The sequence below is a fragment of the Callithrix jacchus genome, chromosome 6, assembly GCF_049354715.1.
Source record: "Callithrix jacchus isolate 240 chromosome 6, calJac240_pri, whole genome shotgun sequence".
In the NCBI taxonomy this organism is placed as follows: domain Eukaryota; kingdom Metazoa; phylum Chordata; class Mammalia; order Primates; family Cebidae; genus Callithrix; species Callithrix jacchus.
This window is the reverse complement of record NC_133507.1, coordinates 27,510,655-27,654,833: the sequence shown is the minus strand read 5'-3', so window position 1 is coordinate 27,654,833 and position 144,179 is coordinate 27,510,655. Positions and strand designations below refer to the sequence as shown.

The 144,179-nt window shown below is 42.8% G+C and overlaps 2 protein-coding genes, 2 non-coding genes and 1 pseudogene across 10 annotated transcripts; 1 reads left to right on the top strand and 4 right to left on the bottom strand.

Moving 5' to 3' along the window:
- Positions 1-42,332: 42,332 nt before the first annotated feature.
- On the bottom strand, positions 42,333-42,436 carry LOC118154961 (U6 spliceosomal RNA). Its single transcript, XR_004745206.1, has one exon. It is a non-coding gene; the product is annotated as a U6 spliceosomal RNA (small nuclear RNA).
- An 18,568-nt stretch (positions 42,437-61,004) lies between these two features.
- LOC118154853 (U6 spliceosomal RNA) lies at positions 61,005-61,111 on the bottom strand. The gene has a single exon (XR_004745106.1). It is a non-coding gene; the product is annotated as a U6 spliceosomal RNA (small nuclear RNA).
- Positions 61,112-66,399: 5,288 nt separating this feature from the next.
- MTHFS (methenyltetrahydrofolate synthetase) lies at positions 66,400-115,716 on the bottom strand. 5 transcript variants are annotated; one of them, XM_078326930.1, is made up of 4 exons: positions 113,045-115,716; positions 105,099-112,155; positions 98,585-98,846; positions 66,400-68,261 (listed from the first exon to the last, which is right to left on the bottom strand). In XM_078326930.1, the coding sequence occupies exons 2-4, from the start codon at positions 105,213-105,215 to the stop codon at positions 68,029-68,031; spliced, it is 612 nt and encodes a 203-aa protein (XP_078183056.1). In that variant the 5' UTR covers positions 105,216-112,155; positions 113,045-115,716; the 3' UTR covers positions 66,400-68,028. The 5 variants fall into 5 exon arrangements, with proteins under 5 accessions (XP_078183056.1, XP_078183057.1, XP_078183058.1 ...); XM_078326931.1 differs by having other exon boundaries at positions 105,099-111,830; XM_078326932.1 differs by having other exon boundaries at positions 105,099-111,226.
- Positions 105,023-117,460, top strand: LOC144576607 (uncharacterized; annotated as a pseudogene). Its single transcript, XR_013518803.1, has 2 exons — positions 105,023-105,105; positions 114,512-117,460. The product of XR_013518803.1 is annotated as an uncharacterized LOC144576607 (transcript).
- A 10,369-nt stretch (positions 117,461-127,829) lies between these two features.
- Positions 127,830-138,915, bottom strand: BCL2A1 (BCL2 related protein A1). 2 transcript variants are annotated; one of them, XM_002749208.7, is made up of 2 exons: positions 138,432-138,915; positions 127,830-128,109 (listed from the first exon to the last, which is right to left on the bottom strand). In XM_002749208.7, the coding sequence occupies exons 1-2, from the start codon at positions 138,849-138,851 to the stop codon at positions 128,002-128,004; spliced, it is 528 nt and encodes a 175-aa protein (XP_002749254.2). In that variant the 5' UTR covers positions 138,852-138,915; the 3' UTR covers positions 127,830-128,001. The 2 variants fall into 2 exon arrangements, 1 of the variants encoding a protein (XP_002749254.2); XR_004744475.3 differs by lacking the exon at positions 138,432-138,915 and adding an exon at positions 128,606-129,060 and having other exon boundaries at positions 127,970-128,109.
- Positions 138,916-144,179: the final 5,264 nt, after the last annotated feature.

Below are 144,179 nucleotides of genomic sequence, written 5' to 3'. Positions count from 1 at the left end.
TGGCCCATCCGTGTTGGTCATCTAGAGTTCATGACCAGCGAGCGTTCACTCAAATGGAAGGAACCTCTCATCAAGGACGCAGTTGTCCTCCCAAGTCCTCCTCCTCCCTAACCAGGCACAAGATAGAAGCTCTCTCAGCCCTGTGCTTCCTCTGGAAACCCAAAGAGAGGCAATGTCCTCCACCATGTACTCTTCCCCCGAATTTTGCCTTTTCAGCTTTTAATTTCTCGTGCCTTAATTAACCTTCTCAGCTCTGATGGGAGTATAAAAACCCTTTGCACCCACTATTTTCCTGTTTCAGGAAGATTTGATTTATCCTGGATGCCAATCCCTTAAACCAGAGCTGAAAAAAAGGATGAAGGCAGAAACAAGCAAAAAAGAATGTGTTTGCCTTTTACCCCCAATCCTCAGCAGTGCACGAACTGTAAATCCTAGAAATCAATGCATGGGCACTTGAACCTTGTGCCACAGGGACTTGGGCAAAACACCATGAAGGGTCTGCCTCCTCCCCTACAGTCTAAGGCATGGCAAAGGCCTTGCTGTCTTCTTGTGGGACTCTGATGTCCCCAAGGAGTAAAGCTGCTTCCTCAGTATCAGCTCCGTAAGAAAGATTGTCTTGAGACCCAGAGAGGAAACACCTACATCAGCCTGAGACTAGACTTCTGCATGCTAAGCTCTTAGACAAGTCCATCTTGACCTAAGATAAACAAGGCAAAGCCTTGCTTGGGTAACCAACTGACCAATGAGGTTCACTCATATAAAAGACGCCTGTTCATCCAGCACCTCTTTCAACCTGCTACTCACCTAAAAACATCAGTCACACTAAAAATGATTGCAGACTACAAACATGAAGGGGTCTAATTAAACCTTCCAAGCTGTGCCAATCAAATCTCGCCATGCAGGATTTTGCTTACTGTGCCATTACCATTTCTCTCTAGGGTTTTCCAGTCAGTACATCATATGTTCAAGATTCAGGGCCGTGGTTAATTGCACTTCTCTCCATATCATATTGTGGAACACATACATCTCATAAAAATCAAAATATCTATTGCTGGCAAAGTTGGATGAGATAAGAAAATGGAAATTATACCCAAGGGCAAAGTGCTTTTTCCCCATCCGATTGCAAGCAGAAGATCTAGACAACTTCAGGCAGCCCCTCGGGCCTCCTCACTGTGCCCCACATTGCTCATTGTGTGCAGGAGGCAGAGAAAAGGAGAGGAGGCAGGTGCTAGTAAGATTCCAAAATAGGCTGGGCACAGTGACTCACATCTGTAACCCCAATACTTCAGGAGGCCAAGGTGGGTGGATTGCTTGAGGCCAGGAGTTCAAGATCAGCCCGGGCAGTGTGGCAAAAACCCATTTCTGCAAAAAAATACAAAAAAATGGCTGGGCATGGTGGCTCAAGCCTGTAGTCCCAGCACTTTGGGAGGCCGAGGTGGGCGAATCACCTGAGGTCAGGAGTTTGAGACCAGCCTGACCAACATAGCAAAACCCCATCTCTACTAAAAATTATAAAAATTACCCACGCATTACAATTAGTAGTTGTAATCCCAACTACTCCAGAGTCTGAGGTCGGAGAATAGCTTGAACCCAGGAGGTGGAGGAACCCAGGAGGCGGAGTGAGCCGAGATCGCATCACTGCACTCCAGCCTGAGCAACAGAGTGAAACTCAATCTCAAAAAAAAAATACAAAAAAATTAGCTATATGCAGTGGCACATACCTATAATCTCAGCTACTGGTGAGGCTGAGATGGGAGGTTAAGGCCACAGTAAGCTGACATCATGCTACTGCACTCCAGCCTGAGTGATGGAGTGAGACTGTCTCAAAAAAAAAACAAAAGTCAGGTAAAGACAAACCTGTGTGGACACACCTATGCAATGGCACTTTTTCCAAATGTCACCCATCAAACAGTGTTCTGCCCCTGCCTCCAAGGGAGAAAGAAAGAAGGGGTGGAGGAAAAGACCAAAATCATCTCCCAGGGCTCTCAGAGTGCAAGTTTCCAATGCAAGGAGAGGAAAAGGATGGCTCCTTTGCAGAAATACATGAAGAATTAGCTTTGCCAAAACTCTTCAGAAGTTAGTGGAAAGTTGGTCTGAGGAATCTTAAGACCCCAGAGAAGCCAACTGACTTGCTCACAGTCATACAAGAAAGCTCTCCTGACATCTCAGACCGCCTGGCCCCCTAGTGTGCACTCTGCCCTGAGACCACAGAGGCTTATTCATGTATTTTTAAGCTACCAACTACTAAACACTCAGCATATGCCAGGTATGTGATATTAAATTTAATTTCTACAAGAATCCCATAAGAAGAGGACTGTTATCATATCCATATTACAGGCATAGAAAGGTTAATAACTCATCTCTCTCAGGACAGTGTGTACACACTGTACACCTGCCGTCCAGCGGGTGCCTGCACCTGGAAGAGAGGACCCTTGTGTCAATTACAGTTCTCCCTAATCTTGGCTTGTGGGAGGTCCCTACTCAGGGATGTTACAGGCCTGGTAGGTTTGGGAACTCTCTCTCACCTGTCCAGGAAGAGACTCACCTCCTCATCTCCTATATTCACAATGATACCACGAGATATTTCCTTGGATTTTAAGTAGAATGGTAAGCAAGACACTGTCCCTGCCCTCTGAAATCCACAATCTTCTCAGAAAGACTGACCTGTAAATGGATTACAAAACAATGTGGTATTGCTGAAGCAGGGATGTGTACAAGCTGCTGTGAGGTATATTAGTCCATTCTCACACTGCTCTAAAGAACTACCCGAGACTGGATAATTTATGAAGAAAAGAGGTTTAATGGACTCACAGTTCTGCAGGCTATACAGGAAGCATGGAGGCCTGATCATAAGTATCCTTCCTAGGGAGCCTCAGGAAACTTACAATCATGGCAGAAGGTGAAGAGGAAGCAACCATATCTTACCATGGCAGAGCAGGAGAGAGAGAGCACACAGGGAAAGTGCTACACTACACGTTTCCACACAAACAGATCCTGGAAGAATTCTATCATGAGAACAGCAAGGGGGAGGTCTTCCCCAGATTCAATCACCTCCCACCAGGCCCTTCATTCAACACTTGGGGATTACAATTCAACATGGGATTTGGGTGGGGACACAGAGCCAACCATATCAGGGGGCATGGATGAGAATGTGATTAACTCTGTATCAAGCAGGGTCCTGGTAGGACCTATATGATATACTCAAAAGTGTTCATTTGAAGAGAGACTAAGAAAGAGACTATCTACAAAGGTGAAGCAAAAATTAAACACAACACTTGGAAGAGCCAGAAGCCATCACCACTCCCAGGTGTGCTGGGTGGCCCTCTGCATCCCTCTCCCCTTTCCAGATCCCAGTAACTGCTCATTATCTCCAGGAAGGCTAACTTTTGGGAACTATTTCTGTGGGCTACTAACTGGATCTCTGTCAATATACAGTAGAGTGTGATAGCAACTCTAAAATTGCTCTTGACTGCTAGATATATTTTGCTACATGCAACATTGACTTATGCTGTGCTGCTTGGAGGGTGAGCTTTATCTAGATTACCTATTTACAGAGATTCATAAAATCATGCATTCTGTAGGAACCTTGGTAAAGGCAGAAGGATGAAGGCAGAAGATACAGGGGATGGGACTTGCTGAAAATGTAGTTTTGAGCCTTGCTGAAAATATAGGCTGAGTATATTCTTGCTGTCCGTGGAATGCCTGCTGGGGAAATCATGAGAATAGTGAGAACTGAGGTGAGGGAAGAAACAAATCGTAACTGGAGAAAACTACAGGAAGATTGACTGACCAAGCCAACAATCTATGAGGATTGAGGTGCCAGAAAGCTCGTAAGCAGAGTGAGTGTTGAATAGAGGGCTAGACATGCCTGAGACAGTGTGCAGTTGAAATGTCTGCTGACCTAGGATCAACCCTGAAAATGGCAGAGCCTCCAGCTGGCCTGAGATTCCACCAGACTCAGTTAAGTACCCATGGCAGCCTGAGCAAGCTGGAAGCTGAAGCCCAGTAACCAAATGTGCTGGCTGAAGTCAAGCCATCAGAGTTTGACTTGGAAGGCTGTGTTCACGTTTAGAGAGGAATCCTTTCCTGGCTTTCAGGATTTCTGACTTGGAGTGTGAGAGAAAAGAGGGATAAAGGCAGCTACAGTGGGAAGAACAGAGGCCAAGTCACATCAACTGCAGTGGTCCTTGTCCTGGTTTTTCTTTGAAGGCAGAGGAAATGGGATACAAAACAGTCAATCAACTGGGTCATCAAATGCCAAGAAGAGGTGGCAAAGCCAAGAGCAGTGGGAATATCAGGAGGGTCCTACAGGAAAACAAAGGCCTGGCACTGGCTGTTCTCCACCCCATACTCTGCACTCATGTATTAGGCAGTTCTTGCACTGCTAAAAAGAAATACCTGAGGCTGCATAATTTATAAGAAAAGAGTTTTAATTGACTCACAGTTCTGTAGGCTGTACAGGAAGCACAGCAGCATCTGCTTCTGGTGAGGGCCTCAGGAAGCTTCCAATTATGGCAAAAAGTGAAGGGGGAGCAGGCATATCGCATGGCAAAAGCAGGAGTGAGAGAAGGAATGCAGGTGGCCATGGGGGGAAGGGAGCATGCCATATGCCATATACTTTTAAATGACCAGATCTCACAATCACAAAGGCAGCACCTAACCATGAGGGATCTCCCTCCATGATCAACAAATACCCAAACTACATCAACACACATACCTAGACACTTGCGCAAAGTGCATCAGTGTATCTGGAGACCTGTCCCTTAGCTGGGTGGGCACTAAGGGTCAAATGCTAACATAAAAATAACTACCCTTGCCAGAGGTAATCTCTAAATCTAGGGACCTGGCCACACTTGTAAAGGGAAAGTCAAATGCAGACATTTAAGGCTGAAATGGGCTTGTTATTCATTAAGCACAGCATCTGAGGACACCAAAGCCTTGAGAAGGTGGCCCCACAGCACTGACAGCTCTGCTTCTCAGACAGAATTTAATGAGCTCTGTCTGCAATAACATCACTGAGAATGCTTGCAAATCATGTTTGCTAAGAGGAAACCGCCCAAGTTTCAATACACCTCACTTAGAGATTAGCATAGTGCCTTGAGAGTAATTAAACATCATTACTTTAGAACAAGAATGTCCCACACAGTGGAAAAATAACTGCATACGTAACTGTCTAGACACTCCCTTAAACAAAGGATAGCCTAGTTGAACAGGGGGATGGGTGACGGAATTGGGCCGACTTTTATATTGGTTTTGTTTTTCTGTGTGGACCTGCCTCGAAGCCCCACAGTGGTGGTTTCCACAGTTTTAATGTTTTGCTTTCATCTAGAAAGTTCTTTCATGTTGACCTGAGAGGTTCCTATTCCCTCTTTAATATCTTCGTGTGTCTTATCGCAAAGTCAGTGTTTCTGGGTACTACCTGCCTTCTCATGTGGAAGCCCCGAGAACACGGAGCCAAGACTCCTGGCCTTGACACCTCACAGCACACATGTACACAGGTCTAGAAGAGGATTTCCAACCGTGGCATACTTGATATCTCGGGCTAGACAGTGAGAGGCAGTCCTGTGCACTGTAGGAGTTTTAGCAGCAGGAGCCTGTAGTACCCCTCGCTCCAGTTGTGGCAACCAAAGGTGTCTCCAAATATTGCCAAAGGTCCCATAGAGGGCAGCATCACCCCCGAGCGAGCACGACTGGCCTAGACAATCTAGGTCTGCAATGGAAGCCCTTCACTTTTTGAAGGTAAATGGGGAGTCAAGGGTCTAACTCAAGAAATGGGCTTATAGACATTTGCCTTGAACTCTAAAACCGACCCCCAAGTCTGGGTGCCAGTAATGTCAGCTAATAACCTAAGGAACCAGCACAAGAAAACCACCAAAGCAGTTTCAAAGCTACCCTGTTTTTGTCCATTGTGATTAAACTGTTCAGAAAAGTGTCCTTCCCTGTTAAGAAATATCTGAGAGAAAGTCAGATGTAAAACAACTAAAGAAAGCAAATAAGTCTTCAATGTAAAGTGGTCATTAATTTCTGTTTTTAAGTGACAGGGTCTTGCTCTGTTGCCCAGGCTGGAGGGCAGTGGCATGAACATGTCTCACTATAGCCTTGACCCCCTGGGCTCAAGCAATCCTCCCACCTCAGCCTCGCAAGTAGCTGGGACCACACCCATGAGCCACGACACCCCGCTAGTTTTTTAAATCACATTTTGTAGGCACAGGGTCTTGTCATGTTGTCTGCGCTGGTCTAACTCCTCAACTCAAGTGATCCACCCACCTCAGCCTCCCAAAGTGCTGTGATTACAGACATAAGCCATTGCGCCTGACTGGTTATTGATTTTTTTTAAAGAAGAGGATTTAAAATAATTAATAGTTTAACGAAAGCTGCTTGATTGATTGATACTGATGTACATCCCTGTCTGCGTCCCACAAGTTTTTAAGACCACTAATGTGGTTCTTTTTGGTATTGAAATCAATCAAGGAAACAGCTCGACCCATGGAGAATGGACCCATGGAGAATGGAGAAAAGCAGGACAGGGCAATGACCCCCCTGGGAGTTACAGGGAGCCAGAGGAACCCCCACCCCCAGGCAAGGGAAGTGGTGAGTGAATGTGCAACCCCAGGAAACCACAATTCTCTGCAACCATGGGACCAGGAGGTCCCCTCTCATGAACCCACTCCACCAGGGCCTTGGGTCTGACACACACAGTGGTGTGGAGTCTTGGCAGAGCAACTGCTCAGGTGTGCAGAAACCCAGAAGCTTTATAAACCTCAGCCCCAGGATCCCCGGCAAAGGTGACTGCAACTCAGGCAAGGCAAAAGGTCTACAGATACCCCTAGGAAGGGGGCCAAATACGGGGGGCCAAGCAACATCAGTCTGCAGACCCCACCTCCATGCCACCTCACAAAAAAAGACCGACTGGCTTGGAATTCCAACCAGCCACTGGCAACAGGGTAGTGCCTACCTGAGATGGGAAGGAGTTCTAGGGGGAGGGGGATGCCATCCTCTTTGCTCTTTGAACAACTCAGCCTTTCTAGCCTGTGGGCTTTGGAGAGTCCAAATGGACCAGAGGAGAAAGGGATCCTCCATCAGAGCACAGCTGCTTTACCAAAACATAGCCAGACTCCTTTAAGCAGGACCAAGATCCATTTCCCATCACTGGGCAGGACCTCCCAGCCAGGGCTTCCAGCCACCCCGCCCATATCCAAGGACCAGGCAAGAGTTCCGATTTCTTTGTGTGACAGAGTGCCTGCAGAGAGGGCAGGCCACCACTTTTGCTGTTTGGGCAACTCAGCCATTCCAGATTGTGGGCTTTGGAGAGCCTAAACCAGCTGAAGGTGGAAATGATACCCTAGCACCCCACAGCTGCTTTGTGGAGGCATGGCCAGGCTGCTGCTTTAAACAGGACCTCAATCCATCCACGGCACTGGGTGGGACCTCCCAGCCAGACCCTCCAATATTCAATATTCTTAAAGAAAACAAATTCCAACCCAGAATTTCATATCTGGCCAACCTGAGCTTCATAAGCAAAGGAGAAATAAGATCCTTTTCAGACAAGCAAATGCTGAGGGAATCAGTTACCACTAGACCTGCCTTAAAAGAGCTCCTGAAGGAAGCACTAAATGTAGAAAGGAAAAATCATCACCAGCCACTACAAAAAAAAAACTGAGGCACACAGACCAGTGATACTATGAAGCAACCACAAAAATAAGTCTGCAAAATAACCAGCTAGCATCATGATGGCAGGATCAAATCCACACATAGCAATACTAACCTTAACTCTAAATGGGATAAATACTCCAATTAAAAGACACAGACTGGCAAGCTGGATAAAAAATCAAGACCCACTAGTATGCTATCTTCAAGAGACCCATCTCACATCAAAGACACACATAGGCTGAAAATAAAGGTATGGAAAAGAATATACCAAGCAAATGGAAAACAGAAAAAAAGAACAGGGTGTTTTGTTTTTTTCCAATCCTAATTAATACAAAACAGACTTTCAAGCAACAAAGATCAAAAAATATAAAGAAGGGCATTATATAATGATAAAGGGTTCAATTTAACAAGAAGAGCTAACTATCCTAAATATATATGCACTCAATACAGGAGCACCCAGATTCATAAAGCAAGTTCTTGGAGACCTTCAAAGAGACTTAGATTCCCACACAATAATAGTAGGAGACTTTATCACCCCACTGACAGTACTAGAAGGAGCATCAAGACAGAAAATTAACAAAGATATTCAGGACCTAAGCTCAGCACTGTATCAAATGGACCATATCTATAGAACTCTCCACCCAAAAACAGAATATGCATTCTTCTTGTCACCACGTGGCACTTACTCTATCATTGATCACATCCTCAGAACTAAAAGACTCTTCAGCAAACACAAAAGAACTGAAATCGTAAGTCTCTTGGACCATAACACAATCAAATTAGAACTCAAAACTAAGAAATCTGCTCAAAACCACACAACTACATAGAAATTGAAGAAGCTGCTCCTGAATGACTTTTGGGTAAATAATAAAAGTAAAGCAGAAATCCAGAAGTTCTTTGAAACTAATGAGAACAAAGATAAAACATACCAGAATCTCTGGGACACAACTAAGGCAGTGTTGAGAGGGGAAATTTACAGCACAAAATACTCACATCAAAAAGCTAAAAAGATCTCAAATTAATAACCTAACATCACAACTAAAAGAACTAGAGAACCAGGAGCAAACAAACCCTAAAGCTAGCAGAAGAAAATAACCCAAATCAGAGTTGAACTGAAGGAAATAGAGACATGAAAAACCCTTCAAAATATCAACAAATCCAGGAGTTGCTTTCTGGAAGAAAATTAATAGACTACTAGCTTGACTAATAAGAAAAAAAGAGAGGATTCAAATAAGCATAATCAGAAATGATAAGGGGGATATTACCACTGACCCCACAGAAATACAAATAGCCATCAGAGAATATTTTTTTTTAGGGGGTGGGGAGAAAGGCAGGAAGGGAGGGAAGAAGGACAGTAGGGAGGAAGGAAGGGATGAAGGAAGGAAGGAAGGGAGGAAGTGGGGAGGGAGGGAGGGAGGGAGGGAAGGGAAGGAAGGAAATCAAGCAATGAGAGAGACATTGCCGACCTGGATCTAGAGGTTTACAAGTTGATTTCTTTTTTTTTGAGAGAAGGAAAGAAAAAAAAAATAAGTAAAGGAGAGGAAGAAAGAGGGAGAGTAAATGGAAATATGCTTTATTTTGAAAAAAATTGGGTATTAATAATGGCCAATCAATGTTTCATTTAAACTTATGGGTAGGTGTGATGTGGTATTGACAAGAATGTATATTTTGTGTATTTGAAGTGGAGAGCTCTATAAATATTTATTAAGTTTACTTGTTCCGGATCTGAGTTCGAGTCCTTGATATCCTTATTAATTTTCTGTCTCATTGAATCTAAGTCTCCTATCTGGGTGTTAGGATCGTTAGCTCTTGTTGTTGCATTGATCCTTTTACCACTGTATCTTTGTTGCTTTAAAATCTATTTTATCCGATACGAGAATTGCAACTCCTGCTTTTTATTTATTTATTATTTATTTTTGCTCTCCATTTGGTTGGTAAATCTTTCTCCATCCCTTTGTTTTGACTCTTTGTGTATCCTTGCATGTGAAACAGGTCTGGATGTAACATGCCATTGGGTTTTGGCTGTGTCTTTTGATTGGGGGATTTAGTCAATTTAAATTTAGGGTTACTGCCAATTGATGTTGACCGGCTGTTTTATCCATTCGTTGGTGTAAATTCTTCTTTATGTTGGTGCTCTTTACTTTTTGGTATATTTTTAGTAAGGCTAATACTGGTTGTTTCTTTCTGTGTGTAATGCTTCTTTCAGAAGCTCTTGTAAAGCAGGCCTGGTGGTAATAAAATCTCTGAGTTCTTGCTTGTTCATACAAGATTTTATTTTTCCTTCAGTTGTGAAGCTTAGTTTGGCTGGATATGAAATTCTGGGCTGAAGGTTCTGTTCTTTGAGGATGTTGAATATTGGCCCCCACTCTCTTCTGGCTTGTAGAGTTTTTGCTGAGAGATCTGCTGTAAGTCTGATAGGCTTGCCTTTGTGGGTAACCTGACCTCTCTCTCTGGCTGCCCTTAGTATTTTCTCCTTCGTTTCAACCCTGGTGAATCTAACGATTATGTGCCTTGGGGTTGCTCTTCTTGAGGAATATCTTTGTGGTGTTCTCTGTATTACCTGGGGTTGAATGTTGACCTGCTTTGCTAGTTTAGGAAAATTTTCCTGAATAATATCCTGAAGGGTAATTTCCAGCTTGGATTCATTCTCTCCGTGGCATTCAGGTACACCTATCAAACGTAAATTTGGTCTTTTCACATAGTCCCACATTTCTTGGAGACTTGGCTCATTCCTTTTTATCCTTTTTTCTCTAATCTTTTCTTCACGTTTTATTTCATTAAGTTGGACTTTGACCTCTGATATCCCTTCTTCTGCTTCAACAATTTGAGTGTTTAAACCTGTGCATACTTCTCGGAGTTCCTGTATTGTATTCTTCAGTTCCATTATTTCACTCATACTCCTCTCTAAGTTGTCTATTCTCAATAGGATTTCATCAAACTTTTTTTCAAAGTTCCTAGTTTCTTTACTTGGGCTACAACATGTTCTTTTAACTCACCAAAGTTTGTTATTATCCATCCCTTGAAGAGTGATTCTGTCATCAGTATGCGCTGGTTCTCCATCAAGCCTTGTTCCATTGTTGATGTGGAACTGTGATCATCTTTAGAGGGAGAGGCGTTCTGACTTTGAGTATTCTCAGCTTTTTTACGCTGGTTTCTTCCCGTCATTGTAAATTTATCCTCCTGTCGTCTTTGAAATTACCAACTTTCAGATTAGGTCTCTTGAGTGGACATCCAGGTTGTTAGTTCCCAGGGCCAGAGCAGCGGCGTTAAAACTGATGGTGCTTTTCTGCCCAGGATTCTCCTGTCTGGCTTCCTTCTTGTGTCCGTAGTAGGCAACTCTGCCTTCCCGGGGCTCCAAACCTCGGTCAGAAGGGGAACCGGTCCCGTTTACTCTGCACTGAGCGCTGCCGCGCCGAGTTGCCATCGTAGCCGCTGCGCCAGGCTCTAGTGTCCTGCTGGGGACCCATGCGGGTCCTCCGAACCTGTCTACTCTGCTCAGAGAGCTGCCATGCCAAGGTGCCGGTGGAACCGCTGTGCCGGCCACGAGAGTCGCGCTGGCCACCCGTGTGTTTCCTCCACTGGGGGATCTTCTGCTCCGTGAGCAACCAGAATTTGTCTGAAAGTATGGCGTCCTCTAGTTCTCCGCGCCTTCCCTGAGAGCTGCAATCCCGGAATGTTAGCGATCGGCCATCTTGGATCGTTCCTTCGCCATCAGAGAATATTATGAACACCTCCAAATGCATAAACTAGAATATCTAGAAGAAATGGATAAATTCCTGGACACATACACCTTCCCATGACTGAACCAAGAAGAAATTGAATCCCTGAACAGATTAATAAGGAGTTCTGAAATTGAGGCAGTAATAAATAGCCTACCAAACAAAAAAAGCTGAGGATCAAAGGGCTTCACAGCTGAAATCTACCCCATGTACAAGAGGAGTTGGTACCATTTCTACTGAAACTATTCCAAAAAATTGAAAATAAAGGGACTCCTCCCTAACTCATTCTATGAGGCCACAATTATTCTGATACCAAAAACTAGCAGAGATACAAAAAAAAAAAGAAAACTTCAAGCCAATATCCTTGATGAGCACTGATACAAAAATCCTCAACAAAATACTGAATTCACCAGCACATCAAAAGCTTATCCACCAGAATCAAGTGGGCTTCATCCCCAGGATGCAAGGCTGGTTCAACATATGCAAATCAATAAGTGTGATTCCTCAAATAATCAGAAGTAAAGACAAAAAAACCATATGGCCAGGCGTGGTGACTCATGCCTGTAATCCCATCACTTTGGGAGGCCAAGTTGGGCAGATAACCTGAGGTCAGGAGTTTGAGACTGGCCTGGCCAACATAGTGAAACCCCGTCTCTACTAAAAACATAAAAATTAGCCAGGCATGGTGGCAGGCACCCATCGTCCCAGCTCCTTAGGAGGCTGAGGCAGGATAATCACTTGAACTCAGGAGGTAGAGGTTGCAGTGAGCCAAGATCATGCCACTGCATTCCAGTCTGGGCAATAAGAGCAAAATTCTGTCTTTAAAAAAAAATTATTATCTCAATAGATGTAGAAAAGGCTTTTGATAAAATTCACCATCTCTTCATGTTAAAAATTGTGAGTAAACTAGATATTGAAGGAACACAGCTCAGATAATAAGAGCTATTTATGACAAACCCACAGCCAATGTCATACTGAATGCACAAAAGCTGGAAGTATTCCTTTTGAAAACCGGCACAAAAGAAGAATGCCCTCTCTCACCACTCCTATTCAACATAGATTGGAAGTTGTAGCTAGTGTGATCAGGCAAGATAAAGAAATAAAGTGCATTCAAACAGGAAGAGAGGAAGTCAAACTATTTTTGTTTGCAGGCAACATGATCCTGTATCTAGAAGATCCCATTGTATTAATCCAAAAGCTTCTTAAGCTGATAAGCAACTTCAGCAAAATCTCAGGATACAAAATCCATGTGCAAAAATCACTAGCAATCCTATACAACAACAGGCAAGCTGAGAACCAAATCATGAATGAACTCCCATTCACAACTGTCACAAAAAGAATAAATACCTAGGAACACAGCTAACAAGACAAGTGAAGGAACTCTATAAAAAGAGCCACAAACCATTGAAAGAAATCAAAGATGACACAAACAAATGGAAAAATTTTCCATGCTCATGTATAGAAAGAATCAGTATCATGAAAATGGCCTTATTGACCAAAGTGATTTCTAGATTCAATGATATTCCCATTAATCTACCACTGACATTCTTCACAGAACTAGAGAAAAAAACTATTTAAAAATTCTTATGAAACCAAAAAAGAGCCCAAATAGCCAAATCAATTCTAAACAAAAAGAACAAAGCTGGAGAAATCACATACCTGACTTCAAACTATACTACAGGGGTACAGTAACCAAAACAGCATGGTACTGGTAGAACAGACACATAGATCAATGGAACAGAATAGAAAACTCAGAAATAAGACTGCACACCTACAACCATCTAATCTTTCACAAACCTGACAAAAACAAGCCATAGGGAAATATTTCTTATTTAATAAATGGTGCTTGGAGAACCAGCTAGTCATATGCAGAAAATTGAAAATGGACCCCTTCCTTACACCACATACAAAAATAAACTCAAGATGGATTAAAAACTTAAATTAAAAACCCAAAACTATAAAAACCCTAGAAGAAAACCTAGGTAATACCATTAAGGACATAGGCATGGGCAAAGATTTTATGATAAAATCACCAAAAGCAATTGCAACAAAAGCAACATTTGACAAATGGGGTCTAATTAAACTAAAGAGCTTCTGCATAGCAAATGAGACTATCAACAGAGTAAACAGACGACCTATGGAATGGTAAAAAACTTCTGCAAACTGTGCATCTGACAAAGGTGTAAAATCCAGCATCTATAAGAAACAAATTTATAAGGAAAAAAAACATAAAGTGAGAAAAGGACATGAACAAGCACTTCTCAAAAGACACACATGTAGCTAACAATCATATGAAAAAAAGTTCAACATCACTGATCATTAGAGAAATGCAAATCAAAACCATGATGAGATACCATCTCACATCAGTCAAAATGGCTACTATGAAAAAGTCAAAAAAAAAATAGATGCTGGCAAGGTTGTGGAGAAAAAGGAATGCTTTTATACTGTTGGTAGGAGTGTAAATCAGTTCAACCATTGTGGAAGACGGTGGTGCTTCCTCAAAGACCTAGAGGCAGAAATACTATTTGACCCAGCAATCCCATTACTGGGTATCTACCCAAAGGAATGTAAATCATTCTGTTATAAAGACGTATGCACAAATATGTTCACTGTAGCACTATTCACAATAGTAAAGACATGGAATTAACCTAAATGCCCATCAGTGATAGACTGGTTGGAGAAAAAGTGGTATATATGCATCATGAAAAACTATGCAGCCGTAAAAAGGAACAAGATCACGTCCTTTGCAGGGACATGGATGGAGCTGGAGGCCAACATCCTTAGCAAACTAATACAGTAACAGAAAACCAAATACAACATGTTCTCACTTATAAGTGGGAGCTAAATGATAAGAACACATGGACACATAGAGGGGAACCATATACACTGTAACTTACCAGATGGGAGAGGTTGGGATGGGGAGAGGATCAGGAAAAATAATTAATGAGTATTAGGCTTAATACCTGGTGGTGAAATAATCTGTACAGCAAACCCCCATGACATATGTTTATCTATGTGACAAAGCTGCATATCCTGTACATATACCCTGATCTTAAAAAAAAAAGAACAGCCAGGTAACATGTTCTTTTCCTCTCTGTTTTCGATGGGGAAGAAAAAGATGAACAAAGAGCGAGGGTACCACAATGTAACTTAGGGCCTTTGCCCAATGGAGAAAGAAGGGGGAAGGGGTATTAGCATTCATTTTGAGGTTGCTCCCTCCTAAGAACTTCGCTGGCATGTGTATCCTCATTGGAGCAGGTTCACTATGCACTAGTTCCCAACTTGTCCGAGTCAGCGAGACAGAACACATTCATACCCAAGCAACAAGAAGCAGGATCGTTACTCACAGAGACAGCCAGGGATGACCGAAGCCTAGCATTTACTGCGACCTGGTCCCTCCCAGGCTTAGAAAAGCTGCTTGGGGCAGGAGTCTTATCTTCACATAGCACACTTGCACCACAGCCGAGGAACCCCAAATGGCAGCCTGTCCCGGATTATATACCTTGGGGTAACATGACACACTGTGCTAAGGTGTTGAAGACCATCCTGTTCTCCACGAGGAGCTTGATTGGCTGTTCCAGCCAATTTCCCCTTATCTCGGGATGTTACATTGACAGCACATTCTACCAACTATGAATGAGATGGGTGTAGGGGAGAAAGTCAGCCAGCCTAAGGCCACCCAGAGAATTGTCCTGTAAAGGTCACCTTGTCCTTTGAATTCAGAAAGAATTGATTCAAACTTCCTCTTTTGGGATCGATGGTGAAGCCAATCCCCCTCCTAAGATTTCTGTGAATTCCTGCAGCCTTAGATTCTCATGGGAACAGCTTTACTCAAATGCCCTGTGCCCTCTGAGTTTCACACATCCCACTCCATTTGTTTTTCCTTCAAACATGAAGCATAGTCTTTGATTTCCTCAAATTTTATTTATCATTCTTTCTTTTGCCTTCCTTTCTTCTCTTCCTTCTTTCCACTTGTCTTTACGTCTTCCCCAAACAAACATTTGCTGGGCATTTACCATGTATTCGGCAACTATGCTAGGCACTGAGGATAGACTGACTGGTGAGTGAGCTCAGACGTGCTGTCATACAGCTTACAGTAGAAAAGATGGACATGAGTTATATAAGGATACAACTTGATACAGAATCATAGAGTCATAAAAACAAAAGGACTGTTCATAAGGCTGGAGCGCACCTCACAGCCTGGTGGGTCAGAGAAGATGTCCCTGGATCAATTACATATCCTTAAATTCTAAGGGATAGATAGGAATTGACTCGGCAAAGAAAAAGCAGAAGAGAATACCAGACACAGGGAATTGCATATCCTAAGGTCCCGTGGCAGGGGTAAGCCAAGGAAACCAATGAGTGCCATGTGAGCAGTATGCAGAAAGAGGGCAAGTGCCATGAGAGACAGGGAGGAGGTTCAGGTGGGCTACGTCATGCAGGTCAAGGCTAACATGGGGTCTTTCACCTGAGAGCAGCGCACAGTCACTGAGGAATTTCAGGTGTAGGTGGAAGGGAGAGTCTAGGGTGGGGTAAGGAGTGATGAAAGGCGTAGCTGTAATTTACAAGAAAAAAAGAGGCATGGGCAAATCAATGAGCATTGCAAATGTAATTACCAGTATAACCAAATACCCAAATAAGATACAGAATAGTTATCTCCTCAAAAAGTTCTCTGTCAATCCTTTTCAGTCAGTCTCCAACACCCCCAACCCACAACTACCACTGTTTTTATTTTTCCCACCATAGTTTTGCCTGTCCTTAGACTACAGTGGAATCATGTGGCATATATTGTTTCATACACCATACCTGCGGTGTGAACGGCAGATTGCAGAGAAACAATAGATGTGAGGCGGCACAGAGAGAGATAAGACATATCACCAGACAACCATGGTGACAATGGAGATGGAAAGGAAGTGCATGGATTGAGGAGGGAGGTTTTTTTGTTTTGTTTTTTTGAGATGGAGGTTTGCTCTTGTTACCCAGGCTGGAGTGCAGCAATCTCAGCTCACTGCAACCTCCGCCTCCCGGGTTCAAGCGATTCTCTTGCCTCAGCCTCCTGAGTAGGTGGGATTACAGGTGCCCACCACCATGCCCAGCTATTTTTTTTATATTTTTTTGGTAGAGATGGAGGTTCACCGTGTTGGTCAGGCTGGTCTCAAACTCCTGACCTCAGGTGATCCACCCACCTCGGCCTCCCCAAGTGCTGGGATTACAGGTGTGAGCCACTGTGCTGGGCCAGAGGGAGCTATTTCTAAAGTAAAATCAACAATGAAGGACTGGATGCAGAGCTTGAGAGAGAGAGAGAGAGAGAGAGAGAGGGAGAGAGAGAGAGGTGTTACAATTAACATAGGTGTTAGTGTGTTTAGCAGACTTTGAAAGTTTGGAAATGTGGAAAATCCAATAGACCCAACAACTTAAAATTGTGCATGAGAATGGTGGTTCCTTAAAATATCAAACAGAATCATCATGCGATCCAGCAATTTCACTTCTGGGTATAGACCCCAAAGTACTGAAAGCAGGAACACGAACAGATTTTATACGCCCACGTTCGTAGTAGCATTATTGAGAATAGCCAAAAGGAGAAGGCAGTCCCAGCGTCCACTGACAGCTGAAAGGATGAATGGATAAACTAGATGTTGTACATACATACAATGGAATATCAGCTTTGAAGAGGAATGAAATTCTGACACTGCTACAGCATGGGTGAACCTTGAGGACATTATGCTAAGGGAAATAACCCAGTCACTAAAGGATAAATATTGTAGGATTCCACTTGTATCTAGGTACCTAGAACAGTGAAATTCATAGAGACAGAATGTCAAATAGTTGCCAGGGGCCAGGAGGAGGCGAGGAATAGGGAGTTAGTGTTTAGTGTTTAGTGTTTAGATTTGGGTTGATAATAAGAGTTCTAGAGATATATGGTGGAGATGGTCACACAACAGTGTGAATGTACTAAATGCCACTGAACAGTACACTTAAAAATAGTTATGATGACGCCAGGTGTGGTGTCTCATGCCTGTAATCCCAGCACTTTGGGAGGCTAAGGAGGGAGGACCACTTGAGTCCAGGAGTTCAAGACCAGCCTGGGCAACAGAGCAAGACCCCCCATCTCTACAAAAATTAAAAATAAATTAGCCAGGCAGGTGGCACATGCCTATAGTCACAGCCACATGGGGAGCTGAGATAGAAGAATCACTTGAGCCCAGAGGTCAAGGCTGCAGTGAACAATGATGGTGTCACTGCACTCAGACTGGGCGACACAGAGTGAGACCCTGCCAAAAAAAAAAAAAAAAAGTTCAGATGGTAAATTTTATGTAATGTATATTTTGCTACAATACAAAAAGCTATTCAAAAAACTGATGTAACATCATTGAATATTCCTTTCAGTGTCAAATTTTTAAATATTTTTGAAAATTACACATAAGACAGTCTTCTTAAACCTCACTGAGCATTTCTTCAACAGCCTGAAAGCTTCCCTGGTAGTTTTTCACGGGTCCTCTCCCATCCATAGTCTTCCCCCAACCATCTCTTCTCTGCTTCACCCCAAGTTTCTGTCAATCTGGCTATGAACGTTTCTTCCGTCTGGTTCCCTGGTTTCTAGGTCCACCTTATCGTCCATGAGCCATCACAGGGACCTTTCAAAAAGTCCTACATTTTTGTTTAAGCTGGTTTGTGTTAGGTTTTCACACCAGGAAACCAAAGAGTAAAGGATTTAACGTGATTATAGTAAATGCAATGAAAAATATATGACTATTGAAATTACACCTACCACTAACATCAATAAATGTACATAGGCTAAATGCACCCACTCAAAGAAACTTAACAAAATAAATACAACCCTATGTTTTTTCAAGAAACACATACAAAACTAAGTAATCAGAAAGATCAAATCAAAAATTAAAAAATTTCAAATGGCAAAGATAAAATGAAAACAGGTGTCATGGTCAAATATGCTGTAATTTAGAACTAAAAGCAGTAGACAAGACAAAGGATAGTTTATAATGTTAAAATCTAATGCATCAGATTATTGTTATCTGTATGCAGGAAATAATATAGCAACAACTTTCACAAAGCAGAAATTATAGAAGACAAAAGGAAAAATAGGCAAACTCACACTAATAAGAGAATTTAAAATACCACCCTCAGACTTAGACAAATTAAAGGGGAAATATTTAGCAAGTATATAGAAAATCTAAATTAATCAAAAAATGTATCTAACAGCTATATATTCAAGCCTACCTCCTGATAATCTCCTAAGGTGCATATAAATCAGTTATGACAATAGACCGTATGTTAAGCTACAAAGAAAATCTAAATTAATTGCAAAAATGGAAATGTCAAAAACTTCTAACCACAATACAATAAAACTATAAATTACCAACGAACTGTTTGAAATAATGTCTTTTTACCTGGAAATGTTTTAAAACTATTAAACAGGTCAAGGGAAATGCAAACTGAAATTGCAAAATTTCTAGAAAACCCCAATAATGACAGCACATCTAGAAATACAACTAAAGTAGGCCTCAAGTCCTGTTAGTGCCCCAAAACATGACGCCCAAGTTGGAACTTTATAGGAATGTCCCACTGGTACCTTCCTCCAGAGCAGTCCCTAACCTCGCTCTCTGCTCCCTGTCTCACCTTCTTCCAGTTCGTATATCACATTCAGGCATTCAATGTAAATTCACTAATAATTAATAAAATTCACCTTTCAAGATGATATAGATGCCATCTCAATTCCACATCCAAGAATTTACCCTACAAATATATTGGCCCATATATTTAATGGTATATGTACATGTGGCCTCACTGCAGAATTATCTGCATAGAAAACAACTAAAATGACCATCAACAAGGGACTAGATAGAAAACATTGTTACCAGCATACAATGGAAAACTATGCTGCCTTAAAAAGGAAGATAGGTAGAACTATGTGTGTTGATTTGGAAAGCTTTCCAGGCTATATTATGAAGCACAGGGGAAATATATTTTAGAACCATAATAATAATACAATTCCATCTCTTTATATCTGTGCATTACAAATAGGAATTCATCATTATCCAGGAAGTTACATATCAATTGCAAGGTTATGAAGAAGTTAAAAATTTGTTCTGAGATGAAATCTAGCTATGTTGCTCAGCTCCAAAAAACTTTATAATAATATTATGAGCTAAGATGCACTGACTTACACCTGTTATCCTAGAGCTTTGAGAAGTTGAGGTGGGAGGATCCCATGAACCCACAAGTTTGCGGTTACAGTGAGCTGTGATCATATCATTGCACTCCAGCATGGGAGACAGAGTGAGACTCGGTGTCAGAAAAAGAAAAAGGAGGAGAGAAAATGCTATGAACATTTTCTGTTTCTAAAATTAAAATTAAGTTCCAAACATATCCCATGCCAATCACAGCTAAACACTTTAACCGATTTCTAGCAACCCAATTAGCATCTTCCTCAGGTGGCCACTGGTCGACAGGAAACATTAGGAGATGTACTCACCATCTCTGCATCATTTTGAGAAGCACTAGGTTTTGCTGATGCTCCTGCGCCACTATATATAGGAGCAATCACTAGAGCACCTTATAAATCATCAGGAAATTAGAGCCCTTATTTGCCAAATGACTTGTTTAAGGTCATATATCTAGTTAATGACAAATTTAAATCTTGATCTTGCTCTTATTTCCAAGGTTGTGCCACTATTTATATCATGCAGCTACCTCATTGCAGCCATCCTTCAGGGCGGCCAATCAGATGTCACCTGCTCCATGAAGCTTTCCAGGATGCCCTCAGCAGGAAATGATGTCTCATTTCTCTGAACCACGGCAGGACCTGAATCACTCTGTGGACTTTGTTGCTGCCTGCCTTACGTGAACTGCTGATCTATGGACATGTCCTCCAAGAGCTCTTTGAGGAGAGTGCATTCATTTACTATGTTCGTTTAATAGCCAGGGTCAAAATTGGGGTGATGCAAGTGAGGGGGCTGGAGTCCAAAATTTAATGAAGAATTCACTCTGAGTCACACACGTACAGGGTTATTTGCCTCACCTTGCTCCACCCCTAATAACATTTGATAGAAATAAAAGTCTGCCATATTCTATAACATAGTGTCCTGTACTGGAATAACCAGAACAGCTGTAGATGGGTGGGTGAAGCACCCAAGGACAGCCAGCTGGCCTCTGATGATGCAGGGATTCCTATGCTCTTAAGCTTCTAACTTCTCACATGGCACAGAGCATTGTACTGGGTTCCTGGGGAAGACTAGAAGAGAAGGGAGACTAGAAAGATGGTGAGACGTGGGTGCCACCTCAAAATGCTCACATACAAGGAGCCCTGGACAGCAGCTACTAAGTTCCAAAGTTGATTGCAGATTAGAGGCAAGCTCCCTTTGCCAAACTCCATTTTCTGTCATTTCCAAAACAGTGATTTATTAAATAAATCACAAAATAATTTAAAATTAGATAAGAGTAAAAAGAAATTGGATAGATAAAATGAGGCTATTTATCATTTTCTTTGTCTTAGGGTCTGAAGCATTTCCTCTCATTTGTATTCACAATTGAATGTGCTCACTGCTAGGCTAGGCTGGCCAGCAGATGAATAAGGCCAACTAGCCAGCTCCCAACATACTCCTCAGGGCCATCTAGAGGGGCCTGGTGCTCAGGTTCCATTCTAACATCTGCCAAATCACTCCTTAGAGATGGAGAGTGGGGAATTGAGTTAGACCTCTATTTGCAGTAATGGAAATAAGAACTGAAAATTTCACAGGGCACAAAGAGGGGACTGAAAGACACTGGGGTCTATGAGGCTCCAAAAAAATAACTATAACCAGGTAGTAGGCTTAGTACCTGGGTGATAAAATAATCTGTACTACAAACACCCATGACACGAATTTACCTATGTAACAAACCTACACATGTATCCTTGAGCCTAAAAGTTAAAAAAAAAATGTTTTAAAAGAAAAGAACTAAAGTTTCCATTGACCCATTGACTTGTGACTGAACTGTCCTTAGATTCCAAAGAAGCTTCTGAATCCGGGCTACTCTCCACACCCGCAGGTGGAAGCATGATCTCAAAGTCCCTCTACCTTGGCTTAATATTGCTGGGAACAGCCTCCGGGGATGACGCCTGTCTATTCTACCAAGACAGGCCAAATCAGGAGTCTGCTTTTAGCCAGCTTGATCTGTCCCAAACTGCTGGCCCTCCTTATCTGTGTCTGTCACATCTTCCAACCAATCAGGAGACACATCTATAATGTACCTGTCTTACAGCTTCTCTATAAAGATGGGTCAAATATGGTGTCTCACTCTTATTCCTCCCTTAACCTTACCGTCTCTGGGGTAATTGGAGCAAACACTCATTGTAAAAAAAAAAAAAAAAAGACTTTCAAGTTGATGAGTCAATTTAAAGAAAGCAAGAAATAATCAAATCATGTTATCACAGACCTCTGTTCCTTAGTCTTTTTTTTTTGGAGACAAAGTTTCGATTTGTCACCAGGCTGGAGTGCAGTGGTGCGATCTTGGCTCACTGCAATCTCCAACTACCTGGTTCAAGCCATTCTCCTGCCTCAGCCTCCCAAGAGGCTGGAATTACAGGCATGTGCCATCATACCCAACTAATTTTTGTGTTTTTAGTAGAGACGGGTTTTCACCATATTAGCCAGGATGGTCTCAATCTCCTGACCTTGTGATCCGCCCGCCTCAGCCTCCCCAAGTGTTGGGATTACAGGCCTGAGCCACTGGCACCCCGCCCCTTAGTGTTTCTTATTATTAAACTGTCTTTAGCCTTCTCAAGAAGTCTAAAGACCATTACACACTGTCATAATCACTAATAAACAAACTAAGGACCTACTAAGCACCTACCCTGTTTAAACATGGAGGTAGAAAAGGAAGAGAAGATACCAGCTTTCCTGAGAGCTCTGGATAAAGAACTCACTTGTGGTGTATAGAGAACCAGCTCAGCCTTAGAGACCCCCACCCAGGTGACGCTGACGGAACTCAGAGGCAGACACCCAGATAGAACAGCAAAGCGGGTCTATCAGGGGACTGCAGCCTCCTAAACGGAGAGCCTCAGGGACTCATTCCAGACAGCATTCCAGACTGAAGGCCCCAAGTAGATGCTGACCCATGCATTTATTCTCTCTGAACAGGTGCCCACTATTAACCAACAGTGGTATTTACTCAGAACACAAAACACGCCAAATAGGCAGCTGGTGCCTGCTTACCACTGATCACAAACAACCTAAAAAGTATTCTCCATGAGGGAGCCACGGGGCAGGGTCAAATAGCTTATAGAATTGTTTTAACCAGTGTGTGATATTTACACATTGTCCTGCCACTTTGGAATGCCCCAGGTAGTTTTCCACTTGGTGGGTGGGTGGGGGCGGCTAGGTTTTCCTTGCCGTCGTTCTTCCTAGCAAACGATATATTTTATAATACACTCAGCATTCACCAATATTCATAAACTTAACAATTCTCAACAGTGGTGGAATCAGTAGAAAACCAGGTCCTGGGAGGGACAAGGCTGACTAAATGACAGACCTGTAGCACTTACTGGGAGCTGGGAGCAAGGCTGGTGGAGGACGGGTTCACTGTGTCTGGTTCTGTCACTGTTTTTCAACAGGTGGTTCATTCTGCTTGAAATGGCTTTTCCCCCATTTTCTATTTGGTGAGCTACCTCTCATCCTTATAGCCAGTTTGGTCAATCAGAGGATAGCATTTGGGGCAGGTGCACCTTGAGACGAATGGAAGCCCCACCTGTAGGATAGTTTGGCCAGCATTTACCCATTTCCCTTTCCCAAGTTTCTCTGCACAAAAAAAAAAAAAAAAAAAAGCACTGGGTCTTTCAGTTTCACTGAATTCATCTGGGCTGCCCCTGACTCAAAGCTATGCCAGGGAAGTCAAGCTGCCTGAATGTAAGAATTAGGACCATCAGCCGGGTGCGGTGGCTCACGCCTGTAATCCAAGCACTTTGGAGGCCAAGGCAGGTGGATCACCTGAGGTCGGGAGTTCAAGATCAGCCTGACCAACATGGTGAAACCCCGTCTTCAAAAAAAAAAAAAAAAAAAAGAATTAGGAACATTTCAAGACCAAACTCCTGAAATCTCAACTTTGAGCCTGACTGGTTAGAAGACGCATCTTCAAATTTGCACCTCCTTATTATGGTCCTGATGTTTTCTCTCCCCAGAGCAGCTGTACCTTCCCCTAAGGGCAGCCCTGCCTGTGGCCCTGTGAATAAACATCTCTCCAGACCAAAGGGGTCATAGGCGCCTGTATAATCACAGCTTATGAGTTGTATAAACTCACTTAAAATTTGGGCTTGATGCTGTTGATAGCACTGTTTCTGAAAGGAGAGCTGACATGGGGAGGGAATTTAACACCTTTACTACTATGTAATTCACATACCATATAATTAATTAATTTAAATCATACGGTTCAATGGCTTTAGTCTATTCACAGAGGTGTGCAACTATCACCACAAGCAATTTTAGAACACTTTCACCATTCCAAAAAGAAACACCATGCCGATTAGCATTTTCCATTCCCATTTTCCCCCATCCACCCTGCCCCAAAAACACACTGCACTTTCTATCTCTATAGATGTGCCTGTTCCCAACATTTCCTATCACTGAATCATGCAGTATATGACCTTCTGTGTCTGTTTCTTTCACCTGGAATACTGCTTTCAAGGTTCATCCATGCTGTAACATACACCAGTACTTTAATTCTGTTTATGGCTATGTAATATTCCATTGTATGAATATACATCATTCTGTCTTCATTCATCAGTTAATGGACATTTTGACTGTTTCTAAATTTTGGCTATTTACATTCCACATATTTGGCTGTATGTTCAAGTTTTTCTGTGGATGTGTATTTTCATCTCTCTTATTTGCTGGATCACATGATAACTCTGAACATTTTGAGGAATCCCCAAACTGTTTTTGTAAAGTGACTACATGACATTCCATCACCACCAGCAATGTATGAGGCCTCATACAATTTCAGCCACATCCTCATCAACACTTGTTTTTTGTTTGTATTTTTTTTTTTTTTTTTGGTAAATAAAGTGTTATTGGAACACAGCCACAGTCATTTACATATTGCATATGGCTGCTTTCATGCTACAACAATTGAGGTGAATAGTTGTGACAAAGGCAGTTACCTGCAGAGTACAAAATACTTACTATTTGGGCCTTTACAGAAAAAGTTTGCTGACCTCAGACTTAAACTTATTTACCTGACACTATTTCCCTAGTGATAAAATAAAAACCTGCCTTCAAAATGTGTGTACAGTTTTATGTAATAATAGTGCTAATCAAAAGTAACTTACTGCATAAACGGTTTTGATAATAGTAATGGTTTTTTTTTTTTGCATTTTAGGTTTTGGGGTACATGTGAAGAACATGCAAGATAGTTGCATAGGTACACACATAGCAGTGTGATTTGCTGTCTTCCTCCCCTTCACCTATATCTGGCATTTCTCCCCAATTCCTCACCCCAACACTTGTTATCATCTGTTTTTTGTTTTAGCCATACTAGTTGTGAAGTGGTATCTCACTGTAGTTTTTATTTGCATTTCACTAATGATTAGTGGGTTGAGCATGTTTTCATGTGCTTTTTGGGCAATTCTGTATTTTTTTTTTTTTTTTTTTTTGAGGCAGGATTTCACTCCCATCACCCAGCCTGGAGTGTAGTGGCACAATCTCGGCTCACTGCAACCTCTGCCTCTCAGATTCAAGTGACTCTTCCGTCTCAACCTCCTGAGTAGCTAGGACTACAGGCACTTGCCACCCCACCTGGCTAATGTTTGTATTTTTAGTGGATACAGGGTTTCACCATGTTGGCCAGGCTGGTCTCCAACTCCTGACCTCAAGTGCTCTGCCTACCTCACCTCCCAAAGTGCTGGGATTACAGGTGTGAGCCACCACGCCCAGCCCATTGTTGTATCTTACTTGGAGAAATGTCTATTTAGATCCTTTGCCCATTTCAATTGGGTTATTGATCTTTTTACTTTTGGGTTATAAGTGTTCTGAATACCAGCCCCTTATCAGACACATGGCCTGCAAATATTTTCTTCCTTCCCATGGGTTCTTTATTCACTCTCTTGATGACATCCTCCAAAACACAAACATTTTTAATGTTGACAAAGTTCAATAAATCTATTTTTTTCTTTTGCCATATTTGGTTTTTTTAGACAGAGTTTCGCTTTTGTTGCCCAGGCTGCAGTGCAATGGCACAATCTCGTCTCACTGCAACCTCTGCCTCCCGGGTTCAAGTGATTCTCCTGCCTCAGTCTGCTGCCCATCTCTCTCTCACACACACACACACACGCATGCACGCACACATGCACACACACACGCACACACACGCGCGCACACACACGCACATGCACACACACATTCACGCACACACACGCGCGTGCACACACACACACGCACACACACACACACAGGAGTTTCCGGTTTGTCTTGCACAGATTTTTAACTTCTAGATAAGTTCAATCATATCAAGAAAAGTGCTTTTTCTTTCCTTTGTAATAATTTTCATGAGAGACCTGGCAAAGCTGAATGCTCAGCTGTGGGGCTTCTAATAGTACCTACATGATAATGAACAAGAAATATATATACAATACATACTTCATTTTTAAATTTTTTTAAAGACAGCATCTCATCTTGTTGCTCAGGCTGGAGTGCAGTGACACATTCATAGCTCACTGACACCTCAACTCCTGGGCTCAAGGGAGCCTTCTACCTCAGCCTCCTGGGGATCTGGGACTACAAGCACATGTCACCATGCCTAGTTACTTCAAAAAAAAATTTTTTTTTGTAGAGGTGAGGTCTACCCATCTTGCCCAGGCTGATCTCAAACTCCTGGGCTGAAGGGATCCTCCTGCCTTGGCCTCCCAAAGTGCTGAAACTACAGGCATGAGCCACCACACCTGGCCAGAATAATAGTATATAAACCAAATTTGCCTATTCAAATTAGACTAGCATAGCTTAACTTCTCTCCCCACCAAAAACATAGTAGAGGATGCCTTAGTCTGCTTACATTTAAATATTCACATAGACGTCAGCTGTCTCTTGGTGTGTGAATAGCTAGTACATTGGGCCAGATGTGGTGACTCATGCCTGTAATCCCAGCACTCTGGAGGCTGAGGCAGGAGGATTGCTTGAGCCAGGGAGTTCCAGACCACCCTGGCCAACACAGTAAGACAATCTTTACAAAAAATAAAATAAAAAATAGCAAGTATATCCAATTATATCAGATAGAAAACCATTCTCACCTCTGTGTTCTAAAAGTGGACTAACGTTGCTTTGAATAAATTTATTTCCCCTTCATGAACTTTAAGTGGAGGTTGGCTCTGTGAATCAGAAAGCATAGCTGAAATTCAGGTTCCACCACATACTAAATGCATTCTTTGTGAATTCGTCCTTTGGGGACCAGACCTATGCTTTGCATATTCCATACACAGTAATCAGGTAAAATTAATCATACATTGCTGAGCTTGCAGACTCTTATCTTTACAGGGCCCCTTGTGGTGCTGGAGAGCAGAGAACCTATAAGCAGGAAAGTAAATGAAAGAACAGCAATTTACACAAATGATGTTTCATAAGCTACTGTATGAGGAAAATGTTAGTTACTACTATGATCGCGATGATTAGTATTATCAGAGTCAAAATCAGCAGGCCTTGATTCTATTCTCTAGCTAAGTTATGTCTTTGTTAGTTTTCTGATGCTTGGAGGTCCTTGGCCAGATGCGATGGAAGCTGGGCTTTTGTTTCATGGTACACAATAGTGAGCATAGCAGGATTTCTTTTTTTTTTTTTTCAACTTTTATTTTATGTCCCAGGGTCCATGTGCAGGATGTGCAGGTTTGTAATACAGGTAAACGTGTGCCATGGTGGTTTGCTGCACAGATCAACCCATCTCCTGGGTATTAAGTCCAGCGCCCATTAGCTATTCTTCCTGATGCTCTTTCCCCACCCCACCCCCACCAGGCCCCAGTGGTTGTTGCTCACCCTGATGTGTCCATGTATTCTCAATGTCCAGCTCCCACTTATAAGTGAGAACATGCAGTGTTTGGTTTTCTATTCCTGTGTGAGTTTGCTAACAACAGCTTCCAGCTCTATCCATGTCCCTACAAAGGACATGATCTCATTTCTTTCTACGGCTGCACAGTATTTCATGGTGTATGTGGTACAGAGCAGGATATCTATCCCACAAGAAGGGACTGAAAGAGGCTCTCCCTTTCCTGAGTTGAAGACTACAGGCTTCTCACATTGGGATGAATCTTTGGAGCTTGACTCCAAACTCTCAGATTCTCCGTCTTTTCATCCTCTTTCCCCTCCTGCCCTGCCACACTCTACCCACTGCAATCAGAACAGCTGAGCCCACACACAAAGAACATGAGCTTTGGGAGTACAGTTCATTAATGGCAGGTGTGTGGAAAGTGGAGAAGACACAGTCCCTGCTATCTTACGCAGCAAACTAGGATTTCTGATGCAAGACATACAGTAAGATGATGAGTGAACAGTGCTAAACAGCCTTAGTTTGGAGTCAGGGAAGAACACTACATGTATCTGACTGTACAATGGATTCCCATGCTCAGTTCCCTAGGCTGCTCAATGCGAGTTGTCTCTGTGCAGCTGCTGAGAAGATGGAAGGAAAGGTGTTCTCTGTGGCCACCTGAGGCTGCCAAGAGTGCACAGCCCATTCGAGTCATTCAGGCCATATAAAACTCGGTGGCCACATGAAAGTCGTTCAGGCCATATAAAACTATGTTCCTTGTTCACAATCCCACCAGATATAGAAAGACAGGAAGAGGAGTCTAGTTCTTTCTACTTGTTCCCAAGTCCTCTTCCACCAAGGCAGGTTATCACGGAGATACTCCAGGATCTAGAATGAAGCACCTGAATTTAAGTCCCAGTTCTCCCACTTAGAGACCATGTGGCTCTGATTGAGAAGGAGTCTAGCCCTGTTGCCCAGGCTGCAGCACAGTGGCATGTTCTCAGCTCACTGCAACCTCTGCCTCCCAGGTGCAAGTGATTCTCCTGCCTCAGCCTCCCAAGTAGCTGGGATTACAGGCACCTGCCACCACACCCGGCTAATTTTTGTATTTTTAGTAGAGATGGGATTTCACTATGTTGGCCAGGATGGTCAAACTCCTGACCTTGTGATCCACCCATCTTGGTCGCCCAAAGTGCTGGGATTACTGGGACCCTTTTGACTTTTCTAAGTCTTGGTCTCTAAATGTGTACCTGAACTACCAACTTCATAAGGTCTTGGTGAGAATCAAATGAGATAATGGATGGAAAGCCCCTGTGAACCAGAATATACCATGTATGTGGTGATTTCTCTACATTCCTCACTAGTTTGACCTAATAAGCACATAACTGTTGCCGCCAGAAAAATAATCACTACGAGTAGCAATTTTCTCTCCCGGTGAGGGCAGTTGGGTAGAGGCAACACCTCGCCGTAAGGTACAGGTAAAGCTGAACTCTAGCTCTAAATAGGAGCATATCTGTTGTCACCAAAACCCTTTTACAGAAAGAACAAGGCCAACATTTTATTCTCCCTATTGCAAGGCTGTTGACTGTCCCAGACACCGAAGGGGAGACTGTGACATGGTGGCCATGGTTATTCATCTCACAGATCTCCAGCTACAAGGAGAATAACTGACCTAGGACTCTGGCTGCCTTTTGTGTGTGTGTGAGTGACAGAGTCTCATTCCATTGTCTAGGCTGGAGTGCAGTGGCTCATTCTCAGCTCACTACAGCCTCCACCTCCCAGCTCAAGTGATTCTCCTTCCTCAGCTCCCGAGTAGCTGGGATTACAGATATGCACCAGCAGGGCCAGCTAATTTTTGTATTTTAAGTAGAGACAAGGTTTCGCCATGTTGGCCGGGCTGGTCTTGAACACCTGACCTCAGGTGATCTGCCTGCCTCGGTCTCCCAAAATGCTGGGATTACAGGCGTGAGCCACCGCGCCCAGCCGACTCTGGCTGCCTTTGAAATATGTGATCGTGTTTGCGCCCAGGTAAACCTTCCCAAAGCTGCATCCAGCCGTTGACTAAGTGCAGCAGGGCTGCTAAGGTGAACCCTCCAATGGCTAATCGTAGCTCTAGGACTCCCCAACAGCTTTGCCAAGTTTTCCTTAGACTGCATAGCAGCCTAGAAGGCTTCTACCTATCTTTTCTTTCCACAATCCTTCACTCAGTACAGACATTCCTCATGCAAAGAAAGAGGCCTGTTCATAGAGGACACAGGGTCAACCTCATGTGACTCATGTGGTGGGGACAGTAGGGACTCAGGCCCCTTGAGAACCACATTCGGTAGCTCTACATTTCCATTGCCAAAGCGGGGATAGGTCTAGAAAAGGCAAGAGGGAAGAAAGGCTTTTTTAGTTTTAAGGAGTAACTATTTTTGAAACATAGAGCTTGACAGAAACATTAGTTGAAGAGTAATCCGAAGACTGCACTGACTGTTCATAGGAAACAGGGAGGTCCCTGTTACTGAAAGTGCTGAGTCTGAGGAGTGAGGCTATTTTGCAGGGATTTCATTGCATGATACGCAGAGGGTGCAAAACTTGATACATCTGTGAGCTCTGTGACTCTAGAAGTCACTGAATTCGATGCAAACACGGGTCTGGATACTTCCAGTATCTTAGAGTTGAAATGGTCCTGAGTTCCTGCCTCTAAATGGCATTTACATAAATGACAAATGTATTTATATAAAAGTGGCCAGTGGACATCAACTCTTACTTGCTCCTGTTCTAGACCTTGAAAGGAACTCCAGGTAGCCAGCTAGACACCAGTGCCACCCTTCCCAGGGCATTAGCACCCTCAATGGGTGTGGGACCCGATACCAGCCTCCTTGATGAGAAGCAGTTGAGCTACCTCTAGAGCCCTTGACTGCTCATGCCTCACGAGTGTCACCTATGCTTGAGGATAAGGCTGTTACTTCCTTGCATCAGTGGAGGGTTGTCACAAAACCAGGAGCAGGAATACACCAGGGCAGCATGGTCATCCCAGGCACATGCAACCACAAAAGGTTAGCACCCCATCTCCACTGGGAATTGAGAAGCCTCACTAGCTTCCTGGGGCTGTGCTTGCGGGGAAATGGCAGGTAAGGAAGAGATCCCTGCTCATAGTGAAAACTTGTCTCCATAGGAGAAGAGTAAACTTTGTCATGGGTGGCTTGCTCTAGGCCAACTGCCATTCTAGAAAGATTCATCCACACTCCTCCAATTTCCCACCACTCAGCCCTCGGCCTGTGTGGGCCAGCTCCAGCCTCCATAACTCCCTGCATTGGTTCTCATCAAGATCACCAGTAACCTCCAGGTTGCCAAATCCAAAGCACGCGTGTCCAGGCCTCATCATACTTGCCCTCCTGGCAGCATCTGGCAGTGTTGACCACTCCCATCTGCCTCCTTATCGGTTTTCTCTCAAGCCTTCATCTTTAATCCATGCACATCATTCCTTCAACAAATATTTATTGAGCATGTACCATGGGCCAGGCACTGGCCTAGGCACTGGAAACACAGCAGTAAGGAAAAGCAGACACGATTCCAATCTTTATGGAATCTACACTCTAGCAGGAAAATCAAACATTCCTCAAATAACCACACACACAAATGCCGAAAGGCACTCAGATTCTGTGAAATACGTAAAACACTAAAAATTCAGCAGAGAATTAGGCAGATACAAGAACAGGAAAACAAAAAAAAAAATTAGGATTTTTTTGCTTTTAAAAAAATCACTACATATACATATAGAAGGTACAATAAATTACATGGCTGTTCACAGTGATCCATATACTGAGATACACAGCTTTAACAACTCAAGCCCACTCACAATCCAGTCTGACTTTCACAAACTAATTTCATGTTACTGTATATATAGAACAAGACAAATATAGCGATCATTTATTGAACAACTGTGCTAAGCTTTGCATATGTTATTTAAATATGCTAGGTTTTACATAAATTGCCTTTTCTAATCCTTTCAACAACCCATAGGAAAGTATAATTATCTCCATTTTACAGATGAGAAAACTGAAATTCAGAGTTTACCAAGCTGTCACATGGCAGGCTCTGAATATAAACCCAGATCTTCCTTTGGACCAAAAAAAAAAATTTACAACAGAAATATCCGATCTTGCATATGCAAATGAAGCTTGCTCCATTCAAATATGTGCTCTGAAGACCACAAAATAGTCTTCCTAGGAACAGCTTTGCAAACCTGAAGCACAATCTTCTGAATGTTCTCATTGAGGTCAAGACTTTGTCCTCGAAGAATGGACTTGATTTTCAACAGTCATTTGGAACATAGGCTGGTTGGCATTCGGAGCAGGAGGTCAGAGTGTTCCACAAAGCCATCTGGCCAACCACCCTCTGTCTGTGGGGGAACAGGCTCTCCTCAGCCCTATCACAAGTACGTCTTCTGAGTCCTGAGTTCAAGGTGGCCACTCATGCAACCTCATGCTTCCGTCCAGTGTGTCTGGCCCTAAAAGTGGATGTATGACCGAAGTAAGGCAAATCAGAAAACCTCTTTCAAATTTAGCATATCAATGTTGGGAAAATAAAGGTCTCTCTTCCTTTTGGGTTGTGTATCAATTTCCCATTGCTGCTATGACAAATTCCAACAAACTTCATGGCTTGAAACAACTTGAATTTATTCTCTTTCAGTTGCAGAGGCCAGAAATCTGAAATCTGTTTCAGTGGGCTAAATTTAAGGTGTCAGCAGGGCTGGTTTCTTTGAAAGGCTCTGGGGGAGGAGCTTTGTCCTCACTTTTTCTAGCTTCTAGAGTCTTCCTACATTCTTTGGCTTGTGGCCCCTTACTCCATCTTCAAAGAGCATCATTCCAAGTCCTGCTTCATTGTTCCCCCTCCTTCTTCCACCTTCAACTTTCTTTCTTTTTTTTTTTTTTTGAGACGGAGTCTCGCTCTGTCATCCAGGCTGGAGTACAGTGGCGCAATCTTGGCTCACTGCAACCTCCGCCTCCCAGATTCAAACAATTCTCCTGTCTCAGCCTCCTGAGTAGCTGGGATTCCAGATGCATGCTGCCATGCCTGGCTAAATTTTTTTGTATTTTAGTAGAGACAGGGTTTTACTATGTTTCCAGTCTGGTCTCGAACTCCTGAGCTCAGGTAAACCACATGCCTCAGCCTCCCAAAGTGCTAGGATTACAGGCATGAGCCACTGTGCCCAGGCAACTGCCTTACCTACCTCTTATAAGGACCTTTATAACCACATTGGACACACTCAGCTGATAATCCAGGATAATATTTCCATCTCAAGATCCTTAATCACATCTGCAAAGTTTATTTTGCCAAGTGAGGGAACATATTCACAGGTTCCAAGATTAGGACATGGGACATCTTTTGGAGGCCATTATTCTGGCTAACATAGACTGCAGGTTTTGCTGGCTGCCAGTGACTATGACAGTCATGTTAAGAAGGCTTGACTGTAGGGTATGGGGTAAATAGAAAAAAAATAAGAAAGGGAGAGAGCAAGAGAGAGACACAGAGTATCTTTGAACCTCTAGATTCCAGATGTCCCTGAGAGAACAACAGAACGGGAATTCTGGGCTGCAATATGGAGAAACTCTGGCTAAGGACAGACATGTGGTTAAACCCTTTAATCCAGCTTTACCCACAGCCACCTGCACGCTCAGATATCCAGACACTGTGTTTGATCACTAGGAATTAAAAGTGGAAAAGTACCATGTTTCAGTCAAGAGGGAGGTGTGACTACTAAGAATAGATACTGAGGCCTGGCACGGTGGCTCACACCTACAATCCCAGCACTTTGGGAGGCCGAGGCGGGTGGATCAAGAGGTCAAGAGATCGAGACCATCCTGGTCAACATGGTGAAACCCCGTCTCTACTAAAAATACAAAAATTAGCTGGGCATGGTGGTGCGTGCCTGTAGTCCCAGTTACTCGGGAGGCTGAGGCAGGAGAATTGCCTGAACCCAGGAGGCGGAGGTTGCAGTGAGCTGAGATCACACCATTGCACTCCAGCCTGGGTAACAAGAGCGAAACTCCGTCTCAAAAAAAAAAAAAAGAATAGATACTGATTTTCTTTTAGTGGAAAGTAACTGACCCTAACAGTGCTCTTCAAAGACAGGTGCTGGGGTGAGCAATACGATAAGTACATAGGTTTTGGGAAAGGCATCTGGTATCCCCAGATAACCGTAGGAAAATAATACTCGTTTGGAAAATAATATATACTTGTAATTTTTCAAATAATTTAATGTTTTATAGAACAGATACTCCTTGTTTCTTCTCCTACCCTTTAATTCATCCTTAGAAAACGCATCCATGGTTTTTTCTCAAAGAACCACACAATAAAATCGCTGTTGATTGGGTCAGGGGCTGATACCCAACCCAACTGGAACCAGTTAAATTCTCTTCAGGCATTTGAAATTGGAACACAGAGCTGCTAGTTATAATTAAATGGTGCTTAACCAGAGAGAGACAGCTGGCCTGTGCAAAAAGGAACCATGTGAATACACAGGGAAACAAAGGTGGGAGGCCAGGGAGAAAGAGAAAGCAATCAAGAAGGTATTTGAAAAAATAACATCTGGGAAATATGGGCAAAGTGGATATTGGAATTCTTGGTATTATTCATGCAACTCTTCTATACGTCTGAAATAATGTTTTTTGTTGTTTTTTTTTTGAGACAGAGTCTCACTCTGTCACCCAGGCTGGGGTGCAATGGCACAATCTCGGCTCACTGCAAACTCCACCTCTCAATTTCAAGTGATTCTCCAGCCTCAGCCTCCCGAGTAGCTGGGATTACAGAAGCACATCACCATGCCTGGCTAATTTTTGCATTTTTAGCAGAGATGGGGTTTCACCATGTTGGCCAGGTTACTCTCTAACTCCTGACCTCAAGTGATCTGCCTGCCTCGGCCTCCCAAAGTGCTGGGATTATAGATGTGAGCCACCACAGCCAGCCTAAATTTTTTTTAAGTTTCAATAAATAATGAAAACAATATAAACACTCCAAGTAAAAGACACTGTTAAGAAATTAAAAAACAAGTACAGACTAGAAGAAAATATTTTAAAAACATGTATCTGATAAAGAACTTACATCCAAAATATATAAAAAAACTCATTTAAATAATGATAAGATTAACTTCAACTTTAAAAATGGACAATTTGAATAGTTGCTTCACCAAACACGATAAACAAAAAAGGATGCTCCATATCTTTATTCATGAGAAATATGTAAATTAAAACCACCTTGAGGTGGACTTACATGCTCACTAGAATGGCTTAAATTAAAGACTGATAACACCAAGAGTTGTCAAGGACGTGGGACAGCTGAAACTGCCATAAATGATGGTGGGAATGCAAAATGGGACAGCCATTTTGTAAACGTTTTATAGTTTCTTATAAAATAGAACATGCACTTGCTGTAGAGCCCAGAAATCCTACTTCTAGGTGTTTACTCATGAGATAAGGAAACCTAAGTTCACACAAAGGCATGTACTCTATTCAGAAATGAAACCGAAATATCTATCACCTGCTGAATAGATAAACAAATTGCGGTGTACCTATACAACAGAAAACTACTCAGCAATAAAAAGAAAGAACTACCGATACATGTGAGAGCATGAACGGCTCTCAAAAGTATTATGCAAAGTGAAAGAAATCAGACACCAACAGATACTGTAAGTCCATTTCTATGAAATCTTCACAAAGCAAAAGAGTGACAGAAAGCAAATTAGTGATACTAGCGGCCCAGGTGTGGGAAGGGGACTGGCTGCAAAGGGGCTCATGGGGTAACGAAATGTTCTCTTGTGATTGTGGTGGTGGTTACACAACTGTGTATCTTTGTCAAAGCACATCAAATTACAGTTTTTGAACTGATACATTTTAGAGCATGCAAATTATCTCAAATAAACTGATATTTAAAGTTGACTTAAAAAATTCTCTTCTCCTTCAAAGCAAAGAATACATCAGGCCTCCAAAATGAGGAGCTAGTCTTTCACTAGCGCTTTGAGGGAAAGAAAAGGAAAACACGTACGTTCTCTACCAGGTCACCGTTACTCACTGATAAAACATCTCCCTTTACTTTAACAAGTACATTGATTTCTCTTACTTGCAACCAAAAGAGCCCTAAAATATTTCTGATGGGAAGAAAATTAAGTTTCTTAACTAACTCAGGAAGTCCAAACTACCTAGAAACATAATGTCATAAAAATCTTCTAATATTGTATGCCGATGGCTTTGTCCCTTCTGGAATGCTAATTTTCAGCTTGCTGTCTTCCTAACATCACTCCAGGCGTGTTCGGTGCAGTTCACCACCCGACTTGTACAACATCTATTCCAGGACTAAACTCATCATCCTGGTGGAATGGTCTCAACGTTCATTATTCTTAGGGATGGAACAATTTAAAGTTCAATTAGCTGCAACTGCTCTGTTGAAGGAATAGCAATCTCCATGTAGATGAAGGCAGCCCAGTGCCGCCCTTGCTTGGACTATAGCATTCACAAAGCAAAGGGGGAAATGGCAGAGCCCCAGGTCATCTAACTCCCAAGTGCTCCTGAGCTAGTAGCTCCTGCCTCCAAGTCCCTGGGTTCCAAGTGACAGCTCCATGGAAAACATGACCTCCTTCCAATTACAAGCCCTCGTTGTACATGCCGAGAACAGCAACACTCCTAGGCAGCAAGTCACACAGGGACGACCCACGGCCACAGCATAATGGCTCGTCATGGCGTTACAATTCCATCTGATGCTGGGAGTTTCATCCAAGACCAGCAGCCAAACATTTAAGGGTTTGTATCATGACAAACATAATTATGAGACAGAAAGGGCCTATTAGTTCTACTATGTAATTTTAAACCTCAAACTGTCAAAAAAAAAAAATACACACACACACACACACACACAAAACCCTTTTCATCTTCTCATTTGAGAAGCCTGTCATTATCCCAGGGTTCCTAACAGCTCACTCAATGACTGGTTAAGTGCCGCTTCTTAGCTGACAAAACCTCATTCCATGTTGGTTTAGGTTAGATGCAGGAGGGTGGGCCAGATGACCTGAGGAAGTCCCTGGACTCCATAAGCTGGAGTGTGGGACACTGGATAGAACATGCCTTCCTTATTTGTTTTTAATTAGGAAATTGAAATTGCCACTAAGAGGTTTCTGCACATGTGGGTCCAAGTGTGAACACACTGGCATTTGTGTGAGTGCGTGAGTCTCCAGGGACATGGATGTGGCCGTCCATGACCTATCATCCAAATGCTCTTCTCTAAGTGTAGATGGTCTCAGGGCATAAGGACACACTTCACAGCCTGGGCCTCTGTCTCCATACTCTCATCCACTCTGATGGCCACATCACGTGGTAGAGGGTATTCATGGGAGGATCTGATGAGCAAACACGTGCCGAAGCATGTGGTCAGCGTGCTTATCGTGTAGTCATAATAATAACAGAACAGTATAGTGTCATGCTGCAACAGTGCTTGTCTTAGTTTGCATTCTCCCACAAGTAGACTCTGCGATAAGGATTCAAGGTCAAGTAGTTTGTTTGGGGTGGGGAGTGGGAAGGAGACAGGGAAGAGAAGTCAGCCTATAAAGGGTGGCTTGTCAAACCAGCCACCGTTATGGGTGATAGGAGCTTACCCTACAGGAACACTGTAGTCAGTGGCATAGAATACACTCCCCAACATTACCCATGGCTGGGGGAACTGGTGGAAGTGCACAGCAGTGCTGTCTGCCCCTGCCAGCAGCTGGTGGGCGGTTAGTTTCTTGGCACTTGCAGCCTGCTGTATACTAGGGCCGAGAGCGGCAGACCCCAGTATTTGGAATGTGGCCAGCTCCTGCTGAACCCCAGACCCCAGAGCCAGGAGCATGGGCTTGGCAGCAGCTGCTTTACGTTGGATCGGTGACACTGCAGAGCCACGTTTCACAAGCAAGGAACTAAACTCAGGCCAGGCTTGGATTCCAAAACAAGAAGTGTAAAAAGGGCAGTTTCAGGAGGAAGATGAGCCAAAAAGGGAGATCTTTCAGGCCTCACTGCATTTGTGCCTCTCTTCACGAAAATAATTATTTTTCAGCTCTATGTAAACCTTGTACTAAGTGCTGCAGATACAGTGCTGACCACGACAGACTCTGCCCCGCTCTCCTGGAGTTCTAGTGGGGTGCCTGCCTTAAACCATCACAAAAGCAAATAAACAATTACAAATAGAGTGAGGGGATGTCAGGGAAGAGATCTCTGAGTGACATTTGAGCTCCGACCTGAAGGATGAGTAGGGGTGGCCAGGTGAAGGGGAGGGAAATTCCGAGCAGATGGCTTAGCATGTGCAAGGGCCCGGAGGCCAGAATGAGCTTGGCACTCTCCCTGCACTGGCAAAGGGAGCCGGAGCCTGGTGAGAGGGAGGGAGGGGAAATGAGGCTGTAGGGAGAAGTAGGGAGGGGTCAAACCAGGCACTCTAGGGGCATGAGAAAGACTGGATTTTACCCTAAGTGCTGAGGGGGGCCAATGAAGCATTTATAGCAAGGGAGTGATCTCATCAAACTGAAATTCAGGAGAGCTGCTTTGTGGAAACAGGATACCTGGAGCAGCTCTGATCATCAAATGCTCTCTGAGCCCAGCTTCATGTGGAGTGTTGGGAGTGACCACTCTCTGGGACCTCTGATAGCCACAGCACGAGGTAGACATGCTGAATTCTATGAGAGATCCAAAGAAAAAGGCTCAGAGGAGGTGAGGAGGGGCATCCAAAGAGCCCTGCAGGGGGAGATGGCATCTGAGCCAGGCTGGGAGTGTGGGTGACGCTGAACCTGAGTGTTTGTGTGGAGAGGGCATTCCAGGCAGAGGCACCAGAGTGAGTAAAGGTGAAGCCAACCAGGCACGCAGACCCTGCACCCTTTGTTCCCAGCCTACACACCCTTCCTCCCTTCTTTCCCCAATTAACTCCCGCATGTCCTTCAGATGGCTGCATCGGTGCTGTACTCTCTGCTTCCTCAGGCGGTGGGGCCCAGGCAGGAGGTAATCTGAGGGGGCACAGCTCCTCTACTCACTTTGCCACCATGTTCAGTTTCTTAGCTGCCAGTGCAGGGCTGCGTGATGGCTTAAGCACCTGGACTGGCTGCTCTGATCCCTGTGGGGCGATTTGGTCACTCAGGCTGTGCTGGAGATCCAAAATACCTGAGAGTCAGCAGGAAGCCACCCACAGGCATAGTCGGGCATTGGCTGGGGAGGCTGAGTGGTGGATTCATTTACCTTCACCCTGGCCCCAGTCAAACCCAATGCAACAAGCAAAAAAATGACTACAACTAGTTTTCTGTTGGAGAATTTCAGCAAAATTGTGTGTGTGTGTGTGCGTGTGTGTGTGTGTGATATATTCACATGCATCATTGTGACTGCATCTGGAGAGGTCTGTGAATGTGCTCCCATGTCAATGTGCATGTAAATGACAGCAGCTCACATCCACTGAGCTAGCACATGCTCTGTGTTCTCACTTGAATCCCTCTGTTTAATCCCCACTTTATTAGAGGAGACTGTTGTCGACCCCACTTACAGATGAGGAAACTGCATGTGTGAATGGTTTCCACAGCGGGATGTCAGCTAGACTCCTGTGTGCAGAAGGGCTTTTTGCTCCTAGAATTCTAAACCATGTATCAACTCTTAGCAGGAAAGAGATTTTTCCCCGTCCTCGTGGTCATGTGGCAGAGAAGAACTCACTTCTTTCCTGTAATGCCCTTCAAATCACTGGCTCTGAAATAAAAGTATAACATCTTCTAATGCAGTCTATTATCAGATGACTGCCACACATATTAGGAAGACGCATGCAGTCCACTCCAGAGAAAGAAAAGTACCCTGGTACGGCGCAGCATTAAACGGCATGTCTCTGGCTCCTGTGCTTTCTAATAAAGGAAGCAGTGACTCTGATCTTTGAAGACATCTGTTCTAAACCCACTGTGTGACTTACCTCTTTAAGAAACAAACAAATAAACATTTAATTTGCTTGTAAAGGCTGAATATCGTTTTTAGGTTTCTAATGTATTAAAAACTTATAGGTAAAAGGCATTCTAATCGTCTCAGCTTTCCAATCTCTTGAATCATTTCAGCTTTATGTCCAGCATTTGACAACCCAAACTGACTTACAAAATGCTCATGTTAATTCACACGGAGGAACTGTATATCTGTGCGTGTGTGTGCGCGTGCGTGTGTGTGTGTGTGTGTGTGTGTGTGTGTGAGACTGCTGGCATTCCCTTTGTGCTGACTCCAAATAAAGCCCTGAAAGCTTTGGATGTCTTCCCTGCCCCTTACCCTTTTCCCTTCTTTCCTGAGAATTCTTGAAGCCTTCAGAGCAGGGCCTGGCACACAGCAGGCACCAGGAGGTGTCAGCTACTGCTATGATGATGGTGATAGCTGGCATCACCACCAACACACCCTTTCCTCCCACCCATGTTGGGAAACCTGCATCCCCTCAGCCCGTAGTAGGAAGGAGCTTCCCAGGCCCTGCACACCCTGCATTTTATCCTAGAAGCAAGCAGAGTCCCTATCACCATGGCCCCTGGACCTCTCCACTTCTGCCACCTTGGCCTTCCCTGACTCCCTCCAATTTGCCTTTCTCCATCCCACGAGACCCTGCACTCTCTGTTCCCAGCCTGCACACCCTTCCTCCCTGTCTCCCAGGTAACTCCCGCTCATCCTTGAGACAGCTGCATCTGCATCATCTCCCCAGGAAACCTGCTTCCATGTCCCCGACTACTCCACTCCCCCCATAATGGACCTTCGTCACACCATGTCCTGCTCCTTCCCTGCGTGTCACAGGGAAGTTCACACTTCTCTGGTGATGATCTGCCCCTCTCTAGAGTATCTCCCCTGTGAGACTGAAATTCCAACAAGGCAGAGCCATGGAGCCCCAGAGCCGAGCACAGCTGATCTGAAACAGAATCGGCACTCAGTAACATTAGCTGCATGATTTTACAGAAAGGGGTTTGAAGTAACAGTATAAGAAGGAAGGGACTAGAAGAACAGCAACAGTGAAGGGAGAGAGAAAAAGGCCAGAAGCTCACACTGGCTCTCCTTCATCCAACCTCTAGGCCTCTCCACCCCTCAGCCTGCCTCCTTCCCCAGCCGAGAGATGCAGATCCATGCTGGGAGCTTCAGAGCCCATCTGGCTGCAGTGAGGGGATTCTGCTCTGAGCTCTAAGGATGCACCTGGTACATCTCCAGTGACAAAGTGACTCCAAATAATACCCAGGCCCTATGTCCAACCCTCCTCTCTCCGCTCCCTGCCCTGAAGGGAAGTCTCACCACATTCCAGCACCATCTGCTTGGGCACAGCGTGCCAGGCCCTGGCTGAGGGGCCCTGCTGGCAGCAAGAGTTCCTAGGCCACCATGGAACCAGCACCCACAGAAGGCAAGCAGGTGCCAGACACATGATCTGGGTCAGGGACATGGTGCCAGCTGCTGAGTCTCGTGGAGGATGAGGGGGGTGAGATGGAAGTGTCAGTGGGTGGCACAATGGTAGAACAGCCAGCTCTGGGTGAATCTGGCCTAAATTCAAAAGTTTCACATAGCAACAAAGGATGGTATCCTGCTGGCAAAGGTGTGCCCTGAATCCAGAGGGTCAAGTTAAGGAAGGATTCTAGGCATGGCAAGGTCGGGAGTCTGGCTTGAGAAAAGTGGCCTAATAGTGGGTCGTCATGTGCCCTCTAGGGACAGGCTCACAGGCCCTCTAGTACAAGGAGACACAGGGGACATCATACAGACAAAGAGAGGGCCCACCAACAATGAATGCAGGGGGTGGGAGGCCAGGGCACTGCCCACTGCAGCAAGACCCTTGGTGTTAGGACGAGGCTGCTGCCATCTGCTCTGCTTCAGGCTCGTGGGAGGCCACTCCCTGGGTGCAGCTGCTGCTGGGAACATTACTGGAAAGAGCAAGACTCATAACTGGGGAGATATGTGTGCGAATCCCAGCTCAACCCTTGCTGGTAACCTTTACTGTGTGACTTCGGGTCAGTCAATGAACTCCTCTGAGCCTCCACATTCATACAATGGGAATTGTAAATCAGCCTCAGAGGGTGGAGAGGAAGAGGTGTTTAGTCCAAGGGCCTACTATGTGTCCAGTGGTGAGGAAGGCTCTGGAGATATCACTGTAAGCAATACTGGGCATGACGCCTGCACTGGTGGGCGTACGGCCTAGTGACCAAGGTGGATGTTAAGCAACTCATCCCACAAATAAACGCTTCATCACAAACTGCAATCAACTGTAGGAATCAAAAGCACCAGAGGCTGGTGCTTTCAACAGGAGGCCTTGACCTAGTATAGGAAAAGGAGGTACCAGCAGTCTTCCTGGAGGAGGTGGCAAGTGAGCAGAGTTCTGATAGAGGGAGTGGGGCACCCACTCTGTCTGAGGGCAAAGGGGCCAGGAAGCATTCTGGGAGAGCAAGGGACCCGTGCAGCAGCAGCTTCTGGATGGACCTAGATGAGAGAAGGCCTACAGAATGCCAGCAAGGCAGAAAGCAGCAGTAGGGGTGGGGTCCCAAAGGGCACTGCCAACCTCACACGATGTTGTGAAGAGCATCCCAGGGCTGGCTTAGCAGCCACTAGAATGGAAGCACCCAGCATTACCCACAAAAGAGCATCCCAGCCAGAAGCCAGGCCCAGCAACTGACACACCCCTGGATGGTTTCTAGGTTATTTAGATGTTCCATTGAGAGCACAGAGCAGCCTTCATCTACTGCCTTAGCTCCAAAATCTTGATCCCCTCGCCCTCAAATCAGGACTTAGTCCCAGGAAGCCTTTCTTCTATTTCTCCCGGGAAGTCCAGCACACGATTCTCAGGAAAATGGTGTTTTGAGAAGCCTGTGTTCAAATGCCAAGATTCTCAGTTAACTGTGCAGTGAAGGGAGGCTCCTGGCCCACCTGCCCCCTCAAAAGAATAAGCATAGTATTCATATGTAGAAATCTCTTTGTCAAAAGACCAGCAGGGATCTTTTTTTTTTTTTTCATGGAATGCTTCACAAATTTGCATGTCATCCTGGCACAGGGGCCAGGCTCACCTCTATATCGGTCCAATTTTAGTATCTGTGCTGCCGAAGGAAGCAAGGGACTCTTATTATTTAATCCTTAGGTTCTTCCTCCAAGGCTCCTTTTTTTGAGCCACTGCCCATGAACTCCACAGCTACAGTTTCATAAAAAAAGGTGAATGCAATATAGCAGTTTCCCATCTCTCAACTAGTCTAAACCTCTGCGTCTTCGGTCTCACTCTGTCTGTGCCGCCTGTTTCACAGTGTATAATTAAGCCAGAAGAGCCTGGAAAAACCCCTTCTAATCAATAATTCAACATGTTGGTCTCCTGTGACATTTTTTTCATTACAATTCTCCAGGTCAGTCATTCATGAATTCTCCAGGATGGAGTTCCCTGCCGTGACACCAAAGTAGAATGTAGTTTTGGGGTAATTATGTGTTTTTTAATTATCCATCGTTTTCTTTTCCTAAACTGCCAGAAAGAATGGTTTATAAAGAAAGATGTTATGGTCTCATGAGTTGGGCATTTGCAAAGAAGGAGATTCAAATGAGGGTACAAATTAGAGTAACAGGAAACATTTTGGATATTTGCTGAGTCAAGAAAGACCCATTTAGAAAGAGGTGAAAATAGTTCAAGCACCTTTTAAAAACTGCTGACATGACATTTCAGCTTTATAATGAGCACTACTGAGGCATCAGTGGCCTTGCCCTCTTTCTCTTTTTATTTTTTAAGAAAGAATCTCATTCTGTCACCCAGGCTGCAGTGCAGTGGTGCGATCTCGATCTCGGCTCGCCACAACCTCTGCCTCCCAGGTTCAAGCGATTCTCCTGCCTCAGCCTCTAAAGTAGCTGGGACTACAAGCGTGCACCACCATACCCAGCTAATTTTTAAAATTTTTACTATAGACAGGTTTTCACAATGTTGGCCAGGCTGGTCTTGAACTCCTAACCTCAGGTGAACCACCTACCTCACTCTCCAAAGTGCTGGAATTACAGACATGAGCCACCGCGACTGGCCCTTGTTCTCTTTCTCATGCTCTGCCTCCTCCTCTCCCGAACTCCAACCCATCACTCTTTCTTCCCAGCTGCAGTGGACACAGCTAGTGGCTTGGCTAATACCCATTCTCTCCTTCGCTCCATATTCCATTCCAACAATAGGATTCTGATTTTGTTCGGCATGGCAACATGTCGAATTAAAAATGCCTCTCCAGTTCCACTGCAGCTAGACTAGGTGAACCCATCCAGCCAATGGGATGCAAACCGAAGTCTACTGTGTGAGAACTTAGGAAAACAAAACTGCCTCAGTTGGCACGGCCTGTGCCTTTGCCTTTAGTCTTCCTGCCTGGAATGGGAAAGCGAGGGCTGGAAGAAGAGCAGTCACTGTGCAACCGTGAAGATAAAACACACATTAAGTACGGCAAAGCAGAGAGCCAAAAGATACCTGGACAACTGGACTTTTGGTTGATCCTTCAAGCAACTGAACCAGTCCTGAACAGACTTCTTTAGGATTCTGTTGGTTACATGTGAAAAACCAACTCTTGTGTGATTACACCATAGTTAGATGAGTATTCTGTCACATGCAACCAAGGCAAAGCCCAAATGACATACATTTCTGTATATCAGGACACTCACAGATCCAACTAAATCATCCCAATTTGCATAAGCACCCCTCTTTTGGGCCCAACAATTTTGCTGGCTCCATTCCAGGAAAAGGCTTTAAGCAAGGCCTAATATGGAACCCCATGGAAAAGCTGTCCTCTACCCACTTAAAACAGGAAAGGGCAATGAGCGCTGCTGGCTCCACCAAACTGCAGACAGGAATGCAGGCAGTAACCTCAGTGGCTACAATGAAAACCTTCCATGATGGTTCAAGCTCACCTCACACTTGCTGAAAAAGCAGCAGTATTTGTCTTGGTGACCTTTGCATTCCAGCCAGTGCTTGGCACACTGTAGGTGCTCAATCAGCATTTGCTAACTGAATGAAAAGATGGAGACTGCTACATTCTCCTATTTCCGTCAGGAGCCTGCAGCTTCTAACCAAGGACAAAGTGGCTTCTCTCCCTGTTATTCTTAGATATCTACTAACAGAAGTTATGCTTCTCGTCCCAATGACCTTAGGCTCTGTGTCTAGCGGTCTCACACCCACAGAGAAGAATGCTTCCACCAGGGAACACACCAGTGGTTCCACTGACCTGGATGCTGAGTCTGCCACCCAGCCACTCTGAGCCCCTCCTGCCACTGAGTCATCAGGCAACAGGGGTCACTGCATGGTGGGAATGACTGATCCTGACTCTCACGGGTAAAATGCGTTGGTTCTACATAAAAGGAAAAGGAGCCGCATGTCTGGAATTCAGGAAGTCCTCTGGGGTGCCTTTTAATACTCCCACGTTCTATGATTAAAGTTAACAGAAAACTACAATACAACCCAATTCAGGCAGGACTGCTCATGGCCTCAGCCAGTGATCAGCTAACTACAGAGCCCACAGGCCAAATCCAGCCCCCCAGCTGCTTTTCTAAATAACGTTATTGTTGTAACACAGCTGAGACAGAGACTGAATGGCCATCGAAGCCTACATTTTAATATATGACCCTTTATAAAAAAAAGTTTGCTGATTCTTGGCCTAGACTTACAACCTGCCATTCTTGCTGAAGGCAAAGGAAATGTTAAATGAATAGAATAAAGGTGGTTGTAAATACCAGGTATGACCATGTGACCAGTTTCAGAAATAAGAATTATAATATTTGTATGTCTTTCTCATTTTGATATACATGATCATATATATGAACCACATATGTGTTTTCACCTCGGCCATCCCTTAATCTACACAGTGGGGTTAGTAGCAATTGCATGTATATCCCAGGATTTAAGTTACATGCATCAAAGGAGGAGTGTGCAATAGCTAAGAGCAGAGCAGATGTTACCCCAAGGCAAAATGGGGTTTTCTATCCTCTTCTGGGAAAGGGCGAGCACACGTTTGGCCATGTGTGCATTGGTTGTGTCACTCTGGGAAAGGGTGAGCACATGTTTGGCCATGTGTGCATTGGTTGTGTCACTCTGGGAAAGGGTGAGCACATGTTTGGCCATGTGTGCATTGGTTGTGTCACTCTGGGAAAGGGTGAGCACACGTTTGGCCATGTGTGCATTGGTTGTGTCACTCTGGGAAAGGGTAAGCACACGTTTGGCCATGTGTGCATTGGTTGTGTCACTCTGGAAAAGGGTGAGCACACACTTGGCCATGTGTGCATTGTTTGTGTCATGTTATGCAGAAGCATGACTTGGCTCTGTCTTTATTTGGACAGTAAGTACGGTTGAAGGTGACACACGTGGGTTTCAGGTTGATGGAAGTGGACCACAGTGACTTTCTAACATGACAACTTGGTTAAGATGAACTACGTTTCCCAGAACTCCCTCTCCGGTAGGTTTCCCATTAGGGCAGGGCCCAAGGGAGATCCTTATGGGAGATTTGGAAAGAAGAGAAGCAGCATGCTGCCACTGATCCAACTCACAGCCAGACCTGCAACTGCTCCATCTTACCCTGCATCTTGCTTCAGCTTCTCCAACTCCCAGGCGAGGAACATAGGACTGGCTGCAGGCCCTGGCTTTGTAGAACACCTATACCATCAAGGTCAGAGGCAAAATAAGCAACCCAGAGTCCAGCCCAATCCCTGGTCTCCAGCGTGCGCTTGGGAGTCTCCAGCATGCTCCTGCTCTCCTCTACTTCACATCTATCTTCTCTACCCAACCACCTGGTATGTGGACTTCAAGTTCTAGCACGAGATGCAAAAGCCAAATTCCTCTAACAAACCCTGTAACAAAACCTGATACATATTAACACATGTAGGACCTCCCCGTGGTTCTGTTTCTCTGATTGAACCCTGACTGACGCAGCAAGTACCCACTAAATGCAAGGTACACTTGAAGTGGTGGTGAAGAAGAATAGACATAAACCATAAGTTCACATTATGATGGAAGGAAAATGGGCTCCAACTGCTCAAACAAAAGAGAACAAAAGGATAAAGGCTACAATACAGACATAAACAATGTGCTCCAGAGGCATGGAAGAAGCAAATGCTTTGGAGATAGCCAGGCCTGAATTATAATCCTGGCACCACCCACCACCAGCTGCGTGACCTTGGTAAACGTCACCCAGGAGTTGTCTGCTCCTTCTGCTTTCCTCTCCCTGAAAGGGAACTTCTGGGAAACAGAGATTGTTTTTGACGGAGGGGAACATATCAGGAAAGGTTTTATATTAAAGGCTGTCACATCTCAACTGTGCCTTGCAGAAACGTGGTTCAGCACAGTGCGTTTCCATCTTGTGCAGAAGGAGTTAATACGTTTTGGTGGCATAGTATGGGAAAAGGTCATCCTACAAATATTCAAAAGCAATTTCATGAAACAGTGGGCTCTCATCCATCTGCTGTAACAAACTGGCTAGGCGCTGTGGAGCCTTAAGCACTATACATTCAGCGAAATTATGACTCCCACTGGGGGTATATCATATTTTTTTCAAGGCTGAAATGAAAAGATATACAGTGTACTGTATACATAGGCCTATTACGCCGGGGAAAATACCAGAGCCAGTTTTGCTGTTTATGGAAGATCAATGATAAATCATCCTGTATAATCTGCAACTGGCTGTTTCATTTGTTCTTTAATGTTCCACTGATCTTTTGGAAATGAAGGAACTTCACATAAAACAAGCAGTTTGATGAACTTTAATCTTACCCATAATTGGATAATAAAATTGGGTACGTGTGGTAATTAAAAGGATTGTGATAAAAGAGTCGATCTGCAGTTTCACATTGAGTCTCTTCCATAAACCAGGGAGTTCAGTTCAGGGCATGCTAGGAATCAAAAAGCAGCCCTGTGGGCTAGAAAGCGACATTGTGTTGTTGTTGTTGTGTTGTGTTGTGTTGTATTGTGTTGTAGTGGTGGTGTTGTGGCAGTGGTGGTGGTGGTGTGTTGTGGTATGTTATGTTGTGGTGTTGTGGTGTTGTTTTGTTGTTGTTGTTAGAGGGAAAGGTATTTATGGAGAAGACAGACCATGTCAGTGAGGACTAATATTATCACCAGGGGAGCTTTGAGATAAGGACATCAGTTTTAAAGATTAGGCTTTGACCTCCTAGAGAGCACGAAGTAAACAGCTCGATTTTTACTTAAGTGAGTTCATTTTTCCAGGCTATCTCTAGATTGGTCCATCTATTACACATTCTCCATTGCTGCCTGTTTTATATAAATGCAGACTTGCAATTTGCACATAAGCCTGCATGTGCCAAATCCTTGTTTCTGGGCTCTCCAGTAATGCCTGTCATGCCCGCTCATAGCCTTGAAAACGTCTCTCCTTTGTCCAGCTAAGTCCTGCTGGGTTGGCTCCCACTCTTTTCTTGAGGCCTCCAAGTCCTGTTATCTGACTCCCAGGACCCCTAACTGAACCTCCTGCAAAGCTACCACTCCTGGAGCATCCCCTCAACCTGGAGCAGTTCTCTCAATCACTGCTTTCTGGCTTTTCCAACACTTCTCTTAGGCCTGTTCGGCTCCTGGTCTTGCTCTGCTCCCAATCTCCCCATCCTCAACTGCTAACTGACCCCAGACCCAACCTTGTGGATCATCTGCCCTCCAGACCAGCTGTAATTCAGCCACTGCACCAGGTCATTAGCCAGGCTACTCTAGTTCCTTCAAATGCTTGCCTGCCAACGACCCTGAAGAAGCTTTTCTTTGTATCACTGTACCTGAAAATAAGGTGAGTTTCTCAATTATCAAGTGATGGTAAAATAGCCAACAGCCCACAAAGTGCTGATCTACAAGGCACAGATGTGGGACTGAATTAAAACAATGGTTAGCAAAGGGACTGGTAAAGCACTGAACAGACATGAATGCTACTACACGGGGCCAGCTCTGCTTTACAGATGAGGAAACTGCCTGTCAAAAGAGCCAAGGTGACCCGTCCAAAGCCTCACAGAGAACAAGAGGCAGGACTAGAATGAAGGCCAGTCTTTCCACATGCAGGGGAGCAGTATTTTTGTTTTCTTCTTCTCTTTTTTAATCACATTTCGTAGATTTTTGAGTATGATAAAACACACCAGACAGACGTGGTAACATTTTGTGTCCATTGAGTTTTTTCCTATGCTGGTTCCTCCTCACCAAAATGAAATTCTTGTGATATACTGCTTTTATTTTTTTTTTAATCTGAGCTTGAACATTCCTCCTCTTTAAATATTTCTGTGTGATGTTTTTAATGACAACAGAGGGTACAACCGCCATGAATGTAGCAACCCCTTATTGTATGGTTGTATTTCACTGGGGAGCAGCAGTCATCACTATTATAATAAAACAGCCTCACACTGAATATACTTGCATATAACTCTTTGCAAATCATATTCATTATTTCACTAGGATGAATTCCTGAAAGTAGAATAACAGGGTCAAAAGTTATGGAAAATCATAAGATTTTTGTTCTATTTTACCAATTTTCTCTCCAGAATGACTGAACATTCACTCTCCGAGCAGTACACGTGTCCATTTCCCTGCATCGTAGCCAACACTTGTTCTGGTTATTTTTTACTACTCACATGGTTTGAACTTGCATTTCTTTGATGAAACGTGAAATTAAATAGTTCTTCTATTTGTGGCTGTGTCTCCTCTTGTGTGAAGTATCTGTTTATGTCCTTGGCCCCTTTACCACTGGGCACACGTGATTGTTTTCTTACTGATTTGAGTAGCAAATCAGTAAGAAAACAATTTACTGGGCAGCCATGGACTAGAGCAATCACAGACCTCCAAAGTGGGAAGCGTTCTTATGTGAGCCAGAGAGAACCATGGGAACTGGCCTTGCTAGATGGCCCAGAGAAAAGGAATTGGACCATTTTGCCCTCCTGCATAAGCTCCACGTGGGCAGCAGGTCCTGGTGAAGGCTGAAGCGGTCGAGGGAGGGTCCACGAGAGGACACTATAGCCTCGTTATGATTCTGGAATGCGGGGAAGAAGATTGGGGTGGGGGTGGGGGCGGTGAGAAGAGAAGGCAAGGACAAGAGAAGAAATGGAGGTGGGCAAGAGACGAAGGGGAGGGAGTTGGTGCGGACAGTAAGGAATCCGCTGTAGAGGAGCCAGCAGGGTGAGAAAGGATTCCAGAGATGAGGTTCAGAACTGCACTAGAGTCCTACTTCTGTTAGCTGGAAAAGACCCTAATTCAGAGATACACTCAAGCAGGCAAAGGAAACTTACATTAGTGAAGAGAAGAAGGGAGGGGGCAAGTGACTCCTACAATTCCTGAGCCAGTACCCTGGGCTTATGCCTGATCCCCAGAATCCAAGTCCCTTTCCACATCTCTCTGCCTTCTGCACAAAAGCCATTGCAAATTAATGTACCTCTAAGAGGCAAATAACTTCCTCTTAGATTGAACTGCTAGCAAAAGACCAGTCATTTTTCATCCCTGATTAAAATGTCCATGGAAAAAATTAGAAATAATTCAGCAAAGAAAGCTACTTCTTATGGAGTTACAGAATGCAAAATAGTCAAAGGTGGTGGTAGAGGCTGCATGCTGCCCCTCTGCATATCAGAATAACCACACTCTTTCCTGCAAATACATATACAGGGTTCATTGGGTGGGTGGGGACACTAGGGTCACCAGAATATGCTCAGGCAACCACAGCAAGACGGACTCTGAAGAGCCACTTACTGAGTGCGTCTCAAGTGTGCCTTTGTTAGAAACACTTGCTAGCATGACAAATCAGTCTTCTTTTTCTGGAAATTCTGGTTCAGTTGTCTAGGATAGGACCAGAAAATCAACATTTTGAAACAACAGCCCAAGGTGGTTCTTATGCTGTGGCAAGAAGTTGATTTTGTCCAGTGCATCTTATACTCAAATCACCTGAGGAGATTAAAAACCATTATCAGGGAGTTCCACTTCTGCCTTTGATCGGCTAACATATTCAGATCAACTCTACTACCAAGAACAAATAGAAACATGCTGTTGGAACACATCAGAGAACTATCAAATGTGGTGAGGTCTTAAGGTACCAAGATCTCAGAAAGAAAGCACAGAACTGAACCTAATATTTGGCACAGCTTTTTCCCTCAAAGCATTTGTTGATTCTTAAGAAAAACTTAAAAGCTGAGAAGTTGTGCTTTGTAGAAACTGATCAGTGAAGAAACCAAGAGGAGAAATGAAGTAGAAACTGGCACCCAGGAGGCTAAAAACTAAGCAGAGCTTTGCTGCCCTACCATCCCAGGGGAACAAAAATAGACCAGCCACCACCAAGAGGGAGTGGCCCTGGTATGCACGCAAGCTTTCAGAAGGAACCCTTGAAGCCTGGGAATAAGGACTCACCCAAAATAAGCCAGTATTCACAAAGATTAAAGCTCTGGCTTCAAATCTGCTCCTTCCCAGACTGGATTTTAACAATCTGCCCCATCCTAACTTCCAAAAGCAAAAGTAAATGCTCTAAGGGGGAACAGCATCATCCAGAGGCTCAAATTTGCTCTTCAGTTTTTCATACACAATGTCCAACATTCAATAAAAAGTTACAAAAACTAAAAAAACCTTTTAAAATAAGTGAATTATAAAGAATATTGGGAGACATGAAAGGCCTGAAACCAAGAGAAAAAACAGACATAGAAAGAAAAAGATCTAAGGAGACGGATGTTGAAATGATCACTCAAAGACTTTCAAAATAACTGATTAATATGTCCAAGAAAATTCATTTTAGCAAAGAATTAAAATCAATTTTTAAAAAATCAAATGAAAATTTGAAAACTGAAAATTATAATAATTAAAACTAAGAACTGAATAGATGGGTTTAATAGCAAACTAGGCACAGCTGATGAAAAGATTAGTGAATTTAGAGATGGATCAATAGAGAATATCCACACTGAAAGAATGAGAGGAAAAAAATGAATGGAAAATACAGGTGGTAGCACAAGAGTGTGTATGGGACATAATGAGACATGGTCCAACATACATGTAATTGGAGTCCTGGAGAGGAAAACAACAAATGGGTCAGAAACAATTTTTACGGAGATGATGACTTAGAATTTTCCAATACTGACAAAAGATATCAAATCAGATTCAAGAAGTGTTATGAACCCTAGAGGAGTTCAAAGAAAACCACATTTAGGCACATGTAGAAAAACTGCTAAAAAACAAAAACAAACAGGAAAATCTTAAAAACAACCAAAGTTATAAAGTAAATCAATTTTTAACTTATTAATTCCTTATTTACTTTCATTATGCATTAATGGCCAATTATATCAGAATCTCTGAGAGTTAGGATAGGGCATGGGGCAAGGGGAGAGGGCTTTTTACAAATATACATTCTAAAGCGCTATTAAAGATTGTGATTGAGAAAACTTGGGGCCAGGCCCATGAATCGACATTTTCAAGAATCAACAATGGAGTTGATTCTGATGCAGAAGTTCACAAACTACAATTCCTCAAACCTAGCTCGGTGGCTCACGCCTGTAATCCCAGCACTTTGGGAGGCCGAGGCGGGTGAATCACGAGGTCAAGAGATCGAGACCATCCTGGTCAACTGAGATGGTGAAACCCCGTCTCTACTAAAAATACAAAAAATCAGCAGGGCATGGTGGTGCATGCCTGTAATCCCAGCTACTCAGGAGGCTGAGGCAGGAGAATTGCCTGAACCCAGGAGGCGGAGGTTGCAGTGAGCCGAGATCGCGCCATTGCACTCCAGCCTGGGTAACGAGCGAAACTCTGTCTCAAAATAAAAATAAAAATAACTAAGGAAACAGAGGTCCAGCCAGGTAAGACCAAGGTCAGCTCAAGGTTATGCCGTGAGTCAATGGCAAGGCCTCAGATGGCACATTGTACAGCCACAGGGCAATCCCAAGAAGCAGCTCTTCTAACCTGGTACCTACAGGCATCCTAGTCCACAGCAGGGAAAGCAGGTGCCCCAGGTGCCTGTAAGGACTGGTAGCCACAAGAAAGAGGTCAGGAAGGGACTGAAAATACTTGTTCACCTCTACAGGACAGATAATTTGTTGAGGCACTTTTACAAATTTCTTGATTTCAAAAGTGGGCTAAACTCTATACCATTTATTACTATACTATATTAAATGCTTGATCCATTATCTCTTTTAAACTTTACCACAAACCCATGAGGTAGATATTATCATTCCTCATTACATAGAGGCACAGAGAAGTTAAGTGACTTATACAAGACCACACAGATAAGGGGGGAAGTCAGGAAATGAACCTATTTAGAGTATATATTACTTCTACGTTCTACTGCCAAAACCTGACTCCCCTATCCCCCACCCACTCACCAATTCTCACACACTTGTCCTGAAGGCCAAAGGGTGGCTTCTTTAACATCTCCCCCTCTAGACTGATTCTGGTGAGGCGATAGCCCAATGGAGCAAAAGGACCACAGGACCAGAACTGGAAACCCTGGGTAATCACCGCAGCACCGCCACTTCACTCTGTGGATTTACCGAAGTTCCTTCCCTCCAGTGGTGGTCAATTTCTTTATTTGGAAAAGAGGGGTACTAATACCTGTGCCAGGATTGTGGTGAGATGAAATACCTTTGAAAGCCTGTCACTACTCCAAATGCGAGCTCCAGAGTGTAGCTAACATGGGAGGGTAAGTGTGGGTTCTACTGTTCTTGGAAAGACTGTGGCACCCTGTCCCCTGGTGGCTGGCTGCGCTGTGGACAGCTCCCAAGAAGCTGCGAGGCTCAGTCTGCAGGGTGACGCTGTACTGCTGGCCCGCAGCGTGCCGCAGTGTTCATTTCCGCCAGAGCCTATGTCTTCCCAAGATGAGCTCATCCTCTGTCCACTATGTGCACGGCCGACAATTCCCATGTTATTAAATGGCTCGCCTGGCTGCACTTGTTTTATAAAATAGGATGAGCAGCCATGCAGTTATCTATAGATTTTTCAATAAACTTAGAAATCTGATCATCTCAGTCTCTGAAATTTCCCTTCTGGTGGCTGATGTTGATGAGATTTTTTTTTCTCCGCTTTTATCTAAGCTTTAATAAAAGGCTGATAGATTAAATGGCATGAAAAAAATGCTTTTAGAAGTGATAATAACACAGACAGGACTAATTCTGGGCAAAACTGTCAAGAGAATAAAATGAGGTATGGAACCCTCTCCTCTCCTTTAGTCACCTTTCCTCTCCCTGGGGGTGGGAGGCTGTGACCCGCCTTCACACCCCTGTTGCAGCTGCCCTGAGCCCAGCATCCTCAGATGATTTTCTATGATATTCGGAAATCCTTTATAACCCTTCAGCCCCTTGCAGAAAACTCCTACTGTGCTGCCTTCTACTAGATAACATGTTGGGGATCTAATAGTCACATGACAAAGATTTTTCCTCTGCAAACAGGCCTATCTCCCTGTGGTTCAAGGGGAGGGGTTAGGGAGGAAGAGGGGAAGGCAGAGAAGAAGGTTGGGGGTGAGCAATAAGAAGAGAGGAGGAAGAGACAGAAGGATAAAGGGAGAGAGGAAGAGGTAGATGGGTACAGAGGGGAAGAAGGGGGATGTATAGTGGTTGGAACATCTGCAGAGACTGAAAAGCAAGAAATGTAACAACTTGGTGAATGACACAATGGCTTGTAGTGAAACAGAGAAAAGCCAGGTTTGGGGCAAACATCAGAGTCCAGCAGAATAGACTGGCCAGCTGGGGACAGGCTGAGTCTTAGGGCTTCATAAACAGAGAAAACTAAGCCTAAAAGGCATTGCCTAAGCTAATAGAGACCCCAGTGAGCCCCGCCCTTGGTTGGAAGGAGCTGATTACCGCAGACCTGACCTGAAAGGCTGAGCTAAAGCAGCTGCTCTTGCTCTGGCCCAGGACATCCTGGTGGGAGCCAAGGTGAGGCCCCTGTGGCAGCCTCTTTGGCCATGTGAGACAGCCTGGTCTAGCAAGCAGGCATAGGTCCTGCAGGGTAGACCAAGGCTAAGCACCACAGGAAAGGAGGCCTATTCCCAGCCTTCCCGGTACGGGCCCAGTGACTGCCCTTCAAATCTGTCACATTCCCATAGAAGCATTTGTGGACTCAGGTACATGGGGTAACTCAAGCAACCAGGCCCACGGTGAGCTGGTGGCTTCGGGACCCAGAAGTGCTCCCTGTGAGCACTGGAGAAGACAGCCAGGAGTCCTCCCCTTCCCCCACATTCCAAATGAGAAGCAGGTACATGGCACTGAAAAGAACATGGGATGGGCTTTCAGATCAGAGGACACTTGGTTCAAATCCCAAGCCAGCATTTCCTTGAAAGATGGCCTTGGCCTGTTTCCTCTTCTATAAAATGGGGACAGTGATACTTCATGGTATTTTGAGAACTAGATATGCTAATACATGTAAATATATGCAAAGTAGCTGTTCCACACTTCCACTTCCCTGGTTCCATGTGCATACATGGAAAGACTTTGGCCAGAGTAACCACCTGGCCTTTCACTCCTCCTCCCCTCATTCCTCCTCACCCTGGCTGGTAAGTTTTACAGAAGCAGCTGAGCATGTCGGATTCAGTGCCATCTGGTCTCTTTCTTTTGGATCTGACTCCCCACAGGAAGAGTGCTCCGTGCCATGTGCTGGGCTCCTGTCCTGGTGAGAAAGTCTACAGGTGTCTGGCCAGTTCTGCTCATGACTGGCTGGAGAATGGATGTGTCTGATGCAGGAGTCTAGTACTAGGAAGCTGTATATCCAGGTTGTTTCCACCAATCCATTATCAATAAAGCTCATCTTCTGACCAAGCCCCATCCAACCCCTGTGTCTGTCTGTCAGGTGGTTCTGAACTCAGGGAGGAAGAATGATATTTGGTGGCTTACTGGTACATAGGAAGTACTCATTAGTACCCCAGGTAGTTCTGATCACAGGGCCCTGATTCCCAACTCAAACGAGGCCAATCAGAGGCTCCCTTCCAGGGATTTAAACATTGAGCAGAGATACCCTGGTGGTACCCTAAGAGGTATAAAAGTTTCTACCACCGAGATCTCTGGGGCTCCCCTGCTTTGTGTCCTTCCTGCTGCCTATATTTAGTTTGATTTTGCAAACTCCCCAGTATAATTCTGTTGTAGTTCAAGTTCCCCAGGAAACAGATGGAGCTGGAGATTTGTGTGCAGAAAGATTACTGGAAAGCGCTTTCAGGAATAACACCTGTGAGGAAGGGACAGAAGCAGGACTGAGCAGAGACTGGGCTTCTGATCCACTGGCTTCTGAAATGAAACTGTGCACTGCACATAGGCCTCAGCCAGTTCCTGGGGAGCAGGAGCTAGGCTGGCCCTTCAGAACTGTCCTGCCTTGAAGTAACGGAGGCTTTGCACCTCCAAAATGATCAGATATTGGATGTAGGCAGCCACCAAGAAGGGACCGTAACCTTGGGCAGGTGACCGCGTTTAGCCAAGAACGATTGCAGGGGAGGCCTCAGTTCAGAGGTGCCTGCAGCCAGCATGCCAGCAGCTGGAGGAGAGCATACCTCTCTCCTAATGAGGAATCGGGAGGCATGCCACAGCATCTACTACTCCTTCCAACAGCTCTCTTTTCTCTTACTCTAGTCTTTGCTTGAAGAAAGAACCATAACTGATGTATATAAAGTAATCTCAGACTATAGACTCCAGTTTACCTCCTGCTCTTAGAGACCCCCTTCAACATCTAAATCAAGGTTTATCTGTCCACTTCACATTACCTCCCCTGCTTCAAAAACCAGAACAAGAACAAGAACTCACATCAACAGGAACGCTGTGCAAGCTGTTAAGCAGTGTGGGGTTCTGCGTGGCAATCAGTCTATGACTGTCAGCTTTCCATTTCCAGTAACGATGTGCAGAAGGATATTAGATGGGACTTCTTTTCTCTAGAGTTTTCCGCAAAGCAAGGGCGATAAAGGACAAGTATCCCCATATTCTAAAGAGAGCTAATGAATATGTTGTTTTAGACTGGGTCCCAAACAAAGCAGTGCCTGGGACAAGGAATTTCACACAGAAAGTATATTTTAGGAAATGATCCCCAAAAAACAGGAGTAGGGACTGGGAAGAGGGAAAAAGAGGGAAGGTCAATTCAAGGGTGAATTATCTACCTGGTTGCCACCATGGGCACAGAATTTTGCTACTACTAGCCTGGCAATCCTCTCAGGCACGATGGAGAATACACCCTCAGAATTGTCTGCCCCAGGTTGGAAAAGAAGATAATTGATCCACTGGCTTCTGATCTGCACTGGTCAAGCACTATTCCTTGAGGTGTTAACTACCACACACTTCCAGGTTTGCACATGCACCGGAATGACTGAGAAGGTCCTTGCAAGGGTCTCACTCACGTGTGGCATTCCAGGTTTGAAAGTCATGCAGGTGAGAAGTGCTGTCTGGCTTCACCTGTATGCAGCCAGTTTGCTGTACCCAATGGCTGGAGGGAAAATGTGGTTTGAAAGGATGTAGGTGCCAGACAAGGGGCGTCCAACACACATCCATGCAGGATTCACCAACAGGGAGCCAGAATGGCTCCTCAGTCACCTTTGCCATCCTTCCCCAGGCTGTATTAGAAAAGGTAAGAGATCAAGCAGACTCTCTGAAGGAAGAGGACTTGTAAGTGTAAGAGTGCTCTGACATTTTCCCTCCCCTCCCCACGATTCCCTGCCACCATTCCAAGCCAAGTAAAGTCTGCTTCAGAGCATAGAATTGTTTGCCAAAAGAGGAATTTCCCTCCTGGCAGAATCAGGCACCCTGGTGCTACTACAGGCCTGGGAGGATGGCAGCCACAGTTCCTGGGAGAATGTGACATGCGACTTCCAGCACTTGGGGAAGGAGCAGAACTCTGAAAGTGGCAGACTGTCTGGAACAGCCCTCAAGAGTAGCATGGGTGTGGGTGACACTTGCAGTCTGGTGGCGCAAGCATGCAGCCAATCACCTATTTAGCCAAGTGGTCACCTCAAATGGAACTATTAATAGACTGAAGTCATCCTTAAAGGGTTTGGTCAAGACGGCTGCCCCCTGGGCTAGGGAACTTCGGGGTGTGCTTCAGTAGGGCAGGATCTGAGCAGAGGCTGTAAGAAGCAAGCTAGAGAATGGTGCCAGCAGAGGTTCTCCACAAAGGAACTCTAAGAAAATCAGCTGGGCATTCAGCACGTGAAACGTACTGTGGCCAGGTTATGCCATCACTGATTCAAGCCAGCGTTGCCTTTCTCCTTGACTGTCAGAACCTTCAAAGCCAGAAGAAAGGGTGTGGAGCAAAGAAAATGAAATTCTACACCACAACTACATCTGAGCTGGGAGAGGAGGGGGACACAGAAGAAAGAAACGGGCAGAAAGCAGGATACAAAAATGAAGTTTTAAGATTGGGCTGAACTTTTCAATACCTGAAAATGGAACTTCTTTTTATATCTGAAATGTGATTAAAAAATGAAAAGATCTTCTCAAAATATGTTCCTGGGCAGGAAAGGCAGATCCAACAGATCTGAAGAAGAATTTGATTGTATTTTCCAGGATTGGGAGTCGCTCTTGAAGCCAGACGCAGGCTCTGGTCCTCACCAGATGTTAGCACCTGGAGGACCAGAAGGCATATGAGACCAGAGAACAAACCTGGGACAGCTGCATACCTGCAGAATGCCACTGGCTTGAGGACTATAGTTCCTCCACTCTACGTAGCTTTTTTTTTTTTTTTTTTTTTTTTTGAGTGAGATGGGGTCTCGTTCTGATGCCCAGGCTGGAGGGCAGTGAAACAATCTCGGTTCACTACAGCCTCAACCTTTTGGGCTCAAGCGATCCTCCCACCTCAGCATCCTGAGTAGCTGGGTCTACAGGCACATGCCACCATGGCCAATTAATTTTTTTAATCTGTAGGGATGGGATCTCACTATATTGCCCAGGATGCCTATGCAGCTTTGGTATCAGAAGTCAGCTCTGCCAGGAAAAACCTGCCGCACCTGTAAAAACTGGATATGATTCTCATGGCTGGCAAAAGAGTATTCCAATTGAAGCTGAGCTGCCCCCATGTCTGTCTGTGATATTCGCCTATTCTCACATTAAATTTACCTCTGGACAGCAGACTTTGGATTCCTTATAGAAGTATTCCTCTAATTTTAACATGCAGAAGGCACTGGGGTGTTTATGTAAAATGCAAATTTCCAACCCCTGCCCCAGAGAGTTTGATTTAATAGGTAGTCTGCAGAAAACAGTTTGAAAAATAGTGCTCTATAAAACAGTGCTATCCAATAGAACCTTCTGCTATGATAGAAACAAAGCACTATTCAGTACAGTAGGCACTAGCCAAATGAGCCTACGTAGCCGTTAAGATGGTTGCCACATCTCTACTGCTTACCAAGGAAGCTTTACATCCTATTTAATTTTAATCAATTTCAGTTTAAATTGCCCCATGTGACTTGGGCTTCCACACAGAATAGTGCAGCCTAGAATCTTATTACTCAAAGTGGGCAGCAAACCACAAGCATCAACAGCAGCACCCAGGATTTGTCAGAAATGCAGAATTTCAGGCCCCACCCTAGACCACTCTAGACCTATTGAATCAGCATCTGCGTTTTACCAAGATCCCCAGGTGATCCACATGTCAATAAAGGTTAATACTCTCTAGAATATTCTGGTGGTTCACTGAGTCTTTCTATTCCTGAACCATCCACTATCTATTAACACACTTTTCCTGTTATAGACTAATTCTCATATTAAATTGTATAAATCTAGTTTTCACCCAGCATTGTTGGTACCTAGCATTATTAGTCTGGAGGGCATAAAGAGAGAGACAGAGATAGAGACAGAGAGAGAGAAGGTGCACACACATGTAGGTGCAGAGGGGTCAGATGGATATGGAGAGAGAGAGAGAGAGAGAGAGAAGGCAAGGTTGTAGGAAAGGGCCCTATCTGCAAGCTAAGGGTTTGGACTTTATTCCTTGGGTAATAGAGAACCATCAAAAGCTGTTAAGCAGGTAAGTGGCTTGAGCAGAGTTATATTTTAGGAAAATAGTCATGGAAGTACAGTGGATGGCCTGGAGGAGATGGCCACACAGATGACGAATCTCTACCATCCACTGGTTCTTATATTAAGCATATCTACGGGGAGTAGGACTTGCTATCTTATCTTACCCTAGATTTGAGGAACAGCAAGTACTTAGGACTTAGAGCAATGTCTCCCTTCTACATGCTCAACATCCACAGTATGCCAACCCAGATCCTCAGAAGAATACAGTATTCTTTACCTCTAAGCTTGGGAGGAAATAGAAAATACTTTTTGCCTTTCAGTCCCATAGAGATTATTTCTGTGATAAACCAAATGTTTGCCATTTACGGTAGTCAACTCTGGGATCTGACTCGCCATTGAAACAACAATTTGCATCGAAAGTGTACTTTTTAAACACACTGTTTTAAGACTAAAAGGATAAATAAGACATTCACAAACATATAATAATCAAAGCAATAAAATACAGATTTTCCTTCAGATGTATTTTTCATTGGCAGTGATGTGGTCTGTTGTCATAATAAGCCTCAATATTTTTTTTTTTTATAAAATAGTCAGTTAACATCAAATGGCAGTAACCCTAAATTTAAATCGACTAAATCCCCCAATCAAAAGATACAGCCAAAACCTAGCGGTATATCCAAAGTACACAAAGACTCAAAACAAAGGGCTGGAGAAAAATTTACCAACCAAATGGAGAGCAAAAATAAATAAATAAACAAAAAGCAGGAGTTGCAATTCTCACATTTGATAAAATAGATTTCAAAGCAACAAAGATACTTTGTTGTGGTAAAACACAACTTTGTTGTGGTAAAAGGATCAATGCAACAATAAGAGATCTTAATACCCAGATACATAAGACCCATAACGAGATTTAGACTCAACGAGACAGAAAATTAATAAGGATATCCAGGACTTCAACTCAGATCCGGAACAAGAAAACTAAATAAATATTTATAGAGTTCTCCATTTTAAATACACAAAATATTGATCGGTCATTATTAATACCCATTTTTAGAATGAAGCAATATTCCTGTTCTCTCTCCCTCTTTTGCTTCCTCTTTCTTCCTCTCCTTCTCTCCTTTTTTTACTTTTCAACATCCTAGTTCCTCACCTCTACTCAATACATTTCTCTGAACACTTGAAAAAAAAAATCCTCAATATTAAAATGAAAAACCATTGCAACTGGTGGTGGGAAGAGGGAGAAAATGGAAAGTGGAGAGTGGAGGACTGGAAGAGTAGGCGACTTAAAAAGTATTTCTAATTCTTTTTTTTTTTTTTTGAGACGGAGTTTTGCTCTTGTTACCCAGGCTGGAGTGCAATGGCGCAATCTCGACTCACCACAACCTCCGCCTCCTGGGTTCAGGCAATTCTCCTGCCTCAGCCTCCTGAGTAGCTGGGATTAGAGGCACGCGCCACCATGCCCAGCTAATTTTTTGCATTTTTAGTAGAGACAGGGTTTCACCATGTTGACCAGGATGGTCTCGATCTCTTGACCTCGTGATCCACCCGCCTCGGCCTCCCAAAGTGCTGGGATTACAGGCGTGAGACACCGCGCCCGGCCGAGTATTTCTAATTTTTAATCTAGTCTTGGAAATCCTTTGATTTACTCACACACAGATCCTGGCAGCCAGGGGAAGTCTGAAAGGAAAAAACCCAAAAGAAAAGGATCTGTTGTTTCGTAGGTGACAGGAGTCTTGAAGGCACTCTGTTCTTTTTTTTTTTTTTCCTTTTTTTAAAAAATATGGAACTCTTCACAAATTTGCATGTCATCCTTGCGCAGGGGCCATGCTAATCTTCTCTGTATCATTCCAATTTTAGTATATGTGCTGCCAAAGCGAGCACGGCACTCTGTTCTTAAAAGAATAATTTAAAGAAGTTATTCCACCCAAACACTGTGGGCAAAATAACAGCCCCAACCAGATCACTCAGACAGAAGACAGGGAGGCTTGTATTGGGACATCGGGGAACCAGAAAGATGAAGAAATCGTGAGGAGGCCAGAACCAACAAGAGACTACACACATACACACAGTCAGCACACACAGAAGAGGAGGGACTGAAGGAGTCCATGACCCAGTAGATCAAGCAGAGCCGCCAAGTGGAGTGACCAGTGAACCTAACCCATTGGGGTTTGGGAAGAAGACATTAGAACCTCTACTGATACTGACTTTTCATCTTCAAAAGACAAGACATTGCATTTTGCTAAAAGTTAAAATTTAGATTGACATCAACCCCCTGCCTCCATCTGCATATCAGAAGGTCCTATGTCCAGTACAGTTTACAAGCTGTGGTGGGAGGTGGGGGGGTGTAGGAGTTGGATAATGTGGAAGGGGTGTTTAGTTGACTTCAGCATATTGAGATATATTGAAGTTTCTAGGATATGCCCAGACACAAGGGCTTACCTATTATGTAGTTTTTACTAAATCAAGCCGCTGTACAAGTAGCTTTAAAAGATTTTTGCAAAGAAACAGCAGACCAAGGATAATTCTCATATAGGTTGAACATCCCAAATCAAAAAGCCAAAATCTGAAATGCTCCAGAATCTGAAACTTTTTGAGTGCCAACATAAGGCCCAGAGGAAATGTCCATGGGAGCATTTCAGATTTCAGATTTTCAGTTAGGGATGCTTAACCAGTAAGTATATAATGCAAATATTCCAAAATCCAAAACATTTTTGGTCCCACGATTCCAGAGAGGAGATATTCAGCCTGTAATACAAGCAAAATGACAACACTAGCTGATACTTCTGTTCCTGGGGCAAGCTATTTAACAGCCAGGAAAAAACATTAAGTTTTTGCCAAGAAGTCAAGCAAAAAATTTGAATTATTAGCACAAAGATTTTTTTAAGTAGGTATCTGTGTTCACCTAGTTAACGATGGACCTCACTCTTCAGATACACACAATGAAAAGTGTGAAGCCATCACAATTAGCAGAAGCTGCAGATCCGGAAGCTGAAACAAGCCTCCACAGTGTGTTCAGCAACACTTAACATCATGAGATACTAACTCCAGTACTTGTTAAGCAATGCTCACTAAATATAAATGTTTATAAACCTTTCAAAGTTTCCTCACTTAATAGCAAAAGACAAAAAGTAACATACCATTGAAAAAATACTTGTGCTTCATGCCATGGAAATATGGATGAAATACTGGTAAAACAATTTAGGGGGAAAAAAACCCTAATCATCTGTCAGAAAATATATTGGATGAGAAGTAGAAAACACTGCTGACAATCTGAAGAGATAAGTACAGGAACAACTTTTTCAGGGCATGAGGTTGAGTAGGAGAGATGTTTCTGACATGTCTTCTCTTCTAGTAGCACTAAAGAAAGACATTAAAGTAGATATGAAGTAGTGAGGATATATTTCTCAAAATCAATCCACCTTAAAAAAAAAAACAAGTTTGTTTTACGAGTAGACTAAGTCTAATCCCTGATGGAATGGCTAGTTTGATTGAAATGTTTTTTTAAAGGTGAGATGAGGCCAGGCACAGTGGCTCACCCTTGGAAACCCAGCACTTTGGAAGGCCGAGGTGGGTGGATCACTTGAGGCCAGGAGCTCAAGACCAGCCTGAGAAACATAGCAAAACTCCATCTTCACTAAAAATACAAAAATTAGCTGGGTGTGGTGGCACACTCCTGTAATCCCAGCTACTCAGGTGGCTGAGGCAGGAGAACCGCTTGAACCCAGGAGGCAGGGCTGCAGGGAGTCAAGATGGCACCACTGCACTCCAGCCTGGGTGACAGACAGAGACGCTGTGTGTGTGTGTGTATATATATATATATATAAATGATGGTGGATTCCACATTCAGAATTCAGCAATAGCATTACTAAATAATTTACAGGCAAAATATCCCGTGTCCTAGGGGTATCACTGATACAAATTTTATAAAATTAAGACCTTTATAGTAGAATATTTATAACTCTTTGGGATGCAATAGGAAGTACCTATGAACAGTACTTCGATTCACTTAAATTTCTCTGATCATCTCAAGGTAAAATACTTTTAAAAGAGCTATAAACTGGCCAGGTGTGGTAGCTCATGCCTATAATTCCAGCACTTTGGAAGGCTGAGGCAGGCAGATCACAAGGTCAGGAGTTCAAGACCAGCCTGGCCAACACAGTGAAACACGTCTTTACTAAAAGTACAAAAATTAACCAGGCATGGTGGCGGGGGCCTGTAGTCCTAGCTACTTGGGAGGCTGAGGCAGGAGAATTGCTTGAACCCGAGAGGCAGAGGTTGCAGTATGCCGAGATTGCACCATTGCTCTCCAGCCTGGGTGACACAGCAAGACTCTTGCCTAAAAATAAATAAATAAAAAAGAGCTGTAAACTTAAAGATGAGTTTTACGTGTATATTTTGCACAAAGGGCAAGTATTCCGAATTTTCTGACCTTTCTGAGTTGTAAATGGCTGCTGGTAAACTCCAAAGAAATAAATACATCTCATTTGAATTTTCATAGTGAAAGTTATATTTCATCACTGAGACAGAGAGGAACTACTTTCAGAGACTTGTATGGCGCGTGCATATAAAAATGGTTATTTGGAAATATTTTCATCATTATATGACTACGTTGCCAAAAACTATTAATAGTGTGACACCTACACTTTCACATCTATACAACCAAAACGCTTGTAAGCAGAATTTTCCCAACTAGATTTAAAAGCTGAAAGAATTTCAGTAAGCTTTGAACCTATTTGTTTTTTATGTGCTGTTGTTGGTAGAGACGGGGTCTCGCTCTGTCACCCAGGCTGGAGATCAGTGCTGCAATCAGAGCTCACTGCAACCTCAAACTCCTGCCCCTACTTGATAAAGTAAAATGTGCAGCACCTCTGGTTAACATGCAAAAATGACACATTCACATCAGGAAAATGGGTATTTACCAGCTGGGTTTAAATTAAAAATTTATCTTTGCAAAATTGGTAAACAGGACTGAAAATTTTATTAAGTATAGTTTTCCTTCCATCTGAATCTGCTTCTCCAGAAGGTATCTTTTTCAGCTCTAATAGCCCTTAAAACCAAATACTGAAACAAACTGAAATTAGAACCAGAATTCTGAATCATTCAAAATGTGTTAAAACAAGATTTTCAAAAATAGTAAATGTCAAAAATATTCATCTATCTAAAAAGTATATTATAAATTATGTAATATATTCTACTTCAACATTATCTCATGCTGCTCTGGTAATCATATTGCTCTTTCTAAAAATGAATATTTATACTTATTTATATATGTATAAAATACATACATATATTTATACATATGTAAATGTATACTTATTTATACATGTATGTTTATATAGAAATTTATATATTTATATTTAATATAAATTTATTTTATATTGTAGGTATATTTATATATACATTTATATATAATATAAATTTATTTTTATTTATATTTAATATATAAATTTATACATAAATATACATATAAATAAACTTATATATAAATATACAGTATAAATAAGTATATTATATATGTTTTATATATAAATTTATATATATTTACATTGGTATAAGTATATTAGAAATTATATATCATATTTTATTTATATAGAGAATACTTATATATAGAATATTTATATTTATATATGTATAAATATATATAAATAAGTATACATTATATATGTATAAAATATATAAATAAGTATATTATAAATTATATGCCATATATTCTATTTCAACATTATCTCATCTTTCTTGTGTGCATATTTTATAATGTATGTTATTACTCAGAAAAATATATTATTACTTTAAGCATATACATAAACATATTTGGAGTGGGTGCTTATCAGGATTGGAAACTACCATTGAAGGGCAAGAGGTCTATGACCTCCCAGGAACAGGGAAGAAGACAACTAAGAAAAGGAAAGAAGGAGAGCACTAAGGAGGAAAAGCAGCACAGACAATACGACACACACATATGGACAGCCCAGCGCAACGCAATGCAGTAACAGGAACCTTGTTCTGGAATAATCAAAGCCTAAGACAATGCTGAGGGGACAGAATCTTCGCAGCAAACAGCAGCCAACATAAAAACAAGCAAATGCACAGCACTGGCAGGGCAATATTCAAACTGGCTTATTCCTTCATCAAGAAATTGGTTCTTTGTGCGTCTGTGGTAGATACTGGAATAAACCATGAACTTGGCAGAGAATCTGCCTTTGAGGAGAACGTACGATAGTGAAGAAATTAAGCATGTAAACATATGATTAAAGAGCAGTGTGATCAACTGAATTTCAATAATCTCTGCAGAAAAAAAAACAAACAAACCTGGGACTAGGAACTGAGCTTCTGCAGCAAGACACTCACACCTAGACACATTTCCCACTCTCCTAGTCAGTAAGACTTTGTGATTAAATGTGTAGTGCTCTTGACTAGAACTTTTATAGTGTTTACTTTCTAATTAAATTAAGCACCGTTCCATAGTACACACAGCAAACACTGACCCATGTTGAGGCCCTGATACATTTCCAATTTCCCAATACTTGAAATTGTTTTTGTACAGAACTAGCTGCTATTTCTTTTCTACCCAGATTGTCCCCTCGTCTGAGACGCTCATCATTCTCGCTTCATGTTGGCCTGTGCTGAAGTGCTTTCCTCCTGAGTCCAAGGCCTTGTCCTCAGCCTCTGTTTATGCCCTAATCAGAGTTACAATGTTGTCATCACCCGCATCATAGGGGCATCTTCTCCCTTCCTATACCCTCTGCACAAAGGTCACTGTGCATTACTGACCACTAGGGATTGCTTACCTTTTCAAGCCAAAGACTCTGTGGCCTCTGACTTTCCCGAATCTCAGCACCCTGCATTTTCTGGCCAGTTAATTCTGCATTCTTTCTGCACTTGAGGAGCTGGTAGGGTGGTTTTTAAATGCTCTCGTTTGATAAAAGGATAACATAGACTGAGTTCAACAGTGCTAAACTTTCTAGACCTATAGGAATTTGACTGCTCAACCATTTCAGACCAACAGTCATGTCAGCTACATCAACATTCACTTTAGCCTTATAGTCAAAACAATACTTAACACTATTTTTAACCAGTACAATAATGTGACTTCATAGCTTTTAGGAATTAGGTTTCCTTTCTCATTGTACATATTTCACTGTACAAATTCACATTTAGCCGAACTGATATTTTTCAAATGTTTTTACTTTTGCACATAAAAACATCCAATCTATGCTATTATCCAAAGAATAATGGATGAGTGTTTTGAATGAGACACTTCCAATGCAGTCAATTAATTCATTAAAAAAATTATCACACACACGTACTATATGTCTAGCTGTCTATTAAGTATAAGAAGTATAAAGATCACTTCTTTTCTTCGGAGCTCACAGTATGGTGAAGGGGACAGATATGACAACAAATTAATTTGATACATAAGACAACATGATAAGCAGATCAAAGGCCAGGGCCATCCAGGCAAGAGAAGGAACACTCACCCTGCCTGGGAAAAACACTCACCCTAGCAGAGGACTTCACAGACGAGGTGATGCTAGTGCTGAGTCTTCAAGGGTAAACAGCCTTCTAGATGAATATAAGAAGAAAGAGCATTTCAGACAGAAAGAAATGCATGCTTACAATGTGCAAAGGGCAGAAGAGGCCTGCAGTGCTCAGACCGTGTTACAGGAGAATATGAGAGTGGGGAGAGAAGAGGCTAGAAAAAGTAGGTGAGACCTCTCTTAAGGGGCTTTGTATACAACAGAAGCCATCTGTTTGTTACTCTGGAGGCTCTGAACAGCCACTGAAAGATCTTAGTCGGGGGTGCTACACGATTAGATTCGCGTGTTCTAAGATCAGTTTGCAGCTTGAGAAATAAACTGGAAGAGGCAAGATGGAAGGCAAAGGAAGCAGGTGTGACACTCCTGCCTAGTCCAGTTCAGACACGCTAAAAGGCTGGATAAAAGGAGCGACAGGACAATCTAAAAGAGAATATAGATTTAAGAGGCATTTCAGAGGCAAAATCAACAAGACCCGGTGACAGGATGGACATGGGGTGTAAGAGAGCCATGACTATTAAGACTCCTGGGTTTCTGGGGATGACCAAATCCTCCCCACAACAAAATGATTGCTCCCTAACTGTGTTGCCATCTGCCAACTTTCAACCAACAGCAAATTTCATTTTCAAAGCAGAAACCATGAGTAAACAGAAATAATTTCTAACCAATAAGACAGGAAATCTTAAACTCATCAGAGGTTGACAAATGCAGTGATAGTAACCCCTCAGTGGAGTGGAAGTATTTACATTATAAAAGGTTTCCCTCCACTCACCACCAAAACCTGCAAAGTGTCCAACATAAGATTCAAGAGTGAGTAAAGGAAGTCATGATGAAGTCAGATGATATCCTTAGGAAATTCTGTCTCCAAACAAACACCAACAAATCAATTCATAGTCCCCAAGTCTCCGCGTGCCTGCCAGAGACTGACCAGGTCACGACAGGACATAATGAAATACAGTGTCCACTCCCAGCGACTTTACCTTCCTCTTGCAGTCAGTCGGAGCATAGTTCCTCATAAATATTTAACTTAAATTGCAAAGCAGACAGATCTAGTTGTCACATTAACAACAGGAAGGTAAGTTGAAAATCATAGGATTTTCACTTTAATTAATATTCTACTATTTATACTTCTATTTGTTTTTAAAGACAGTTTTATATAAGGTATTTTATAATTACAATTTTAATTTTTGACAAGGGAAAAATAGACATAATTTGCTTTACTCTCATATAAAACACTAATCATTTGGTTGTAATTATCCAGATTTAAGATGCTGAGGAGTCTTCATACAGGACTTCATCTACCTTCATGTCATTTTCATTCACTGGGACCTGGAGGCAAATCTGTTCTTTGAAAGCCAACGCCAGGGTGTAGGGCTTCACTTCCTGATGCTGCAAACAGCGCTTCAGGTAGGCATCATAGTAGCCCCTGCCCCTCCCCAGTCGGTTGCCATGTTTGTCAAACCCAAGGCCTGGCATGAAGATGAGATCCAGTCCCCCTGCAGAAAAGAGGAACAAAATTAGAGGAGTAACGTTTCTGAAAGATCATTTCAGGATGTGTTCTTTGTTTGCAATGACATCTATTCTTCCTCTGATTTCTAAAAACAATGTATGACCATTCATATCCAAAAAGCAAAAAAGGAAATAAAGCTTACTCAGCAACTCAGTAAGTCTCTTATTCATCCTTCCAACAGATTTTTCACATACATCTGTACAAAAATGCCAGATTCCCAGACCCCATTCATAATTAAATGAAGAGAATCTCCAGAGATAGGACCTTCTTTTTTCTAGCATCCTGGTGATTCCCCATACCTGTCAGGTTTGGAAATCAATGCCCCAGGATAATGACAGTTGGAGGGCGGGAGAGGATCAAGGAGGAGCCATAAAGGACAGAGCTGTTCTCAGTGTCAGTGAGCAGAAAGAGACTGCTGTTAGGTGTAGTAAGCAGTTCAGACAGCCTACTCCCTCCTTCTTACCCCTCCCATTAGAGAGGCAAGGCCAGGCTGCCGAGCTTCCCAAGACTGTGAGAGTAGGCTTTGACCTACTCAGGAACATTCCAAAGGTACAAGATGGGGACCCACATCTAGTCCTCTGGCTAGAACCCACTCAAGTAACACAAAGACCAGAACTGGCGATGACATAATAAGGACAGAATGCTGGAGTTCAAAGTGGGAGGCAGGGTCCTGGAGGCTACAGAAACCCAACTACAGTAAGGGTGTGTGGGGACTCCCAGGAAGACAGCAATAAAGGTCACTAGGTGAAGGACCTCCATGAGGGAATGGTCTTCCAGCCTCTGGCAAGGAGCATGGGGTACCAGTGTCAGCACAAGAGCCACATCACATGTCCAACCCAGTGGTCTGCCCTGTGGCCTCCTTGTACTGAGCCCTGGCCTCCTGACAGCTGTCCTGGGGGCTTCTGGGTGACCTACACCTTAGTTGTGGACTAATCATCCACATAGCATTGCTGGCACCATACACCAGGGTTGGAAGCCATGAATTCTCTGGAACATGGTGTTCAGGGTAGAGAAGATCAGACTGCCAGCTCAGCTGGCCTCTGCTATCAGCAGATGTTCTGACTACCTGCAGAACAGTGAGGTGGACTCAGTTTCTCTCTGGCTCCCAGCATACACTTGGTCACCCCGTTCCTGCCAAAATCCAGTATAGCATGCCTCAGATTATAGTAATGACCTTCCCCTGTAAACCTGCTTGTCTATTCCAATCCCAACTTGCTAAAAAGGTCTTGGTCACTGACCTTTGTCTTTCCTCCCTGTCCCTGTCCAGCCCATTTGTCCCTCTTGGGATTGACAGTGGCCTGTTCATTTGGACTTTACTCCCTCGTGTCCTCTTTCTGTTGACAGAGCACCATCAGGCTTGAAGTTCAGTCTGTCTTCTATACCTAGAACACACACGCACACACCTTTCTGAGGATTCCTGCCACTTTACAGTATGGCAAGGGGCTCTGTAAGGTCCTCTGGAGGACACACAATCGCTTCCCTTCACAAGGTGGTAGTTCAGTTAATACAAAATATACCCACATGTAATATCCATTTCAATGCATGGCAGCAGTGCCTGCCAAATGCCCCAAAAGCAACAGAGACAAATACTAGAGACCTCAGCAGAGGGAGAGCAAATGCTGGGTGGTCAGGGAAGAATTCACAGAAAACTCCACTTGACCTGGATTTTTTTTTTTCCTTATTTTTTTATTGCATTTTAGGTTTTGGGGTACATGTGCAGAGCATGCAATACAGTTGCATAGGTACACACGTGGCAGTGTGTTCTGTTTGCTTTCACCCCTTCACCCACATTTGGCGTTTCTCCCCAGGCTATCCCTCCCTGACCTGGATTTTTAAGATGTGCCAGAGTTGGGTCTAAATATCTTTGAGAAACCAAAAGAAGGGTGGCAAGAGCTGAGCAAGGGAGTAGGGCAGTGGGGAGAAGTTTACTTGCTGGGACAGAAGGATCAAGCTGAGGAGTAGCAGAAGACATGAGGGTAGAGTTCATTAGGTAGGGCATGGAGATTTGGGGTCAAAGTCTCAAAGACTCCCTAGAACACAAAAGCAAAAAAACAAATAACCCAATTAAAAGCTGGGCAAAAGACTTAAACAGACATTTCTCTAAAGAAGACATACAAATGGTCAACAGGCATATGAAAATGTACTCAACATCACTAATCATCAGGGAAACACAAATCAAAACTTCCATGAAATATTACTGCACACTCACGAGGATGTCCAATTTCCAAAACATAAAAAACCACAAATGTTGGCAAGGATGTGGAGGAATTAGAACTCTTACACGCCGCTGGTAGGGATGTAAAATAGCTCAGCCATTACAGAAAAGAGTAGACGGGTCCCTCAAAAAATTAAAACTAGAACTACCACATGGCCCAGCAATCCCACTTCTGGGTATTTATCTAAAAGGACTGAAGTTGGGGTCCTGAAGAGATATTTGCACTCCCGTATTCATTGCAGCATTATTCATAACAGCCAAGATATAGAAACAACCTAAGTATGCGTCGATGAATGAATGAGCAAACAAAATGTGGTACATACATTCAGTGGAATGTTATTCAGTCTATCAAAGAAGAAAATTCTGCAATACGCAACACATGGCTGAGCCTTGAGGATATTACACCAAGTGAAATAGTCCTCACAAAAAGACAAACACTGTGTGATGCCACTAACATGAGGCTATTATGTCAAGTGAAATAAGTCCTCACAAAAAGACAAACAGTGTATGATGCCACTTCCATGAGGTATCTAGAGTAGTCAAACTCTTAGAAACAGAAAGTAGAATGATGGTTGCCAGGGGCAGGAGAAAGGGAGAGACAGGGAGTCACCTTTCAATGGGTAGTTTCATTTGTACAAGATGAAAAAGTTCCAGAGATCTGCTGAACAACTATGCTTACAGTTAACCATACTTTTTAAGACAGTAGATCTCACATTATATGTATTTACCACAGTAAAAAATAAAAAAGGCAGAGACCAAAAGAGAAGCCAGGAGAATTGCTAGGATTTCCACCAGAGCCAATACACAAGAAAGAAAAGGCAGAATTCTGGAACATCCACATTTAGGCAGCTGCAGGGAAAGAATGAAGAAATGAAACGGAGATAAAAAAACAACATTCTCAAATCCCTTGAGCGAGAGTTAATCTTTCTCCCTCTTTCCTTGTTATTCCCTGTACTTGTCTCTGTCTGCCCCACCAGACAGAAAATTTCTTTGGGGGCCATAATTTTGTCTAAGTCATCTTTCATGCTTGGCTTTTAATAGAATTTTAGGCCAAAGAAACCCTGAAAAATGAGCATTTTGCCTACAGAATGGATCAATCCCAGAATGACATCCCTATTTTAATAATTCCAAAGTACAGAAGTTTGGCTCAAAGAGGCAAAAAAAATAAAATAAAATAATAAAAACACAACTTTGTATGGATGCTTGTTCAAAATGAGTTCTACACTTGTGAAGCAAGAGGAGAATGTTTTTGGATCCCCAGGTAACCAAGACTCCGAAATGGCCCTTCCCACGTGGAGGTCCTTACATGGTACATGGGGTATTGCTGTTGGAGCCCTGCCCACAGCACTGTTCCTGCTGCTCCCTTCAACCATGGGGATCACAGCTTGTTCCTGGCCTCAGGTCCTTAAGATACTCTTCCTGGTCTGCTCCCACTTCTGCTACTTGGTGAATCCAAGTGTTTAAAACTTACACATTGCGTACTCTTTGCTTGATTTTATTTATTGTCACCCTTGAAGCTCTTCCTGTGCCTTACCGCCATCCCCACAGTCGTCACTCACCCCACACACAGCCCCGGGGCTCCTCACACTTTGGGAACACTATGCTGGACGGTTTCCTCTCTCAAATGTGATAGCTCAGTGGGGCTTGAAAATCATGCACAGGTCCAACAAGCTTCCCTCAAACATGCTCGTCCCACTAATAGAGGTAGACGCCAGAGCCACCTTCACACAACACAAGGTCAGAATTCAGTAGGGAGAAAGAAGAAAACCCTGAGTCCATGCACAGTTCCTCATATGCCTCTGGCATGACTCTATTTTTCAAATCACCAAGGGCTCATTAATAGTGTCCACTGACAGCGCAACGTGCTAGAGCCAGCCTGCTCTGATTCTGTTTAATTCTGTATGCACCTGTTTCACAGGCGCCCACTAGCCCAGAATGTGACCAGCAGAGCCAAAGAGCCCTGGCTGCATCAGGATTGCAACATGGTGTTCAGAAAGAGCTCTCTGGATGTCCTGAGGTTGTTCTGCAGAGTCATGGTTTGTTGAGTGTTTTTCTCCAGGCTTCGCTAGCTTTCTAATGTGCTCTTGTATTCCAAAACTGCAAAGCTAACCTTTGAAAAACTCACCCAGCCCCACACACTGCATTTATATGCTCAAAAACATCTTCTGTCTTTTCATTTGGTGTTGGCTCTGAAACAGCAGTGCCCCCTGGAGGCAGTCTGGGGTGGTGATTAGGCGATTTCTTCATTGTGTGATCATGGGCAAACAACTGCAATCTCTGTGCTTCCATTTGTTTTCTCATCTGTGAAATGGAGCTGGTCGGGAAAACTGTATTAGATAATGCAATGCATCTGTTCACAACGATTCTATTTATTAGGGTAACTTTCAATTTTTTTCTTTTTAAAGAAATCTCAGGCACTATTTCTTCAATCAGGTAGCAGAGAAAGGGGTATAGTTTCTCCAATACTTCCAAGTATTTTTTTGACCAGAGCTTTTACAACCTTACCTTAGAACTGGCTCTTACATGTTCCCTCAGCAACAGGGTTCAGCAGAGCCAAATAGCGGGGGAGAAAACCAGGGGACAGTGAAGTTATAGAATGCAGATTAGTAAATTTTTCCTACAAAGGACCAGAGAGTAAATAATTTAGGCTTTGCGGGCCTTATCTGTTAGAACAACACAACTCTGCTGTGTAGCATGAAAGCAGCCAAAGACAAAACATAAATGAATGACTGTGGCTGTGGTCTGATATAATTTTATTTACAAGAACAGGTGGAGGGCCAGAATTGGCCCCTGGGGCTGCAGTGTCATAACCCCTGTCAAAGAACACAAGGAAAGAGAGTTTCAAGAAGAGGGAAGTAGATGCAGTGTTGAATGTGGCAGAATGGGCATGTAAGGTAAGGACACAAAACTATCTATCAGATTTGGCAACTACAGAATCACTGGGGCAAGGATAATGTAAGTGCGGAGATGGAGACAGATGCTGAGCTGCAGAATCTTTGTTGACTGGGAAAAAAAGCCTAGATGGTAGGCCTCGAAAGAAAATGAAGAAATGAGATTCTATAAATGCCTCTACTTCCTGAGACTGAAGTATTAGGCTCTGAGAATTCAGTTCACCTTCACAAAACATACTTATTAAATCTGGCATCGAGGCAGCCCTGGGCCCTGGACACCTCCTAGGATGTCCTGAACTCAGACTCCCTGTCTGCCCTGAGCTTTTCACAATATAATCAGTTCAGTCAGTGGACTGTCTTTATTGTAATACTGAAGAGAAGGCTGAAAAATAAGCGTTAGAGCCACGAGGTATGTGGGCACCTTCCTACCTGCACACCTTTGCTCCTGCTACGCTGTTCTTCATTCCTGTAAGGGCCTTCTACTCTTTTTGTTAACTTACCTAATCATAACAATCATAATATCACAAATCTTAAACTTCCATCAAGTCCTCCCAGTCCATGCCGTTTGGTGTGACCAGCTCTTATTCTATACTGCAAGAATGCCTGTGGTCCATTAAGTAGCAGGAATCCTTCTCCCTTCCTTCTGGGAACAGAACTTGTCTTTCCCCAGAGAATTTGAGCTCAGTTCTGTTTACTGTGAAAAGAAGGAATGACGGCAAAGGATATAAGGGATATAATGAGTAGTTCCTTTGCTGTATTTATTTAGTTTCCTGACTATATCCACGGAGTGACATGTTCAGTTAGGTGTCACATGAGACACCTAACTCTCAACCAAAGTCTTGCATCTAGAAGAGAAGAAGAGCACAGAAACTAACATTTGTAAAGTACCTACAATGTGTCAGGCAAGATGCCATGTCCTGGAAAGAGAAGGATGAATAAAACCAGCCGGTCATTGCATCTACCTAGGGAGGCAGGAGGCTGGGAACTACTATCCCCATTTCATAGAAGAATAAACTGATGCTCAGAGAGCTCAAATTACTCCCTAAAGTCATGGAAATTATAAGAGACTCAGCTCATAAGAGATGAAGCTGAAGGCTTGCTGTTCCAGATGGACAATCACTCCACAACATACAGGGCTCCTTCTGCCAAAAGATGCAGATGAGATTCAGCAAAGGGATGGAGGAAACACAACAAGGCCAGCATCTTGGAAGCAGTAGAGGAGAGGGGTTAAGTGTGTAGGATTCTAGGCAGGCTGCCCAGTTCTGAATCCAACACTAATACTTATTAGCTATGAAACATCAGTCAAAATTGCCTTCACCTAAAATCTAGAATGGGATAAACACATTATGATGTAAAGAATCTCTAAGCTATTAACACCAAATGTCAACTTAATCAACTGCTGCATGCCTACTCCTTAGGCCACATGGCTGATTACAGAGAGACACAGGCACTTCCATCAAGCACGTTTCTAAAACATGAAGAAGCTGAAATCCTAAAATAAAATACAAAACCAATAATTCATGATAGCTCTTGAGGCAGAACTGTCAAAAATCAATGCCATATGCTTTGAACTCATTACGATAGCCTTAGAAAGAACAGACTGAAGCACAGCCTCCTTGAATCACTCTTCACATAAAACAGTACAGCACATACAAGGTAATAAACAAAACCATTTACATGACTGCAATAATAAAATATATTCAACTTCTGATTATATATATAAATTGGGGTTTTTTTTAATATGCTTCCCTGCAAATCTATAACATACTTAAGGAGGAGTTAACTGAGCCACCTGATATAGACTGCTAATTTTTAGAAATTACATCGTAAACACAGCTTCACTCTTTCTGCTATGAATGGTCACAACATATTTTGGTCATCTGGGAATATTCACAGTGAATCAAACACACTGTAGTAAGAACCATCTATTAAAGACATGATTATCATAACTGACCACATCTGCACTGTTACTGTAAAAAATTCCTTCTCTTAACACAGATACTAACATTTGCACCAGAATATTGGGACCGTATTTGTCATGAAAGCACTGGAAATAAAGACCAACACCATGAAAGGCAGCCCTTCTCCTAGTATCCCTGGGTGATGCAGGCCATTCTATTAATCAGTTAATGAGGTATTCAGAATATAACAATCTGTGTGTTTCTCATATTTAAAACCTAAGTGTATTATGGGTTCAAGGCTTTCACTCAACCTGATGACTCTTACGTGTTTAAAGGAAGGAAGTAAGAGGTGACAGGAATTTAGACTCTTCCAAGTAAAGTTGAAAGCAAATAAGAAATGGGAATAACCTTTAGTGACTTGGCTGCTGAAGATCTCACCAACAGCACTCTCCTCCTACCTAATCCAAAGAGCCTAGAAAAGTATCACGGACAACAGGCTGGAAGTCAAGCTCAAATGGGTTATAAAAACCAATCCTTCTACCCATAATACAGGTTTATCCCTACAGGAATATCTCAGGGTGGATACGAAAGAAGACTAGCTGCCTCTGCAACAAGGTATTAAAGAATAGGATACTTGAATAAGCAGGATATTTTACACTTCCACGCTACTCTTCTGTATGATTTAAATTTTTATCATGTGCATATGGAACCAAATTTTTAAAAATATCATCCTTCTAGCACATCAAGGACAAACCCAGGCAGTCTCTGTATTAGACAGTCCTGCACAGCAGCCATCTATGCGGGCTTCTACAGAGACTGCCTGGGTTTGAATCCCATAACTGCCACCACTAACTAAGAAACATTAGTAAAGTTACTGAAACTCTCTGTAAAACCCAATTTCTTCTCTTTCAGATAAAAATAATGCTATTTTAAGGGAGATAAAACTCTAGTAAGGGTTCAATAGGTGCTAGCAACATTATACTTGGGGATATGAATAATGCCTATCCTATTTCTGTCGACCATGAAAGTTATTTCTTGAGTCATAACACTAACACTCCAAGAGCCATCGTGTAGATTTCCTATCTGCCCAAACCATAGGCAAGGGTGGGCCTAGCTCTCTACTGCCACCTCCTGTTGACTAGAAACATGCAGGTGAGAGCTGTCCATAAGACACTGCTCAAGCCTTAGGCGGAGCAGGAGCCCTGATAGCTCACTGAAACACGCAGTCTCTGATACAGGGTGATAGGAAAGCATTTCTCTGTTAGAAATAGTCTTTCTCTTTAAAAGGATCCTTTGAGGCGTATCTGTTTGCAAACCAAGAAAAACGAAGTTGCTCTTTCACAATCCCTATCAGCACTTCAGCTGCATGCTAGATACTGTGCTAAGCTCTTTGCAAACAGGACTTCATTTTATCTTCCCAACAATGCTATGAGGTCTATATTGTTATCCCCTTTTTTCAAATGGGAAAACCAAGATAATGTAATTTGCCCAAAGTCATACAGCTAGGAAACACAGGCATGGGAATGGGAATGGTTGTGTAGCTCTAGTGAAGTGTGGAAACTTTGTTCCTTGCCCAGGAAGTTAAAGCAGACGGGAAAGCTCTGCTTATCTGCCTTGGTGGTGGAATCAGTCAAACTGGGTGCAGCATCTTTACAGGTCAGGTCAGGACCACGATGAGGGACAGATGGCACACTCAAGCTAGGGAAATGACAAAAGATTGATAAAGAGATAGAGATGCTTAGAAAAAGCAAGAGACGGTACAGTCCCTGGGGAGGTATGGTTAGAAGAACCCTCAAAGCTGTGATGAGAAGGCTGCCTGACTAGAGTGTGGATGTGCACCGGGGGTGGGGGTAACACTTCACCTCACTCTCCTGCACCCTCTGGTCTTCATTGGTGCCTGCTGATGTAGTACATGGAGGATGGTTTTCCCTCCACTGAGCAAGCAGAAAAGACAGACAGTGGATCTAGAGGCCAACAGAAATCACCCAGCAAAAGACTGAAACACGGTTATTATCAGTGGTTACTCCTGGCTTGGAGATGTGGGCTTTTTAAAAAATTTCGTCTTTATGTCTTTTCTTTATAAGAAGAACAAAGCTATTTTCCTTTAGAAAAAAATTGCCCGTACTCAGAAAAATTTTCAGTCTTCTTTTTGAAGATGTAATTCAAACATGCTATTTTCTTAAGTATGTTTTTTATATCTTAAGCCTTCTATGCTGTCTAGAAAATAACTCTAAAATTATGTCAACAGATAATTTGATTTACCTTATGCTCTTAGTGACCATCACCATCATCATAAACAACTACAATTGTATATGAAAGAAGGCAAGCTAGGTTGCTACGGACTGAAAACTGGGAATGGTGATCCAATACTTTACTACCAGGGGTTGCAAACTATAGCCTGCAAGTCAAATCTGGCCCACTGCCTGATTTTATAAATAAAGTTTCAGTGGGACACAGCCATGCTCTGTTTTCACACTAAAGCAGCAGAGCTAAATCACTGCAACAGACACTGTCTGGACCACAAAGCCCCAAATATTTATTATCTGGCCCTCTGTAGAAAAAATGCCCTGCCAATCCCAACTTTAAAGCTTTTGCCGTAAGGTTTTTAACAAAACTCTATACATCAGCTTATCCTATCTTAGCAGATATTGACAAAAATAAATCTTACCGGAAAAATATAATTTAAACTCTCTTTACTGCAGATATGTAAAAATGGTCTACAGAAAATAGGATCCACATCAGCAGTAGTTTAATCTAAGTGGCATTTCTAAATATTATGTTTATTTGGTATCTGAGTTCTTAGTAATCAGATGGACCTAAAAATGAAACGGATAAGAAATGACAGAACTTCCTAGGATTTTTCACTAAGTGTAGGCAACCTCCTGTTGTATGACTTTACTCATCTGTAAAATGGATGAAGTTTTCAGTATCTTTTTTATTAACTTTCATTTTAGGTTCGGGGTACATATGCAGTTTTGTTACACAAGTAAACTCATGTCACAGGGCTTCAGTGTACAGATTATTTCATTACCCAGTGGGTATTTTTTCTGATCCTTTCCCTTCTCCCACCACCCCCACCCTCAAGGAGGCCTCAGTTTCTGTTGTTCATCTCTTTGTTCCATGTGTTCTCATCGTTTAGCTCCCACTTATAAGTGAGAACACGCAGTATTTGGTTTTCTGTTCTTGTGTTAGTTTGCTGAAGATAATAGCCTCCAGCTCCATCCATGTGGCTGCAAAGGACATGATTTTCTCATTCTTTTTTATGGCTGCATAATAGTCTATGGTATATATGTACCCCATTTTCTTTACCCAGTCCTCTATTGATGGGCATTTAGGCTGATTCCATGTCTTTGCTATTATGAACAGTGCTGCAATGAACACGTGTGTATGTGTCTTTATGGTTGAATGATTTATATTCCTTTGGGTATAGACTCAATACTAGGATTGCCAGGACGAATGGTAATTCTGTTTTTAGTTCTTTGTGGAATCACCACATTGCTTCTCACAATGGCTAAACTAATTTACATTCCCACCAGCAATGCATAAGCATTCCCTTTTCTCCACAAACAAGACTCCATCTCACCAGCATCTGTTATCTTTTGACTTTTTAACAATAGCCATCCTGACTGGTGTGAGATGAAAGTTCACTGTGGTTTTGACTTGTATTTCTCTAATGATGAAATCAAAGCTTTAGAATCAAAACTTAGTGACTCTGAGAATTTAAGGACAATTCTTTATCTGTGTGACTCAATCAAGAAATAAATTAAGCCAATCACAATAATACAAACACTATATGACCCTTATTAAATGAGGTCTTGAAAGTAATCAAACTCATAGAATCAGAAAGGAGAATGGTGGTTACCAGAGGCTGAAGAAAGGGGGAAAGAAGAATCGTTTCATGGGTATAGAATTTCAGATAGGCAATATGAAAAATTCTGGAGATCTGTTACACAGCAATGTGAATATACTTAACACTCCTGAACTGTACCTTTAAAATGGTTAAGATAGTAAATTTTGTTACATGTTTACCACAACAAAAAAAAAAGGAAGAAAAAAATTAGGCATTGAGGGAAGGGTCTAGGGGGCAGTCCATCCTATCTATGCTCACGTTCATGTGAGGGTGTACTCAAGAAAGAAAAGTCTGGCTTACTCTTGAAAGCAGTGAAGAACAATTTCTTCAGATACAGAAATATAAGGATGTTTTGGAGCTATTTCTGTTTTCCTCACTTTTTAGAAGATGAGCTCTTGGTCGAGTGAGGTGGCTCACGCCTGCAATCCCAGCACTTTGGGAGGCCAAGGCAGGCGGATCATGAGGTCAGGAGTTCGAGACCAGACTGATCAACATGGTGAAACCCCATCTCTACTAAAAAAACAAACATCAGCCTGGCATGATGGCACCCACCTGCAATCCCAGCTACTCTCAGGAGGCTGAGACAGGAGAATTCTTTGAACCTGGGAGGCAGAGGTTGCAGTGAGCCAAGATCACACCACTGCACTCCAGCCTGGGTGACAGAACAAGACTCCATCTCAAAAACAAACAGAAAAAAACATAATCCTCCCTAAAACCTTCTAAAACAACTTGACAGGAAAAAAGCAGAAAAAGATTTCTAAAGATTGGTACCTCAATCAAAATTTAATGGAATCAAATCAATAAATAGTCATTACTAATAACTCACTTTATGGAAGGCCCTGTCCAAGGAACTACAGAGAACATAGAGATAAAATACTGTCGGTGCCCTCTAGGACTGACAACCTGGTCAGCTAAAAATTCATCTCGTCAGTTGTCTGTAAAGAGATAATTAAATAATTGTAATAAGGGGTAGAGTAACATAAGTTCCAAGGTAACAGGTACAAAGTAAGAAAGTTGTATTTCTTTGAGAAGGGAGTTAAGCACAGGAAAACCTCACTAGGGAGGTGGCCTATTGTATCAGCCATGAAAGGACGTGTTTTCAAGAGGAAAAGTCTTTTGGAAACAAGAACACCTGGGTTTTAGCCCTCCTCTTTTTGACTGTGTGACTTCAGACAAATCATTTCTCACCTAGGCCTGTTCTCTTACATACAAAATGAAAAATTGGCTTAGATGATCTTCAAATCCTTTCCAATTCAGATAATCCCCAATGTGCCAATTAAATGACTAAAGGACATACAAACTGGGAGGCTGCAGACAAATCCATCTCTGTGGACTAACAGTAAATTCGTAAAACACTGACATCTGCTGGAAATTGAAAATCCATTCTCAATCCATCTAAGAAATAGCCTTTAAAAACCTACTCTTGAATACTTTGTTTTGAAAACATGTTATCAAGGATGTAAGTTTCTTTTGAAATTAAATGTTCTAAAACTTTATTTTATCAAACTTAAGAAAATTTTGATTAACTTCAAAATTCCTTCAGAAATTTCTATATCCATTTGTAAATTTGGACCTGTGCTCCTACGCTTTCCCATGTGACAAAAATAACCAGCTTAACAACACAATGGACAAATTTCTATTTGCAAGAATAACAAATATAAACTGATCTGGAATATACTTAACGATACACCTGAACAGGAGCTGTGCAGTAACAGCATGACTAGGAGCAAAAAGCACTTACAAAGGAACACAGCAAAGTCCTGGAATAAATGGCGAGGCACACCACATTCCTGAAGAACTGAACATTGCATGGAAATCCATTTCCCCCAAATTAATCTACAAATTTAACACAATTCCAATCAAGCTCTCAGGGGATTTTGGAGGAGAAACTAACAAAATTCTTTTAAAGTTAATCTTAAAAAGTAAACTTAGAATACTCAGCTGAATTTTTCAAATTAGAATAATGGGGCAGAATGCATGCTACCAGGTATTAAAATCCATTGAACAGCCAATATACAGCTACATTAATCAAAAGACTGTGACATCAGTGCCAAAACAGGCAAACAGATATGTGGAAAGGGATAAAAACATCCAGATACAGACCCAAACATATATAAGAATTTTGTTCATGAAAATGGTGAATCCCTAGCCAGCAAGGAAAGGGTAGATTATTCACTACATGTGTTTGGACACCTGGCTAGCAGTTATTTATAAAATTTATATTTTCTCCCTGTATATACAGACATTCAAATATAAATTCAAAAAGGATTAAGGCTTTAACATTTAACAACACAAAATACTAAGATGAAATGAAGATTTATATAAACTGAAGTAAGTAAAACCTCCTAAAAATAAAGCCAAAGGCAAAAATCCTAAAAGACTTTACTAATAATGTTTTAAGACATCTGCATGCTCCCCCAAATATACAAAAAAATAAGAAAAGGTTTAAAAATGGATACAAATTATTTGCAGCATACATGGCAGGCTAATGGTTAATATTTTAATATATAAAGAATTGTTACCAACCTGGAAGAAAATAAATGAATACCAAAAGAAAGATAAATTCCTAGCAAGAAATGGGGCAAAGAACAGCACTTTACTAAAGATGAATTCGAAGGGTTAAAAAACATTTTTAAAAGCTTAGTATATATTTTGAAATTTTCATAATGAGTGTATTTTAACCACTATAACTTTGAAAAGAAGCAAGGAGAAATGAAAATTTAAGAATTATCCTTTTGATTAGTTATTCAAAACAAAACCAGAAACACTGGTAAGACAAAATTAAGTTACTTCTAAGGTTGAAAATTCACACAGCAGAGTTATAAGATGCCCAAAATGAATTTCTTCTGAGAATAATTTTTTCAATACATTAATGATGTTTCCTTTACAGTGTACTTTTTTGAGAGACTTATTAAAAGAATATTTCCTTCTGATAAAGCCTTATGGCAAACTACTACTCAAAATTAAAGACTTGACCCAGATAGAGTTGTCCTTCTAAAGCCTTCTCACACACTTCAGGCAAAGAAAACTCTCCATCCCGGGTCCCCAGAGCACTCTGGGCACATCCCAATGGGATCCTTAGCACCAGGATTGAAATCACTCATTCACATGGAATAGTCATCATCAAGCACTTATATGCAGTGGCATTGTACTAAAAGCTTTATGTAAATTTCCTATCTTCAAAACAATCCAGTGAAGCAGATATTATTATCCTCATTTTCAAATGATCAGAGGCTTAGGTGAAGGGGTTTACTCATGTTCACTCAGCTAGTATGCAGCAGAGTCAGTAAACTCAACTCCACCTGAGACCAAAACCTCAGCCTAACCACTGCTTATCCATTCTCCTTCTCCACACACCTGTCTTCCCCAACAAAGTGTGAGCTCCTATGGCCAGACACCCCTGCCTCTTATTTATCTTTTTGTTTCCAGGTCACCACATGGGGGCTGCCACACAACTGGTAGGCATTACTGCATGTTCGTTTGTTATTTCAGCCATTCACTCGGTGAAAGGTCAACCTACTCTCATATGCTGGTGATGAGTACATAGGGTAGCATAACCTTTTTTGGTAAGCAATACAGAAACGGCTACAAAAAATTAGAATTCACAGCCATTTCATGGATAGAAGTTGATCCATGGACTTATTTGCATAACTATGTAAAAACATCTCTATCAGGATGTTCTTTATTATCATTATTCCTATTTGTAATATCTAAAAAACAGAAGCAACCTAAATAGCTATCAACAGAAGATTGGTTAAATAACTTAGAGCACATCAATGCTATGTAACCATTTAAAACACTGTGCTAAGTCTATGTGTGGCTATGAAAAGAATTCTATGGTTTATTAACAAGCGAAAAAGCAGGATGCAGAACAAAACATGAAGTCCAATCCTATCTGTATATATTTTTTAAAAGGATACAAATATATACGTCTAGAACAATACACAAGGATGTTAACACTGGTCACATCTGGAGAAGAGGCTGGGAAAATACGCTTGAGTAGAACACTTCTCAGGTTAACCCATCTTGGCAAGAATAAAGGCCATAACCCCTAAGGAAGTATCTTTTAATCTTAATGGGCTGGGAGTTAACAAGAAGTAAATTACCATTCTCTGATATGAGGATATATTCTAAAGCTGCTGCAAAAGATAAAATAGACAATTCTGGAACAGGTCCAAGGAAGCCTATCATGGGTGTACTTATCATTCAAATGAAAGGCCCTGTTATAAATCAAAGCTGTACCTGGTTCTTCTTGTGTATTTAATTGAACACAAAATTACTGAAGAAAAAGCTTAACTTCGAGACCAGTGTACTTTTAGATCCACATGACTCAGTGCAAGTTCTTCCTTGGGAAAATACGATAATGTTCCCATGCATACAATTACCAAGGGTACCTGTTTCATGAATAATGGTTTTAATGCAGTATGCTGTCAGGTGAGAAAAGAAAATCTAAGTAGTATAGCAATCTGAATGAACGAAGTGTGAAGAAAAATGGCACTTCAAAGGGCACTGGAGTGGAAACCAGAACTGGGTGACCTCACATTATCATTAACTGCCTGTGTGTCCTTGGGGAAGTCACTTAATCTCCCTGGATTGCAGTTATCCCATCTGAAAACAAAGACAATCAAGGACAATAAGGGTTCACTCTCTCTCCACAGTGCCTAACTCAGGAGGCAATGTTCTCAATTGTCCAGAGAGGGATGTCACCCAAAATGCCTACAATGGCATGTGCAAGGTAAACAGTACATTCCAAAATTACAATTGTTTTCATTTACTTTTAGTAGTAATAACTTATTTCAAAAGTTCAAGTACAAAATTAGTGAGGAGGATTTTGGTTAAGCTAAAGAAACATGTTAAAGGTTTCGACACACTTTCAGTGAGAAGGTAAACTGTAACTCATATCAAAATAAGATGGCCGAATAGTATCAGCTCTGAAGCACGGTTCCCAGCAAGAGCAACACAAAGGCAAGTGAACTCTACATTTCCAACTGAGGTACCAGGTTCATCTCAATGGGACTCATTGGACAGCGAGTGTAGCCCAAGGAGGGAAAACTGACGCAGGGTGGGGTGTTGCCTCACCTAAGAAGTGCAAGGGACCGAAAGACTCCCTAACCTACCCAAGGGAGGCCATCGGGGACTTCACTGGACACTCCAACACTCCAGATCATATAGTGCGCTTTTCCCACGGTCTTTACAGTCCACACAGATCAGGAGATTCCCACCGGGGCTGTGCAGGTTTCCAGCACAAAACTGGGCCACCATTTTACCTCACGCCTGGAACACCTGCAAGACAGAACTGCCCATTTTCCTGAAAAAAGGGGGGCTGAAGGCAGGGAGCAGTGATCTGGCTCCGCGGGTCCCACCCCCACAAAGACCAACAAGCTGAAACCTACAGGCTTGAGATTTTCGCTGCCAGCACAGCAGTTTGAGCCTGATCTGCAACCGTGCAGCTTGGTGGGGGGGGAAGGCGTCCACCATTACTGAGGCAGTCACCATTATCGAGGCAGTAGCCATTACCGAGGCAGCTCTAACCGTGCCTATGTAAACAAAACCGCAAGGAAGTTTACACAGCAGATGAGTGGAGCCCACAGCAGCTCGGCAAGGCCTTTACAGGCAGACTATGACTAGACTTCCTCCTTGCTGGGAAGGGTATCACTGAAAAAAGGCAGCAGCCCAACAGGAACTTATAAATAAAGCCGCCACTCCTTCCCAGGACAGAGCACCTGGGAAAAAGTGCAGTTGTGAGTTCCACTTCAGCAGACTTAAATGTCCCTGCCCAGAAGCTCTGAAGGGAACAACGGAGCTCCCAGCACAGCACTTGACCTCTGCTAAGGGACAGACTGCCACCTCAAGTGGCTCCCTGACCCCCATTTATCCTAAGAGATACTTCTATACAGGAGAGCTCTGGCTGACATCTGGTGGGTACCCTTTTGGGACGAAGCTAAAAAAATGGAATAGGGAACAATCATTTCTGTTCTGCAGCCCCCACGGGTGATTCCTAGGCAAGCAGGGTCGGGAATGGACCTCCAGCATTCCTGTAGCAGAGGGGCCTAACTGTTAGAAGGAAAACTTAAAAACAAAAAGACATAACTTCAGCATCAACAAAAAAGACGTCCACTCAGAGACCCCATCCGAAAGTCACCAACTTCAAAGACTAAAGGTAGATAAATCCATGAAGATGGGAAGAAACCAATACAAAAAGGCTGAAAACACCAAAAACCAGAACACCTCTTCTCCAAGGGATTACAACCCCTCACCAGCAAGGGAATAAAACTGAATGAAGAATGAGTTTAATGAACTGACAGAAATAGGCTTCAGAAGGTGGGTAATAACAAACTTCTCTGAGCTAAAGAAGTATGTTCTACCTAATGCAAAGAAACTAAAAACCTTGAAAAAAGGTTAGACAAAATGCTAACTAGAATAACCAGTTTAAAGAAGAACATAAACGACTTTATGGAGCTGAGAAACACAGCACAAGAACTTTGTGAAGCATACACAAGTTTCAATAGCTGAATCTGTCAAGCAGAAGAAAGGATATCAGAGATTGAAGATCAACTCAATGAAATAAAATGAGAAGGCAAGAATAGAAAAAAAAAAAGAGTGAAAAGAAATGAACAAAGCCACCAAGAAATATGGATTCTGTGAAAAAACCAAATCTACATTTGATCAGTGTACCTGAACGTGACGGGGAGAATGAAATCAAGTTGGAAAACACTCTTCAGGATATTATCCAGGAGAACCTTCCCAACCTAGCAAGGCAGGCCAATATGCAATTTCAGGAAATACAGAGAACACCACAAAGATATTCCTCAGGAAGAGCAACCCCAAGGCACATAACCATCAGATTCACCAGGGTTGAAATGAAGGAAAAAATGCTAAGGGCAGCCAGAGAGAAAGGTCAGGTTACCCACAAAGGGAAGCCCATCAGACTCACAGCGGATCTCTCAGCAGAAACCCTATAAGCCAGAAGAGAGTGGGGGCCAATATTCACCATCCTTAAAGAAAAGAACTTTCAACCTAGAATTTCATATCCAGCCAAACTAATCTTCATAAGTGAAGGAAAAATAAAATCCTTTACAGACAAGCAAATGCTAAAAGATTTTGTCACCACCAGGCCTGCCTTACATAAGCTCCAGAAGGAAGCACTAAACATGGAAAGGAACAACCATTACCAGCCACTGCAAAAACATACCAAATGGTAAAGACCATCAACACAATGAAAAAACTGCTTTAACTAACAGGCAAAACCACCTGCTAGTATCAAAATGGCAGGATCAAACTCACACATAACAATATTAACCTTAAATGTAAATGGCCTAAATGTCCCAATCAAAAGAATGGCAAATTGGATAAAAAGTCAAGACCCACTGGTGTGCTGTATGCAGGAGACCCATCTCACGTGCAAAGACACACATAGGCTTAAAATAAAGGGATGGAGGAAGATTTACCAAGCAAATGGAGAGTAAAGAGAAGCAGAGGTTGCAATCCTAGTCTCTGATAAAACAGACTTTAAACCTACAAAGATCAAAAGAGACAAAGAAGGGAATTACATAATGGTAAAGGGATTAATGTAACAAGAAGAGCTAACTATCCTAAATATATATACACTCAATACAGGAGCACCCAGATACATAAAGCAAGTTCTTCATGACCCACAGAGAGACTTAGACTCCTACACAATAATAGTGGGAGACTTTAACACTCCATTGTCATTAAACACATCAATGAGACAGAAAATTAATAAGGATATCCAGGACTTGAACGCAGATCTGGACTAAGCAGATCTAATAGACATCTACAGAACTCTTCACTCCAAATCCACAGAATATGCATTCTTCTCAACACCATATCACACTTACTCTAAAATTGACCATGTAATTGGAAGTAAATCACTCCTCAGCAAATACAAAAGCTGGGTAATAGTCTCTCAGACCACAGAGCAATCAAATTAGAACTCAGGATTAAGAAACTCACTCAAAACCACACAGCTACATGGAAACTGAACAATCTGCTCCCGAATGACTACTGGATAAATAATGAAATGAAGGCAGAAATAAAGATGTTCTTTGAAACCAATGAGAACAAAGACACAACATACCAGAATCTCTGGGACACATTTAAAGCGTGTCTACAGGGAAAGTTATAGCACTAAATGCCCAATTGAGAAGTGAGGAAAGATCTAAAATTGACACCCTAATGTTCAAATTAAAAGAACTAGAGGAGAAAGAGCAAACAAATGCAAAAGTTAGCAGAAGACAAGAAATAACTAAGATCAGCGCAGAACTGAAGGAGATAGAGACACAAACCAACCCTTCAATAAATCAATGAATCCAGGAGCTGGTTTTTTGAAAAGATCAACAGAATAGATAGACCACTAGCCAGAATAATAAAAAAGAAAAGAGAGAAGAATCAAATAGATGCAATAAAAAATGAAAAAGGGGATAATACCAATAATTCCACAGAAATACAAACTATCCACAGATTACCACAAACACCTCTATGCACATAAACCAGTAAATCTAGAAGAAAAGGATAAATTCCTGGACACTTACACTCTCCCAAGACTAAAGCAGGAAGAAGTTCAATCCCTAAATAGACCATTAACAAGATCTGAAATTGAGGCAGCAATTAATAACCTACCAATCAAAAAAAAGTCCAGGACCAGACAGGTTCACGGACGAATTCTACCGAACATACAAAGAGGAGCTGGTACCATTCCTTCCAAAACTATTCCAAACAATACAAAAAGAGGGAATCCTCCCTAACTCATTTTATGAGATCAACATCATCCTGACATCAAAATGTGGCAGAGACACAACTAAAAAAGAAAATTTCAGGCCAATATCCATGATGAACACTGATGCAAAAATCTTCAATAAAATACTGGCAAACTGAATCCAACAGTACATCAAAAAGCTTATCCATCACAATCAAGTTGGCTTCATCCCAGGGATGCAAGGCTGATTCAACATACACAAATCTATAAACATAATCCATAACATAAACAGAACCAAAGACAAAAACCACATGATTATCGCAATAGATGCAAAGAAGGCCTTCAAAAAAATTCAACAGTTCCTTATGTTAAAAACTCTCAATAAAATAGGTATTGACGGAACGTATCTCAAAATAATAAAAGCTATTTATGACAAACCCACAGTCAATATCATACTGAATGGGCAGAAACTGGCAGCATTCCCTTTGAAATCTGGCACTAGACAAGGATGCCCTCTCTCACCACTCCTATTCAATATAGTATTGGAAGTTCTGGCCAGAGCAATCAGGTAAGAAAAAGAAATAAAGAGTATTCAATTAGGAAAGGAGGAAGTCTAATTGTCTCTATTTGCAGACAACATGATTGTATATTTAGAAGACCCCATTGTCTCAGCCCAAAATCTTCATAAGATGATAAGCAATTTCAGCAAAGTCTCAGGATACAAAATCAATGTGCAAAAATCACAAGCATTCCTATACACCAATAACAAACAAACAGAGAGCCAAATCATGAGCAAACTCCTATTCACAATTGCTATAAAGAGAATAAAATACCTAGGAATGCAATTAACAAGGGACATGAAGGACCTCTTCAAGGAGAACTACAAACCACTGCACAAGGTAATCAGAGAGGACACAAACAGATGGAGAAACATTCCATGCTCATGGTTAGGAAATACCAATATCATGAAAATGGCCATACTGCCCAAAGTAATTTATAAATTCAATGTTATCCTCATCAAGCTACCAGTGACCTTCTTCACAGAACTGGAAAAAACCACCTTAAACTTCATATGGAACCAAAAGAGAGCCCACATAGCCAAGACAACCCTAAGCAAAAAGAACAAAGCTGGAGGCATCATACTACCTTACTTCAAACTACACTACAAGGCTACAGTAATCAAAACAGCATGGTACTGGTACCAAAACAGAGATATAGACCAATGTAACAGAACAGAGGACTCAGAGGCAGTGCCACACATCTGCAACCATCTGATCTTTGACAAATTGAACAAAAACAAGCAATGGGGAAAGGATTCCCTGTTTAAGAAATGGTGTTGGGAGAACTGGCTCGCCATGTGAAGAAAGCTGAAACTGGACCCCTTCCTTCCACATTATACAAAAATTAACTCCAGATGGATTAAAGATTTAAACATTAGACCTAACACCATAAAAACCCTAGAAGGAAACCTAGGCAGTACCATTCAGGACATAGGCACAGGCAAGGACTTCATGACTAAAACACCAAAAGCAATAGCAATGAAAGCCAAAATAGACAAAATGGGATCTAATTAAACTTAGGAGCTTCTGCACAGCAAAAGAAACAATCATTAGAGTGAAATGGCAACCAGCAGAATGGGATAAAATTTTGGCAACCTACCCATCTAACGAAGGACTAATATCCAGAATCTACAAAGAACTTAAACAAATTTACAAGAAAAAAACAACCCCATCAAAATGTGGGCAAATGATATGAACAGACACTTTTCAAAAGAAGACATTTATGCAGCCAACAAATGTATGAAAAAATGCTCATTATCACTGGTCATTAGGGAAATGCAAATCAAAACCACATTGAGATGCCATCTTACACCAGTTAGAATGGCAATCCATTAAAAAATCTGGAGACAACAGATGCTGGAGAGGATGTGGAGAAATAGGAACACTTTTACACTAAATTAGTTCAACCATTGTGGAAGACAGTGCGGCGATTCCTCAAGGATCTAGAAACAAAAATTCCATTTGACCCAGCAATCCCATTACTGGGTATATACCCAAAAGATTATAAATCGTCCTATTATAAAGACACATGCACACGTATGTTCACTGAGGCACTGTTCACAATAGCAAAGCCTTGGAACCAACCCAAATGCCCATCAATGATAGACTGGATAAAGAAAATTGGCATATATACACCACAGAATAGTATTCAGCCATATATAAGGTTGAGTTCATGTCCTTTGCAGGGACATGGATGAAGTTGGAAACCATCATTCTCAGCAAACTGACACAGGAACAGAAAACCAAACACCGCATGCATGGTCTCATTCATAAGTGGGTACTGAACAATGAGAACATATGGACACAGGGAGGGGAACATCACACACCAGGGCCTGTTGGGGGTTGGGGGGCTAGGAGAGGGATAGCAGGGGGTGGGGAGATTGGGGAGGGATAATATTAGGAGAAATACCTAATGTAGATGGTGGGGATGGATGTAGCAAACCACCAAGGCATGTGTATACCTATGTAACAATCCTGCATGATCTGCACGTGTACCCCAGAACTTAAAGTATAATAATAATAATAAAATATATATATATCATACCATATAGGATCTTATAAGTACTTATTTCTTGTCTTAATAAAATTAAACATTCTCATAGACATGTTGACAGTCACTGGTGGGACCAGTGGTGTTAGAGTCTCCACAGAATATTACTAAAATTACCCAGACTGTCAGAAAATAAATGTTATTTAAGCTGCACTGCCCACCCCCAACAAAAAATAAAAAACAAACCCAGAAACTGGATTGAGAATATGTATTGACCCAGATGCTGTTATAGATTTGACTTGGCACTCGGGCTCAGGAAACAATCTAAGTATTACTCCATGTACTTAGCCTTACAGAAGGACACAAAAGAGGAGATATGGTAGGTTCTCTACCTCACCCAGGGCCCAGCACCTACCTCACTACACCACTTCTTTTGCCTCCTCATTCACACAGGATGCAGCAAGAACCAAGTTGCACAGAGGTCACCTTCACACAGAGAAGCTGCAACCTCTATTTCCTGCCCATCTTTTATACAGATCTAGTTCCGCAGACCCAAGTCTTCCATGTCAACTCACAGCTCCCAATTCAGGTGTAGCAGTGCCCAGTAAGAGGCAGGTACAAGTACATCCCACGTTATCACAACTCTATGGCTTCCCCAAAAATAGTGCTGAAAGAAGATTCGTTTCAAGTTTATTCCCCCAGGCAGGCCCAGCTTAATCTGGGACAGATGTTAACTCTTTACTCACAAATATAAAAAATGTTGCTTGGGTGCAGTGGCTCACACCTATAATCCCAGCACTCTGGGAGGCCAAGGCAGGAGGACTGCTTGAGGGCAGGAGTTCAGAATTAGCCTGGGCAACAGAGTAGACCTGTCTCTACCGAAAATTTAAAAATTAGTCAGGCATGGTGGTGTGCATGTGTAGTCCTGGCTACTCAAGAGGCTGAGGTTGGAGGATCACTTGAGCCAGGAGTCCAAGGTTACAGTGAGCTAGGATTGCACCCCTGCATTCCAGTCTGGGCGACAGACCTTGCCTCTAAAATCAAGTTTCAGGGCCTTATAAAACAACTAACCCTGGTATACTTCTTAAAGTGTCCCTGTGAACATGCATATCGTTTTTTATATCCAGCTTTTCTCTCATAGCTATGAAGTGTTGATCATCTACTAATTTATACAGGCATTGTTTGAATTCAAAACTGTTATCTTCACCTGAGGAAACTTTTACTGAAAGTCTACAACATAAAATACATGACTAGGTACCAGGGATACAAATGATTTAGAAGAAGGCCTCTGCTCCTGAAGAGTCTAAGTCTATCAGCAAAGAAAAGGGATATACTGCCGGACGCAGTGGCTCATGCCTGTAATCCCAGCACTTTGGGAGGCCAAGGCAAGCGGATCATGAGGTCAGGAGTTCAAGACCAGCCTGACTAACATGGTGAAACCCCATCTCTACTAAAAATACAAAAATTAGCCGGGCATGGTGGCGTGCGCCTGTAATCCCAGCTACTCAGGAGACTGAGGCAGGAGACTCGCTTGAACCCAGAAGGCGGAGGTTGCAGTGAGCTGACATCGTACCACTGCACTGCAGCCTGCACGACAGAGTGAGACTTCACCTCAAAAAGAAAAAAAGAAATAAAAGAAAAGGAATATACTTTCAAAAAGAATTAACAAAACATGTATGGTAATATATGTAAAGTGCCAAGTAAATAAGAATTAGAGAAGAAAGGGACTAGTACATTGCAGGTAGCCAAGGAAGGTTTCAGGAAAAAACAATTCTGCTTATTGTTAATAATTGCCATGTATTGATCCCTGACTACATGGCAAACTGTACCAGACACTTTACACACATCACCTTACTTTATCCTCCCAACAACACAGTCAGTACTGTAATTATCTCCAATTTTCGGATGGGGAAATTTGTACTTTGAGATGTTAACTAATTCCTCCCAAGTGGTAAAGGCCAGATTCAAACTCAGATCAGTCTGACTCCAAAGCTAGCGATCTTAAGCACCAGACTAGAAGAGACTATTGAAGAAACACAATACATTCTAGCCTGGAAAATGGTATAAACAAAATCACTTTCACAGTAAAGCACATAAGATTATGCTATGCTTGACCACTCAACAGCAGCCGCAGTAGCAACAAGGGCATTTTTACAGAGCACCTACTACGTGTCAAACACTATTCATATATTATCTCATTTAAGCTCCATAACAGATATATAAGGTAGGTCTGAATCCACTTACAGATAAGAAGACTGAAACTCTAAGAAGTTAAGTGATCTTCCCAAGGTAATGCAATTAGAAAGGAGCGAAACTAGAATTCAAATCCAGGCTGGTCTGATTCTCAAACCCGTATTCTCTATTACTAGGAAATACTGTCTTCCAGCAGACCACTCTGGCTGAAATAAAAACTGTACCAAGGAGGCACAATTATTAAAGGTAGAAAGGCAGATAAGAAGCCAGGTGCAGTAACTCATGTCTGTAACCCCAGCACTTTGGGAGGTCGAGGTGGGTGGACCATGAGGTCAAGAGATCAAGAGCATCCTGGTCAACATGGTGACACCCTGTCTCTACTAAAAATACAAAAATTAGCTGGGCATGATGGCGCACGCCTGTAGTCCCAGCTACTCCGGAGGTTGAGGCAGAAGAATCACTTGAACCCGGGAGCCAGAGGTTGCAGTGAGCCGAGATCGCACCACAACACTCCAGCCTGGTGACAGTGAGACTCTGTCTCAAAAAAAAAAAAAAATTAAAAAACAAAAAAAGAAAGGCAGGTAAAGCCCAGAAAGTGGCCTGAATGTTTGGATTTCATCCAATGTCCCTTCTTTTGGCAACAACCAGCAGGAACCATTATTTGCTCAGGTATGCAGATCTATCCAGCATACAGAGAAGGCTTGAATAGGGTAGAAGACCTGTACAAAAAGGTACTTTGAGAAAATTAATATGGCCAGGAAGCCAACTGAACAGATATGAAGAATGAAAACTGTAGACAAAGAATTCCCCCAAAACTGGAATTAGAGAAAGACAGGTGATAAAAGCACTACAAAGAAAAATCTGGTAATAACTGGATGGTGGGAGGGAGGCAAGGATAATTCCACGTCTACAAAGGAGCTTCTAAAAGAAATATGAAAAACACAAAAATATTAATAAGAATGAATTTAGAAGTGCTGAAAATAAGGAACAGTGAGACATCTAAGTGCTCAACAAAAGTAGAGAAAAGCTAAAAGTTCAACAAAAAGTTGAACAGGACATCACAAAGGAGAGAGCCCTGTTACACACCAGCACAAACCTATTTCTGTGAGGTCAACGGACTAGTTAACTCCACAACACTGGGGACCAGTTCCATGCTGTTCCCTGCTATGTCCCCACCACACCTCCCACAGAGCAGGTGCTCTACACATCTTTTCTGAATAAAGTATGACCCAATTCAAATTTCTCCAGCCTCCTGCAGATATCATGACTCTATCAAAGGCCTTGATGAAATCCATACCCACCATTTTTTATTATATTCTTGCAGGTGCCATGTACCCCTAACAAACAAAGAAATGAAGTCAATGTGAGTTACTCACAGTGAACCAATCATAATCCTCCCAAAAGTACTGCTCATGAACAACCTGGAAGGGTTGTTCAAAGACTGTCCTTGATGATGCCCCACTCAATTACTTTAAAATGTTTTATTTGAAGACAAGAAAGTCTTCATTATGATCATTAAGTTATGGCTCAGGTACCCAAACATAGATATTGATTCCCAGAAAGCTTACAGGAAGATCATAAATTAAAAATCAGCATCTGGGCACAGTGACTCATGCCTGTAATCCCAGTACTTTGGGAGGCCGAGGCAGACGGATTGCCTGGGCTCAGAAGTTTGAGACTAGCCTGGGAAACATGGTGAAACCCCATCTCTACTAAAATACAAAAAATTAGCCAGGCATAGCAGCATGCACCTGCAGTCCCAGCTAACAGCTAAGGCAGGAGACTTGATTGAACCCCGGAGGCAGAGATTGCAGTGAGCTGAGATCACACCATGCACTCCAGCCTGGGCAACAGAGCAAGACTTCATCTCAAAAAAAAAAAATTAGCACTGGCAAAGCTATGACTGCAAAGAGCTTACTTTGTTCTGCAGAATTTCAGAAATGATTGACAGCATAGGTGAGTTTGGTTTTTGACTCACCAGTATCCATTGCCACTGTTCTGGAAATACAACACTCACCCTGCTCTCAGCTCAGTGATTTAAGTAGGGCTGCTGAGATGGGTATATGACCTAGTCTAAGTCAATTGGCATTTCTTTTCTTCCCGGGCACAGAGAATGGGTCAGGGATGGGCACATAAGACGCAGGCCTAAGCCAGTCAGCCTATTCCATATCTCTGGCCATAGTGATTAATTTCAAGATGCTCGCTTGGGTCAAGGAGAGTTAGGAGCAGAACAATAACAAAGTGGTTATTTATTGCTGGCAGTAAGGATGCCATGGAACTAGAGCTGCCATGGGCCACCACGTGGCACCAGAAAATGAAACTAACATAGATGGAAGCAAAGCCAAAAGGCAGAGATAGACTGGCTCCTAATGCCACTGATCTAGCCAGCCCTTCTGTGAACTTTGCAGTCTCTGGGCGAATAAAATCTCATTTTTGCTTAAGTCAGGTTGAATCAGACTATATACTTGCACTGGAAAAATTCCTGGCTAATATAATTGCCCAAGCAGCCCTTATCTTAAGTATAAACTTGGGAAAGAATCAGACCCTCTGTTTCATTTAGCAATCTATTTCTTTTGCTATTTATGTAATACAAGAATAGCCCATGGGAAATTTTTGCTTAGGAACTTATAATTGCAACTGAAGACACAAAGGCTCACTCTTCTAAGCTCTGATAATGTGAGAAAACAAGAAAGATAAACAGACAATAAAGGCTACACCAAGGACAGTCTGACTCTGATCAGCTTGTCACAAACACAGTGAAGCTAGATTTATGCTTAAGCACTGAAGTTGCCACATTTTAAGTTGCTGATACAAGTAGAAATCGGCAGCACAGAGTGTGATATTAGGAGATAACAAACAGCCGAGACTTCCTACTCAAACATTTCCATAAACAACAGCAGTGAGCTTTAACCCCAGACTGCAGTTTTGAGAAACTACTGGTATATTCCCCTATCCCTTTATAACCCAGATTGCAAATATCTGCAAAGAAAAATGCATGAGGGGAAGAAAGCCATTGTTACCAAAAATACAGCATGAATAAATACTATGGAGAGAAAACAAATGAACAACCAGTTGTGGGGGTTTTTTTGGAGGACTTTTTTCTATTCGGGACCATATTATTCTAAATTTCTATTTTTTTTTTTTTTTTTTTTTTTTTTGAGACGGAGTTTCGCTCTTGTAACCCAGGCTGGAGTGCAATGGCGCGATCTCGGCTCACCGCAACCTCCGCCTCCTGGGCTCAGGCAATTCTCCTGCCTCAGCCTCCTGAGTAGCTGGGATTACAGGCACGCGCCACCATGCCCAGCTAATTTTTTGTATTTTTTTTAGTAGAGACGGGGTTTCACCATGTTGACCTGGATGGTCTCAATCTCTTGACCTTGTGATCCACCTGCCTCGGCCTCCCAAAGTGCTGGGATTACAGGTGTGAGCCACCGCACCCGGCCGTAAATTTCTATATTTTTAATGTTCAGTATCTTCTCATTTGACACTTATATTTGACATATACTACAGGTTGGAATATTCTGTTTACATTCATTTTCTGTCTCACCAGCTACAGTGTGAGTCCCTTCAAATCAGGACCTTATCTTTCCATGCCTAAAATAGTGTCTGACACAAAGCAGGTGTGTGAAAATACCTGCCGAAAATTATCAAAATGTTAACCACTTGGCTAGTAATGAGTTTATCTTATAATAAATAATTCTGACTTCCTTGCTTAAAATTAATAAACTACCATTTATTCGATAGCTCTTATGTGCCAAATGACATGCTAAAAACCATATATAGTCTGGGTGCAGTGGCCCACGCCTGTAATCCCAGCACTTTGGGAGGCCAAGGTGGGCAGATCATCTGAGGAGTTCAAGACCGGCCTGACAAGCATGGTGAAACTCTGTCTAGTAAAAATACAAAATTAGCCAGGAGTCATGGCACAAGCCTATAATCCCAGCTACTCGGGAGGCTGAGGCAGGAGAATAGCTTGAACCCAGGAGGCAGAGGTTACAGTAAGCTGAGATCGCGCCATTACGCTACAGCCTGGTGACAGAGGGAGACTCTGTCTCACAAAATCAACCCATACAAAAATGATTGACTCACTTATTTGGATTGTGGTTATCCTAACCAGGAAGTGCAAGTAAGTTAAAAGGAAAAATCATGCTTCTTCCTCAGTCTTTTCACTGCTGTACTTGAATAGAGCTAGAAAACATGCAGGGAAGTTCAAAGTGACACACTTTAGCTCAACCCAAGGAAGATGTTCTAGAAGCAGAGCTGTTCTAAAAGGAATGAGCTGCCTCTAGAGGAATTGGCTACTGGAGAAAACCAAGTAAAATTTCAATTAGCAGGCACATGAGACATGATGCAAGCATTGGAGGAGGTGTTAACAGGGTCAGCTGGGAATGGGACCGTATTCTGGGTTCCACCCTTAAGCCGGCAAGTAGCTGCATTAAGTTTGAACAAAGTCAGTAGCTATAATTTCCTGTCTTTCCTTATCTATAAGCCTAGGCTGCTCTCCAACACTCTGTCCCTTATTATTTCATTGCCTTAAAATGCTTGTAATCTTTCCCCTTGAAAATATGAAAAGAGTTTTAAAATGCTGGCATTCATCTGGCCTACTGATGCAGGACATGACGGAGGTAGATTTGAATGTATTTTTGGTGCCTAAACATCTAGCAAAGCCCAAGATTGGATAATACAGGGAAAGGGAAACTAGCAATGTACATAATCCCTACTGTCACGAGTCCTTGACCCTCTCCCCTTCCACTCCATCATACTGACTTTATAGTCCATGGTGTTATGTTGGAAGAGGCAGAAACTGAGCAAAGACTGCATAAAGTTGTGCTGGGGCTTCTTTACAGCCATTTAAGTCTTAGTCAAAAATATACATGTCTAAGATGGGTTTCAGGCATTATATTAAAAAAAAAAAAAATGCCCTTAGCTTGTTTTGCTTTCAGCTCTTTGCCTCTTTCATAATGATAAAATTTCCCAAGCAGCTGTTGGCCAGAGAACAGCATGTATTAAGACCCAACAGTAGAGAAGGCAAAGTGGCGTTGAGAAACAGAGATATTCAGAGTGGTTGGAATTCAGACTATGAAGTAGGGAGAGAAAGTTGTGAAAATAGAAAGATAAGCAGGGCCACGAACCTCGTTAAGGAGTGTTTACTTCAACCTAAGGGCAACAGTAAGTCACAGAAAGACTTTAAGGAGGGGAAAGAAGCCACAGGCTTGTGTTTTCAAAATCTTGTTTCAATTACTTTTAAATTACTTTTAAATAACCAATAGAGAGGGAAGAGAGGTTGCAAGACATGGAGAGAAAGAACAGAGAGCAGGTTTTTCTGGGAACACAGGCAGGAGAAGATGTCAGCTTACACTGCAGTAGTAGCGTGAAGAGAAATGGACAGATTCAGGAAATATGCAGTAGGTAACATCATCAGGACTCAGCAATAGACCAGACGTGAGGAATAAGTGAAAGACGGGGGGGTCAAGGATGACCTGGAGATTTCTAGCAGGGTCAGCTGGGTGGCTGGTGGTGCCACCTACTGAGATAAACACAGGTTAGGTAGTCAAGGCTGAAGGGACAATGACTCAGTTTGGAACATCTCATGTTTGGGATGTGCATGTGACATCCAAGTAGAGATGTCCAGAAAGTCATTTTCAGGCTAAGCTGGAGATATAAGTGCTCATTAGCATTAATAATAATATGCTCATTAGCAAGCCAACCATAACTGAAGCCGCAGGAAATAATTATTAAGGGAAAATATATAATCCAACCCACAAGGTTAGAGCAACAATATGTGAGAAGTCAACTATATTATTCATTTACACTTCACAGTTTTCAAAAGGCATCACATCCTAAACCAGGTAAAACAGGTGTCTTGGAACACAGGCAAAATACAAATTAATCCCTACAGGAAAAGCGACTCCCACCGACCCACACATGACAGGTGGATCTGAGCTCTAACGACCGCTCAGAATCTAACAATATCCTAACACCATAATACTCACCTGTGGACAAGGCCTCCTCACGAATGTCACCCTCACCAGGTTGAGGAATATTCCAGGACGTTTTGGGAAGTGAAGAAATTTCCTCTGGTGATTCTATTCTCACCATATCCATGTGATTGCTCTGGAACTGGTACCGAGGGATGAAGCAGATTTTGCCTTGCCGGAAAATGTCCTTGATGATCTCTTCTGTCTCAATTTCATCTTGCATGCTCAGAAAGATGGAAATTCTTTTGGACTTTTGATACTGACTGTGGGTAATCACCTAAATGAGAAATCATGGCAATTATATTTTCCAAGACTAAATTTTGCTAAACAGTTCCTCCTTTCTCTCTCAGCCTTCTCCAATTTCTTTAAATATTATAAAGAAAAAAAAAAAGGGCAGAGTGATACAGCAGGTCAGACAGTGATGCATCCTGAAGCCTTTTAGTTTGGGACTCAGCACTTACCTGCTCCTTTTATCCCTTCCTGGCACACCCACTCTGGTAGGTGTGAAAACTCATTACAAGGTCACTATGGAGACAAGCTGTCTTTCTAGAGAATTCCAGGCTTGATTCCCACCCACCCATTTCAGTAGTCTTTGGTCATTTCACACGCTTCCCCTGGAGTCTGCTTTATGTCTGAACCTTGGCTCCCACAAGCTCCTCCACTCCTTGGATTGTCAGGCTTCTCCCTCATCCCAAATTCAACCCATTGAAAGCCCAATGCAAGCCCTAACTTTTCCTAACTTTTGCAGAACCCTTAACTACATTTAGAGTTAATATATATCCTAATAATGATATACTGTCATGAATGGATCACAAATTGCTGCATGTGCCCTAAATGTGGTATCCCTAACCGGTCCATGCACTGAGCTCTCTGAGGCAGAGAGTATGTCTTACAGTTCTCTCTTAGCTCTACCAACCCCATCCCATTTCCTAAAATTCATCTGTTCAATTGAATATTAAAATATTCACAATTATGGGGTGGGGGCAGATCCTGATGAAAGAAACCATATTCAGCTGAATCATTTATCAGGCAGGAGAAGGGAACTGAGCTTTGCTAATCATAGAAATGTCAACATTCTCAGGAACTTATCCAGACTCAGAAGTTAGCCCTTAGCTCTCTTCTTCTCTTTTTTCATGTTTTTTTTTTCTTTTTAAAAACAGGGTATACGTCTTTTGCCCAAGTTGGAGTGCAGTGGCGCAATCTGCAACTTCTGTTTCTTGGGCTCAGGTGATCCTCCCATCTCAGCCTCCAGAGTAGCTGGGACCACAGGCACATGCCACCATGTCCGGCTGATTTTTTGTATTTTTTTGTGGAGACAGCGTTTCACCATGTAACTCAGGCTGGTCTCGACTCCTGAGCTCAAGTGATCCACCCACCTGGGCCTCCCAAAATGCTGGGATTACAGGTGTGAGCCACTGTGCCTGGCCAGCTCTCTTTTTTCCCTTTCCTTTTCTGCTCTTCCCTGTTCTCCAAACTAAAAAGAAAAGAATACTTTTATTCTTTATAAGACTTCTTAGAACTTTTGTTATTATTACATATTTGAAAGCCATAAAAGCAGCTTATAAATATGAATGGCAGAAACATACAGAACAGAAAGTCAAGTTATTACTAATAAAAAAGGAGACACAGAAATTAACTAGATAGAGCACATCAAACTAGTCCAAGGAAGAAAGTTAATTCTCACACTTTGAAAAGTTACAAAATTGTTTTGAGGCCTGAAACAGGCAAAGAAAGGAAATGTGAAACCCAGACTTGGGCAGGCCTGGGACTATTGGCATCCAAGTACTATATGAGAAACTTAGGTATCCTTTTTGCTCTCTCGACAGCAGAATATAGAAGATCAAGAGTTGAATAAGCAGTAATAAACATCAGTTAACACTCAGTGTGAGACTGTGCACACACTTATCTTCCTCCCTCATTTATATGATGGTAAAGAAACACAAAAAAGAAAAACCATTACAGTACTGAGAATAAGAGAACAGAGACCTGACTACTTTCTGTAAGACAAAGAGTGGATGGGACAGTATTTTACTGACAAAATGGCAGTAGATCACAACACTCAGCAAGAAGGATGCAGGTCATGCAGAATCTATTCCTCCCTTGGCAATCCCAAGGCAAACCGTAAAGGCAGAGGAAATCCCCATTAGCTATGACACCTTCATTCACAAATATGTACAGACAATAAGAGATCATCAAACATTCTGAAAATCAAAAATACAAAATGGACAGGAAAAAAAACAAGAAGAAAAAATGGACAGAGATGACAGATAATTTTTTGAAATTCTAATTCGTTTTCTCAGACAAACTCAAGAAAATAATTGCATTTCTTTAATTTTTTTTTTTTTTTTTTTGATATGGAGTTTCTCTCTTGTTGCCCAGGATAATCTCAGCTCACAGCAACCTCTGCCTCCTGGGTTCAAGCGATTCTCCTGCCTCAGCTTCCCGAATAGCTGGGATTACAGGCATGCGCCATAACACCCAGCTAATTTTGTATTTTTAGTAAAGACAGGGTTTCTCCATGTTGGTCAGGCTGGTCCCAAATTCCTGACCTCAGGTGATCCGCCCTCCTCGGCCTCCCAAAGTGCTGGGATTACAGACATTTCTACAACAATAGACTGCTCTGGCTAGGAGGCAATCAGAGATTTATGAAATAATCACTAGGAACTAAAATTATGATTAAATTAAAACAACTTAGTAGAAAGCCTTGGAGTAGGTGAAAAGGTAAAAATAGAAAAAATAAAAAAAGTTAAGAACCAAAGAAGATCAATCTATGATTTTTATTATGTGATTAACAAGAGTATCCAGAAAGACATAAAAGAAAAGAAATAATCAAAGGAGGTATACTTGGCTCACACCTGTAATCCCAGCACTTTGGAAGGCCAAGGCAGGTAGATCACCTGAGGTCAGGAGTTTGAGACCAGCCTGACCAACATGGTGAAACCCCATCTCTAGTAAAAATACAAAATTAGCCGGGCACAGTGGTACATGCCTGTAGTCCCAGCTACTTGAGAGGCTGAGGCAGAAGAACCACCTGAACCCAGGAGGCAGACGTTGAGCCGAGATCATGCCACTGCACTCTGACCTGGGCAACAAGAGTGAAACCATGTTGATTTCATGGTTAGTCATGAAATCAACAGTGGGCTACAATCAGAATTTTTAAATAAAATAGAATAGAAAATATTAAAGTTCAAGTAGGGTGCAGTAGCTCACACCTGTAATCCCAGCACTTTGAGAGGCAAAGGCAGGCAGATCATGAGGTCAAGGGTTCGAGACCAGCCTAGCCAACATGGTGAAACCTCAACTCTACAAAGAATACAAAGATTAGCAGGGTGTGATGGTATGTGCCTGTAGTCCCAGCCACTTGGGAGGCTGAGGCAGGAGAATCACTTGAACCTGGGAGGCAAAGGTTGCAGTGAGCCGAGATTACACCACTGCACTCCAGCCTGGGTGACAGCCTTTCTCCGTCTCAGGAAAAAAAAAGAATATTAAAGTTCCTTGTATGTGGTAAGAGCTGTAAAACATTAATATATTTATTACTGAGGGTCATGGGTCTGCTTTTTAATTTTTCTCTCTCCTCCTCTAATGCCCTGTCTCAGTCATCATTCTATTGCTGTCAGTAATTCTGTATCTATGTAGCTACTATTCCCATCTATAGTTTATAAATTCTAATCTTCTATGGACAAAGATACCATAGAAGATTAGAAATTGAATTCATCTTTATTTACCCCGTGCCCCTCCAAAATTAGTTCCAATTCCTACATTCCTTATGCCCAAGGTTAAACACCATTATATCAAAGCTCTAAATTTTGGAATCATAGGTCACTCCCCTCCCCTTCCAGTATTCTCTAACCTCTTCCAATCGGTTACCAAATCCTGCTGTTTCTCACTGAACAGTCTCCCATTTGCCTCCTTTCCCCCGCCTTCTTCACTGCCCATGCTCTTGTTTGCCTCTTTTTCATCTTCCTCTTGAGTTGGCACTACAGCCCCTTACTGGTCTCCGTATTATTTTTCTTTCTTCCTTCCTCAACCCATTATCCAAATGCTGCCAGTATACTCTTCCTAAAGGACACATCAAAAATTAGGTAAAGCACTGACTACAACCTTTTACACACCTCTTTAACTCTCACAATACACCTACAAAAGTGGTATTATCCATTTTATAGACAAGGAACCAAAGGTTCTGAGACTTGTCTTAAGACCATACAGATGGTGCCAGATTAAGCCCAGATCTGTGAAGTTCCAAAGCCCATGCTAAACTGTATTCCGTCATCTCTTGCCTAAGTATCCCTACTCACATTCCCCTATCCCATCTTTCCCTTCACCTGACAAAATTCATCTCTTGTTCTCCAAAATTCATCTCAAACATTTTCCTATAGAAAGCTTTCCAGGCCGGGTGCAGTGGCTCACACCTGTAATCTCAGCACTTCAGTGGGCCAAGGCGGGCAGATTACTAGGTCAGGAGTTCGAGACCAGACTGGCCAACATAGCGAAACTCCATCTCTACTAAAGAGAAAAAAAAAAAAAGTAGCTGAGCGTGGTGGGGGGGCATCTGTAATCCCAGCTACTCAGGAGGCTGAGGCAGGAGAAGCACTTGAACCAGGGCGGGGAGGAGGCTGCAGTAAGCCAAGATTATGCCACTGTACTCCAGCCTGGGCAACAAGAGCAAGACTCCATCTCAAAAAAAAAAAAAGAAAGCTTTCCAATTCCCCCTCCCCAAGGCTATGTTTCCACAATATTACAACATTGCCGTTCACCTTTATCATATATCTGGCTTCAGTGTAATTCTTTATTCATGTCTGTTTCCTCTTCTAGGCTCTCTGCTCCTTTAGAGCAACAATCCTATCTTTTTCATCTCCATAACCCAGTGCATGGCCAAGTGTGCACTACACAGGTGTTCAACATATGTGAATGAATTAGCTAAATTTTAAACAACTACATAGTAAGGACAAAAGTCCATATCCTTTATATCTACTAAAACACCCAGCAGTGCTTCCTCATAACAGCTAAAATAATTCTGTATGAAAGAACAAATTAACATCTGTATAGATTCCCTCATGCACACCTACATACATGAAGAGATGGGTGAAATGAGTATATTTGCTTTACTGCTTTAACCCATGGGTACCTTGAATTTAAGTAAATAATGGGTAATAGAACAGTGAAAGATAATTAAGAAAGCCTGATGGTAAAACTAATTCCAAGGCTGGGTGCGGTGTCTCACGCTTATAATCCCAGCACTTTGGGAGGCCGAGGCGGGTGGATCACGAGGTCAAGAGATCCAGACCATCCTGGTCAACAAGGTGAAACCCTGTCTCTACTGAAAATACAAAAAATTAGCAGGGCATGGTGGTGCGCGCCTGAAATCCCAGCTACTCGGGAGGCTGAAGCAGGAGAATTCCTTGAACCCAGGAGGCGGAGGTTGCAGTGAGCCGAGATCATGCCATTGCACTCCAGTCTGGGTAACAACAGCGAAACTCCGTCTCAAAAATAAATAAATTTTTTAAAAAAATTTTAAAACAACTAATTCCAAGGAACATCAAGTCTCCAAATATCCACTAGTATCTCTGAGACATGATGTTGGGAAGATGGATCATCAATCTGACTTACAAAAGAATTACAAATATGTACTTATTCAGGGGACATTAAATTTTTCTTCCCCTCGTGTCTATCAAAAATGAGTCCCCAAAAACCTTTAGAACATGCCTTCACGACAGGATATGACTGCCATTTTTATTGACGACAAAAAAAAAAAAAAAACCTGCCATTACATAGACAAAATACATAGCAGTAGAGTCGGTGAAAGTCATAAAACCGAGGTCTGCTAACCAACAAACAGGGACCCTCACTTATTCCTCAAATTTCTCTCTTCTGCTTTGTACGTTCTTGGGAAGCCTGGGTATGATAGCCACGTCTTCCTTTCATTCACTCAAGAAAAAGCATTTAATGCTGAGGCCCTGGAGCTTGGGAGACACAGCCTTGTCCCTCCATATACTTAGTGGAGTGCAGTCAACATCTCAGTTCTGCCCTTTGGCATTTCCACACCTTTTTTGGTGCTCGTTTGAAGCACCTGCATCTTTCTCTGGCCATTTACTGATAGAACTGGAGTCTTACTCGTAGCTCTTTACCTTTAGGACTCACCTGGCGCTCAGGTGTTCACCCATCTCCTCTACCACAAATTTCTGTTCTCACCCTGCTCTCACCACAGTACCGTCATCCCCACTGAGGAGTTTTCAAACAGCACAGATGCCACTCATGCAAACGAACTCTCCTCCCAAGAGAGAAATCTGTCAACCACCGCCGCCTCTCCCTCTTTAGCCCCACAACTCTCATCTGCAGCCCCTTTCCCTGCCATAGTTCCCGAGAGCATCTGGACCAGAACGAGACACGTGCGCGCGCCTGGAGGGGGACGTGCGCGCGCCGGGGCGCCTAGCCCAGCGCCTGCGCGGAACCTGCAAGGATATGCAAGCGCCGTCCACCAGGCCTTCAATGGGTCTGATCGCCTCGGCTTCGGCTACAGGCGGTCTCGCACCTTCTGGGTAAGTACGCGGGACTGGCGTAGCCGCTCCTCGGCGCTTATTGCCCGCAGACGCTGCTTCAGCTCGTTCCGCAGGCTTCGCTTGGCGCCGCTCACTGCTGCCGCCGCCATCTCAGGCCCAAGCCGAGTCCGATCCCGCCCTCGGCGCCCTCGGGTTCGGTCCCCGCCCCTGGCCGCTCCCAGGTGGTTTCGCGGCCTAGGGGAGGGTCTGATCTCTGGGAAGCGCCCCCCAGCCCGCTTCCGGGTCGCGGGCCAACTGCGGGCCGCGCGCTTACCTAGCCTCCGGCCCTTAGGACCCAGCCCTGGTACGGCCCACGTGGTCCGGCCCGCCCTCCCCGGCTAGCGGGATTCGTGATCCGGCGCCGTGGCTGCCCTACCGCCTGACCTCCCTGGGCCCGGGCTCTCAGCGGGACCGCGGTGGTGGCAGCGCCACTGGCGGGGATGGTAAAAGCATCTGGCAGTATCCCCGGTGCCTGGAATCCCTTGTACGGTACAGTACTGGGACCTCAGGGGCCAGAAAAGAAGGACAAGGCAGGGCAAGGCAGTACAAGCAGCGAAATTATCACGATTTCCTTCTTGTGCAAACAGTAGTTACACACAACTGATACAGCGTATTTTCTACTGAATACTGTAGGCAGTTGTAGCATCATGATAGTGTGTATCTAAACACAGAAAAGGTAATGTGTTGGTTGGCTACCACATCAGTAGGTATTAGGAATTTTTCAGCTCCATTATCATCTTAAGGGACCACAGTGATTGATGGAAATGTCTCCTTATGTGATGAATGTGTAGATGATACATAGCAGCATTGTGTAACAGAAACGCAATATGACCTGCATCTGTAATTGTAATTTTTGGTAGCCACAAAAAGAAAAGTAGGAAAAATTAATGTTTAAGATATATTTAGAGATAATTATTTCAATATGTAAATATCAAATAACTAGTGAGTTTTTTTCCATATCCTTCAAAATCCAATTAGTATTTAGTACTTATAGCTCATCTTAATTCAGACTGGCCACATTTCACTACCATAGTGGACAGCAAGCGCAGCTCGAGAGGATAGAAAGCCTATTTTCTCTTCTCGTTCTTAATCGTCCAACATTGATTTCAATGTAGTTATATTTGTAGAATGAATTCTATTATATTGTAAAGTGCATTGTATTGAAAAATCATGAGAACAGTAAATCTAAATTAAAGCAATACCTCTGAAGCTACAAAAAGGTTGATGGTTTCTTTTATAATCTATCCTCTTTAGAATCAGTTTTTAAAATACAGGATAACCCAATTAATTGGACATTTTAATTTACAATCTATAAACATAGAATTCTCACTGAAAAGTACCTCTGAGATCATTTAGCCTAATGCCCTCTTTTATTTTAACAAATGAGGAAACTGAGGCACACAAAAAAATCAGTTAGCTAAGATTAGTCAACCCCTTGGTGCTTGGACCTGAATTAGAATGCAAACACCCTACTTCTTTCCACTCCATACATTTCAAAACAAGTGCCAAAATATAACTGTTAAAACATATTTTTTTCAAATGTTCATCTAGCAAGTGTTTGCATCTGCATGTTACAGGTTCCAGAACCTGGGGTTACAATGCCTGTGAGTAGCTCAGAGCCTAGTGTAACTGGCACTGAAACATAAACCAAACATAACTCTTTGTCAGTTGGCAGAGACTTGAGAGCAATGTAGTGCCTTGGAATCATTTTATTAGCATCACCGGCAGAGCAGATGAATACCACCAGGCAGGGGGATTTCCTTTGAAAGACAGCCTAAGAAAGCCATTTTCTGCATCCATGTTAAGTGTGGGTTGTGCTCTAAGACAGCTGTCAATGCCTTGACAGAGGAAGGAAACTGTCCCTCTCTTCTTCCTCTTTTTCTTCTGCCAGTACATACTCATAGATTACACTCTAGGGAGGTATCCACTTCATGTGGTCCTTCCAAAAGCCCATGTTTTGCGTAAAATAAGGCCCTCTCAGATGATTTTTATTATTATGACAATAATCAGTCTATTATTGAGCAGTTAACATGTCATTCTATACACATCAACGTCTAAAGAAAAGACAGTGAACAAAGAAAATATAGATGAAGTCTACCAGATGAAGATTAATTTTTTTTTGAGATGCAGCCTCCCTCTGTCTCCCAGCCTGGAGCCAGTGCAGTAGTGTGACCTCAGCCCACTGCAACCTCCACCTCCTAGATTGAAGAGATTCTCCTCCCTCAGCCTCCCAAGTAGCTAGGACTACAGGCATGCGCCACCACACATGGCTAATTTTTTGTACTTTTAGTAGAGACAGTGTTTCACCGTGTTAGCCAGGATGGTCTCGACCTCCTGACCTTGTGATCCACCTGCCTCGGCTTCCCAAAGTACTGGGATTACAGGTGTAAGCCACTGTGCCTGGCCAAAAATTTTTTTTAACTATGAAAAACTAAAAAGAACAATAGGAAAATATTTACATATAGCATGGTTATATGTGTATTACATATATATTACATGGTATATTACATATATGGCAGAAATCTTTACAGGCCACACCCACTGACAATAAAGCATAAAAAACTGGTCAAGAACAGCAATAGCAAAAAAGATATATATACATATCTTTAAAATTAAAAACATACTTTAAATAAATATATCTCAAAAATATACATATTTTTCCACCTAGACATTTTAAATTTGGAATCAGGAGAACAAAGCAATATTTCTTCTTCAACCACAACCCTGTGTAGAGCTGAAGGAGAGAACACACATGAGAACACCCACTTCTGTCAAAGCGCTCCCTGTCTCCCTGGAGCCTTACAGTTCTCCCAGCGCCATTGCAGAGCAGCTCTGCATGAGGCGTGAACACCTTCTGCATCGCAGAGGGACCCTCAGCAGTGGCAATAGCACAGTAGTGTCAGAAAGCATAAGGCCACGGACCAAAGCCAGCCTCAACTGTCTCCCTGGAATCCACCCAACCACCACTTTGCTGCTTCATCAACTGTCACCACTTAACCTCAACGTTGTGATATTTTGGAACCACAGGCTTGTTAAGTTGTTAAAAATTGTTAAACTTGTTGAGAAATGTTGGAGAAAAAAAACTTCATGCTGATTCAAAAGCACTCCACCCATTATGCTGCAAAAAGAAATGAGGGAATGTCGTATCCTGATCTGCTCCATTAGCTGTCTCCAGAAGGAGCCGCACAGTGGCAATAGCCACGAGGCACACTCTCCACACACACACACACACACACACACACACCCAGCCTCGCTCACCAGGAAAACCTGCTCCACACGCCTCCCCCACTGCCGAGAGCCACGCACTGGAAACCCACCACTATAGTATTGTTCTACACACTACAAAGGTAGACACACTTGCAAAATAAAAACTTCAGCTGTCTGGGTGCGATGGTTCATGCCTGCAATCTCAGTATTTTCAGGCCAAGGCAGGTGGATCACTTGAGCTCAGGAGTTCAAGACCAGCCAGGCCACACAGTGAAAGTCTGTCTCTACTGAAAATACAAAAATTAGCCGGGTGTGGTGATGTACGCCTATAGTCCCAGCTACTCAGGAGGCTGAATCTGGAGGATTTCTTGAGCCAGGGAGGTTAAGGCTGCAGTGAGCTGAGACTGCACCACTGTATTCCAGTCTGGGCAACAGAGCAAGATTCTGTCTCAAAAAATATATATAAATATAAAAAGTTCTGCAGTCATTTAATAATCACAAAATGTGTATTACTGACAGGTGTATATTTAGGGTCACATATATTCAATGTTGTGTACATTAATAAACCCAACTTCTATTGGCAACACTAACCATTACCTCTTATTTTAAAAAAAAAAAAAAAGGCTTTTTTTTTTTCTTGCAACGGGGTCTCGCTTTGTTACCTAGGCTGGAATGCGGTGGTAGGATCTTGGCTTACTGCAGCCTTGCTCTGCTTTCCAGGATTCAAGCAATCCTCCCACTTCAGCCTCTTGAGTAGTTGGGGCTGCATGTAAAGGCCACTACCCCTGGCATTTTTTTTTTTTTTTTTTTTTGGAGACGGGGGTTTTTCACTATGTTGCTTATGCTGGTCTCAAACTCCTGGGCTCAAGCAATGTGCCCACCTTGGTTACCCAAAGTGCTGCTATCACAGGCGTGAGCCACCATACCTGGCCGGCAATTTTTTTTTTTTTAAATAGTAGGTATAAGTGTCAAGTATTGAGACCAGAGGTTATTGTTGTTTTGGATTTTCTCATTCATAAATCCTCTGGCCTCACATATCCAATGGGTATTGTCAGTGAGAAGTGGTCACTGTGGGGACTATGTACATATTCCAGCCATGCTGCCATGATTCGTGCTTTTACTTCTTTTGGAATTATCTTCAGGGTCCCTAGCATGCCCATCATTCCCTCACTAGATGCATTAACAGTGCCTGAAAGGTACTGCTGGCATGAAGCAAATGCTCAGTAACAACCTGGACAGCAGCAAATCTCTGTCCTCCAAGGACAAGCTCCATCAGGAGCCAGACACCTTTGGAGACACAGTATTTGCAAGAAGGGGGCCAGGTGAGGGACGCCTTGGGGCTAGGTGAGACCAGTAGCAACAGACATGTTTGGGGTCTGCTGGGTCAAACTGTAGCAGGCACGACCTCAAGAAACACAGCTCCCCAACACTGAATGGGGAAGGAAGAGGTCTTTATTATAGCCGGGAGCTGAGAAATAATTTGTCCAAATTCAGCTCGTCCCACAAAGGAAGGTTCTGCCTTTATATAGGCTTATACTTTAGATATTACACATGGAAGAATCTTAGGTTTATAGCTTTAGAAATCACATATGAAAAGGGTCTCGATTTACAGCTTCAGGAATCACATGAAAAGGTTTTGGTTCCTATTTTTAGGACTCATGTGAAAAGGTTTTGGTTTACAGTTTCGGGAATCACATATGAAAGGGTTCCAGTTTACAGGTTTAGGACTCACATGTGAAAAGGTTTCTGTTTACAGTTTCAGGAATCACATATGAAAGAGTTCCACTTTACAGTTTTATGACTCACATGTGAAAAGGTTTCTGGTTTGATCTTCTTTTAAGTAAAAATAGTGCCTTCCAGAGAGTTTCCCTGAGACCCAGCCTGCCACCTACAGGAAAGTGAAACAGGAGGCACCAGTTGATCAGCCTTTTCTTCTATTGAAATGTAGTGTGAAAGTCAAAGAGGAAGCTGATCTGAGATGCCTGCGTCTTCCTCTTCACCAGGAGCCTCCCACCTTGGGGTGTTGGGGGTACTGACTCTGAACAGGCCCTCTTCCCAGGCCTGCTTGGAAGCTGGAGTCCGCTTCCCCAGCTAACCCTATAATAGCTGTTGGGAACAATGCCCCAAACCAGGCACCCACTAGGTCCTGCATTTAACTGTACAAATTAAGTTTGTGTGTGCCTTCATGTACACAGGAGGGGCAAGAAACAGCCTCCATATGTTACACAGGATAATGAAGTCCTAAAAGTGGTATATACAGAAAGAGAAGTCTCAGTTGCCTGAAAGCAAGTGAGGGGAAAGATTTGAAACTGCTCCAAGCAAAAGCAAGAGTTTTCTTTTCCAAGGAAGCTCCACAGAAGATTAATGATTATTTGATGGCAAATGCTATTACACTTGTGGGGGGGAAAAAAAAAGTGTGCAGCTGTTCTGCCATCACACCAAATCAGCTCACGGAGGCCAGGCCTCTACGGTGACATCAGTGGTCTCTCATGCCAATCACGAGAAACTGTGCCCTGCTCTTACTTTCAGCCTGTCCAGTTCCAGCTGGTCCCTGCCAATAGGCACGGCTGAAGGGGAGACAGGTGCTGTGGTGGGAGGAGGCCCGCTGCCATCACCCTTGCTGAGCTTGATGATGACCTCGTCCTTGGCTTGGACAGTCTCCATCAGTATCCCCAGCTGCTCGTTGAGCTCGTCCTCTTTGCTCTTCAGCATCCTCACTTCCTGCTGAAGACTCTCCTTCTCCAGGTTGAGACTCTCCAGCTGGCTGGTGAGGCCCAGAATCTGATTATCTTTTTGGTGCAGAAGCTCAAGCGTGTCCTTTGGGACCCCCTCACAGAGCTGGCTGCTAGTGAAATACCTGTCATACTGGGATGACCACACTGTCTGCTAGAGCAGCTGAACAAGCTCCTAGGAGCTAAAAGGAGAATGGAGGGAAGGGTGAGGAGAGGAGGAAAAGCAGAAATCATGACATGGAGCAATTGTCAGAATTTGAGGAAACGTAGAAACTTTACTGGAAACATTTAATACTGAACCTCCTCTTGAAGGATCTCAAAAATAGAGAAAAAATATTTACTCCATAAAGACTGTCTGTAGAGAACAATAATAGGAAACAGAAAATAATGGACTTACACACTGTAATTAGTTAGCAATGGTGTCCAGTAAATATTCGTGGGTATTAAAAAATCTGTATTCTAAGAGTCACTGAACTGCTGAACAGTTAAGTGTAATTAGAGCTGATTAGCTCAGGAAACTTGTTGAATAGAAGGTAGAAAGTCTTTTTAACACCTGTTAAAGAACTCTGGGCTGAAACTGTGTTTAGGGAGATCCAATCTCAGGGGCAGGACTGGCCATGAGTACACACAGCAACGTCCTGAGTCCTCCTTTGAGAGATCGTCACTCTCCTTGCAAATGCAAACACCTCTGAACCAGTGATCAAGCACAGCAGCCACGCCTAGGATGACGGCCATGGCAATATGAAACCTCCAAGGAAAAGCAGCTTCTGGGAAACAAAGCTGGCCCTGAAAAGATTCAGAAAAACATAAATCAGGCTTTACTCCTCCCGTCCTCGGTCTGCTGATGTCGGGTAAGACAGAAGCCAGAAGAAGTTACCTTCTGACTGGACGGGTCTTTAACTGTTCCAGCTCTTCCTGCCAGCTCTGGACCCGCAGTTGCATTTGGGAGGCCAGCTTCCTGACGCTGACACTGCCACTGCCTGATGTACCTATCACTTGAAGGGTCACCACTGCTGTGATGACTTTTGTATAACCCAATTGTCTTTCAAAGGGTGCTTTCCTTCGTAGGGGTTACATCCAAAATCAAAGGGGACTCCAGAGCCAGTTACTCCTACATAAAAATAAAACTTGTGTTTTAAACACAAGCCACATCTTCCTTTTACAAATAAAGCACCCTAGTCGGGTGCAGTGGCTCACGCCTGTTAATCCCAGCACTTTGGGAGGCCAAGGTGGGTCAATCATGAGGTCGGAGTTCAACACCAGCCTGGCCAACATAGTGAAACCCCATCTCTACTAAAATACAAAAAAATAAATAATTAGCCAGGCATTGTGGTGTGCGCCTGTAGTCCCAGCCACCTGGGTGGCTGAAGCAGAGGAATCACTTGAACCCAGGAGGTGGAAGTTGCAGTGAGCCGAGATTTCGCCACTACACTCCAGCCTGGCAACAGAGTGAAACTCCGTCTCAAAACAACAAAAAAACTAAACAGATAATTTTCTGTCTGCAATATTCCTATAGGTTCTAAAATTAGTTTGAATTATTAGAAAATTAAAATATTTTACCTACTTTGTGAAAATATGAATAAGAATGACAAAAATCTAAATATATGTAAGTAGACCTAATCCACATTTATATATTTGTAAACATAAAATATGTATATTAAATATGTGTTTAACCTCAACAACATTGAAGTGCTAAAGTTAGTTTAACAATATTTTTATGTTATATGCCAGAGGAGGAGGAAAAATGGTATAATATATTCTGCTTGTAGAACTAAAGTTATTATTTAAGGAGACCAGCCCAGACATTCGCTTCCTTTTTTCTTTTAAATTATATAGGAAGATAAACTGGGCCCAGTGGCTCACACCTGTAATCCCAGCACTTTGGGAAGCCAAGGTGGGTGGGTCACCTGAGGTCAGGAGTTCAAGACCAACCTGGCCAACATGGAAAAACCCTATCTCTACTAAAAATACAAAAATTAACTGGGCGTGGTAGCACTCACCTGTAATCCCAGGTACTCTGGAGGTTGAGGCAGGAGAATCCCTCGAACTCGGAAAAAGAAAGGAAGATAAGAATGAGTATATGAGGATTCCTGAAGAATATAGTATACTATATTCTGAGACAGAATGACTTATCCAAATTTCAGTTTAACCCAAGTGCCCTCAGAAAAACTGTAGGACTTCTATAACATCTAGATACGAAGCCAGGATCAAAGCAAGCAGCAAGAATCATCTGGTCAAAACAAACTCCTGGCATAGTATTTAGGAAGTCTTTACAAAGCTTAACCAAACTCATGCTCAGGAACCAAAGCAGCCAAAGACTTAACTGGCTTCTCCAAGTGGACTTAATGTGTTCTAATAATACTTAATCTAAAATGGGCTGCTGAGTGCAGCAAATTCTCATTATGAGCATCACTATCATCATCATTTGCAAGAGCCATATGACAATATTCAGATAATTTTGGGTTCTTTTAAAGCGCATACATACTTAGGATTCCTTTGGGAGGACGCAATTTCACATTTATATGAAAAACTTTACCATAGCTCTAATATTTGGTAACACTTGGTAAAAAAATAAAGGCTTGTCATCATATACTCAAGAGTACTTCTGTTATTCAAATCTTCCTAACTGGGAGTTACAAATACCTCTGACTCTGTTCTTGTAGCTAGCTGTCAGAGCATAAAATGCAAGAGTGGAAAGCCACTCTTGCCTCCCTTCCAAACTCCAAAGCCACCTCCTCCTCAAAGTTTGGCCCAACTACTTTGGACTACTATTTTCTTCCCAGTTACTGAGCACTGTCAGTACTTTTTGTTCTATCACTCTTTCAGCAATTCACTATGCACTTTCTAGTTTATTGAACTGCATAGAACTTAGTGCTCAACAAGACTAAAACTGCCTTATGAACAGGGACAAACACTTAAGAATCTTCAGAATCTCCTATAACATGTGAGAGCTCACTAAATGTTTCTTGATTTAAATAACTAGGCTTAAGAGTAATAAATAGCAGCTAGTTTTAGAGAGTTTACAATATGCCATATCTAGTGCTAAATGCATACAGGAATTTTACTAAATTTTCCTAACTCTATAGAGGTGCTATTATTTTCTCCATCATAAAGGAAGAAAGTGAAGCTCAGAGTATTGCTCAAGGTCAATACAGCTAGTAGGCAGCAAAACCAGGGCCTGAATCCACTCCGAACACCGCACAGTTGTAGCCCTGCAATACCAGAGTCTATGAATGATTTCGATTTCACCGTTAGAAGCTTGAATTTCAACAGAGCAAAGACATTTTAGCTAAAAGGCAAAACGTTAAGAAGGATGAATTAAGAGAATTTCCCACAGACAACGAGGGGGAAAGCTCCCATGTACTATTTATGAAAGTCATATTAAGTGTGGGTCACCATCAAGAAGTGGCTTATGACAATACAGCTTTGGTTTAGATTTTTAAATAGGACTTTTTCTCTGCCCCTAGGAGGACGTGGAAACTGTCAATTCAGAGCTCTTCAAAATGCCAGACTCACTTCTTGTTTTAAAAATTCAGAGCCAGGGCTCTTGTTCCACCCTTGACTCTTCACACAAAGCAGCACCATCCTCTGCTTTCTTCACACGTAGCAAGCTTTATCCCACTACCCAAAGGGGGATGCTGATCCACACGGTCTCCTCATCCCCGCTAGAAATTGATCCCAAACACCAATACCTTATCAAGTCGACCCCTCCCCGACATCCAAAATGCCCAGGCCACCATCCGAAAGTCGGTCTCTCATACAAAGCAGTTTCCCACCTCCGACTCCTCCCCACGGTGCACAATCCAACTACCCCACAGACCCAAGTAGTGCCCAGCACCCAGAGGGTCCACAATCCAGAGAAGCAGCTACCAGTCTTGTTAACTCGCATGCCTCGAACCCCCAACTCCAGCTGACCTTCCCTCTGCAATACCGGATCAAGAACACCATGAGTCCCCGCCGGAGAGCGGACCTGACTGCACAAAGCCAGGCGCCGGACCAAAGGGACCCTCGGGGACGCTATCCGCCCCAGGGCCGCCGTCCCCTCCCCGCCCCGCGATCTCCTGCTGTCTTCCCGCTCCTCCCAGGGTGACAATCGCTCCAGCTCCTCCCTCCAGCTCCAGCAAGCTGCCCTCGCCCGCCGCCGGCAAGGAGGCGGCGTCCCGCAGCTCCGCGCTACTCTTCCGCCTCGGGTCCATCCGGAGCGGCAGCCCGAGTTGGCGCTGAAGCCCAAGGAGAAGCCTCGAGGGGACCCCCGCACCGTAGGAGGGAGTGCAGGCGCCTGCGAACCCCGCTGCCGGGCGGAGGGAGCCGGGGCCCCGCATAGTCCGAGCAGCTCCTCAGCGGTTTTGCTGCTTCCCCGGCTTCTTCAGCGGCTCCTGCAGCTTCGGCACCTCCAGGTCCGCGTTCACGTTGGAGTAAGCGTCCTCCACCCCGGTCCCGCTGTCTCCGCCGCTCACTCCAGCCGAGGCGCCCGCGGATAGCAGGGCCAGGCCCGCCGCCAGGGTCCCCCCATCCCGGGTTCCGCAGCGCCGCTGGCCCCAGCGAAGTCGGCTCAACCGCTGGGGTCCGCGGTTGGGGGAGGCGGTGCCAAAATCCGGCCCCTGCCGCCATCTTCCCTCTGTCCCGCCACCTCCCGCGGGTCGGCCTGGTTGGTGGCCTCAGAGTCGAGAGTGGGCGTGGTCGCCGGCGGGCACTGAAAGAACCCGGCGGCGAGCTCCTGACGTGCAGGGGTCAGGTGTGTGATAGGGTGGGGACTACGCCGGAAGGGGCGTGTGTGCACTGCCTGCGGAAGTGGGACGCCGCGGGGCCTGCGACGGAAAGCCCCTGAGGGCTGGGCTGAGGTGTCGAACGCGGTCCTCGTTCACCCCGCCTGTTCTTCTCGGCGTGTGGGGTGTTCTCCACCCACTTACACGGCGAGTGGGACCCGCGGATCAGTCCCGCCTGGCTCTGGGCCAGATCTCGAGTGGGCGCTCGACGGGGTCCGGGAGAGACAGTTTACTTTGTTGAGCAAATATTTAATCGATGGCTACTTTTAATTGGAGATTGCCTCCGCTGGCGGCAGCCTCAGAGACCGCCTGTGTCCTGTTTCTTCCTCTGAAAGTAAGAAACCCGAATTTCGGACGAGAGGTCTAAGGTCAAAATAATTATAATTTGAGTGCTTTCTACGGGCCCGACACTAAGCCAAGCACTTTGTTGTTGTTGTTGTTGTTGAGGGCGGGGGGGCGGAGAAAGTCTCCTCCTCTCTCAGGCTGGAATGCAGGGCGCGATCTTGGCTCCCTGCAACCTCCGCGCCCCGGTTTAAAGCGATACTCCGGCCTCACGGTCCTGAGTAGCTGGGATTTCAGGCGGGCGCCACCATGCCCGGCTAATTTTTGCACTGTTGTGTCAGTGGATTGTTGTAGGTAGACGTTAAGGCTGATTAGTGCGGGACAAAATTTAAAAACTATAGGATGAGAGAACGGGCATCTTCACCAATATAAGGCCAGTGATAACAGGTACCATTTTTGAGTTCACTCAATGCCAGGTGCCATGTTAAATTTCTTATGTACTCGCTATGTTCCTCAAAACAAATCACGAAGTACGTATTATTACAGTATTTTTATAGAAGAGGATACAGGTTTGGAAATCCTAAGTATCTTGCCCTAGCTCACGTAGGTACTATGTAAATGTCATCAGATTCTAACCCAGATCTCCAAAACTGACACTAAACCGCACCTCCTCCTCTGTCACAGCACTGTTTTATTAGCTCCGTAACTCTGTTCTTGTTCTTCCTGTGCAGTATGAGACGGGCCCATGTTCTGTAGTCACCTGTATCTTCACTGCTCAGTACCAGGCCTAGTGTGGAAGGGATGCTCAGCAGATAGTTGCTGAGTCAGTGAGGGAAGGCTGTGTCATGCGAGGACAAGGTGGAAAGAGCAACTTATTAAGCTAATAAAACCCCCAACTGCTGTTAGAAGCCAAGGTCAAGTGAAAAAACCTGGCCAGCGCAGTGGCTCACGCCTATAATCCCAGCATTTTGGGAGGCCATGGCAGGTGGATCGTCTGAGGTCTGGAGTTCAAGTCTAGCCTGACCAACATAGTGAAACTCCGTCTCTACTAAAAACACAAAAAATTAGCCAGGCGTGGTGTCAGACGCCTGTAATCCCAGCTACTCAGGAGGCTGAGGCAGGAGAATCACTTGAACCCAGGAGGCGAAGGTTGTGGTGAACCGAGATCACCCCATTGCACTCCAGCCTGGGCAACAAGAGCGACACTCCGTCTCAAAAAAGAAAAGAAACCCCATTGTACTCTGCTGATGGAGCTATAGCTGAAGTGCTGCACCACATTTTAAGGGTGGCATGGCAAGCTAGTTTTCAGAAGGGGTGACTCCCTCAGCTCGAGGTGGTAGGCAGCCATTATAGAAATTTAAAAGAAAAGCGGTAGTGTCACCAGTTAAAACCCAATAACCCTGCCATGCAGTCTTACTGGTTGTGTTTACTTTCAGCTCAACATACTTCATCTAAGTTAAGTTGAGCAAGTTGAGGGAGGAAATAGCAGAGATGGATAAACGAGCTTCTGTCATTGAAGATAAAACAAGCGGCCGGGTGTGTGGTGGCTCACACACCCAACACTTTGGGAGGCTGAGGCAGGTGGATCACGAGGTCAGGAGTTCAAGACCAGCCTGATCTCGAACTCCTGATCTCAGATGATCCATCTGTCTCGACCTCCTAAAGTGCTGGGATTACAGGTGTGAGCCATTGCACCAAGTCTATAGGCTCTTCTTCAAGGTGAAAATTTCCTCATTTTGTTTTTTTGTTTGTTTGTTTTTGAGATGGAGTTTCGCTCTTTTCACCAGGCTGGAGTGCAATGGCGCGATCTCGGCTCACCGCAACCTCCGCCTCCTGGGTTCAGGCAATTCTCCTGCCTCAGTCTCCTGAGTAGCTTGGATTACAGGCACGCACCACCGTGCCCAGCTAATTTTTTGTATTTTTAGTGGAGACGGGGGTCACTATGTTGACCAGAATGGTCTCAATCTCTTGACCTCGTGATCCACCCGCTTCGGCCTCCCAAAGTGCTGGGATTACAGGCTTGAGCCACCGCACCCGGCCTCCTCATTTTGTTTTTGATGACCTTGACAGTTTTGAGAAATACTGGTTGGGTATTTTGTAGAATGTCCCCAAATTTATGTTTGATGTTTTCCTGGGACTATGGGTTTTGGGGAAACAATGCCACAAATATTAAATGCCTTTTCATCACATGATAACAAGGAGTGCTATCAACACAACTTACCACCTTAACCTTGATCACCTGGCCAAAGTGGTGGTTCCAGGTTTCTCCATTGTAGAGTTCCTTTGTTTACCCTTTCTATATTCTGTAGAAGTGAGTCACTAAGTCCAGCTCATGCTCCAGTGGGAAGGTAGGGTTTTATACAAGATGTGAGTCCCTAAAAATAGTGGAAAACAATTGAATGATTTCAAGCAGTATCTGACATCAGATTTCCATTTTAAGATTAATATGCTGGCTGTATCAAATGTAGCAAATGGAGCCAGGAGTATATACCAATACATCAGTAAAAAGGTTTTGGCCCGCCGTGGTGGCTCAACCCTATAATCCCAGCAATTTGTAAGGCCGAGGTGGGCAGATCACCTGAGTTTAGGAGTTTGAGACCAACCTGACCAACATGGAGAAAGCTGCCTCTACTAAAAATACAAAATTAGGGGTGTGGTGGCACATGCCTGTAATCCCAGCTACTTGGGAGGCTGAGGCAGGAGAATGGCTTGGATCCAGGAGTTGGAGGTTGCAGTGAGCCGAGATCACACCATTGCACTCCAGCCTGGGCAACAAGAATGAAACTCCATTTCAAAAAAAAGTTCTATCAGCGGTTGGGCTGGCATAAAAGTTAAGAATAAGAAAAGTGGGTAGATTAAGAGATATTGAAGAAGTAAGATTGGCAGGATTTGTTCACTTTTAGTTGAATGAAAGGAAGGTTTGAGGATGACTGCCAGGGACCAAGTTACTGGTTGAGGAGCTGATTGGATATCAACAAGAGTGAAACTGAAAGGACACAGTGAAACGGCAGGCAGAGCAGCCTGAGGACTTGCTGATGGAGGCGACCCCAGCACATGGAGGAAGAATGCTGTGGGTCAAGTGCCCCTGCAGATTTTCAAAGGCATTGATTTTCCATGTATCCGTATCTACTCTGAATGACTCTGCACCCTGGGCAGAACCCTTTAAAAATAAAACAGCCTTGTCCAGTTAGGTAAATCCTTGAAAGTAACAGCAATGTAGTTCATACTCTGCATTTCCATCAAGGATTGTACTTTCTTTCTTTTTTTGCGATGGAGTCTCACTCTGTCACCCAGGCTGGAGTGCAATGGTGTGATCTCGGCCCACTACAACTTCTGCTGCCTAGGTTCAAGCAATTCTCCTGCCTCAGCCTCCCGAGTAGCTGGGATTACAGGCACCTGCCACTGTGCCTGGCTAATTTTTGTATTTTTAGAAGAGATGGGGTTTTACCATCTTGGTCAGGCTGGTCTTTAACTTCTGACCTCATGATCCACCTGCATTGGCCTCCCAAAGTGCTAGGATTACAGGCATGAGCACCTGGCCAAGGATTGTACTTTCAAAGCACCAGCACTCGTACACACAACACTAGGTGTGAAGTTCATTATGGTTCTGAATCCCCAGAGAGCTCTGTGGACATTTCACCAATTTTGTTTAAGCCTCAGGAACCATATTACCAAGGCGGAGATCAAGATCGTTAAAAAAGATTCAGTAACATAAGAGGTTTCAGATATTGGGAAGAGAGAGTGTGGTTGAAACTGTAGGGAAGCTTCTTGAGCAAGGGAAAGATGAAGTCAAGATGTTCACGAGGAGGTAAATTGCGAAAGGCCTTGGAGCTTAGTTTAAGAAGTTGGACTGTTTTTCTGTGTGCAGCAGAAACCATTGAGTTGTGAATGGAGAGGAAACACAAGTGATCGTACGTTTTAAAGGATCCTTCTGACTGCAGGTTGGGAACAAATTGTAGAGGAACAAGGAAATAAGCCAGACAACCAGCTAGGAGGTCACTGCAAAATCGATACAAGGGACTTTGAGTGGCTAGAGTCAGGCTAACAGTAGTTTAGTAATGTAATACTAGATGTTTTGCTTTTTGTTTTTTTTTTAAGATGGAGTCTCGCTCTGTTGCCAGCCTGGAGTGTAGTGGCGGGATCTCGGTTCACTGCAACCTCTGTCTCCCGGTTTTGAGAGATTCTCCTGCCTCAGCCTCCTGAGTAGCTGGGACTACAGGCATGCACCACCATGCCCAGCTAATTTTTCTATTTTTAGTAGAGACGGAGTTTCACAGTATTGGCCATGGTGTCGATCTCTTGACCTCGTGATCTGCCTGCCTCGGCCTCCAAAAGTGCTGGGATTACAGGCATGGGCCACCACGCCTGACCCTAGGTAATATATCTAGACCCTATATGATACATTGATGAAAGAACCACACAGTTTTTTACCTGGTGGATTGAATGTGTATGTGAAAGAAAAGAGTCAATGAGTCCAAAGGATTTCTACCCTAAGTGGGTAAAAAGAAGGAAATGCCATTAACTCAGATAATGAAGGGTTCAGGGGTTAGAGCTTCTGAGGTTCAGCTTTAGACAGTAAGTCTGAAGTGCTTGTTAAACATTCAGATAGAGAGACATCAGGTCAGCAGTTGGGTATTTGAGTCTGGATTTCAAGGGAGAGGTCTTCACTAGAGTTATGATATTGGGAGTCATCAGCACATGGTTGACCCTTAAAGCCATAATACTGAAAAAGACATCTAGCATGTGAAGGCAGGTAAGGAAGAGAAGAAAGCCAAAACCTAGCCAAGACACTCCAATATTTAGAGTTAGAGAGTTTAGCTTGAGGAGATGAGGAAGATTCATCAAGAGAGACAGAGTAATCAGTGACATGTGAGGAGAGCAAAGAGAGAGTAGTGTCCCAGAAGTGTAAAATCTATAGAAAGTCATCCACTGTGTCAAATGTCACATCAAGGAAGTTGAGGACTGAGAACTCATCCCTGAACTTAGTTGTGGGGATAAGAGTCTGGTTGATACATGTTCGAGAGACAATGAGAGGGGAGGAATTGGAGACAGCAAGGATTATAGACAGCTCTTTTGAGGACTTATGACGGGAAGCAGAAAAAATACGACTGTGTGTTTTGTTTTTTGTTTGTTCTTACCATAGGAGAAACATGTGCTAATAGGGCTGGTCCATGAGAGAGGGTACACTGTATGATGCAGAATAGTTTCCTCCTGCAGAGGAAATAAGAAACAAAGTCTACCACACAAATGTAAGGGCCAGCCTTAGAATAACCGATTTGCCATAATAGCAGGCAGGGAAAATAAGCCAGTGTAGGTGCAGAGGGGAGGTAGATATGGCAGAGAGAGGATGTAGAAATTCTCTGAAATAGGAAGCAAGGTCAATGGAAATGAGATTATGTCAAAATAATTGTGTTGCAAGTGTTTATAATACTAAACTCTACATTGACATTCTTCTGTTGCACAAATACCATAGTCATCTACCTCCTACTTTAAAACAGGGCAAGGAAACATTGGTCACAGGTTTGGATATCATGTGAGCTGGTTAGGCTTAGCTTTTAAGGCAAAAAATCATAGCCCTGGGCTCAGTCAGCTGTCTTGAAAATGCTGCTTCCAGTCATAAGGCAGATGAATCCACAAAAACCCAAACTGCAGAAAAACCATTTAGTGTTGCCCTGTCCTGATGATGGGATCCTAAGTAGCATCTTCAAGCAGAAATAATCACACAGAGCTCCTAATTATAAATGAAGGATTTCTTGTATTTCATGTCCTATGGGATGTTACAAAGCAATATTTCCCTAACAGCAACTTTGCACACTATGCAAAACGTGTCCAGATCCAAAATAATAGCAACCAGTTTAAGTTGAGGACAATATGACTGGGAAAACACATATAAAAGGGTAAAAGGTGAAGATGAGGTAGTATATTGGGATGGCCACCTGGCCACTAAAGGTCCTCACCATCAGTGGGGAAACCAGTTTCACCCAGTTGGCCTTTATGCAGAGTTTCAGCTTGTGAGAGGGACAGGGAAGGAAGCAGAGTGTCTGAGTGGCCCCATGAGATCAGGAGGAAGTTGTGTAGGAGGAGGACATCCTGTGACTGAGGGCCAGTGAGGACTAGTGGGAGGTCAGATGTCCCCTACTCCGTGACACTGGACACATTTCTTACAGGCTTTAAGACTGTTTCTTCAACAGTAAAATAGGTAAAGTATCTAGTTCAGAGGGTGGTCATGAAGATTAAAAATTATGTATCTAAAGTTCTTCGCACATGGAAAACAACCATTAAACAGCCATTACACTCTCCCATACTGTGTTAGTCCATTTTCTGTTGTTTATAACAGAATACCTAAAATGGTTTATTTGTAGAGGAAAGAAATTTTCTTTTCTACAGCTATGGAAGTCAGGAAGTCCAAGGTTGAGGAGGTGCTTCTGGTGAGGGCCTTCTTGCTGGTACAGACTCTGTGGAATCCTAAGGCAGTGTAGGGCATCACATGTCAAGGGGTCTGAGCATCTTAGCTCAGGTCTCTCTTCTTCTCCTTATAAAGCCACCAGTTCCCTCCCATGTTAACCCATTAATCCATTAGCCCATTAATTTATTAATCCATAAATGGATTAGTTCATTCATGAGGGCAGAGCCCTCACGATCCAATTAGCTCTTAAAGGCCAAACCTCTCAACACTGTTGCATTGGGGATGAAGTTTTGACATGAGTTTTGGAGCAGTCAAACCACAGCACATGTTGTTGCTGAGAATATGATGTTCAGCCTCACCCCAGCCTCATTTGCTACCAAATGACATAACCAAAACCAATTAATGTTCACTCCCATTTGTTGCTGTGGTTTTGTTGTTCTTGTTGTTGAGACAGAGTCTTGCTCTGTTGCCCAGGCTGGAGTGCAGTGGCGCAGTGTTGGTTCACTGCAGCCTCCATCTTCTGGGTTCAAGCAATTCTCCTGCCTCAGCCTCCTGAGTAACTAGGATTGCAGGCTCGCACCACCATGCCCAGCTCATTTTTGTATTTTTAGTAGAGATGGGGTTTCACCATGTTGGCCAGGCTGGTCTTGAACTCCTGACTTCAAATGATCCTCCTGCCTCGGCCTCCCGAAGTGCTGGGATTACAGGTATGAGTCATCGTGCCTGGCCCCCATTTCTTTTTAAACAAATATTTATTGAGCTCTTACCAGGCTCTGAACTTGGCTCTGAGATAAAATGGTAAACAAAAACAGCCATGGTTCCTGCCCACACAGAACTTAGTATCTGTTGGAGAAACAGATATATTGATTTAAAAATCATACAAAGGCCAGGCACAGTGCTCACACCTGTAATCCCAGCACTTTGGGAGGCCAAAGTGGGCAGATCATGAGATCAGGAAATTGAGACCATCCTGGCTAACACAGTGAAACCCTGTCGCCACTAAAAATACAAAAAATTAGCAGGGTGTGCTGGCACGTGCATGTAGTCCCAGCTACTCGGGATGCTGAGGCCAGAGAATCACTTGAACCCAGGAGGCAGAGGTTGCAGTGAGCCGAGATCACACCATTGCACTCCAGCCTGGGCGACAGAACAAGATTACTTCTCCAAAAAATAAAAAATAAAAATCGTAGAAATGTAACCCCATAATTGAGACAATGGTGTTTTGCAAGACTATAATTGCAGAATTTAACCTAGTCAGGGGAGGTATACCTGAAGAAGTAAACTTTGAGCTGAAACCTGAAAAATGAATAAGCATTAACCAAAGGTGGAGGCAGGGGAAACAGCAGGGGCAAATATCTGTGGCAGAAGGTCCTGAAAACAGCTCAGCAAAGCTGCAGAAGAGACAGATCCCTGAGGAGGACACAACTGAAATGAAGTGGGACAATCATAGTAGAGACCAAACCATGCAGTGGGGCCTGGTAGAGTGTCACTGAGGCTCTAATTTACAATGACAGAGTCCTCTTAAATGACAAGGAAAACAAAATAATGGTGCTTCAGGACCTTACTCATGGCATTAATAAACTTCTACTTTAAATTCATATTTGGAGTGGTTTTTTATTTGAAATGGAGTTTCACTCTCGTTGCTCAGGCTGGAGTGCAATAGCAGGGTCTTGGCTCACTGCAACCTCTGCTTCCCAGGTTGAAGCGATTCTCCTGCCTCAGCCTCCTGAGTAGCTGAGATTACAGGTGTGCATCATCATGCCTGGCTAATTTTTGTATTTTTAGTTGAGATAGGATTTCACTATGTTGGCCAGGCTGGTCTCGAACTTCTGACCTCATGATCCACCCACCTCAGCCTCCGGAAGTGCTGGGGTTATAGGCGTGAGCTACCACAGCCGGCTGGAGTGATTTTTATTTCTCTCATTTTGTATTTGTTCTTATTGTTTACATTGCTTCTGATGTATGTTAATCATTTTTCACAAAAAGCTTTCTTCTAAGTCAACTTCATTGAGACATTATTTATTGAAAGTAATATGCACCAGTTTTAAGTGTACATCTCTATGAGTATTGACAGATTTACACACCCATGTAACTACCACCACAATCAAGATGAAGAATATTTGTATCACTCCAGGAAAAGTTCTTTCTCAGTCAATACACCCTAGCTCCAGGCAACAACTGACCTGTTTTCTGACACTATATGTTCTTTTTTGAGTTTCATGCAAAGGAGATAATACACTATGTACTCTTGTGACTAGCTTTTTTCACTCAACATGGTTTTGAGATTATCTATTCTGTTGCATGTACCAGTAGTTATTTCCTTTTTATTGCTGAGTGACATTCTGTCTTATGGATATTCCAAAATGTGTTGATTCACTCCCCTGTTGGTGAACAGAGGAATTCTGGGTCCTACAGTAAACATATGTTTAACTTTATAAGAAATTTCCAAGCTGTTTTCTGAAGTTGTACTACAATTTTACATTATCATCAGTGTTGTTTAAGAGTTCCATTTGCTCCGCATTTTCCCAAAAGCTTGGCATTTTTCATCTTTCTCATTTTAGCTATTCTGGAGGGTGTGTCGTGGTCTCTTGCTGTGGTTTTAATTTGCGTTTCTCTGATGACTAATGATGTTGAACATCTTCCTCATGTCCATTGGCCTATCTGCTTTTGTGAAGTGTCCAAATCTTTCACTCATGCTTAATATTAGGTTAATGATGATCTTGTTATTGAATTATAAGAGTATCATATATATCCTGGATACAAGTCCTTTATCAGATATTAGTGTGGTATATATTGTCTCCCACTGTGTGATTTGCCTTTTTGAGAGCATTTTAAAAATAGCTGTATTGAGGTATAATTCAAATACCTTCTGTTTAAGTTATTAAAAGTGTCTTTTTTGGCCGGGTGCAGTGGCTCACGCCTGTAATCCCAACACTTTGGGAGGCCAAGGCAGGCAGATCATGAGGTCAGGAGTTCGAGACCAACCTGACCAACATGGTAAAACCCTATCTCTACTAAAAATACAAAAATTAGCCGGTATGATGGCACACGCCTGTAATTCCAGCTACTCAGAAGGCTGAGACAGGAGAATTGCTTGAACCTGGGAGGCAGAGGTTGCAGTGAACCAAGATCACACCACTGCACTCCAGCCTGGGTGACAGAGTGAGACTCGGTCTCAAAAAACAACAACAAAAAAAGTGTCTTTTTAAGAGTAAAGATTAAAATTGTTTTCATGTTTAAATTATCAATATTTTCTGGCTCAAGCTTTTTGTGTTCTGCCTAAGAACTCTGCTTACACCAAGGTTGTAAAGATTTTCTCTTATATTTTCTTCTAGACGGTCTGTAGTTTTCACATAAATTTAGGCCTGTCGTCTGTTTCCATTTAATTTTTGTGTTCTGCCTAAGAAATCTGCTTACACCAAGGTTGTAAAGATTTTCTCTTGTATTTTCCTCTAGACGTTGTATAGTTTTCACATAAATTTAGGTCTGTGGTCTGTTTCCATTTAATTTTTGTGTGCTGCCTGAAGTAAGAGTTGAGGTTTATAAAAACTTTTCTTTTTTTTTTTGAGATGGAGTTTTACTTTTGTCACCCAGGCTGGAATGCAATGGTGTGATCTCAGCTCACTGTAACTTCCACCTCCTGGGTTCAAGTAATTCTCCTGTCTCTGCCTCCCAAGTAGCTGGACTATAGGCACACGCCACCACGCCAGCTGGCTTTTGTATTTTTAATAGAGATGAGGTTTCACTATGTTGGCCAGGCTGGTCTGGAACTCCTGACCTCAGGTGATCCATCCATCTCAATCTCCCAAAGTGCTGTGATTACAGGCATGAGCCATCATCGCAGGCCATAAAAACCTTTTTTTTTTAAGTAAATTAATAAAACAAACAGCGAGGTGCAGTTTAAAAAACCAGGTCACAGACCAAATCAGAAATAGTTACTGATTTCCCAGTGTTACATTGATAAAGAAGTAACTGCAGTTCAAAAACCAGATTTTCGTGGTTTCTCGTGTGAATTCCAGGTAATAGTGCCCATGTATGTACTTCATGTTGTTACCATCAGTGACTGTTCATTCCCATCACTCAGCTCTGATTAATACCCAAAATGAATTAAAATTAAAAGCAGTTGGGGGGTGGGTGAGGCACTTGGAGGAAGAGAAGAAAAAAGGAAACTGTGACATCTTACTTACCCTGCTCCCAGTAGACATGAGTCTCAGATGGTATAGATAGTTGCCTCTCAGATGTGACTCCCTAAGTAAATCAGAGCTGTCTCTGCCAAAAATGCTTCTCCACTGATAACCCCTGTGTCCTAATACCAGCCATTAAGAATTAGACCTCCTGGCCAGGCGCCGTGGCTCATACCTGTAATCCCAGCACTTTGGGAGGCTGAGGTTGGTGGATCACCTGAGGTCAGGAGTTCGAGACCAGACTGGTCAACGTGGTGAAACCCAGTCTCTACTAAAAATACAAAAAATTAGTTGGGCGTGGTGGCGGGAGCCTGTTATCCTAGCTATTTGGGAGGCTGAGGCAGGAGAATCACTTGAACCAGGTAGATGGAGGTTGCAAAGCCGAGATCATGCCACTGCACTCCAGCCTAGGCAACAACAGCAAAACTCCATCTCAAAAAAAAAAATCATACCTCCTAGGTACATTATTAATTAACTGAAGTACCCAGCAAGAATGTACATGGCCCAAGCTCTGGCTTCTTTATGGGATCTATCAACAGCTTCCAGGAAAGGGTTACACAAGCCCCAGGGGGATTGTTTTGTAAGAGGAAGGGAAGGACAGAAAGATCTGGAACAAGGTGTAGAATTCTCCTATTGCAGTCAGATTTGCTGACCTAAAAACTAGAAAACAAGGTCTAACAAACTACATAATTTTCTAATCTGTTCGTATTTTTAAACAGTAGCTCCATATTGAATCATTTACCTCATTTTCTTTGTTCAGAATATCCCAGAGGATCCTGCATATCAGGTTGCTGTATCCATGAACCCCAAATGGTAAGCCAGAGAGAGAAGGCTGGGGAGGAGGCATCAATGGAAACTCTAAGCAGCCAGGGGCTCGGGGACCTGCAGAAAGCATGAGAAAGAAGGAAGGAAGGAGGGAAGAGGGAAGCGACCTGAGTCTGCCTCTAGCCTGTGTCTGCTTCCCGTGCAGTCTAGTCTAGGGATACAGAGAAGGACTTCTGGGTAATGAGCACACCTTAAAGGGTCGGCCATGGGGCAGAAAAGACACTCCTTCCTGGTTGTCATCCCGTAATTCATTGCCTGTCTCCTGTGTTGAGCTTTACCCTTTGGCTCAATGTCTGCCAGGCAGACAAAATGGCATATAAAGAAAGATACAAACAATTTATTCGTTATATGGGGACAACATTTCTGTAACTTGGGAAAGTCGTTATATCATCAAAGCTGTTAAACTTGTACTTTTTAGAAGTATGTGTTGACAGTCGTTTTCACAAGAGTCAGGAAAATGAGGCTGTTTTCACAATATGGAGTGTCCTTTCTGGTCAACAGTATTGCTTCAAGAGAGATAGCATTTCGCAGATCTTTCCTGTAACTTCTAGAAAAGTCATCCAGCCAGATTTAGGTTCAAACTTCTTTACAAAGCCATTTTCCTAGGAGAGAAAAAATTTAATGTTTTAAAAATCATTGGAGATTAAGTATGTTGGAATAAAAAGCAAAAATATTTTCATTTAAATAATGCAAATAGTTAATCTTCTACCCCTCTTAAGCAACACTGTGTAACAGAAACAGTGTGATCTCCATCTGTAATTTTAAATTTTTTGTAGCCGTATTTTAAAAAGTAAAAAAATAGGTAAAACTTTTAAGATACATTTAGTGTTAATATGCAATCAGTATAAAATCATTAATGAGATATTCTTTTGTCATAGCCTTCTGAAATCCGATGAGTATTTAGGACTTACAGCACATCTTAATTCAGACTAGCCACATTTCTCTACCATAGTGAACAGCAAGCACAGCTCAAGAGGATAGAAAGCCTTTTTTTTTTCCTAGTTCAGTCATCCAGCATTGATTTAAATGCACTTATATTTGTAATATAAATTATTTTATATCGTAAACTGCATTGTACTGAAAATCAGGAGAACTCACAGTAAATCCAGATTAAAGCAGTGCCTCTGAAAAGGTTGATGGTTTTGAGGAAGGAGACCCAGGCATCTGGGATCTCCTCCCCCTCGACTTCCACAATGCATTTCAATAGAAGAAAAAGCAGGCCAACTGGCACCTCCTGAATGACCTGCCTGTAAATAACACTCTTGGTATTGGGGAAACTCTACGGAAGACACTGTTTTTACTTAAAACAAGATCAAACCCCCACCCAACTCCATCTGGAGACCAGAGCCTTTTCATATGTGATTTCTAAAGCTGTAAACCCAGAAACCCTTTCATACGTGATTTCTAAAGCTGTAAATCCAAAACCCTTTCACTTGTGATTTCTAAGACTGTAAACCTAAGATTCTTCCATGTGTAATATCTAGAGTGTAAGCCTTTATAAAGGCAGAACCTTCCTTTGTTAGACAACTCACCGCCTGGCTCCCAGCCGTCATAAACCCCTCCCTTCCCCATTCAGTGTTTGAGAGCTGTTTCTCTCGGCCACTTCTGCTACAGTTTCTTTTAAAATCTACCCTCTCTGTGATCAGACATAGTTTTAAAAATATAGGATAATCCAATTAACTGGACAGTTTAGTTAATTTACAATCTATATTCATAGAATCCTCGCTGAAAAGCGCCTCTGAGATCATCTAGCCTGAAGCCCTCCCTTATTTTAACAAATGAGGAAACTGAGGCTCAGGGAAAAAAAATAAGTTATCTAAGGTTAGCCACCTCCTTGTGGCTGGACTGGGATTAGAATGCAAACACCCTACTTCTTTCCACTCTATACATTTCCAGACAAGTACCAAAGGAATTAGAAAATTGTTAAAAAAAATTTCTCAAATGGTCATCTAGCAAACATTTACATCTGCATCTTACAGATGCCAGAACCTCGGGTTACAAATGCCTGCAAGTAGCTCAGAGCCTCGTGTGATTAATACTGAAACATAAACCTAGCATAACTCCTCCATAGTTGGGAGAGACTCCAGAGCTCTGCAGTGCCTTGGAATCATTTATGAGCATCACTGGCAGAGCAGATGTATATCACCAGCCAGCGGGACTTTCCATTTGACAGATTGCCTAAGAAAGCCATTTTCTGCCTACATGTTAAATGTGCATTGTGCTCTGAGACATGCTGTCATGCCCTGACCAAGAAGGAAACTGCCGCCTCTCTTCTTCCTCTTTCCCTCCTGCCAGCACATGCTCATAGATTTCCCATACACTCTCAGAAGGTATCCACTTCATTACACTCCTTCCTAGAATTTTCATAAAGCCCATGTTTCGTGAGTATAATGAGGCCCTCTGAAATGATTTTTATTATTATGACAACAATTACTGTCTATGATCATTGAACAGTTAACATGTCATCTTATACACATCATTGTCTAAAGAAAGGACAGTGAACAAAGAAAAACATTGATGACTTCAGCCAGATGAAGATTAAAATTTTTTAAACTATGAAAAATTAAAATTAAAAAGAACAATGGACTAGGAAAATATTTACATATACCATGAAAGAATTCATTCAAAGGTAAGAGAAAATCCTCAGGCCCTTAATAGTTTAAAAGGGAAAGACCACTCAAGAGAGAAATACAAATCATTAACAAGTATGTGGAAAAACAGTAATAGCAGTTAAAGAAATGTGCTTTTAACACAGTCTTACTGTTTTTTACACCTATTATATTGGCTTTGTTATTTTCTGCCTATCAAACCCTCAAAATTATTAATAGTACCACCCATGTTGATAAGTTTGTTGTGACATTGTTCCGTTGATATAATACTTTTGGAAAGAAAATACGTTTTCCAATATGCTAGAGTATTATAATTACACACATATCTTATAAATAAACCAGTCATTCCACTATTAGAAATTTATCATGAGGCAGTCTTCTAAAATATTGGAGGGTAGGGGGCACCAGAGAAACATACCCATGCTTCGGTATTGAAGCATTATATCTAAAAGGGGAAAACTCAAAAAAAAAAAAAAAAAAGAATTGTCTAACAATTGGGAATTGGTTAAGTAAATTATGATATAACAAATTAATGGAATATTCTGTAGAGATTAAAATTAATGTCAAATGTTAACATGGAATATGTGAGACAGTGTTGAAAATATTTATAATATGATGTCACATGAAAAAACTCTTCTGTATACCCTCATTACAGTTTCATATAATGTCTGCGTGTGGATATTTTAGGGTGTTGGGAGTAATTTTTCTTCCTCTCAAAAATGTTATTTTCAAGGACGGGCACGGTGGAATCCCAGCACTTTGGGAGGCCGAGGCGGGTGGATCACAAGGTCAAGAGATCGAGACCATCTGGTCAACATGGTGAAACCCTGTCTCTAATAAAACGCAAAAATTAGCTGGCCTGTAGTCCCAGCTACTCGGGAGGCTGAGGCAGGAGAATTGCTTGAACCCAAGAGGCGGAGGTTGCGGTGAGCCAAGATCATGCTATTGCACTCCCGCCTGGGTAATAAGAGCGAAACTCCGTCTCAAAAAAAAAAAATGTTATTTTCAAATATATTTTCTTTAATGATGCTATTTGTATCTTAAAGCCACTATATAAAAATAAATATACAAATAAGGATTCAATATCCTCTCAGTAATGTAGTGAATAAGAACTGTTCAGGCCTTATTTCTGGGAATAGTGATAGTTTGTTAAATTCACCTACTTTGGTTTCAAGGAAGCCTAAAGCATAAAATAATATACTGTATCACTAATGCAAAGAAAATCAGAGCCTCAGAATTTTTTTTTAAATATATATTTTATTGTACTTTAGGTTCTGGGGTACATGTGAAGACCATGCTGGATTGTTGCATAGGTACATACATGGCAATGTGGTTTGCTGCCTCTATCCCCTTAGAACCTCAGAATTTTTAAAGATACAGGCAGCCAGATGCAATGGCTTAAGCCCTGTAATCCTAACACTTTGGGAGGCTGAGATAGGAGAATTACTTGAGCCCTGTAGGTCGAGGGTGCAGTGAGCCAAGATCGTGCCATTGCACTCCAGCCTGGGTGACAGAGAAAAACTCTGTTTCAAAAAACAAAAACAAAAAAGATACAGGCAAATACTATGATGTTACTCCCACTTCTCTAAAGACTATTCATTCACAAAATATTCATTGAGTGTTGGGCACTTGCCAGGTAGCATTTACAGCACCGGAAACACAGTGGTGAACAAAGCATATAGGATCCCTGCCCTCACTAAGCTGACATTCTCGTGCAGAAACAGACAACAAACAGAGAAGCAAATATATATGCAATGGGATGTCCAGTCATGAAAACTATTAGGAAGGCAATAAAGTTGGGTAGGGAGACAGAGAGCAGCAGTGGTACTTTCTCAGATGGGGTGATCAAGGAAGACTTCTCTCAGGAGGCAACCTTGGAACGGAGACCTGAGCAAAAAGAAGAGGGAAGTCAGGCCAACTTCTGATGGAAAATTATTCCAGGCAGAGGGAACAGCAAGTGCAGAGGCCTTGGGGGTGGAATGTGCTCAGCTTATCCAAGGAGGCTGGAGCTATGAGAACATGGAAAAGTTCATAGAAAATGAGATTCGAGAGGCGATTAGAGGCCACATTATGTAGGGCTTTGAGTACCACAGTCAGAATTTTGTGCTTTTGTTCCCAGGGTAAAGGGGCAGCTTGGAGGGTTATGATTAGGCCAAGACATGATCTAATTCAGGTTTTAAAAATATTGCTGTGGCTGCTATGTGGAGAACAAATTATAGCAGATAAAGGATGGAACCATGAGGTCTGCCAGGAGGCTACTCACAGAGTCAAGTTGGAGAAGGTGGCCTAGATGCCCAGGGGATTATAGCATTTCAAAGGGGTAGCCGGGAGGATGTCTGATGGACAGATGTGGGCTGTGAGAGACAGGAGTCCAGGCTGACTCCCAAGGTAGAGAACTGGCCCTTAGAGAGCTTGACGGGGCCTCAGGAGAGGTGCTTTTCTCTCAGTCCTGTGTCAGCATCATGCATTTCTGCCTGACTTGAGGGTCATTTATTTTTCACTAAATGATTATTAAATCTCAAGCAAAAATTAAAAATAAATAGAAGATTTTGGCCCCCAAATCAAAGGACATATATGAATCCTTGAGATGGTGTTACCTCGCTGCTAGATCTCTATACCTTTTGGAAATGCCTTTGAAAAAGTGAATGCTTAACCATCTCCATGTCTCTGTGTACCCATTTATTTGGCCTCAAATTGACCAGACTATTTATTTAGAGTAAGAGGATAACAAAGAAAAAAAATACCCTCTTGGCCTAACTGAATGACCCAAGGTTTAAAATTGTGCTTACTTGGAAAGCACCAACTCTTGACTGTACATCTACTTTCAGAAGAGCTAAGAATTACATATTTAAACTTCCTAGAATTTCCCACATGACCCTCATGGTTGCATAGTATTTGACAGTTTGCAAAGCGCTTTTTTACAAAAAGTGTTTTATAATCATTTAGCTTTCCTTTAAAGGTAGGTAATACTGTTTTCATTAAATATTATAGATATAATAAATTATCATACATCCTATCATATTTTTATATACATTATATAAGGAATCTGAGTCTCAATGAACCTCAGTAACTTACCCAAGGTTATACCTCTAGTGAGTAAGAAAACCAGAGTTCAAATCTCCAGTTCCAGTGTTGCTTCATTGAATCACTTTATCAGCAAATATTTGTTGTCACCTTCCATGCGACAGGTCCTATGTATACAGTGATACATTAAGTAGACATGATTTCTCCCAGGTGGAGCTGAGTGCCAAGCATTGTTTCTATTCCCCCAGCATATGCAGAGGAGAATGCTTCACTGAAGAGGGAGAAGGTAAGACCCACCTGGTTCAAAAAGAAGGGTGATCTCAAGGGAAGACACGAGTTTCACCACATGACCATTATAGTGGGTTTTTTTTTTTTTTTTTTGAGACGGAGTTTCGCTCTTGTTACCCAGGCTGGAGTGCAATGGCGCGACCTCGGCTCACTGCAACCTCCGCCTCCCGGGTTCAGGCAATTCTCCTGCCTCAGCCTCCTGAGTAGCTGGGATTACAGGTACGCGCCAACATGCCCAGCTAATTTTTTGTATTTTTAGTAGAGATGGGGTTTCACCATGTTGACCAGGATGGTCTCGATCTCTTGACCTCGTGATCCACCCGCTTCGGCCTCCCAAAATGCTGGGATTATAGGCGTGAGCCACCACACCCGGCCCATTCTAGTAGTTTTTAAGAACCATCCTTTCGTCATGAATGTGGAAGGTAGCCAAATGGCACTAGCTTCCCTATCGGATCTTGTGAGAGCCCATCATTTCTCAGCCCTTCAAATTAGGAGAGGGGACAGGAGGAAATCACGGTAAATGTGGAAGAAAAGAAAAAGAGAGATGAGACGCCACAAACAAATGAAGGCAGGAAAGCAGGCAGGCAGGCAGAAAGGCAGGCAAGACAAGCTGATAAAACAGAGAAAGAGAACAAGGAAAGAGATTATGAGTCCCTTTACTGATAAGCCAGTCCTGTTTCTTCCCATTAGGGGATCTGTTTTACATGATAATTAATATCTAACTATATTTGATCATATAATTTATGGAGACTAAATGTAGTCAGATTCACTCAATGGAAGCTAGATAATACTACTACTACCAACAGCAACAACTCTAAACTTGTATTGAGTACTCATTTTTCAGGAATTGTTCCAAGTGCTTTGCATATATTAACTGATTTAATCCTTATACCAGTCCCAGGACATTGGTTGCAATATTTTGCTGTTTTTACAGATGAGGAAACAAGGCTTAGGGAAGTTAAGCAACTTGTACAATTCACACAGGTAGTAAGCATTCGAGTCCAAAAATGAAGCCAGGTTGATCTGATTCTGAGTTGGTGCTCTGAACATCTGTGCTGTGCTCACACACTGCATTCTTTTTTTTTTGAGACAGAGTCACTCTGTCACCCAGGCTGGAGTGCAATGGCTCACTGCAACCTCTGCCTCCCAGGTTCAAGTGATTCTCCTGCCTCAGCCTCCCAAGTAGCTGAGATTCTAGGCACCTGCCACCATGCCCTGCTAATTTTGTGTATTTAGTAGAGATGGGGTTTCACCATCTTAGGCAGGCTGGTCTCAAACTCTTGACCTCAGATGATCTGCCCACCTTGGCCTCCCAAAGCATTGGGATTACAGGGGTGAGTCACCGTGCCTGGCACATACCGCATTCTTAATTCAAAGTTTTCATAAAGTCTCTGGGCACTTTTAAATTTTAATTAAATTATAGATTGTATGTTTTATGATCAGTGATTTCTTTTTTTTTTTTTTTTTTGAGACAGAGTTTCGCTCTTGTTACCCAGGCTGGAGTGCAATGGTGCAATCTCGGCTCATCACAACCTCCGCCTCCTGGGTTCAGGCAATTCTGCTGCCTCAGCCTCCTGAGTAGCTGGGATTACAGGCATGCGCCACCATGCCCAGCTAATTTTTTGTATTTTTAATAGAGACGGGGTTTCATCATGTTGACCAGGATGGTCTCGATCTCTTGACCTCGTGATCCACCCACCTCGGCCTCCAAAGTGCTGGGATTACAGGCTTGAGCCACCGCGCCCAGCCTGATTAGTGATTTCTTGAGAGTTTTTTCAGGCAGGTAGAAAGTGAGAAGCTGCTGCTCTCATCTTAAATTTGAAAATGCCTCCTCTACTCTTACCTCTTCTTCTGGGCCACTGACTATACTAGCATAAGCATGAGACTGTGCCATTTCCCCTGAAATAAATCATTCAAGAGTAAATTCATTCATTTGAGCAGATTTGTCAACATCACTATGAAAAAAAGATAACAGTTTTCCCATGCCAGTTTGCACTGACTCAAAAAAGTCCTGCCCATCACGAACAGAACCAATGCCTCATCTGAGCTGAAAGGACATCTTAGAGTGTTTGTTTCATTTCTACAACCTGACCTATTCAGGTGTTTTTTAAAAAAAAAAAAAAAAAAAAAAAGGTTGGAAACGTTAGAAAGGCTTAGTGTGCGTGTGCAGGCAATGTGTGTATTTGTATCTACACTCGAGAGAGTTTTATCCTGCCACACTCATGTGTACATCTGTATCACCCTCCAAAAATGAGGGCACTGTGAGAAATTCTCAGAGACAATTCCATACTTTGCTAACAGTGAGATCCAGGAGTTCACAAATATTATTGTGGCGAAGTTAAATTTTTAAGTAACATTTATTCGCCGTCTGTGTGTTTCAAATTCTATGCTAGGCTTTGGGAATACAGTCCAAGCCCACATAGAGTCTACAAACTAGTAGAGTATTTCTCTACAGGCTCATATGTGGTCTTCTGTGCTAGAGAACGTTTGCCTTCACCTAAAATGTACATGGTGCAGCTGAAATTTCCACCAGTCCTTCAGTATAGCCAATCAGAAGAACACATGACAAAACATTTCACATGCTTTGCCCAGCCTCAGTCACGCTGAGTTAGAACTAAGTTCCAGGAAGAAGTTGATTGAGAAAGGGGAGTAGCTGCAGTAAGGTCTATCATGCAGGAAGACCTTGAACAAAATAAAAAAGGCATCAAGTAAAAGATCAATAAATTCAATTGCAACAAACTTTTAAACGTTTGTAATGACCAAAGACATCCCTAGCTTTAAAAGATAATCAGCAAAATTAAAGATACCTGCCACATATATAAAAATAATTTGGCTCACACCTATAATCCCAGCACGTTGGGAGGCTGAGAGGGGAGGATCACCCGAGGTCAGGAGTTTGAGACCAGCCTGACCAACATGGTGAAACCCCATTTCTACTAAAAATACAAAATTATCTGGGTGTGGTGGCACATGCCTGTAATCCCAGCTACTTGGGAGGCTGAGGCAGGAGAATCGCTTGAACCCAGGAAGCAGAGGTTGCAGTGAGCTGAGATCATGCCATTGCACTCCAGCCTGGGCAACAAGAGTGAAACTCAGGCTTGAGTTTCACATAATACTTACAAATGATCAGTTAATATATGAAAAGATGCTCAAAATGGAAAAAAAATATTTAACCTTACTAGAAATCAAGAAAATGAGAATTAGGCCAGGCATGGTGGCTCATGCCTGTAATCCTGGCACTTTGGGAGGCTGAGGCGGGCGGATCATGAGGTCAGGAGATCAAGACCATCCTGGCCAACATGGTGAAACCCCCGTCTCTACTAGAAATACAAAAAAAATATTAGCCAAGTGTGGCAGCACACACCTGCAATCCCAGCTACTCGGGAGGCTGAGGCAGGAAAATTGCTTGAACCCAGGAGGCAGAGATTGCAGTGAACAAAGATCGTGCCACTGCACTAAAGCCTGGGCGACAGTGTGAGACTCCGTCTCAAAAAAGAAAACGAGAATTAAAACAAGATAAAGTCTATTCTTTTAGCCCAACAAATTAAGGAAATTATGACAAATTGCAACAACCTAATGTTAGTCAGCTGGGGTGGGGGAACTGTTGGATACTCTAACAACCTGCTGAGGGGAGTGTCACTTGCTAGACTTGGTAGACCCACTCTGGAGGGCAAGGACCTAGTTAATTAAAAAATGTATATACACCATGACCCAGAATTTATAACCCAACATCCATCCTTGAAAAATACACACATGCACAAGGGAAGATATATGTAAAATGATAGTCAATAAAGCATTGTGTGTGATAGCAAACTCGAAATAACCTCAACAGCTATCAGCTAGAAATGGCCAAATACTCTACAGTATTTACATACAAAGACTACACACAGCACTCTTAATAATACTATTTTAAATAACTGAGTAAAAAAAAAAGTTGCAGAATTAGTACCATATACTATTTTCACATATACACATGTAAAAATATGTATGTAAAATGTATATTATATGTAAAAAAGTGTATGTGTTACATGTTTTATGTGTTATATGATATATGTAAAACAAGCACACATGTACATTTTACATAAAACTTTTTTTAATAAATTTTTTTTACAAAGAAGTATTGTTTATTTTCTATGGGTATATTCAGTAGGCATGTTTTGCATGCAAAGTAATTGATAACAGTGGTAACCTCTTGGGAGAGGTGAAGGCCAGGAATTGAGAGAGGATCCATGGAGACTTAAGTGCTTTAAAAAATAATCATTAATTATATTGGGATATAAAGGAAAGCATATACATCCAGATGTGTCAGGCTTTTTACCAACATGAGTTTCAGCAAAGGTCCCTACACAGTCTTGGCTTTTTGAGGCACTGTTAATAAAGTGAGTTTTTATTTGAAAATTCTTAGATAAAGGTTCTTGCTGGTGGTACAGTACATTATGTTTTAATCAACAAACCTTAACAGCCCAGAATTTGTTAGTGACAATTTGTTATAAATATAAATTTATGTATTAATAAACTGAAAAACATCAATTTGTAAGCAAGAACTTTAAAAAATGTACACCTGCCTTTTGCAACCTCATAAATACCTAAAAATAACAGCATCTATTAGCAACTCTTTCTGTACTGATTGTAGGAATGTCGGCACTGTCTGTACCATCATGACAACCTTCGCAATGCTAGTACTAGATTACAGTGCGAGCACTGCTGATTCTGAAGCTGCATGAGAGAGGAGATTTATTAGTTAGTGCCCAAGCCTCACTACTATAATTTATACTGTTAAAAATAAAAACTGGAAACACAAGTGTTTTCCAACTATAAAGTTCAAGTTCAAGGATTCATTGGAAGTAAGCCAGAAGATAGAATTTTATTTTAAAAATTAACTCAAACCACCCAAGGAAAATAGTATTCTTGAGTAAATGTTTTGTTGTTGTTTTAATTAGCAAGGATATTCTCGATTTCTATTTCACAGTAAAGAACAATGAAGAATTTTCCATCACACATACCCAGCCTCCGTTTTGTCTTATCCATTCTCCTGTGTTATTCATTATGAACTCAGCAACAAAATGTGAGATCTCCTTGTAAGTATCCACATCCGGGGCAATTCGCTCTCGTAGAAGTTTCTTGATGAGAATACCTTCAAATGCAAATATGGTTACAATTCTTCCCCAGTTAATAATGCCATCTTCAAATTCCTTTTCCATCACTTGACTGAATATCGTTCTGGCATTATCTATGGACGCAATATCAACATTGTCCAAGCATGACTTCAGACTCTTTTCCACTTCTTTTTGGACTGAGAATGCAACCTGTTGTAGCACTCTAGACGTTTTGCTCGGACCCATTCCAGACTGTGGTATCTGCAGGACGTACTGCAGATAGTCCTGAGTTAGATTGTGAATATATCCAAATTCAGAGTCTGTCATCTTCTGCCTGGTGGAGAGCAAAGTCTTGAGCTGGCTCACCTTGAAGCTGTTGAGGCAATTTAACGAGAATGCTCACTGAGCTTGGCTGAGTTATGACACATGATGACACGTGGAGGATGGTGGAATTTCTCTTTGCATCACTTCATAGTATCCTTCCTCCTAGTCACTTTCATGTGTAGGCTGTTTAATGTCATGCACGAAAGAGAAAGTTTAAAATGTGAAAGAGGAAAATGTTTCGGAGAGGCCACTTCCTCATCCCGTGATTAATTCAGCTTTATAAGTCTTAAGTGCAGGATGTGGAGAAATTAGAATCCTTGTACATTGCTGGTGAGAATGTGAAATGGTGCAACCTCTGTGAAAAGGTCGCCAGTTTCTCAAAAAGTTAGATACAGAATTATCAAAAGACCTAGCAATTTCATTCATAGTATATACCCCCAAAAGAAGTGAAAATAGACACTCAAATACTTACCTAGGAATGTACGTGGCAGCACTATTCACAATAGCCAAGAGGTGGACACAACTCAAATGTTGATCAACAGACGAATGGAAAAATAAATTATGGAACACTATTCATCCAAAAAAAGGAATGAAGCACTAATAACATGCCTCAACAGGAATGAACCTCAAAAACATTAGGCTAATAGAGAGAAGCCAAGCATAAAAGGTCATATATTATGTGATTCTATTTCTATGAAATATCCAGAATAGTTAAGCCCCTAGAGATAGAAAGCAAGATGGTGGTTGCCAGGGGCTGAGGAAGAGGGAGACATAACTCCTCAATGGGTACAAGATTTTCTTGTCTTTTCTTTTTTATTTTTTTGAGATGGAGTTTCGCTGTTGTTAGCCAGACTGGAGTGCAATGGCACGATATTGGCTCACCGCAACCTCCCACCTCCTGGGTTCAAGCAATTCTCTTGCCTCAGCCTCCTGAGTAGCTGGGACTACAGGCGCGCATGCCCAGCTAATTTTTGCATTTTTAGTAGAGACGGGGTTTCACCTTGTTGACCAGGATGGTCTCGATCTCTTGACCTCGTAATCCACCAGCCTCAGCCTCCCAAAATGCCAGGATTATAGGCGTGAGCCACCGCACCCGGCCCACAGGGTTTTCTTTTGCATGATGAAAATTTTTTCAACTAGATCGAGGTGGTAGTTGCACAACGCTGCGAAGGTACTAAATGCCACTGAATTGTTCACTTTAAAATGGTTTTGTGAATTTCAAATTTAAGAAGTCTTAAATGACGTCCGGGGGTAAACTGGAGTAAGGAAATTGTGGGATGGAGACTACAAAATAGCCTGGGTGATGGAGAACAGGGCATCTTGAGTTGGCTCTGGTGGTACCACCCTTGATCATTTGTAATTGAGTAAGGGAAGAAGAAAATACTGAGAGGGAAGAAGAAAATACTTTATTTGCTCTTCACCTTTCACCTACTCTAGAATTTCTGATTGAAAACAAAATCCCGGCTGGACGCACTGGCTCACGTCTGTAATCCCAGCACTTTGGGAGGCTGAGGCGGGAGGATCACCTGAGGCCAGGAGTTGAGACCAGCCTGACCAACATGGAGAAACCCAGTCTCTACTAAAAATACAAAATTAGCCAGGTGTGGTGGCGCATGCCTGTAGTCCCAGCTACTTGGGAGGCTGAGGCAGGAGAATCCTTGAACCCGGAGGTGGAGGTTGCAGTGAGCCGAGATCATGCCATTGCCCTCCAGCCTGGGCAACAAGAGTGAAACCCTGTCTCAAAGAAAGAAAGAAAAAGAAGAAAGAAAACAAAATCCTGCTTTATGCCTGATTTAATTGATACTTTTAACCCAGGTAAACTATCCAACGTGTGGATTAGAAATTGCAGGACCAGAAAGAGCACCGGACCTACAGTGAGAGGACCTAGACTCAGTCCCAGCCAAATCCCTCTTTCTTTACTCGGTACGTGCCCTGGGTCTGTGCTTAATTTGTAAAATGAGGCAACACACGTTGACCTCAGATAGTTGAGTTTAAGTTCAAAGAGATGGTCTACGTGAAGCCTCTATCACCATGCCTGGTAAAATGTAGGTGCCTAATCAAAGCTAGTTCCCCATTGTTCTTTCATAGACTAATGAAGAATTTGGCCTCCCAAATTCCTTACCTAGCAAGGGTATAACTTTGTAAGTGAAATGCAAATCTCATTTTATTTAGCTCTGGCTGCAATTCTGAGAAAACGTTTACAGTGGGTGGAAGAAAAAGGAGACAATTCATGGTCCATGGAGAAATTGAATTTACTATTTTTTCTATCCACACATGGAGTGACTTTGATTCTTTGTATCTTGTCTATGACCAGCTGCAAACAGGAAAAAGGATTCATATGTAACTTGTATTTCTGAACTATCATCATAGGATTAAGTAGTAAAGGAGAGATGCTGCTTAGAATGCTCGTTAATAGGGGGCAGCCACGAAAATGCACCTTTCAGACCTCCTGCAGGAGTTGAATTGACCAAGGGCCCCAGCCAGGATGCTTTGAATCTGCCATATTTTTGCACTGAGGCCACACATCCCACAGGCTGTTCCCAGCCAATGACTGAGCAAAACAAGAACCTTAAGACCAGTTCCTGCAAGTCAGCTTCCTTTGACAGGTAACTTTAGTTCAATGACTCCCCATGGACTTTGCTGAAACTTCCTTCGATTCCACTGTCATGGGAGATGCCTACCCCATATTTCTTCTTCCCTCCTTTGCAGAGGTCAGTCCTGCACTGTGGTCTGACAGCTCTAGTCTCTTCTGCCTCCCTCTTTTCCCTCACAGGAATTTACCCCAGTAAATCTGTTAGATAGCTAACCCTTTTGTGGCATGGTTTTGGAGTGTACGGACTGATAGGTATAGAACTATAGGGAACAAAGAAGCATACAGATATATGGTCAAGCTACTTCTCCAGGATTTCCCCTGGGAAAGTTGTCCCATGGGGAGGCCCTCCTAGAAGGGCCTGTTGGCTCACAGGAGCATGAAGCCAAGAGCAGGCTGCTTTCCCTCCTTAAATCATCTTTGAGCATCATAAGAACCACGGAAAGGATGGGAAGATTGAGTTTTCTCTCCCCCATTACATTCCCTTGGTGCTGAACATTTCTCTAAAAGTAATAGAAGCGGCCGGGCACAGTGCTTCATACCTGTAATCCCAGCACTTTGAGAGGCTGAGGTGGGTGGGTCATTTGAGGTCAGGAATTCAAGACCAGCCTGGCCAACATGGTGAAACCCTGCCTCTAATAAAAATACAAAAATTAGCCAGGCAGTAGTGGCACGCACCTATAATCCCTGCTACTCAGGAGGCTGAGGTAGGAGAATCGCTTGAACCCAGGAGGCAGAAGTTGTGGTGGGCCAAGATCATGCCAATGCACTCTAGTCTGGGTGACAGAAGCATGTGGTTTTAAAATTACAATTAAACATACTTGCCTGGATGCGTTGGCTCACGCCTGTAATCCCAACACTTTGAGAGGCCAAGGCAGGCAGATCACTTAAAGTCAGGAGTTCGAGACCAGCCTGGCCAACATGGTAAAACTTCATCTCTACTTGAGAAAGAAGATACAAAAATTAGTTAGGCAATTATTTAGGCATTTATTATAGAGAACAAAGGATCATACAGATATTCAACAAAGATCAACTACCCGCCTTCACTGGGTGCTGGCTTGGGCAATGGTGGAGATAGAAAAAAGATAGACCCTGACCTCAGGATATTTTTTTGTGTGTTTATTTTTGTTTTTGTTTTTGAGACAGAGTTTCGCTTTTGTAGCCCAGGCTGGAGTGCAATGGCACACTCTCCACTTACTAAAAATTCTTACATATTGGCCAGGTGCGGTGGCTCACACCTGTAATCCCAGCACTTTGGGAGGCCAAGGTGGGCGGATCACGAGGTCAGGAGATCGAGACCATCCTGGCCAACATGGTGAAACCCCGTCTCTACTATAAATACAAAAATATTAGCTGGGTGTGGTGGTGCGTGCCTGTAGTCCCAGCTACTCAGGAGGCTGAGGCAGGAGAATTGCTTGAACCCAAGAGGCAGAGATTGTAACAAGCCAAGATCACGCCATTGCACTACCGCCTGGGTGACAGTGCAAGACTCCATCTGAAAAAAAAAAAAATTCTTACATATTGTGGGCAGTAAGGAGTTTGAGACCAGCCTGGCCAACATGGTGAAACTGCATCTCTACTAAAACTACAAAAATTAGCTGGACGTGGTGGTGGGCACCTATAATCGCAGCTACTCGGGAAGCTGAGGCAGAATTGCTTAAACCCAGGAGGCAGAGGTTTCAGTGAGCCAAGATCATGCAACTACATTCCAGCCTGTGCAACTACATTCCAGCCTGTGCAACAAAAACAAAACTCCATCTCAAAATAAATAAATAAATAAAAATAATAAAAAATAAAGATTCTTACATACTGTGGCCTGTTTTAGTTTCTTTTGGGGAGTTTCCAAATTATCACTTTTCAAGGATAGAGAGGAGAGAGAAAGACAAAGTTCTTTCCAAAAAAAAAAAAATTTTTCTTTCTTTTATATGAAATGCAAAAGATCTAGTGTGGGGTAGCGTGGAGGGAAGTGTGGGTCAGAGCAAAGTAGCTGACCGTGGACCAAGTGTGAAGACATGGGGGCTATCTTTCCTCAGTGCCACCACAATTTGAGTCTGCATTCACCAGGGTCTAGCATGCAGACCCATGAAGACCAGCTGATGGTTCCCCATCCTCTGAGCTGCTCTGCTAACGCGTGGAATTTTGTATGAAATTAGGAGTCCACCCTAAATCCATTCTGAATAAGTCAACCAGAAGGTGCAGTGTCTGGAAACTGTAGTGTATCCAGTTATTCCATAAACATACACTAAACTGGTACTATGTACCAGGGACTGTGTTAGGCACCGAAGATAAAAATTCTTGCCTTCAAAGGACTTTCAGTCTAGGAGGACCTATGCCATATTATAGGCAGTCAAAGGAACCGTATAAGGGAGTAATTAAAGCAGGTCACCGCCCTGGCCCAAAATGCAGAGACCCTTCCTGGAACCCTTGCTCAGGCTCTGGAGACAGGTTTGCAGCCTTACAACTGGGAGGTTCTGGAAAATGCACGTGTGACATTGATCTATTGTAGGCTGGGGAAGCAGGTGATGATGGAAGATGACTGGCCAAATCTGTTCACACTCAACAAGTACCGACGGCCCAGCCAAGGTTCTCTGTGTGCTGGCTTCATCTAGAAGCTTTTACTGAAGAAGTGTGAAGTCCTGGCTAGGACTGAGGAAACTACTAGTGTTTTTTTTTTATGAAAACAATATGAATCATTCTACTAACTAACAATTTCTTCCATTTGTCAGGTGCTTTGGACTTCT

Coding starts and splice junctions, on each gene's coding strand:
- MTHFS (XM_078326930.1), bottom strand. CDS start 105,215: ATGGCGGCGGCAGCAGTGAGCGGCGCCAAGCGAAGCCTGCGGAACGAG. Junction 98,847..105,098: donor CCCGCGTACTTACCCAGAAG/GTGCGAGACCGC, acceptor TTTCTCATTTAG/GTGATTACCCACAGTCAGTA. Junction 68,262..98,584: donor TGAGGAGGCCTTGTCCACAG/GTGAGTATTATG, acceptor TCTTTTCTGCAG/GGGGACTGGATCTCATCTTC.
- BCL2A1 (XM_002749208.7), bottom strand. CDS start 138,851: ATGACAGACTCTGAATTTGGATATATTCACAATCTAACTCAGGACTAT. Junction 128,110..138,431: donor TAAGACAAAACGGAGGCTGG/GTATGTGTGATG, acceptor TTTCTCTCCTAG/GAAAATGGCTTTGTAAAGAA.